Genomic DNA, 121,896 nt, shown 5'->3' on the forward strand with positions numbered 1-121,896 from the left:
GAAATGTGGCTTGCCAGGTCCCAGCGATGGAGCATGGAGGAAATATCCAGTTGCACCGGCCATGGAAGCCGTATTTCCCTGGAAACAAAACAGATCAGGAATGAACAAGACTCCCCTCTCACTCTTCCTAATCCCCCAATTTTTTTTTAATAAAGATTTTATGTATTATTTGACAGAGAGAGAGAGAAAGAAAATAAGTAGGGGGAGCTGCAGAAAGACAGGGAGAAGCAGACTCCCCATCAATGTGGGGCTCCATCCCAGGACGGATCACAACCCAAGCCAAAGGCAGACGCTTAACCAACTGAGACACCCAGGGGGCCCCAAACCCCCAAACCTTTAACCACAAGTTTCAATCCCTCGTGGTTACGGAAGACCAGAAGTAATATTTTTTCCATTTATTTAATAAACCCCAAAGCTACACTTTTCCTGCCTTCTCGTGTGAAAGACGTCTTCCATCTCCGCTAGACTGTTCTAGTTTTATGGCCTAAGGGCAGAACGCTATGGAATTTATTCTCTCTTCTCAAACTTTTTCAGATTTAGATGGTTCAGCGGCAAGGTTTGTGGTGTCCTGCCTCTGGCAAGGATCCTCAGCGTCTGAACATTTTGTCTTAGGAGCCTAAATGTAATGACGCATGTAGTGTGTTTAAGTCAGAACCTGGCCCTCAGTAAGCTCTTAAGAAATGTCCAGTGTTATTATTATTACTGTTATTATGGCATCTGGACCATGACATTCCAATGATCGTCCATCAGGACCAGGAGAAGCAAGGCTGGTTGTGGGGATCCACTGTTACCCCCAAAACCTCTCCCAAGGTGGCCTAACCTAACCTAACCTAAACCAGACAGTCACTGAGAACAACTTTCCCTGCGCAGTCTGACCACACATGACCTTTACTGGCTGTGTGTGCGGGTTTTTTTTTTTTTTTTTTAGATTTTTATTTATTTATTTGACAGAGATCACAAGTAGGCAGAGACCAGGAAGAGAGAGAGGAGGAAGCAGGCTCCCTGCGGAGTAGAGAGCCCCATGTGGGGCTCGATCCCAGGACCCTGGGCACATGACCTGAGCTGAAGGCAGAGGCCTTAAACCCCTGAGCCTCCCAGGCGCCCCCTGGCTGTGTTTTATATGACGATACAGCTCAGGGTTTTAATTGGCAACTGGAATAATGTTGGGTCCATTGCTCCTTGAACACTGCTTGTTATGAGCAACGTAATGAGGAAGAGAACCAACTTGAACCTGAGTGCCTGCTATGTTTTAGGACCCTGTGCTAGGCACTTGGCACAATTTATCTCATCCAACTAAGCTTCAGAGCCCCCAGTCATAATAATGGCAGCATGTTGTGAGGACTCGTTACTAATGTATAGTTTCAGGGAGCCTGGGTGGCTCAGTCGTTAAGCGCCTGCCTTCCACTTAGGTCATGATCTCAGGTTCCTGGGATCGAGCCCCGCATTGGGATCGAGCCCCACATCGGGCTCTCTGCTCAGCGGGAAGTCTGATTCTCCCTCTCCCACTCCCCCTGCTTGTGTTTCCTCTCTCACTGTGTCTCTCCCTGTCAAATAAATAAACAAAATCTTAAAAAAATAATGTACAGGGGCGCCTGGGTGGCTCAGTGGGTTAAGCCTCTGCCTTCGGCTCGGGTTGTGATCTCGGGGTCCTGGGATTGAGCCCCACATCAGGCTCTTTGCTCAGCAGGAAGCCTGCTTCTCCCTCCTCCCTGCCTGCCTCTCTGCCTACTTGTGATCTCTGTCTGTCAAATGGATAAATAAAATCTTAAAAAAAAAATGTACATTTTCTTGCTTTCTTTAGGCTCATTTTATCTGAAAAATAAGATAGGTAATTCTAATGCTTTTTGCTTTTCCAGTTTCTCCCTCTCCCCCCTCCTTGTCCTGGTCCTCCTCCTCCTTCCGTGTGGGGCTGAGTGTTCTATGAGACTTTACCCTGTCATAAAACGCAGGAAAGTTCACTGATGCCATTTCTGTTCTCCTGCTCTGAGCTCCAAAGAAATAAAGTGACTCGCTTCTAAGTCCTGCTGGCAGCCTTTCTGGGGCTAGGAATCAACCACTGAGCTCCGGAGTCTTGGGCTCTGCTCAAGAATCCAGTCTCGAGTTAACACGAGCATTTGGGCTTTAGGAAAAGGAAATTTCTGCAAACATCATCGTGAGCTCAGATCAATAAAAATACCAGAATTGCCTAGAGGCCAGAAGGGAATGTCTTTATCCACTCACTCTGATACTCGGAAATGTCCAGTGGAGAATATCTTTTTGCGTTTTATAAAAGCGTGCTTGTATACACACAGGCTGAATATGGATCAGGCGGGTGCCTGGCTCCCAAGGCTTGTCGGATGCCTGCGAGAAATGACAGTAAGAGTAAGAGATGCCATATCAGGATGTATTCCGGATGGTCTGTTCAGGGAAGGCTCTTCGCGAGCCTCTGGCCTGGTTCTGGGGTCATGAACAGGAGACCAAGCAGACCTGAACCGCGGGAGCCACTGAGGGGTTAGAAACTGAATGTACATGGAAGAAGAAAGACCTTGGACAGGCTTTCATTTAGAGTTAGAGGGACCAAAGCTCGTGTCTTCAAGCACGTGGAAGGAGATCACCACCACTTTTCCTGATTACTGGATACCGGACACATTCCAGCGCCGTGCACTCGGGTTTGATCCAAGCGGGAACTTTCCGACATCGGGTTAAGAGCTGGAATGTGTTCCCGAGGTCACAGAGTGTCCTTCAATTGCGGTGATTAAATATCTATTTGCAGGGGCACCTGGGTGGCTCAGTGGGTTAAGCCTCTGCCTTCAGCTCAGGTCATGTTCCCAGGGTCCTGGAATCAAGCCCCCCATCAGGCTCTCTGCTCAGCGGGGAGTCTGCCTCCTCCTCTCTCTGCCTGCCTCTCTGCCTACTTGCGATCTCTGTCTGTCAAATAAATAAATGGAACCTTTAAAAAATTTATTAAAAAAAAAAAATCCCCATTTGCTCGAGGGCTAGTGAGTGAGCTCTCTTCGCTCTATATATACACCCGGTCACACAGCGAACCGCCAGGCAACGGGCGGCCCTGTTTATTCCATGAACAGGTGCGTCTTAGGACTCAGGCAGGTTTAAATTTACCAAGTCGATCGTGGATAAATATAAGATCTGTAGGTTTTACGGAATAAGACCGTGGACTCCAGCAGCCCAGGGAGAGAATGCAGGAAGGGATCCCTGCTCATCTCGCACGGCCTCTGCTCGCTGTCGTCTCTGGCCTGTCCTGCGGACCCTCCAGCAGCTGAGGGCGAAGCTATGCGACCTCAAGTATGTCTGCCCAGGGGGAAAGCAGAGAACCTAAGCCCCGCGGGAATGTCGGCAATGTGGGCTTGGCAAATGGGGAATGTCGGGAATGATCCGCAGTCCAGAGTTCAGATCTCACAGTGTGCCTTTGCCCTGCCCCGGTATCCTCCGACATGGAGGCAGGGCTCTCGGCCTTGGGAGCTATGAATCCTGCTGCGGAATTATATTGCCTTTCTGAGTCTGCGCGTCTTATTATAAGAGTCTAGTCCAGGCTGCAGAGAACTGGCTTTAGTCAAGCTAGTTTTTATTTTAGTCAAAATGCTCCCTAAATTTGGGATCCAACACAACCATCCAGACAACTGTCTTTATTATCAAGCCGTTCTGCCTGATGTCTAGCAAGCCATCCCGTCGCAGTGCTCACCAAAACGAATCTCCCTCTCATGGGGCGCCTGGCTGGCCAGTTGGTGGAACATGCGACTCGTGATCTTGGGGTTGTGAGTTCAAGCCCCACATTGGGTGTAGAGATTACTTAAAAAAATAAAAATAAAAATAAAATCTCAGGGTCACCTGGGTGGCTCAGTGGGTTAAACATCTGACTCTTGGTTTCAGCTCAGGTCTTTGTCTCAGGGTTGTGAGTTCAGGCCCTGTGTCGGACTCCACAGCATGGAGCCTACCTTAAAAAAAAAAAAAAATCCTAAAAACAAAACCAAAGGAGCCCTGAATTTTCCTTCACGAGTAACTTTTTCAATAATGAAAAGTTCTGGGAGGATACTCAGGAAACTTCTATATTAGCTTCCCCGAATGAGGGGGCCTGGGAGGAAGGGGACGCGGCTGGGAAAGGACCTATTTCTCACTGTAACCTTTCATTTTCCTTGGATTATTTATGTTGCTTCTATTACTTATTCAAAAATAAATGTGATCAGGGCACCTGGGTGGCTCAGTTGGTTAAGCCACTGCCTTGGGCTCGGGTCATGATCCCAGAGTCCCGGGATTGAGTCCCACATCGGGCTCCCAGCTCTTCGGGGAATCTCCTTCTCCCTCTGACCTTCTCCCCTCTCATGTTCTGTCTCACTCTCTCTCTCAAATAAATAAATAATCTTTAAAAAAATTTTAAAAAATGTGATCAGGGGGCGCCTGGGTGGCTCAGTGGGTTAAAGCCTCTGCCTTCGGCTCAGGTCATGATCCCAGGGTCCTGGGATCGAGCCCCGCATCAGGCTCTCCGCTCTGCGGGGAGCCTGCTTCCTCCTCTCTCTCTCTGCCTGCCTCTCTGCCTACTTGTGATCTCTGTCTGTCGAATAAATAAATAAAATCTTTAAAAAAAAAATGTGATCAGGGCACCTGGGTGGCTCAGTGGGATAAGAGTCTGCCTTCAGCTCAGGTTATGATCTCAGGGTCCTGGGATCGAGCCCCCCACCCTGCTCAGTGGGAAGCCTGTTTCTCCTTCTCCATCTGCCTACCACTCCCCCTGCTTGTGCTCTCTCCCTCTCTCAAACAAATAAATAAAATCTTTAAAAAAAAAATGTGATCACTTTTTTTTAAACATAAGGTTTGTAAAATTCTGTGTGGCATTTAACTTGGCTCCTTCTCTTCCAAAGTAGGCTTTTTCCCTTTCTTACTCAGCTCCCCATTTCCCTGAGAGTCCCAACAGCCACAGGGACCTTGAACTGAGCACCTACTATGTGCTGCGCGCCATGCTTAGCATCTCCTGCCCATTGCCTCACGGTCTCATTAAGCAAGCCAACGAGAAGGTTCCATGGTTTTCCAACTTTTAGGGATGAGGAAACCGGGGCTTAGATGGGTCCCAGAACCAGTCAGTGTTTATCTCTCTCTGCCCCACACAACCCTCAAACTTTCTGTCTCAGGAGCAGTTAGAACACTGAAGGGCTGAGTGCATCGAAGATACTAAGAGCTTTCTCACAAATTCCTTGGTCAGCCAAACCTTAAAAGGCACACGCGTGAGGAAAAGCATTTAAGGCCCATCCGTTGCCTAATAGCAAAGCTGGGCTTTTCAGTACTTGTGCGTTTCCACGTGGGGCACAGAGCATTCTGCACAATGACTGACTGGCCGGCTTATCAAAGTGTGAGGCCTCTGATCCCCCACAACCAAATTCCGAGCAAGGGTCCTCTCAGCGGGACGTGTGGTAAGCGGCATTCAGATGGAAAAGGGGACACTTTTGGTTTGAGTTAGAGGACACCCGCCAACAGATACACCAGCTCTATTTCTGGCTTAAGGGGGGAAAGCTCTGGGGCTCAGAGCAAAGCTGTGGGAATCTTAGAGGCCCCATGAAAGGACAAGCCCCGGCATTACTGGCAGTTTCTATGGACACAAGAAGAAAGGACAGGATCGCCACGAAAACTAAGTAAGCAGCCAGCAATGCGAGACGAGGCTGCGGAAGGCCAGGTGCGATGACAGCTGATACTACATCACAGGCTCTCACGAAGGCCTTGTCGCCCAAAGATAGAAAAAGGGTTTTATAAACAGCCACCGATTATTTTAACTTTTTGTGGTTAAAATCAAGGCAGGGATCTGGTCATCGTCCGTAAATAAACCCGGCTTCCTTCGTGTGGCTCATGCTCTCAGAAGGGGGAATTGTGATCCACGTGATATACTCTGCAGTTCAAATCATCTCCACATACATTATCTCACGGGATCAGGCAAGGATCTTGGAGTCCAAGCTCTGTCTCCGGACCTACCCCCCAACAAGCAACCACCTGAGGGACCTGCAGCGCGCTGCCTTTGACTGGCAGGTCCCTGGGACGCAGTAGCCAGCAAGGTCCTGGGTCTGCAGTTTCTATGGTGCAGTATTTGGGGACATATACTTGCTTTTAAACAACGAGGCTCACAGTGATTCAGTGTTGGCACAGGAACAAAACTTTAGAGACAGGCGCCTGGGTGGCTCAGTTGGGTTAAGCGTCTGCTTTGGCCTCAGGTCATGATCAGAGGGTCCTGGGATGGAGCCCCATGTCATGGGGCTCCCTGCTCGGGGGGAAGCCTCCTTCTCCCCCTCCCTCTGCTCCCCCCAGCCCCAGCTCGAGCTCCCTCTTTCTTGCTCTCTCTTTCTCTCAAATGAATAAATAAAATCTTAAAGAAAAAAAAAAAACTTAAGAGATTTCTCCCGCCTTCCTTTTCAAAGTTTGCATTTATGACGTTCTTGAAATTAACCACTTGCTAGTAGAAGCCACCACCAGAGAGAACCACGTGGCCGAGAAGCACTGGGGATAGACTCAGCCTGAGCCACGAGACGTGTTTTTCCCCCAGTGCTCAGTATCTCTGTAGGACAAATCCCAACAGGCTGTCAACCTCTAGATTATGCAAGATTGACTGCCCCAATTCCAATGCCATGACCCTGGGAGTCTGCCTTGCAATGAATAGTTAAGACTTCTAGAAAAGATAAGAGCTAAGGGTAGGCCATGCCAGATGGAGGCTTTGTAGGAGAAAGCAAACTTTTCCATAAAGTGGCATTTTAAACCTTTTCAAAAGTTCATTATTTTCCCCCCAAAGAGAAAAAGTAAATGGAATTCAAATTTTTCTTGATGATGGAAATTAAAGATTAAGAAATAAGATTTTGTTGGGCCTAATTGAGCTTTAAAGTCTCACAGTTATGTCTGATTTTTTTTTTTTTTTTCATCTTCCAAGAACCAATTTCCTCTTTTCCCCTTTAGGGGCAATATTACCCCCATCGAGAATACATCGCGAAGAGGAAATTCAATGCTTATCTTTTAGGAACATATTTTTCTTCCTAGATGGCCAGTTATGCATTACTCTTAACTAGAAAATTATGACCTATATCAAGCAACTAGTATTACAATGCTGACTAGAAAATAAACTCGGTGGTGTGTTTTTTGTTTGCAATAACTTCTGACCTTCCTTCCTTCTTTCTCTCTCTCTCCAGCTTTCTTTCTTTCTCTCCCTCCCTCTTTCTTTCTTTCTTCCTTTCGTTTTCTCTCTTTCTTTCTTTCCTTTCTTTTTTTTTTTTTAAGATTTTATTTATTTATTTGACAGACAGAGATCACAAGCAGGCAGAGAGGCAGGCAGAGAGAGGAAGGGAAGCAGACTCCCTGCTGAGCAGAGAGCCCTATGCGGGACTCGATCCCAGGACCCTGAGATCATGACCTGAGCCAAAGGCAGAGGCTTAACCCACTGAGCCACCCAGGCGCCCCTTTCTTTCCTTTCTTTCTTATTTCCCCCCTTCCTCCCTTCCTTCCCCTAATCAGGTAAATTTGATCTTAATCAGTTTTGCTGTTCTCAAATCAGCTTTGGCCGAATTGCAACTCTCCACCCCTGGCATAACCGGGAACAGCCTGGCGGTTTATCAAGGATGAAGAAAAGAAAACTACGTACTGTACCTTCAGGTTAAGCTCGGATTTTCCCTTCTAGTCTAGAAGCTGGAAGGGCACCTTCGAGTCAGCTGGGATCCCCAAGGGTGTGTGCCGCAGACAACCACTCCCTGCTGACGTGCCCCCCCCACCCCCCGCCAAAAACTCAGCTTAAGGCTTCCCACTAAGGGAAGGGTGTGATGACTGCCAAGCTTAGGGCTTATATTCAGCTTCGACCCTCAGCCTGAGGAAACCCGTGTGTGATTAATTTATTCATTGTGTGATCCCGGAGCAAAATCACCTAGCCTGGTGGTCCTACTTTTCTGCCTTCGGGAAAACGGATATGATCCTACTGACGGCAGCCGGTCTCATGGAGCTGTCCTTGGCAGAAGGGAGGTCATCAGTAAAAAGCCCTGCGAGGACCCCAAGGAAAGGCAGGGAGTTAATTCAAGGCTTTATTATGGGAAGTGCAAACAGCTCTGAACTTCAGACCAGTAAAGACGTTCGGGGATTACTGAAGTTCGCTGGGCACCCAACAACACACTAAACACACCCATGATAAAATCAAAACAAAACCAAGGCAACAACCTGTGTTGGTTGGCCTTTACACCCAAGACGAGCCGCTCAGCCGCAGGGCTGTCTTCTGAGCCCCGGCAGAATGTTTTCCCAGGGAGGCTCCTGTGTTTATTAGCTGTCATGGGTCACACGGCCATTACCGCACCAGCAGGCCCCTGAGGCTGGCCCCCCTGAGGTGGGGAAGATGGCCATGCAGAAAGACAGGTGACAACTCAGGTATCTGACATCACCAGCCTGGGAAGGGACGGTCAGGAGCTGAGCAGAGAAATGGGAAAGGGAAGTGTCAGGGGGTGCCCTCAGGCAAGTCCCGAAGCAATCGCCCCTCAGACCTTTCTGTTCCTTCTCCGAGGCTTGCTGGTCAGGCAGATTCCATAGCGAACTTCCATCCACCTGCACATCCTGCTCCTGGAAGCTGAGGCAAGGTCCCTGAGGGACCCTGAGAGACCCGCCACTCTGAGTGGACTCAGCCTCACTCCTGAGGGGCCGGTAAGGGCGTGTGAGCACGCGCTGAAGGGCTGGGAAACATATTGATGAGGTTTCTGTTACACCTGATCCCTAAAAGGTCCGATTTTTAAAAACAGAAATATTCTATGCTTCCATAGTAACAGCACATTACAGACACTAACCTGTCCCCTTGCAAATTTCTGCCCTTGATCAGAAAGGACCGTGGGTGAAAAGGTGCAGGAAAACAGACTCATTTCTCCCTTTAAAAAAGGAAGTGCATTAACCTTGTCAGGGAATGATCTGACATAAGGAATCCATAACTGCCAAGTTTTTCCTCTGGGGACATTCTCTGTCATTCTCAGAGGCGACCCCCTCACCTCTTGGGTTTTAGGTCGACCAGAAGGCCAGGGAGGTGTCCACTGTATCAAGAATCTCAAGACTGATGTAAACAGGAAACCCATCATTTGGTTCATAGTCTCCTTCACTATAGGAGGCTACATAGGAAGGCATTTAAGAAACTTGACTCTGTTAACTAAATTGAATTTAAATTAAAAAAAATTGGGGGCACCTGGGTGGCTCAATGGTTAAGCATCCAACTCTTGATTTCTGCTCCGGTCCTGATCTCTGGGTCCTGGGATCAAACTCCAGGCTCAGCAGGGGGTCCATTTCTCCTCCCCCTTTCCCCTCCCCCTGCTTGTGCACTCTCTCTCTACGTCTCTTTCTCTCTCCAATAAATAAATAAAATCATAAAAAAAAACACTGCAAGAAAGAAAGAAAGAAAGAAAGGAAGAAAGAAAGAAGGAAAAGAAGAAACTTGTCTCTGTATCTCATGTGACCAAGCAATTTCACTCTTACGTAAAACCTACAAGAAATGAAAACACCCACACAAAAACTTATGCACAAACGATCACAGCAGCATTGTTCGTAATAGCCAAAGAAAGTGGAAGCAACTCAGATAAATGGATAAATAAAATGTGGTCTCTCCAAATAATAGAGTATTATTAGTAATTAAAAGGAATGAAGGGGCGCCTGGGTGGCTCAGTCGGTTGAGTGTCTCACTCTTGATCTCAGCTCAGACCTTGATCTCAGGGTCGTGAGTTCAGGCCCTACGTTGGGCTCCATACTGGATGTGGAGCCTACTTAAATAAAATAAAATAAAATACAAATAAAAGGAATGATATACACACATGTTATGACGTGGATGACCTTGGAAACATTGTGCTTAAGTGAAAAAGCTGGTCACAAAAAATCCCATATTGTACGATTCCATTTATACGAAATGTCCAGAATAGACGGTCTATAAAGATAGAAAGTAGACTAGTGGTTGCCTGAGGCCAGGGGCGGAGGTGGGGGAAAAATGCCCAGGGCTGTTAGGGAGGAAAGGGTCTTTTTTTTTGGTTCCCAAAAATGTTCTATAATTGGTTGTTGTGCGGGTTGTGCAATTCTGTGAATATACTAAAAGCCATTGAGTGATTTACTTTAAATGGGTGAATGATATCTCAATAAAGCTGTCAGAAAGAAAGAAAGGAAGAAAGAAAAAGAAAGAAAGAAAGAAAGAAAGGAAGAAAGAAAGAAAGGAAGAAAGGGGGAGAACCTTGCCTCTGGAGGCAGAGGACCTGGCTTGAATCATGTTCCACCAATTATTAGCTGTGTTCCTTGTGGCAAGTTACTTGGACCCTCTGGGCCTCGTCTTTCTCACCTCTGAAGTGGGAATGGTCATCTTTATCTCATCATAGGGTTATTGTGAGTTACGCAAAGCATTTAGAACAGCACAGAGGACGTAGGAAACCCCACATAAAGGTTAATGATGACTGACATTGTTATCGGTCACATATATCTCCCAGGACACCCCTAGCTGGTTGGGGGCTACTCAGGAGGCTGAATCAGAAGTATGCTTGGAAGGGTGCTTCGGTGGCTCAGTGGGTTAAAGCCTCTGCCAGCGGCTCAGGTCATGAGCCCGGGGTCCTGGGATCGAGCCCCGCATCGGGCTCTCTGCTCAGCGGGGACCCTGCTTCCCCCTCTCTCTGGGCCTGCCTCTCTGCCTACTTGTGATCTCTGTCTGTCAAATAAATAAAATCAATCTTGAAAAAAAGAAGAAGAAGAATAATGCTTGGAAAGCATGAAGTCAGAAGCGGGTGGGAATTCTTGTGGGAAGCAGACTTGGGAAAGCCGTCATTCATTCGCTTGTCAAAGTCCTATGAACGGGGCGGGGGGCAGGTGCTGTGCTAAGTGCTGAGAAGACAGGAATGCTCAAAATCGATAGGATGTCCTGTTCACAAGGCCGTTCAGGGAGTTCCAGCAGGGGAGTGACTCGCTCTCACTTGTGTCGGAGAAGGTGTCCGAGGCTACTGTGCAGAGACCGGGCGGAGGGGAGCTGGAGAAGAAACAGGGGCCTGGCTCGGCGTCAGCCATGGCAGCGGGAGAGCAGGCGTTTGCTAAGAGCCCGCCCTGGGGTGGGAGAGTGGGAAGTGAGAGAAGGGGTCAGATCAGGGCTGTGATTTGGAGTTAGAGCCCATGCGACTTGCTGAGAGTTGAATTTGGGTCATGAGGAATAGGAAGGAGATACACCTGCCGCTTACGGCAAAGGGGAGGACTAAGAGAAGGAAGTTGGGCAGAGGCCATGAACGTGTTTTTGGATGTTTTAAGTTTGGGATGGTTCTTAGACATCCAAGGGAGGTGTCAAGTAAGCGATTGGCTAAGTGCACCTGGAGTTTAGGGGAGAGACTTAGACTGATGGAAACGTGGGAGTTGTCGGAATGCACCCGGTATTAAGGACCAGGGGCTAGAGAAGATCCCAGCAGAGACGAGGGAGGCTCTCCTTCCTCCAATATCCGGGGGCTGATCAGAGGAGGAGACAGCATGGCAGGGGGCGGTGAGCCCAAGTGGGAGAGGAACCAGAACAGAGTGGTGACCCAGAAACCCACCGAAGGAAAAGTCTTTCCAGGAGGGTAAGGAGTGGACCCCGAGTACTGTTGGTGTTTTAGGAAGCCTGTCTTCCGGCCCTGACTGCTCACGGACAAAGAGCCCCATCCTGGTCAACTGATGTAGCCCCCCCGCCATGGTCCCTTCTGGTCCCCCCACTCCTGGCTGGACTGGTTTGAGTCAGGGATTCTCCCACAGTCCCACTGGAGTAGAGACGTGAACCATCCCTCGCCCCCGAATTCTCAGTAAACCAACCACTCACACAGAGGTCGCCCCTGAAGGGTTGGGGAGGGGCAGGGATTGACACTGTAGAAACAGGAATAACTTTAAAGTCCTATCAGGGAAATTTTTTCCCAGAAGGTGCCCTGATGTTTCCACAGTCCAGGCCCCAATGCCCCTCACGTTGCTCAGCCTTTCTCTCCGCTCTTCCTTGTCCAGCTCCAAAAGTTGTTGCTTTTTTAAAAATATGTATCTATTTATTTGAGAGAGAGAGAGAGAGCGCCAGAGAGTGGGGGGAGGGGCAGAGGGGGAGAATTCTCAAGCAAACACCCCTCCCACACACACACCAAGCGTGGAACCCCACACCGGGCTCAATTCCAGGACCTGGAGACCATGACCTAAGTGGAAATCAAGAGTCAGACACTCAGCCGACCGAGCCGCCCAAGTGCCCCCGAGCTCCAAAAATTTTTTTTTAAAGATTTTATTTATTTGACAGACAAGAGATCACAAGTAGGCAGAGAGGCAGGCAGGAGGCGGGGGGTGGGGGGGAGAGGCTCCCTGCTGAGCAAAGAGCCCGATGCCGGGCTCGATCCCAGGATCCTGAGACCATGAAGGCAGAGGCTTTAACCCAATGAGCCACCCAGGTGCCCCCACCAGCTCCAAGTTTTTGGTTCAATTTTCAGTGTAGAGCATTCGGCTGTGTTCTCACTGCTTTAGCACTTGCAGACCTAGGCATCTGGGGTCTCATCTTTCTTTAATATATATATATTTATTTATTTGTCAGAGAGAGAGAGCACAAGCAGGGGGAGCGGCAGGCAGGAGAAGCAGACTTCCTGCTGAGCAGGGAGCCTGATGCGGGGGACTCGACCCCCGGATTTTGGGATCGTGACCTGAGCCGAAGGCAGATGCTTAACCAACTGAGCCACCCAGGCACCTCGTCTTTCTTTAAAACACGTACCAAGTCTTTCCCTAAACAAAGACAGTGTCCTCCCTATCATTTTTTTGTGCCACTGTTAGGACGCAAATATATGTGTAAACAATCACTGATAATCTTGGAGGAGCTAAGAGCAGGAGGGCATTGTCTGCGCTTCCAGAGAGCAGTAAATGTAATCGGTGAAATGGTATTTACACCTAAAGTGCTGAGAAGCAGTGCAAAAATGAGTCTGGAAGGGGGCGCCTGGGTGGCTCTGTCGGTGAAACATCTGCCTTCAGCTCAGGTCATGATCCCACAGTCCTAGGATCGAGCCCCGTATCAGGCTCCCTGCTCAGCGGGAAGCCTGCTTCTCCCTCTCCCTCTGCCTGCAGTTCCCTCTGCTTGTCCGCTCTCTCTGTCAAATAAATAAGTAAAATCTTTCAAAGAAAAAAAAAAACTTAAAAAAAAAAAATGAGTCCAGGATGCCAGACAGAGAAGTCTGGAGTTGGTGTTTGGGGAGTAAAGTGCTGGAGAAGGTTCCCGGGTTGGAGTGGGAGGTGAGAATGGCTGGCTGCCTCAGCATCTGGAGCCTGGACCCTTGCCTCTGGCTTTCTGTCTCCACGGGCTCCTCTTTCTAGTTCATTTTCCACTAGCACAGCTTTCTTCGCCCCAAACCTGTCTTTCTTTTAAGTTTTTTATTTTAATGATTTTATTTATTTGTTTGAGGGAGAGAGAAAGCATGTGTTGGGGGCAGAGGCAGAGAGAGAGGAGGAAGCAGGCTCCCCCCTGAGCAGAGAGCCCAATGTGGGGCTCGATCCCAGAACCCCGGGATCATGACCTGAGCTGAAGGCAGAGGCTTAACTGACTGAACCACCCAGGCTCCCCTCTTTTTCTTTTAAGTTTTATTTATTTTGAGTTTTACTTATTTATTTATATATTTTTTTAAAGATTTTATTTATTTATTTATTTGAATGAGAGAGAGAGAGAGAATGAGAGGGGAGAAGGTCAGAGGGAGAAGCAAACTCCCCATGGAGCTGGGAGCCCGACGCGGCACTGGATCCCAGGGCTTCGGGATCATGACCCGAGCCGAAGGCAGCTGCCCAACCAACTGAGCCACCCAGGCGCCCCTTAAATTTTATTTATTTTAAGTGTACCCCACATGGGGCTCAAACTCATGACCCTGAGATCAGTAGTCTGTACTTCTCCAACTGAGCCAGCCAGACTCCCCCCGCCCCAGGCCCCCCCAAACCTGACTGTCCATTCTTCTCTAATTAAAATTGTTGTGGGAAGGGGTGATCGCCTTTATCTTCAGATGATTGATACTGACTCCTCAGGAAACACGCCAACCTCCTCTAGCAGGACGTTCTGAGGCTCTCCCTCCACGAGACCCCCCAGGCTCTCTGATCACAACAGGCAAGCGAGGTTAGTCTCGATTCCCTTAGATAAGCCGTGAAATGTGGCTTCTATTCTGGAAGATTAAAAATGGCTGTTTCTAAGCTGCAAAACCTAGATGTCGACGAGCTGCTGTTAATAGTTATTTCTGGAAAGCAGACAAAATAGAGGTCCCTTCTACACTGAATCCCAAAGATCAGTGAGATGACACACTGTTGGCATCATGGACATTGTGGATCGGATCATTCCTGGATGTGGCGTCTGTCCTGTGTATTGTAGGGCAGGTAGCAGACTTCCTGACCTCTCGGCCCCAGGTACCAAGAGCAGCCCCCCAGTTGTGACAACCAAAAATGTCTTCAGCCAGTGCTGATTGACCTTGGGGGCCAAATCACCCTGCGGATAAGTTAGATACACTAAAACATACAGGTTTTTATTTTATTTTAATTCAATTAATTAACATACAGTGTATTATTAGTTTCAGAGGTAGAGTTCAGTGATTCAATCGTATGTAACACCCAGAGCTCATGACATCACTGTGCTCCCTAATGCCATCACTCAGTTATCCCATCCCGCCACCTCCCCCCCCTCCAGCAACCCTCAGTTTGTTTCCTGTGATTAAGAGCCTCTTATGGTTTGTCTCCCTCTCTGATGTTGTCTTACTCTATTTTTCCCTCCCTTCCCCTACGCTCCTCTGTTTTGTTTCTTAAATTCCACATGTGAGTCAAATCATACTGTCTTTCTCTGAATGACTTATTTCCCTGAGCATAATACCCTCTGTTCCATCTATGTCGTTGCAAATGGCAAGATTTCATTTTTTTTAAAGATTTATTTATTTATTTGACAGACAGAGATCACAAGTAGGCAGAGAGGCAGGCAGAGAGAGAGGAGGAAGCAGGCTCCCCACTGAGCAGAGAGCCCAATGCGGGACTCGATCCCAGGACCCCGAGATCATGACTCGAGCCGAAGGCAGTGGCTTAACCCACTGAGCCACCCAGGCGCCCCAAGATTTAATTTTTTTGATGGCTGAGTCATATTCCATTATATTTGCATATATATACACACATACCACGTTTTTTTTGTTTTTAGAGATTTCATTTATTTATTTATTATAGGTGGGGGAGAGAGCGAGAGCATAAGCAGGGGAACAGCAGACAGAGGGGGAAGCAGGCCCCCCGCTGAGCAGGGAGCCCAATGTGGAGCTCGACCCCAGGACCCCGGGATCATGATCCCAGCTGAAGGCAGACGCTGAACCAACTGCGCCACCCATGAGTCCCTTATACCACATCTTCTTTACCCATTCATCTGTTGATGGACATCTGGGCTCTTTCCATAGTTTGGCTACTGTGGACATTGCTGCGATAAACACTGGGGTACAAGTGCCCCTTCGGATCACTACATTTGTATCTTTGGGGTAAATACCCAGTAGTGAAATTGCTGAGTTGTAGGGTGACTCTATTTTCAACTTTTTATTTATTTTTATTTATGTTTTTTTAAAAGATTTTATTTATTTATTTGTCAGAGACAGAGAGAGAAAGATCACAAGTAGGCAGAGAGGTAGGCCGAGCAAGGAACCCGACATGGGACTCGATCCCAGGACGCTAGGATCATGACCTGAGCTGAAGGCAGCCGCTTAACCAACTGAGCCACCCAGGCGTCCCTATTTTCAACTTTTTAAAAAAAGATTTTATTTATCTGAAAGAGAAAGAGTGCAAGCAGGGGGAGTGGCAGGCAGAGGGAGAGGCAGGCTCCTCGCTGAGCAAGGAGCCTGGTGTGGGACTCGATTCCAGGACGCTAGGATCATGACCTGAGCTGAAGGCAGTTGCTTAACCGGCTGAGCCACCCAGGCGCCCCCATTTTCAACTTTTTGAGGAACCTCCACACTGTTTTCCAGAATGGCTGCTCAAGCTTGCATTCCCACAACTGTGTCCAAGGGTTCTCCTTTCTCCTCATCCTTGCCAACATCTGTCGTTTCCTAACTTGTTAATTTTAGCCATTCTGATTGGTGTGAGATGGTATCTCATTCTGACTAATTTGTATTTCCCTGATGCTAAGCGATGTGGAGCATTTTTCCATGTGTCTGTTGGCCATTTGTATGTCTTCTTTGGAGAAATGTCTGTTCATGTCTTCTGTCCATTTCTCCATTGGATTATTTGTTCTTTGGGTGTTGCGTTCTTTATAGATTTTGGATACTAGCCCTTTATCTGATAAGACATTTGCAAATACCTTCTTCCATTCTGTCGGTTGTCTTTTGGTTCTGTTGACTTTTGCTGTGCAAAAGCTTTTTATCTTGATGGAGTCCCAATAGTTCATTTTTTCTTTTGTTTCCCTTGCCTTTGGAGATGTGTCTAGCAAGAAGTTGCTGTGGCCAAGGTCACAGAGGTTGCTGCCTGTGTTCTCCTCGAGGATTTTGATGAATTCCTGTCTCATATTTAGGTCTTTCATCCATTTGGAGTCTGTTTTTGTGTGTGGTATAAGAGAATGGTCCAGTTTCATTCTTCTGAATGTGGCTGTCCAATTTTCCCAACACCATTTGTTGAAGAGACTGTGTTTTTTCCATTGGACATTCTTCCCTGCTTTGTCGAAGATTAGTTGACCATAGACCCTCGGGACCGTTTCTGGGTTCTCTATTTTGTTCCATTGATCGATGTGTCTGTTTTTGTGCCAGTACCATACTGTCTTGATGATGACAGCTTTGTAATAGAGCTTGAAGTCCGGAATTGTGATGCCACCAGCTTTGGTTTTCTTTTTCAATATCCCTGTGACTATTTGGGGTCTTTTCTGGTACCATACAAGTTTTAGGATTATTTGATCCAGCTCTGTGAAAAAAATTGATGGTATTTGGATAGGGATTGCATTGAACATATAGATTGCTCTAAGTAGCATAGACAAATTTAAAAATATTTGTTCTTCCAATCCATGACCATGGGACATTTTTCCATTTCTTTGTGTCTTCTTCAATTTCTTTTGTGAGTGTTCTATAGTTTTCAGAGTACAGATCTTTTGTCTCTTTGGTTAGATTTATTCCTCAGTATCTTACGGTTTTTGGTGCAATTGTAAATGGGATAGACTCCTTAATTTCTCTTTCTTCTGCATCATTTTTAGTGTATACAAATGCAACTGATTTCTGTGCATTGATTTTGTATCCTGCTCCTGTGCTGAATTCCTATATGAGTTCTGGCAATTTTGTGGTGGAGTCTTTTGGGTTTTCCACATAGAGTATCATGTCATCTGTGAAGAGTGAGAGTTTGACTTCTCTGCTGATTCAGATACCCTTGATTTATTTATTTTGTTGTTGTTGTTGCTGTCTGATTGCTGAGGCTAGGACTTCTAGTACTATTTTGCACAACAGTGGTAATAATGGACATCCCTGTCCTCTTCCTGACCTTAGAAGAAAAGCTCTCAGTTTTTCCCCGTTGAGAATGATGTGAGCTTTTTGTATATGGCTTTTATGATATTGAGGTATATTCCCTCTATCCCTACACTCTGAAGAGTTTGAATCAGAAAAGGATGCTGAACTTTGTCAAATGCTTTTTCTGAATCTATTGAGAGGATCATATGGTTCTTTATTTACATAGTGTATCACAATGATTGCTTTGTGGATGTTGAACCACACTTGCAGCCCAGGAATAAATCCCACTTGGTCATTATGAATAATCCTTTTAATGTACTGTTGGATCCTATTGGCTAGTATCTTGGTAAGAATTTTTTTTTAATTTTTAAATTTTTTATTAACACATAATGTATTGAGAATCCTTTTTAATTAAATTAAATTTTAAAGATTTTATTTTATTTATTTGACAGCAAGAGACAAAGCCAGAGAGGGAACACAAGCAGGGGGAGTGGGAGAGGGAGAAGTAGGCTTCCTGCAGAGCAGGGAGTCTGATACAGGGCTTGATCCCAGAATCCTGGGATGACTGAGCCACCCAGGTGCCCCCCATGTCTATTTTTTGAAACAGCTTCAGAAAAATAGGTATCAATTCTTCTTTAAATGTTTGGTAGAATTCCCCTGGGAAGCCATCCAACCCTGGACTCCTGTTTGTTGGGAGATTTTTTATTTCAGCTTCAATTCCCTGCTGGTTTTGGGTCTGTTCAAGTTTTCTGCTTCTTCTTGGTTCAGTTTCGATAGTTTATATGTCTGTAGGAAAGCATCTATTTCTTCTAGATTGCCTAATTTTTTGGCATATAGTTGTTCATAATATGTTACTATAATTGTATTTCTTCGGTGTTGCTTGTGATCTCTCCTCTTTCATTTATGATTTTATTTACTTGGGTCCTTTCTCTTTTCTTTCCTTTTTTTTTTAAGATTTTATTTATTTATTTGACAGACAGAAATCACAAGTAGGCAGAGAGGCAGGCAGAGAGAGAGGAGGAAGCAGGCTCCCTGCTGAGCAGAGAGCCTGATTTGGGGCTCAATTCCAGGACGCTGGTATCATGACCTGAGCCGAAGGCAGAGGCTTTAACCCACTGAGCCACACAGGTGCCCCTCTCTTTTCTTTTTGATAAGTCTGACTAAGGTTTTATCAATCTTATTAATTCAAAGAACCTGTTTCACTAATCTGTTCTAGTGTTCTTTTGATTTCTATTTCATTGATTTGTGCTCTAATCTTTATAAATTCTCTTCTCCTGTTGGATTTAGGCTTTATTCGCTGTTCTTTCTCCAGCTCCTTTAGGTATAAAGTTAGGTTGGGTATTTTAGAACTTTCTTGTTTCTTGAGAAAGGCTTGTATTGCTATATACTTCATTCTTAGGACTGCCTTTGCTGCATCCCAAAGGTTTTGAACAGTTGTGTTTTCCTTTTCATTTGTTTCCATGAATTTTTAAAATTCTTCTTTAATTTCCTGGTTGATCTTCATTCTTTAGTAGGATGCTCTTTAACCTCCATATATTTGAGTTCTTTCCAAATTTCCTCTTGTGATTGAGTTGAAATTTCAAAGTGTTGTGGTCTGAAAATATGCAGGGAAGGATGCCATTCTTTTGGTACCGATTGAGACCTGATTTGTGACCCATCATGTCATCTATTCTGGAGACTGTTTCATGCCTACTACAGAAGAATGTGTGTTCTGTTTTGGGATGGAATGCTCTGAATATATCTGTGAACTCCATCTGGCCCAATGTGTCATTCAAAGCCCTTGTTTCTTTGTTGATATTCTGCTTGTAGTGAGTGAGGTGTTAAAGTCCCCTACTTTTATCATATTATTATCAATGTGTTTCTTTAACTGTGTTATTATTTTATATAATTGGCTGCTCCCATAGTAGGAGCATACATATTTATAATTGTTAGATCTTCTTGTTGGATAGACTCTTTAATTATGATATAGTGTCCTTCCTCATCTCTTATTACAGTTTTTGGTTTAAAATCTAATTTTTCTGATGTAAGAATTGTTACCCCAGTTTTATTTAGATGTCCATTAGCATGATATATGGTTTTCCACCCTTTCACTTTCAATCTGGAGGTGGATTTTGGTCTCAAATGAGTCTCTTGCAGACAGCATATCAATGGTCTTGCTTTTTTATCCAATCTGATACCCTATGTCCTTTGATTGGGACATTTAGCCCATTCCATTCAGAGTAACTATTGAAATATATGAGTTTAGTGTCATCGTATTACCTGGAAAGTCACTGTAAAACATACAGATTTTAAGTGTATAGTTTGAGGAGGTTTTTTTTTTTTTAAGTTTATTTATTTGTTTAGTAATCTCTACACCCAACGTGGGGCTTGAACTCATGATCCTGAGATCAAGAGTTACATGCTGTACCAACTCAGCCAGCCAGGCCCCCTATAGTTTCATGAGTTTTGATAAATATATAAACCTATGTAACACTTACTCTGATCAAGATACAGAACATTTCCTTCATCCCCGCAAATATCCTTCATGTCCCTTTGAAGTCAGTCCTCACCTCCCCCCCCCAATCCCTGTCCTAGAAATTCATGTAAATGGAGTCACACTGTGTGTGATCTCTTATATCTGGCTTCTTCCCTTCAGCATACTGTCTATGGGATTCATTCATTCATGCTGTGATGGGTATTCAGTGGTTCATTTATTTTTTGTTGTTGTGTGGTGTTCCCTTGTATGGACATGCCATTTGTCTATCCGTTCTCCTGCAGATGGTTACTTTCCCATTTGGGCTATCATGAACAAAGTCTTTGTGTGGACATGACATTCCTTGTCATCCAAAGATTTGTGTGTTTCATAGGGAATGCAGCCAATGGTTCATGCTGTGTTGTAAAGTTGTGCGCTCTGTTTCAGGATCACTCTTTAGCAGGACAAACAGGTGTCAGAATTGCTTTGTTAGTTCTCCCTTGGACCATGGGAGTAACTCGAAGGGCTTCAGAAAAGGCCCTGCTCAGGGAGACATCACTCTGACTTATTGCAGATATGAAAAGAGCAGCTTCTCCTAAAAATATCACTTAGTTTAGAGGCAAAGGGTCCTGCCAGTCAAGGAGGCTGAGGGCAGTTGGAATTACCCACTAAAGAACCAAGAGCCCTTGGGGGCACCTGGCTGGCTCTGGCCCAGTCACTGGAGCACATGACCCTTGATCTCGGGGTTGTGGGTTCAAGGCCAACACTGGGTGTAGAGATTACTTAAAGTTAAAACTTTAGGGGCGCCTGGGTGGCTCAGTGGTTTAAGCCGCTGCCTTCGGCTCAGGTCATGATCTCAGGGTCCTGGGATCGAGTCCCACATCGGGCTCTCTGCTCGGCGGGGAGCCTGCTTCCCTCTCTCTCTCTGCCTGCCTCTCTGCCTACTTGTGATCTCTCTCTGTCAAATAAATGCATAAAAAAAAAAAAAAGTTAAAACTTTAGAGGCACCTGGCTGGCTCAGTTAGTAAGAGCATTGATTCTTGTTCTCAGGATTGTGAGTTCAAGCCTCATGTTTGGTATGGAGCCTACTTTAAAAAAAAACAACTGAAAGTAATATAAAAGAAGCAAGCAAACAGAGAATTGACAGCTCAGGTGATTTCACTGAGTTTCAATTTCCAGTTCTCAGCATCCCAAATGCCTGGCCCTGTCATCTGTCCCCCTCTTACGGGCCATTTCCTCATGGATTCTTCCTCCCCTGCTATCGCCCTCCAACCCTTCCCCCTGTGCTGTTGGAAGCTCTGGTTTCTTGGTGAGGAAAGTCTCCATCAATCTCAGGATCTTCAAAGGACTCTCTTGCTATCTCCTTCCTTGCCCTGAGAAGCGGCTTTCCTATGAAGAGACCCTTTCCCCTGTAGCCTCTGAGCTGAGGGAGCACGTCTTCCAAATCCAAGTACCTCGGGGTTCAGAAACAGAGCACGGTTTTCCCTGCTTTTGTGCCTGCTTCCAGACCATTCCTCTTTTTTCCTCATGAAAATTCCATTTTGAGGCTCATGCCATCTGGCCATAATCTGCGACCCCACATCTTATAGTCTGCTCGAAGTTCTACCATGACCCTGTATAGATAACCCATTCAATAGTTTAGCCTATTTTTTTTCCCTTAAAAAAATTGAGGGGCGCCTGAGTGGCTCAGTGGGTTAAAACCTCTGCCTTCGGCTCAGGTCATGAACCCAGAGTCCTGGGATTGAGCCTCGCATCGGGCTCTCTGATCAGCAGGGAGCCTGCCTCCCTCTCTCTCTATCTGCCTGCTTCTCTGCCTACTTGTGATCTCTGTCTGTCAAATAAATAAATAAAATATTTTTAAAAAATTTTTGAAAAATTGAGATATAATTGGCATAAAACAGTGTGTACATTAAAAAAAAATTTTTTTTTAATTTTGAGAGAGGGGCACCTGGGTGGCTCAGTGGGTTAAAGCCTCTGCCTTCAGCTCAGGTCATGATCCCAGGATCCTGGGATCGAGCCCCGTGTGGGGCTCTCTGGTTAGCAGGGAGCCTGCTTCTCCCCACCCCTGCCGCCTGCCTCTCTGCCTACTTGTGATCTCTGTCAAATAAATAAACAAAATTTTTATTTTTTTATTTTTAAGATTTTATTTATTTGTCAGAAAGAGAGAGAGAGAGAGAGAGAGAGAGAGTGCACAAGCAGGCAGAGTGGCAGAGAGAGAAGCAGGCTCCCTGCAGAGCAAGGAGCCCGATGCAGGACTTGATCCCAGGATCCTGGGATCATGACCTGAACTGAAGGCAGTGGCTTTACCGATTGAGCCACCCAGGCGTCCCAATAAATAAAATTAAAAAAAAAAAAAAACTTTTTTGAGAGAGAGCACAAGCAGGGGGAGCAGCAGAAGGAGGGGGAGAAGCAGGCTCCCTGCTGAGGACCCCGGGATCATGACCTGAGCCGACGGCAGATGCCTAACTGACTGAGCCACCCAGGTGCCCTAACATTGTGTAAGTTTAAGGTGTACCCTCACCTGCTCACAGCTTTGGGTTGTATTACCGTAGAAAGAGATAATTAAAACAGAGAGTTGATCATTTCAGGGCCAGGTTAACTAGCAAGATATTGTAACAATATACATTGCAATAAAAAGTACTGTATAAACATACAAATTTCACCACAAGTCTCAGCATTATTAAATTTTATTATTGTAGCTAATGGAATAGGTGAGAAATGGCACCTCTGTGTCAGTTTTAATTTAATGTTCTTTGCTTATTAGTGAGCTTGAACCCTTTCCCCACAAAACTACTTCCTAATCTTCAGTTTCTTTTTGTGTGAACTGTGTGCTCATGTTCTCTGATGCTCTGGTCCATCCTCTCAAAGAGCCTGGGAGTGCCTGGAGGTCTGTCTGGAACTTTGACACCACAGAGAAATTTAACCATTGGCGGGATGTGGATCCCAACATTGATTTCTGGCAAGAGATTCTAATTCTGATTGAAGTGTTCAGTCCACGTTAAAGGAGCTTCAGCTCAGGGATCTTCAATGATCACCATTTCATCCTGCCACCTTTACTTTCTTTTTTCTTTTTTAAGATTTTATTTGAGGGGCCCCTGGGTGGCTCAGTCGGTTAAGCGTTGTCTTCGGCTTGGGTGGTGATCCCAGGGTCCTGGGATGGGCTCCCTACCCAGCAGGGAGTCTGCTTCTCCCTCTCTCTCCAACCCCTCTCCCTGCTCCTGCTTGCATGCTCTCAAATAAGGAAATAAAATCTTTTAAAAATTTTTGAGGGGCACCTGCGTGGCTCAGTGGGTTAAAGCCTCTGCCTTCCGCTCAGGTCATGATCTCAGGGTCCCGGGATCAAGCCCCACATTGGGCTCTCTGCTCAGCGGGGAGCCTACTTCCTTTCCTCTCTCTCTCTGCCTGCTGCTCTGCCTACTTGTGATCTGTCAAATAAATAAATAAATCTTTAAAAAAATAAAAAGTAAAAATAAAAATTTTGAGAGGAGAGGAAAAAAAGAGAGTGAGGGGTGGGAAAGAGGGGGAGGGAGAAGGACAAGTAGACCCTGCGCGGCGTGCATAGCCTGATGCAGAGCTTGATCTCAGGACCCTGAGACAGAGACCTGAGCGAAATCAAGAGTCAGATGCTCAATCCAGTGAGCCACCCAGGCGCCCCTCATCCTGCTGCTTTTAATCGAATGGTTGGGTATAAAGGCCGGCACCAGGAGGGGGGATGATCCACGCAGGGGGAGGAGTGTGTGCAAAACCTGCGTCAGTCCCACGGAGTTCCTTCGACTCTCTGACTCCTGTCTCAGATCTGCACTAGAAGACTGAGAAGTCTCGTAAACAGTCAAGAATGTTTTCTGGAGGACGGTTTGTTCAGTGATTTGCTCTAAATTGGCCATTCTGAGGCTTCTGGATCTGAACAGAAGTACCTTGGCACGAGAACTGCCACCGTCTGAGGTTCAGGGTGGAGAGACCTAGGAGTCATCCCTCCTCTTCCTTCCTCCCCAGATCTTATGTCCCATCAATCACTACCTTTCGCCTAGTCTACCTGTTAAATATCCCTTCAGTACACCTACTTTTTTTTTTTTTTTTTAAAGATTTCATTTATCAGGGGCGCCTGGGTGGCTCAGTCGGTTAAAGCCTCTGCCTTCGGCTCAGATCATGGTCCCAGGGTCCTGGGATCGAGCCCCACATCGGGCTCTCTGCTCCACAGGGAGCCTGCTTCCTCCTCTCTCTCTCTGCCTGCCTCTCTGCCTAGTTGTGATTTCTCTCTGTCAAATAAATAAAATATTAAAAAAAAAAAGATTTCATTTATCTGACAGAGAGAGACACAGCGAGAGAGGGAGCACAAGCAGGGGCAGAGGGAGAGGGGGAAGCAGGCTTCCCGCTGAGCAGGGAGCCCCATGCAGGGCTCGATCCCAGGACCCCGGGATCATGACCCGAGCTGAAGGCAGCTGCTTAACCGACTAAGCCACCCAGGCGCCCCCAAAATGAGTATTTTAACAAGTGCCCATCAGACCATGGTACACTATTGTTTAAAACCCTCCAAGAGAGATGCCTGACTCTCTCAGTGGGTAGAGTATGCAACTCTTGACCTCGGGGTCGTGAGTTTGAGCCCCACATCAAGAGTAGAGATTACTTACAAAAACAAGACAACCTTCTAAGAGCTTTTCAGTGCCCTTAGAAGAAAACCTCAACATCTGCGATGTGTTGCAGAAGATCCCGCAGGAGCTATTATGCACCCCCTCCTCCCCGCCCCCCCCCACCGCCGTGCCTCCTCCTTTGTCCCCAGCACTCTGCTCTCCCCCTTCTCTGATCCGCTCATGCAGAGTCCCCTTCCATTCCTTGGTCTCCTTCCTGTCCCACGCCTCCTCCCGCTCTGCGGTGCCTGTTTTCATTCCCTTCGTCTGGCTAACTTGTAGTCATCCTTCGGATTTCAGCCTAAATATTACTTCTTGAGGAAAGCCTGCCCCAGCCGCCCGAGATGCCCAGAGCCCACTAGAGATGCTGGTTCGCACGCTTCTGATGACGGAATTCTTTATTTGTGTAACGCCTTGTCTCGTCCATTAGAATATTAGCGACTTACAGTAGGATATCGTTGGTCAGTTTCCAAAGGGGTTTGTTCCAGGCTGATTTAACCTTTGAAACAAGTTTCTTAATGACATTGACAAATGACATTGAAATTTTCAGCGGCACCTCTTAAATATCCCACAGGGGCCCAAAACATGAAGCGGTGGCTGTCTGTCGGCTGTCACAGCTCCGGTGAAGTCACTAGGTGTCACTACACTGGTGAGTGTAGAAAGGACATCATGCTGGAGAAGGAGGAGAAGCTTCTTGCTGGCAGATTCAATAGCTAAATGGCAGGGGAGTGTCACAGGGACCAGACCATTTAGTGTGGAAGGGCTCCCCTTCTCCTTCTCTTTTCCCTCGCCTGCCCCTCCCCTTTGACTTTAAGGAGAGAACTATGAGTGTTTATACAGCTGGGCGGGAGGAGCCAAGAGAAAGGAAGCAAATGAAGATGCTAGAGCAAGAGGATAATTGAACAGCAGTTCATTTATTCCACAAACACTGATCAGACATCTGCGGTGTGCCAGGCACTTAGTTCATCAATAGTGACCCAAAGATGAATAAGACACAGTCCTTGGACTCAAGGGACTCACAGGAAGAGAAAGGACACACAGATAGATAATGCTATTAACTGTATGAAGCCTAGTGACGGATATGCCCAGTCTCTAGACAAAGAATCATACACAAAGAAATATTAGTTGGCATCCAAAGATCATCGCAAAGCAACTTCAAATCTCATTGTAATCTCTTGAGAAAGATGCCAAAGGGGGAATTACATAAATGATTTATAAGAAACCTTTTTTTTTTTAAAGAAATCTTAGAATCCTATTGTTCATTTCTCTTTCCCTTCTCCTGTCTGTTGAGGAGAATTCTGTCTTTACCTATCAGGTTCCCTGATCACTGATCAGCACCCAGTATCGGGCACCCAGGGTATTTCTCACTCTGCCCTAAAGCTTCTCTCTCCTGTTGCCCCAAACTTCCTCCACCCTTCTCCAATCCATACCATTCTGGTTCTTCTCTCTTCATTTGGTCTTAGGTTCATTTATTTATTTGAGAGAGAGTGCCAGCATTAGTGGGGAGAGGGGCAGAGACCTTGAGATCATGACCTGAGCCAAAGGCAGACCTCAACCAACTAAACCACCCAGGAGCCCCATTCCTATGCTCTTTGAAAACCCATCTGCTCTCATCAGCTGGTAATTCCTCATCCTATCCAAAGTAAACCAAATTACTCATGACTTGGCCCTTCAATCCTACCTTTTTCCTATTATTCTGATGATCTGGGAATCTAACAGGCACAGACAGAACCTTCCTTAGCAGGTGAGAGGAAAAGAAGAGACTGTGGATACTCACACATGATCATTATTGCTATTACTATTAGTATTTATGGCATGATAGATCTTCTTTATTTTATTGTAATTTTTAAAAAAGATTTTTATTTATTTAAGTAATCTGTATACCCAATGTGGGGCTCATACTTACAGCCCAGAGATCAAGAGTGACATGACCTCCTGACTGAGCCAGCCAGACATTTCAGTTTTATTGTAATTTTATTTTTTAATATTTATTATTTTTAAAAGATTTTATTTATTTGAGAGAGAGAGAGAGAGAGCCCAAGCAGGGTGGCAGAGGGAGAGAGACAAGAGGTTCCACGTTGAGTGGGGAGCCTGACAGGAGGCTTGATCCCAGGACCCTGAGATCATGACCTAAGCCAAAGGCAAAAGCTCAACTAACTGAGCCCCCCAGGCACCCCTGTTTTTATTTTTTTAAAAATATTTATTTATTTATTTGGTAGGGGCCAGAGGGAGAGAGAGAATCTCAAGCAGATTTTCTGCTGAGCCCAGAGCCTGACTTGGGGCTTGAGGCCATAACCCCGAGATCATGACCTGAGCCAAAATCAAAAGTCAGATGCTTAACATATTGTACTACCCAGGTGCCCCTTAAGTTGAAGTATATATATATTTCATATACACATATGAATTACATGTATATATTTCATATACACATATGGATATATATGTAACATATATATTATATATACAATAATGAATTATTATTACTATCTTCCTGTCAAAGACAAAAAACAATGTGGTAAGGGAAGTGATACAGTTATCTGAGGGAATGAGGAGCAAACAGAGAGGATCATCATCAAGGGTGATAGGGAGTTAGCCAGGAAGAAAGGAGGGAAGAGGCATTTCAGGCCCAGTGAACAGGATATGCCGAGGCCTGAGGGTGGGAGACAGCATGTGAGGCTGAGGGGGGTGGGAGGGACTGAGGATATACATGGGGAAAGGAAGAGGGGGTCTGTGTTTTTTGGAGGAATATTAAGGAAGAAATAGAAGTAGGTGAGAAATCTCCACTGGAAGGCCTTGGTTTCTGCACTGAGCTTATTATTTTTTTTTAAAGATTTATTTATTTATTTGAGGGGGGGAGGGGCAGACAGTGAGGGAGAAAGAAAATCTCAAGCCAACTCCACGTGAGCGCAGAGCCCAAAGCGAGGATCGATCCCACCACCCTGAGATCATGATCTGAGCTGAAATCAAGAGTTGACTGCCTAACCAACTCAGTCACCAAGGTGCCCCTTGCCTCGAGGTTATTTTCATACGGAGAGAGAAGAGGCTCCAGAAAAATAAAGGAGTTGCTAGACAGCCATCAAGACATGGCCACAGGGACCTAAGGGCTGCAAAAAATCTTGCCAGAATGAACTCAGACTCGGTGCACTGGCCTGTCTTGACTTGATTTGATTTACTTCTTCAGCAGCGTTTTATGGCCGGGGGTACAGACAGAGGGGACGGTCAGAGTGGAGGACTGTAGCACAGCCTCTGAAACTGGCAGGCACAGAGTTTAAGTTTGTTGAGTCATCGTCCTAAAACCCAGTGGAGCAGAGAAACGAGCGTGGCCAGAGGCGACTGGGGTACAAGGAGGAGCAGGGCAGGATGACTATGTTACATTTGTTTACCTTCCACTGTAGCCATGGAAACCTTCGGGGATGAAGGGGAAAGACGCATGGCACAGGCAATTGGCTAGTTCAATTCAGCAAACATTTACCTGGTACAGGCTCGGAGTAAGGTGCTGTGGGGTCTGCCAGGATAAGTCAGCTGCCTTTAGGGTGCTTCAGGTCTTAAAAAATAATACTGTAGGGGCGCCTGTGTGGCTCAGTGGGTTAAACCCTCTGCCTTCGGCTCAGGTTACGATCCCAGGGTCCTGGGATCAAGCCCCGAATCAGGCTCTCTGCTTAGCAGACAGCCTGCCTCCCCCTCTGTCTCTGCCTGCCTCTCTGCCTACTTGTGATCTCTGTCTGTCAAATAAATAAATAAAATCTTAAAAAAAATACTGTACAAAGCATTACTTTTGTGAAGGCGGTGATGGAGACACAAAGAGACATAGCACTGCAGAGAGAGAATTTCAATGACTGAAAGTCAGGGAAGGCTTTGGGGCAGAGAGCGTTAGAGGTGAAGTTTCAGCATGGGTGTGTGTTTGAAGGTTGGCTTTATTGGTAGGTAGGAATCTTCAAAGGGTAGGAACCTCTTGGGCAAAAGTGCAGAGGTGGAGGGTCTCAGATGCACAGATTAGAGCATTTAGGAGATGGTCAATTTATGTGGCTACAGGCATAGCTTGGCCTGTGGTGAAATAGCCTGGAAACATATGTCTGAGTTGATTTATGAGGGACTTTGAATGTCCGGCAGAGAGATCTCGAGATCTCCCCGTAGAGAGATATACCCATGTGCAAAGATAAACTGCAGATTTTTGTGTGCGGAAAGGTGACATGATTCTATCACCGTTCTAAGCAACCGCTACAACTCTTGAAACATACAAGATTAGGTACCAAAATATCTTCCTGTTCAGCCGAAAAGAGAGATTTTAAGATTTTATTTATTTATTTATTTATTTGACAGCGAGAAAGAGAGATCACAGGTAGGCAGAGAGGCGAGAGAGGGAAGCAGGCTCCCTACTGAGCAGAGAGCCCGATGTGGGACTCGATCCCAGGACCCTGAGATCATGACCTGAGCCGAAGGCAGCGGCTTAACCCACTGAGCCACCCAGGCGCCCCCGAAAAGAGAGATTTTAATTACATAACTAAATTCATTAATAGGGGAAAGGGACTCTTCCTTCCCAGGGCCAGCCATGACCCCCTTCCGATTTTATAAACAGATTGAAAAACAAGACGCAAAAAACCAAGTCTCCAGATTTCCATCTCTGGGAAAACTGAAGTAAATACTGACACAGGCTTGTTTTGTTTTCCCAAGAGAGCTCTCCCAAGCGATTTCTCTAATTATCTAGAAAAAAAAATTTTTTTTTAAACTTGTTTTTCCCTTTAGAGTACAGCTGAGCTGAAGGGAAAACTGAAGTATTGCCTTAGGTTCTCCAGCTTTGGTTTGGCTGCAGTATGAGTCCCCGAGGGCCTCTCTCCGAGGTCTCTAAGCTAGGTGTCCCTAGCCGTTTGCTCACAGCAACAAGAGGGGCGCTTAGAAGAAGTGGGAGATACTGGCGTTCTACAAAAGGGCTGATTTTAAAAAGAAAAAAGGCGGCTTGGGCGCGGCTCTATCTTTTTAGCATATACGTAGGAAAAGTAATTGAGGTGGAAGCCGTTGTCTTCGCCTCTCGTCAGGACCTCTGCACCTGAAAGCGTCAGAGCAACCCACCCACGGCTGGACAGTGGGTCCCTACTCTCCCGCCCTCCTCACTCGGCCTTTAATTCCGCCAGGCTCCCAGAGGGACTGTTTCAGCTACAGCCTAGCGCGCCCTACAGCCAGTAAGAAGCCAGGACTCTCCGCCCGTCTCGGATTTCCACCAATCAGCGTCCAGAACTTTAGCGTGTTAGCGGCGTCTCGGTTGTCAGAGAAGGGCGGCAAGCCCCCTTAGAGTTGCCAGCAACGGACATGGCCGCGGCCCGTGGAGGAGGGGACGCGAAGTGAGGAGGGGGCAGGGAGGGAAGAGGACGCGGGAGAGGAAGACAGACCCCCGGGCCCCGGTAAGTACGAGAAGGCCCGTGACCCGAAGCAAGGGGAGCAGGGAAGCAAGGGGGCATGGGGCTCGGCCTTCCACGCCCTCCGGATGCTTGGCCAAGGAGAGAGGAGTCTGGGGTCTGCACCCAAGAAATGGCCCCGGGGGATCTCTTCGAAAGGGGAGTCAAGGGACGGGCTCTTGCCTCCAGCTCCTGGCCGTTTCCTTTCCCCAGGTGCTCACACCTGCCCTTGGGGCCCGGCTTGGCCCCTTGGGGGTCCCACGTCAGATCGAAGCCTCTTGCCAACAATGAATCCCTGTCCCAAGGCTGTGGTGTCTGGGCCCTGGTTCAGGGGGCTTCCAGCGCCGACGCCCAGCATAGTTACGGGCCTCTGGGGTCCCGCATCCCCCGCCCCGGTTCAGACCGTTGTGCCCCTTGCGAGCTCTCAGCTGCTGCCCGGGCCCTCGTGCTGACCCTTGTCCAGGCGGATGGAGCCGAAGGGCCTTAAACCTGAGCGGCGACGGTGCAGTCGGAGCTCGCCCTGCCCTTTTTTTTTTTTTTCCTTCCGTCTTTCCACAAACGTTTAAAGACTCCTTAGAAGCAACTGTAGGAACATACTTGTCATTCTGCAAACCGACTGTTGTGCTGTGCCGTCCTTCCCCTGCCGCACACCCCTAAAGTCCGGTCTGGCAGCCCCTCGCGTGGCGCGCTGCGAGCCCCTGCCGGCTGCCCGGGGCCAGATGCCAGGGAAACCCTGCCCTCCTTTCATTGGTGTGGAGCCACAGGCTGCCCTTCGGCGTGTTCGTCGGTTTGGTCACGTGCTGCCACATCCCACCCTCTCTTCCGAGTTTTTGTGTGGCTCTAGGGGAAAAAAGGAGGGAGCTTTGTACGGAATCTAGTTTTCCTGCAAGCCTGTGATTTTTTTTTTTTTTTTTAAGATTTTATTTATTTATTTGACAGAGAGAGATCACAAGTAGGCAGAGAGGCAGGCAGAGAGAGAGAGAGGAGGAAGCAGGCTCCCCGCCAAGCAGAGAGCCCGATGCGGGGCTCGATCCCAGGACCCTGAGATCATGACCTGAGCCGAAGGCACGGCTTAATCCACTGAGCCACCCAGGTGCGCCAAGCCTGTGATTTTTGCATCGGAGGAGATGAGAGTCTTCTCATGCTTTGTCCAACACACGCCGCTTTAGCCACATACTTCAGTCATCCCCCGGGTCCTCTGGGACTGGTGGAAGTGGGGAGGGAGGAGTTTTCACGTTTTTATTTCAGGAAGGCGGAGAATAACTTTTGGGAGAGGCAAAGGGGCAGGGCCAGGGTCACCTGGAGCCAGGACTGGAACTCCGAAGTCCAGATTCTCAAGTTCTTTGTCCACCGGATCAGTTGTTTTCTAGGTATGACTGAGAAGTTGAGTTCCTTAACTTCTCTGAGTTTCTTGTAGATGATTTCTTGCATTAGAGCTAGGATGTGGAGGCGCTCTGTCTCTAGGTATGTATATAGCACGGGGTGGGGGGTGGCTAGCACTTAACTAGGTTCTTGCATTCCTTATATGTAAGTAACCAGCATGTAGTTCCCTGGCTGGTTTCTTATATTAATATTTATTGTCTTTCTATATATTTGGGGGTGAAATGATTTCAGTGATTCTCATTTGAGAGGGCAGAAAGGCAGGGAGTCAAAGCAAGGTAACCTTTTCCTCCATTTTGGGGGGGAACAATTGTAATGTTGTGTTATTAATGGGGGTGGGTTTTTATTTATATTTTTTATTTTATTTTTTTTAAGGTTTTATTTATTTATTTGACAGACAGAGACCACAGGTAGGCACAGAGGCAGGCAGAGAGAGGAAGGGAAGCAGGCTCCCTGCCGAGCAGAGAGCCCGATGCGGGGCTCGATCCCAGGACCCTGGGATCATGACCTGAGCTGAAGGCAGAGGCTTTAACCCACTGAGCCACCCAGGCGCCCCGGGGGGTGGGTTTTGTACAAAAACAGTGTGGAGGCAGAAAGAGCTTGAGAACCACAGAAGGAAGAAGAAATACCATCCTGGTGTGTCTTTATGGGAATCTTGGCAAAAGAAGGGCTGACCTTAGTATTCTAAGAGGTCTATTCTAAGAGGTAGTTTATAATTTTTTAAAAAATGCAATGACACAGGTGAAGTTCATCATCTAGAATCCAATAAAAATGGTCCTTGGAATAAAAAAGTTTGCAAATCACTCTACAAATCAGAACACATCAGAATGTAGCCTATTATTAACCCTGGAACAGGGGCAGCGTGTTCAAATAAAATCCACAAATTCTCTGAAGTCTTATTTTAGCTGGCGTGTTAGCTTTAACTTCCTTGTTCACTGGTTCTTTTTGTTACAACTTCAAATAGAGAAACTGGTGGATACCACGGAGCAGTTCCTTCACTAGGGAGGCGAAGTACAAACCATCCCCTTGATAATCAGCCGCCAAATAATTGAGAGTTAACTGCCCTTGAACTTCCCCCCACCCCTACCCTGCCCCTTGTTTTTGTGGTGACCCGACATCAGAAGATTAGACGGGGAGAGCCAGGGCTGGGCGGTGCGATGGAAGAAAACAGAAAGCCCTTCACATTTCTATTTTGAGGAGTTGCTAGGGAGTGCCAGCTCCAAGTGTTGAGAATCAGCCTTTTGGAAAGCTTCACTCCTGCCTAACTAATGAGAAGTGAAGGTCACGATCCTTTGGTTCTTCCCCACTGCTCTTTCCCTAATGTTGGGCTTGAAAAACAATTTCTATAGAGAAGGGGAGGGCAGTAATGTAAATTACAGGGGAGGCTTTCTTGAACCTTACCTGGTGAGTGCAGGATGAGCTCTTAACAACTAGTCCGAGCTGGAAAGACACAGCCTCGAAATCTATTGCTGGTGTTCAAGTGAGAAGGTTCTAGGTCATGGTTGGCACTTTTCCACTGGTAAATGTGTGTCAGTATTTTTTATCTTGTTATTGTGTCAGTGATGTTTCCTTGAGAGTGTCTTTCTTTACCTAGAAGCTAGCCTCCTTTAAAAATATTGTTCGAACCCTGGTTTCCAAGCCTGGATCTGTTTCTTAGTAGCACAGGTGAACTAAAGGGTAGGCCAAAGCTGTAGCAGGAATGTTTTTCTTCCGGAACTGACCCACCAGCCAGAATGTGTGGTTTGGTGATCAGGGGTTTGTGTAATGATAAGCTTTGCCTGTGGCTGCTGAGACGGTAGTAAACAGTGCTGGTCACGTGGCACAGCAAGTAGGGTAAGGGCTGGCTTTAGGGCCGCTGGGATGCCTGCCTCAAGCTGGACCCATCTCATGCTGACTGCTTTGCGTTTCCCTAGCCCCAGAGAGCCAAGTGGTGGGGGAGCCGGGGGTGACCAAGGAAAGGAGACCCTTTCAGGGCTTCAGGCAGCCTTTGGGAAGCCAGACATCTCAGCGTAATTATATGAACCCAGTTTTCTTAATTTCAGGATCCTTTTGAGAAAGAGGTGCGTGACAGCAATATTCCTTAGTAGGGAGGTGAACAGAAAATATTGGGAGATACTGGAAAAAGATATACACTGGGGAGAAAATCAAAGGTGTGTTTAAAAGAGCATCGGTATCCTTAAAGGGGAGAATATTGTTCACTCAGGTAAACCAGAGCTGATGGCCAAATCAGAATCAGAAGTTAGTGATTTTTTGTTATTGTAGTAAAATACACATGACAAAAAATTAACCGTTTTAACCAATTTAGTCCATTAACACTGTTGTGCAGCCGTCCGTACCAAACTAGCTCCAGAACTCTTTCATCTGCCCAGACTGAAACTCTGTCCCCATTAACACTACATCCTCATTCCCCCTCCTGCCCCAGACCCCCGCAACTCTCCTTGCTGCCCGTATGAGTTTGCTTACTCCAGGAACCTCAAATACGGGGAATCCTACAGCGTCTGTCCTTAGTGTAAGGTCATTAAGGTTTATCCGTGTCGTAGCAAATAGCGGAATAGTCTTCCTTTTTAAGGCTGAGTAATATTCCTTTGTATGTGTGTATCACATTTTATTCATCCATTTGTCTCCGGATGGACACTTGGGTTGCTCCCATCTCTTGGCGATTGTGAATAACGCAGCTATGAATGTAAGTGTTCACATGGGTGTTGGAGTCCCTCTTTTCACTTCATTTGGACATATATCCAGAAGTGACAGGTTGCTAAGTTTCTAAAGATCCATTTGATACATTCACATGCTTTGAAAATGAAAAGGTACAAAAATAGATACAGTCCAATTTCTCCCCGCCCGCTCTTGTCCCCAGCCACTCAGTTCCAACCTAATAATTTTTTTCTTTTGTGGCTTGTGCTTTTGGCATTAAAGAGATCTAACCCAAAGTCACCGAGATTGTCTCCTGTTTTTTCTTACAGTCTTACATTTAGGTGTAGGATCCATTTTTAGTTAATATAGAGTACAAGCTGTGTCTCCAAGTTCTTCTTTTTTTAATCTGATCGTTCAATTTTTCCGGTGCAGTCTGTTGAAAAGACTACCTTTTCTCCCCCGAACTGCCTTTGCAGCCTTCTCAAAAATCAATTGGCTATATATATCTAAATCTATTTTTGGATTTTCTATTAAGGGGTCAATACCACATTGCCTTAATGACTGTAGTTTTATAAACCTTGAAGTCGGGTGGTGAAGACCTTCCAAACTTTCTTCTCTTGGGGTAGTCTGTTCTTTTTTTTAATTTTATTTTTTTTAATTGACAGAGAGATCACAAGTAGGCAGAGAGGCAGGCAGAGAGAGAGGGGGAAGCAGGCTCTCTGCTGAGCAGAGAGCCCGATGTGGGGCTCGATCCCAGGACCCTGAGATCACAACCTGAGCCAAAGGCAGAGGCTTAACCCACTGAGCCACCCAGATGCCCCTGGGGTAGTCTGTTCTAAGTGGGACTGAGCATCTTTTCATGTGTAGCAGCTGCTGGATTTCCTGATCTCCTTGTCTCTCAGGGTTAGAAGACATCGTAAAAGGTTATCACTTATTTGCTACCTAATGTATTATCTCCATAATTTCCCAGCCTTTGCTTGGATCCGTGCAGTGCCGGGGAGCTCATTGCCCCTCAGGGCAGCCTGTTCCATTTTTGTTTTTTATACAACTCTAATCATGTAAATTCATGTTGAATCCAGTCTGCCCCCTTGGAGTAAGTCATTGATAAAAATATTGATTAGGACCCACCAAGGATGGAACCCTGAACCTTGTTATTAAACACCTCCCTCCAGCTGAACATCAGTCCATCAGTTAGTACCCGTTGGGCACAGCGACTCAACTGAGTACCGTCCACCCCATTGTGTTTTCGGAAAGCACAGCTAATGAATATGGTGTTGGAAGGAATTAGAAGGGCAGCGAACTCCTCAGCTCGCCCTCAACCTGAACCTTGGGCACCCTCTTAGCTCTTTCTGATGCTGGTTCTGAACTTGGCAGCAGGAAGCATCCATCCCTTTGTTTCCATGGCTACCATGCTGCCTCTGTCTAGAGACTCATCATGGCAAACAAAGATTACTATAATTTTCTTCTACTTCTTCTGCTTGTAATTTCTTTCCTTCTCCCCGATCCATTCTCTACCCCCTTAAAATACTGGGACCTGCTCAGGAACTTCCCGGGACTCCCCAGGGTCACTTTGTTTTGGCCTTCATCCATCTGTGCATTTTGGTCCCTGACTCCCTGCTAGTGTTGCTTCATTTCTTCTCTCTGACTTAATTCTGCTCTAATTGAACATATTAGATCACCATCTTTTTGGGGGGGGGTGGGACTTGAACTCACGACCCTGAGATCAAGATCTAAGCTGAGATCAAACATCAGACGCTTAAACAACTGAGCCACCCAGGCGTCCCAAAAAACCGTCTTTCAAAAAGGCTCCATGCTTTTCTTCCTTGGTGTCTTTGTTGAGATTTCTAGTTCTTGCTTTGGGTAGTCCTCCCTCTTCTCGCTCTGAAGCTTTCCTAAGTGCACTCTGTGGGTCTTGGCGGTGGCTGCTGCTGCTGCTTCTTTTTCTTCTTTTTAAGATTTTTAATTATTTAAGGGCACCTGGGTGGCTCAGATGGTTAAGCATCTGCCTTTGGCTCAGGTCATGATCTCTGGGTCCTGGGATTGAGCCCTGCATCGGGCTCCTGAGGCATTATTTCCACATGATAAAATGCACCTACTTAAGAATACAGTCCAAAGAGTTTTGACAAATGTATCCCCCCTTGTAACCACCACCCCCAGTCAAGGTTTTAACTTTTTTTTTTTTTTAAAGATTTTATTTATTTATTTGAGAGAGAGAGCGAGCATGAGAGGGGAGAAAGGCAGAGTGAGAAGCAGACTCTCCAAGGAGCAGGGAGCCCGATGTGGGACTCGATCCCAGGACCCTGGGATCATGACCTGAGCTGAAGGCAGTCGCTTAACCCACTGAGCCACCCAGGCGCCCCAACATTTTTTTTTTTAAGAATTTATTTTTATTTATTTGACAGAGAGAGAGATCACAAGTAGGCAGAGAGGCAGGCAGAGAGAGAGGGGGAAGCAGGCTCCCTGCCGAGCAGAGAGCCCGATGTGGGCATGACCCGAGCCGAAGGCAGAGGCTTAACCACTGAGCCACCCAGGCGCCCCCCCCCAAGTCAAGGTTTTGAACAAAAGACCCCTATGCCCTTGGCAGTCTTTCCCTCCCGGTGACCCCAGGTAACCCCTCATCTGCTTATTATCACAATGGATTAATTTTGCCTGTTCTAAGTTTTATGGAAATGGAGTCGTATGCCGTGTGCACTTTTGTGCTCCTTTCACTCACCCAGTGTTTTCGAGATTCAACCACATTGTCATGTGTGCCAGTACCTCGTTCCGTCCGGTTGCCGGGCAGAATTCCATTGTATGGGTATACCCCAGCTCGTTCACGTGTGAATGGACGCTTGGATCGTTTCCAGCTTGGGGCTGTTTTGAATAAAGATGCTATGAACATTTGTATACAGTTCTTTTCGAGGAAGTACGTTTTCATTGCTGGGACATCTAGTGAGTGGATGCTCCGCTTTAAGAGAACCTGCCGAAATGTCTTCCAGAGTGGGTGCACCCCGTGATGTTCCCACCAGCAGTGGCTGAGCTCCTGCCCTCACCAAAAGGAAATATGGTCAGTCTTTTCCATTGTAGTCATTCTGATGGGGTGTACGGATACTGGGGGCACTTGGGTAGCTCAGTGAGTTAAGTATCCGACTCTTGATTTCGGTTCAGGTCATGATCTCAGGGTTATGGGATCAATATATTAATTTAAATGTTTGGGGTACCTGGGTGGCTCAGTGGGTTAAAGGCTCTGCTTTCGGTTCGGGTCATGATCCCAGGGTCCTGGGATTGAGCCCTGAGTCGGGCTGTCTGCTTGGCGGGGAGCCTGCTTCCCTTCCTCTCTCTCTGCCTGCCTCTCTGCCTACTTGTGATCTCTGTCTGTCAAATAAATAAAATCTTAAAATATATATATATATAATATATATATTATATACACATATATATAAATGCTAGCATTTAACTTAATTATTTAAACATTAAATGTTAATATTGAGTCTTCCAACCCATGAATATGGCATATCTCTCCATTTATTTAGGTCTTGAATTTCTCTCAACAGTGTACAGGCCTTACATATTTGTTTTTAAAAGACTTTCCTAAGTGTTCGCTGTATTTCATCATAGCATATAGGAATTTTGTATTTTGACCTTGTAACTTGTAACGTTGCATTCTTATTTATTCTATCCCTTAGAATTTTTCCCATATGAGCTAGTCTTCTGCAAATAAAGACTGTTTTACGTATTTCTTTGCAATCTCTATACCTTTCATTTATTTTTTCTTCTCCTTACTTTTTTTTTAATTTTATTTTTTTTAAAGATTTTATTTATTTTTTGACAGAGAGAAATCACAACAAGGCAGAGAGGCAGGCAGAGAGAGAGAGAGAGGGAAGCAGGCTCCCCGCTGAGCAGAGAGCCCGATGCGGGACTCGATCCCAAGACCCTGAGATCATGACCTGAGCCGAAGGCAGCGGCTTAACCCACTGAGCCACCCAGGCGCCCCTTTTTTTTTTTTTTAAAGTAAGCTCCAGGCCTAGCATGGGGCTTGAACTCATGACCCCAAGATCAAGAGTCCCATACTCAGCCTGCTGAACCAGCCAGGCACCCCTTTTCTCCTTACTTTTGAGTCTTTATTCTTTACCTAGGTGGCACTTTGTTCATATTTCTTGTTTCCTGGTGATAGTAATGGCAAGTATTTAGTAAGACTTACTATATGCTAAATACTGTACTAGATCCTCTGCTAATAATATTTTATGTTATTCTTGTTGCTTCTTTGTGGAATAAGCATCATTCTCTGAACGAGGACACTGAGGCCCAGGGAGACACGTAATTTGCCAAGGTCACTGGGCATCTGATACATGTTGGAGCCAGGATTTGAACCAGGGTATTTGAATTTGAACCCTGTGCTTCATCTCACAACGGACCAGGGGTAGAACTGGCCCTTTAAGGGTCTAGCTGCTGGTTTCAGATCAGACAGTTGAGGACCGCTCTTTCCCAGAATCCCACGTATGGAGTGATGGGAAAACAGAGACTCTTAGAGAAATGTCCTGCTCCTGGCTGCCCTCTCTGAATGCTGTGGTTCCAGCTGGCCGCAGAGTTATTTCACTCCTGTTGTGTTGGGAGAAGGAGCCAAGCGCCATCCCCATCTGGCTTCTGGTGCCTTGCCCTGTGTGGCCACTACCTCATCTAGCCCCTGCTGGGGGGTGGTGCTCGGGGACCTTGAGCTGAGCTTGTAAACAGGGCCTGGGCTGCGTGAGTCAGAGTGGCCTTGGGGAGCCGTGGATTGTCCTCTCAGGATCCCGTTTCAGTCGGCTGCCAAAGACCAAGTGTCACAGCGTTACGAGGCTGCTTGCAATGCCGCTGTCTGTGTCTCACCCTCTGGGGCTAGCTCACTCCTCTCTGAAAGCCCTGGCTGCGGACCCCGGTGGTCAGGAGAGACGTGGAAGTGCCAGCCCGTGAGGGCAGCGCTGGGGCCGCCTTGCGAGGAATGATGTGGGGTTTTGGAGTGGGATCGGTGGCTGCGGAGCCTTGGTGTCCTGGCTGGGGTCTCTGGACACAGCTTTTTTTAGTTCCTAGACTGTTCTTTTATGGGTCAGTTCTCCTGGGCTTCTGACCAGCTCCACTTTCTGAGGCTTTGCTGCAGGCCAGAAAGTACCGCCCCTGGCCACAGGTTAGCGTCTTTTCCCCAAGCAGTCCCTGGGCCCCAAACCAGATTACTCGGGGGCCCTCTACCCAAACCATCCCTGGCCTGAAATTCTTTTTTTTTTTTTTTTTTTAAGATTTTATTTATTTATTTGACACAGAGAGATCACAAGTAGGCGGAGCGGCAGGCAGAGAGAGAGGGGGAAGCAGGCTCCCCGCTGAGCAGAGAGTCCAGTGCAGGGCTCGATCCCAGGACCCTGAGATCATGACCTGAGCCAAAGGCAGAGGCTTAACCCACTGAGCCACCCAGGCACCCCATGGCCTGAAATTCTTAAAGTGTGTCTACTGCCTGGGTGGACAGGGGAGGGTCAGGGGGTGTATGGGGAGGTAGGGCTAGTCTTCACTTTCCAGATTGTTGTTACATTGGTTCAGCCATCCAGGTAGGTATCTGCCCAGGTGCCCCTCGAGCGCTGCTCTGTCAGCAAAGTACGCAGGAGGCTTGGCTCTACAGCCCGTGGGCCTGTGTGTGTGCATGTGCGTGTGTGGACGTGTGTGTGCGTGTCCCAGTTTACCTTGATGTTGACCTTTGTTTATTTTTAAAATTAATTAATCGTTTTCCTAATCTTTACTTTTTTTTTAAATTTTTCATTTATTTAAGTAATCTTGACACACCTAGCGCGGGGCTCGAACTTACAGCTGAGCCAGCTGGGCGCCTCTAATCCTCCCGAAGCTGAGCGCCTGTGGAAGCTGTGCTGCCGGGACAGGTCTGGGGGGCTCCGGTGCCCCGGGCTCCAGTCTTTTCCACATGCTGCTCTACTGTGTGGGCAACACTGTCGTGTTTCTCAGCAACCTGGGCTGACGGGGGCTCTCCCTTCTTTCTGTCCAGATGCTGCAGCTGTGATAGAGTCCCGGGGCCTTGTCCATGCTGGGGAGGAGCCTTCCTTTTGGGGGTGACCGCCTTCACCTGGGCATGCCTGCAGTACTCTGGGCCCATGGATCTGAAGGAGAAGCACACGGTAGGCCGTGGTCGGGGCCCGGATGGGTGTTGTCTGTGCGTCTCAGTTGGACTCTCTCTATTTCTGCGGGCCTGGGAGGTCCTCTTTTGGGGGCTTTAAACCAAAAGTGAGAGAGGGGGTGTGGCTCTGAGGAGGGGGGTACAGGACGGTGATCCCCCCGGGAGGGTGCTGTTGCTGGGCTGGGAAGACCTCGGGGAACTGGGAGCACAGGCCGAAGCCGGTGGGGCTGGTGAGCTGAGCGCTTGGGAGCCGTTGCTGATTTGGGTTGGCTCTGAGCCAGACTTCCACTTCTTGCCCAGGGGCGTGTAATTTCGTTTGTTTGGTCTTTGCTAGGGCTCTGCCCCAACCTGCTGAGCCATGTTGAGTACGGTTGGGCACCCTCTCTGTGGTTGGGGACGAGCTCCCCAGTCAGACTCCAAACACAGCTGCGTAACCAGCTGGAGGTGAGCAGCCAGGAGGCCCAGGCACCGGCCAGGTGGGCGCCGTCCTCCCCGCCTGACGCAGGTGCGCCTCCCGGCGTCCAGGTGCGCTGCCTTCCCCGGGCAGTCGATTTGCTGACAGAGTGTCCTCCTCCCGTGACGAAGACTGTCCCAGGGGAGGTCCTTCCAACGCTTGCCTGGACTTCTGGCACGGCTTTGTGCCCACCTCCCCCGCCCTGGTCTTTAGGACGCGTCCTTCTGAATGCTTCAGAATTTGGGCCCACCGTCCGCATTTCGGCTCGTACTCTTTTTTCCGGACGAACTCTTCACCACGGGTCCCCTTCTCCTGACAAGCCCTCCTCCCCCTCCAGATGTCCCTCCTTCCAGCATTCGCAGTATCTCCACCACCGTGCCTGCCACTCTGTATTGAAATAATCTGCCTGTCCCACCTCGTCCCACTGTCCCCGGCTCCTTGCGTAGAGCCTGACAGGCAGCAAGGGCTCAGTAAATATTTATTAGTCTGAACTTACAGACAGCGATCTTCCTGCCAAAGAGATCTTGGAAGGTCTGGAGCGGGAGCTGTGGGTCCACACGCTGAGTCCCTGGGGTGCCTGGCTTCCTGCTGACTCGCTCAGCCACAGGCTTCCTGTGCCTCTGGACCAGCTGGGGAACAGGCTTGGAGGCCTGAACCTGAAGGAGGCGTGTGCGGCCTCCTGTTCCCTGATCTGCGGGTGTCCTTCCTGTGAGTGATTGGCACAGAGGGAACCAGCGACCTTGACTTCCCCCCTAGCCTGGGCGCAAGGCTGCCACGTCTCATTGCCAGAGCTGTTCCCTTCCAGGGGGCACCCCTCCCCCCCACCCCCAGAAGCTTTACTATTTACTGTGTGATGTGGTGGCCTGCCTGGGTGAGGCTGAATGTCTCAAAAACAGGACAGTACTGTCCTCTGGTTCCAGCCTTGTTGCTGAAACACCACTTCCTAGTGAGCTGGGGAAACAAAGTTCTGTGAGCCAGCTTCTCTCTCAAGCCTGAGGAAGAACACTTGGGAGCCCGGGATGGGTAGCTCTCAGGGGTCAGTTTTGCTACAGGACTTTTCCTCTCCTCTTGGTCATTTTGGAGAGATGAGTCCTGAGCTAGGCTGTATTCACAGAATACGTCCTTGGGGTTGGGGGAGCTCTGGGCCCTGTGGAGGTCGCCCCCGCTTAGAGGGGCTTACATTCCAGCTGAGGAATTAATAGTACAAGCAATTAAGAGATAGAACCGGGGGGCGCCTGGGTGGCTCAGTGGGTTAAAGCCTCTGCCTTTGGCTCAGGTCATGATCTCAGGGTCCTGGGATCGAGCCCCGCGTCGGGATCTCTACTCAGCGGGGAGCCTGTTTCCACTGCCTGCCTCTCTGCCTACTTGTGATCTCTCTCTCTCTGTCAAATAAATTAAAAAAAAAACACCTTTTTTTTTTTTTTTAAAGATTTTATTTATTCATTTGACAGAGAGAGAGATCACAAGTAGGCAGAGAGGCAGGCAGAGAGAGGAGGAAGCAGGCTCCTTGTGGAGCAGAGAGCCCGATGCGGGGCTCGATCCCAGGACCCTGAGATCATGACCTGAGCCGAAGGCCGAAGGCAGCGGCTTAATCCACTGAGCCACCCAGGCGCCCCCCCCCCTTTTTTTTTTAAAGAGAGATAGATCCAGACAGGGTTTTTACTGGAAGTGGCTTGTAAGCTGTGCCCATGGGCTTCCCCAGATTACCCTCCTGGCCTCCAACAGTCAAGGCTTCTTGGAGGCGTGGGAATGAAGAGAGCTGGAGGGCGGAAGTTGATTGAAAGGGGCCTCTTGGGCCCTGGCTGTAGCCCAGGATCAGCGTGGCTGTCGCTGGTTGCTTTTCTGCCCCCACCCCGGCCCCCACTTGGTGACCTCCCAGTCCTCCCGTGTCGCTGTCAGGGCCTCCTCTCTCAGTCCCCGGTCCCCTGCGGTGGACGTGCTGTAGCAGTGAGCGTCCGGGCTTCTGTTGCTTGGGTGCAGTGCCCCCCTTTGCACGTGCTGAGGTGGGGCAGGATGGGAGTTCCTGCAGACCCCCCAGGTTAGACCCCCATGAGCTCTTCTTTCCAGGGCCTGTCACGCAGGAGGGAGGGTTTGCTCAGTAGTGGTGCCCACAGAGCAGAGTCTTTGTAGAAAGCTAAGGGGAGGTATGTCTCGGGAGCAGGGGCCACGGGGACGCCACTCTCCTTGGCTGTTTGCTAAGGCCTGCAGCCCACTGTGTGGCTGATCCTTCCTCCCTGGGGCCCGCACCTCAGGGATACTGCCTGCCCTTAAACTCTGGACTGCCCGGCCCCTCCTTTCCTGCTCCTGTTCAGATCGGGATTTGGCAGAGGTGGGCTGGGGGGGAGCTGTGCTGGAGGAGGCGGAGAGGCTTGAACTCAGCGGAGGTTCTCTCCACTTCCCTGCAGCTGGTGATGGTGGAGATGGTGGAGATGGTGTTGTCGGTGTTGCCTGGGAGACAGGGCCCTAGAGAACGGTGCTCAGGCTCCAACCTGCGCTCTCTTGCGACTGGACCTTTTGGGCTGCTTCCTGTCCCATAGGGTTTTGCAGCCCCTTCCTAAGGGTGGCCTGGACATAGGCTGAGAAGTTTCCAGTCTACTCCCGGGGCCGCCTGTGTGTCAAATTTGGGGTCCCAGGGTGACATGCAGGCTCTCCGGGTTGCTCCTGGAGCCCCAGGTCATTGGGTGGGAGTGAAGGCCCCAGGTCCACGGGGCTCCTGTCCCAGAAGCTCTTTGGCAGGTGTGTCTAAGTGTGACCATGGGTGTATCAGCTGCTGGCTGAGCTCTGCTGTTGGACGTGCCCCCCCCCCCCGCCCCCAGCAACCTGGTGGGAAGGTGTTAGGTCTCAGGTATTGGAATCCTCAGAAGCCCTTTCTGCCTGTGGGCTCGTCCCCCTTCTGCTGGAGTCTTCCACTGGATTCTTCCGCTGGCTTCCAGCCCCCTGCTCTGCCTCCTAGAAGTCCCCGCTCCGGGCTTCTCAGTTGCCAGTCCTTCCCCCTCCACGCTGGATGTGCTGCTATTAATAACGGGCAAGTCCCCCCCCCTTCCCGCAGCTACAAGTGTGGGAAGAGCCGCTGCTGGCCTGCTTCCATCCTGGGAGCCTCAGAGGGATGTCGGGGCGCTCTCTACCTTGCCGGGACTTGGGGCCGAGGAGGGGTGGTCTGGGGGGAGAGCGCAGGCCGTCCTGGGTACCACGGTTGTCCTCGGGCTCCCCCACCACCACTGATGCACACCCGGGCGCCCCTCCGCTCACCCCTCCGTGGCCTCTGATGAATGGGCCAGGCTCCTGGGCACCCGGTGGCTGGCGCAACTGCAAACTTTCTCCCCTCAACCCGGCTCCGCCCTCCCTCCTGCCTGCCTCTCCCTCCCTCCCACAGCGCTGTTGCTGCACTGCCTCCTCCTCCCTCCCTAAATCTGCAGCGTGACTGGAAATAGGCTGAATTAATCAGCAGCCTGAAGCTCCAGTCTGCACGGATCCTCTGCGGGCTGGGCTCGCCTCTGGTTCCCGGCTCCCACGCTCCCCGGCCCCCTCCCCTTTTTTCCTCTCCCCTCTCTCTCTTCTCTCTGTTCGTGCCTCTTGTCCTCTCTCCTTGAGGGTGGTGTTGCAAGTTCTGTAGTTGACTCCTTGTGGCTCAGACTCTACCCCATGCTCTTTAAGCAGACAGAGCTATGGATGCCCCACCAGGGCAAATGCACCAAAGTGAGTATGCCGACTTGGTTTTATATTTTTGTTGCAAACGCCTTGTTCTCTGCTTTGTGTGCAAGGCTTTGGGCTCCGCAGTTGCCATAAGTCTTGAGGATGGGTGCTGAACCGGAGGCAGCTCAGATTACGAGGTAGCTAGGATAGAAGAAGGAGGCTGAGAATGGGAGCCAGGGTGCCTGGGTGTCTAGGGAGATGCCAGCCGGGTTCCCAAGTCACCCAGAGCAGGACTGGAGCCGCCTGTCCCAGTGGGGCATCCTGATGAGTTATGCTGGGACCTGGGTCTCCGTGCACAGGTGATGGGAAGCCCTGGGTCTGGATGTCAGCCCTCCTCGGGGCCAGTCGGAGGGCTATTTTTGGCTGGACCACGTGGGTCCTTGAGATGGGAGCAGCCAGGGCCCCGGTGACTTCTTCTGCAGTTTGGGCGGCTGCAAGAGGAAGAAGATGGGTGGGAGCGCCAAGGTCAGCATGAGCCCAGAAGAGGAAGAGGCTTGAGGCTTTGATGTGCCTGGCTGAAAACGGATTTGTGTCTGGCCAAGCTCACAAGAGATTTATGGTGGCTACTGCAAGAGACCCAGCTTCAGTGACTTAGGCATTATGTTGGAGTCCAGCTTTGGGTCCCTACTACACCTGCAACTGGCTCAGAAAGCTGTGATGGTGGGGACCTGGCTCAGGGGCCAGCGAGTTCTTTTTATTTATTTATTTTTAATATTTTATTTATTTGCTTGAGAGAAAGAGTGAGCAAGTGAGTGCATGAGAGCTCGGAGGCAGAAGGAGAGGCAGACTCCCCACTGAGCCGAGAGCCCAATGCTTGATCCCAGGCTTGATCCCCGGACCCTGGGATCATGACCTGAGCTGAAGGGAGATGCTTAACCTACTAGGCCACCCAGGCGCCCCGGGGCCAGCCAGTTCTAATTAACTGTCTGCTGTTGTCAAGGCTGAGGGTCACAGTCAGAATTTGTAACCTATCTACCTGAGCCTATGGGACCTGGATTCTGCTCCCAAAACAGGTGAAGTAGCAAGGAAACCGGCGGCCATGAGGACAGAGCCTGTGACGAGTCCTGAAAGGTCTGGGGCTGGGGGGTGCGGGCTCTTGGCTCTGGGCCACCTGCGAAACCTGACCAAGGGGTTGCAAGAGAGTTGAGGGGAGTTGGCTCTGGAAAGGCTTGGAAGACTGCCCCAGACACTCAGCGTCAGGCCCCATAGAACTGGTCCCAAGCAGTAGCGGAGTTCTAGCAATTCTCACTGGACAGACCGAGGTCTTGCCCCACCTTTCTGTTTATCTAAATCCCCATGCCCTCCCAGTGTCCCCTTTAAAAAAAAAACCAAAGATTTAATTAATTAATTTGAGAGAGAGACAGAGAAAGAGAGAGAGCAGGGGGCGGGGGTGAGAAGCAGAGGGAGAGGGACAAGCAGACTGCACGCCGAGCGCGGAGCCCATCGTGGGGCTTGATCCCACCACCCTGAGGTCATCCCCTGAGCTGAAGTCAAGATTGAATGCTTAACGGAGTGAGCCACCCAGGCGCCCCTCTACCCACACCTCCAGAGTCCCTCTTTGATGATGGAACAGGGAGGAGAAGCCCAGCTCACGATGGGCGTCGGTGGCCAGCATGTCCTGCGCCTGGGCTTCCCGGAGCCTCAAGTTACTTTGTTGGGTCCAACTGAGCCTGAGCATTTAAAACAGCGGGATGGGGGGGTCACTTTTACCTGCAAAGCACTGGTGTAAGGGGAGAGGCAGGCTCAGGCTTCCCCTCTGGTGTGGAGTCCTGGCTTAGCCATCACTCCTCACCCCAGGATCATCCTGGGAGGTGTCTGGCCTTGGGGTGGGGTGGGAGAGTTTGAACATCTAAGAGGCAGGAACAATCTCTTACTGCCGCTGGGTACTGAGGGCTGGGGCAGTTTTTCTCTCCCTTCTTGGCCCGGTAGGCAAGAAAAGCAGACCTTCAGATGGCACGTGTGCGAGGCAGGTCCTTATCTCTCAAACCAACCCTGTGCACCCTGGCACGGTCTCCCCGTTGGTGCCCAGCCTAATTTGTGTTTTGAGAAAGGCCAGCAGAGCCTGCTCGCCCAGGGTCTTTTTCAGATTTCCTTTGAAAATGCTGAAGTTCCACCAGGTTCCTAGGCTTTGGCTCTCACATCGCAGGGGGCGGGGAAGCACAAAGAGAGAAGCAGTGATTTTTACTGGTAACAGGAAATCTGCTGGAGACAGGGTGACGTGTTGCTCTTCCGTGTCACTGAGGGGCCGAGGCCGTTGGAGGAGTGTGGCTGGGGCCCTGCAGAGTGGGCTGGCCCAGAAGGCTGTGTCCTTGCCCCCGGGCCCTACCTGTACGGGCAGGCCCTTTCTTCGAGAGGCGTGTGATTACAGAGCGGCTACTTTCCTTCTGCTGTGCCATCTTTAATCGCTGCTCTGGAGCTGGTGTTCCTGGCCAGACACAACATGCGCGGGTAGATGTGCACAGGCTGCGGGCGGGCCTCTGCTGGCCCTGCCCCAGGAGCATCTGCCCCCCCGGGCCCATGCCTCCCACACTTGGACAGCAGCAGCGCGCAGGCGCTAGGAACCGGCGTGCAGAGAGAAAAAGTGGATCCCCTTCTGAGGCGGCGGATGTCAGGATGGCCACGGGGCAAGAGGAAGGGAGCTGCTGATGTCCAAAGTCTATAGGCCTGGTTTGCCAGGGTGGTCACCCTGGTTCCCTGGCTGAGCCTTTGCCTGCCTTCTGAGCAGCGTCCTCATCCCAGACCCAGTGGCTTCCCACGTGACCTGCAGCCCTTCTGGGATTTATCTGGTCCCCCCTTTCTCCTGCCCAATCTCCGGCTCCTGTCTCTTTGGCGCACACAGTCTTTCCACCTCTGCAGGCCAGCCTTTCCCTGCCTCTGGGACATTTTCTCACTGCAGCATTTCTGGAGGCCTGGCCCCGACAAGTCCTCCTTGGGAAGGAGAGAGAGCTCACGAAGTAGAGCCTGGGGGGGCGTGGGACAGCAGGGACGGGCAGCATGGGAGGCCACATGCGCGGTGGCTGTGCCTGCCAGTTCCTCTTCTTTCCTGGGTTAGGGGGAACAGGAATCACCCCCTAGGCCAGCCCCTTAGACACGAGAAGGCCTCTGGTCCCCTCCTCCTTTCTTCCTCTCTGCCTCCCCTTCCATGTCAGGAGTCAGGGAGGCAGACGTGCAGACCCTAACTTACCTGACACTCATCTGTTCTGGATCACGGCTTCTCAGGGAGGCCCCAGGATCTCTGCCAGAGGGATGTTTGAACATCTCTGGGGTGTTTACCCATGCTGGGATGTGGGCCCCCCTGCCCAGAGGGCCCTATCTTCCTGAGCTGAAATAGCCAGTTATCCCCTCTGGGAAGAACCAGCTCTTATCTTCATAATCCCCCAAAGCCAGCATGGAGAGCAGGGATTAGGGGAGATTTAGGCAAGGGATCTGGGAAGTCCTGGGGCCAGGCTCAGTCTGGAGCCCATCCTCAGCCCACAGGCTGAGAAAGCTGGCAGTGGGCCCGTGTGAGGGCTCTGCTCGGGTGCGTCCTACCAGGACGGGTCTGTGGTCATGGGACACCACCCCAGGCAGCAGCCTCTTCCAGTTGTGGGGACGTGTGTCCTGTATGGAGACAGGTGCAGAGGAGGAAGTCTGGAATGTCAGTGGGCAAAGCCCACCGGGGCAGACCTCAGGGAAGGTGGAGAGGGAGGAGAGGCGGGCCGTGAACTGAGCTGGCCAGGGCGTCACCAGCGTTAGCCAACCGTGGTCAGGACTCGGTAGGTAACTCCAGCCCCTTTCTTGGTGCCCCAAGTCTAGCTTTGCTCCTCTTGCTCAGGAACCTTTCCTGGTGGGAGCTCACATCAGAGCTCTTGGGAAAGACCCAGTTTTCCACCAGCACTCCTTTCCTGGGGGGTGTTTTTTATTTCCCAGGACCCTGACCTGGGGAATCTCTGTATCAGCTACAGTGTGTGCATTGGCCTCCCCTTCAGAAGCTTTCATTCGGTAGGTTTGGGGTGGGACCTGGACATCTACGTTTTTAGAAGCTCCAGGTATTTTGGCTACAAACCCTGGGCTGCCAAGCCCTGATTAATGTGTCTCTGGGATCACTGGAGCTGTGTGCACACTCATTCTTCCATTCGTCCAGCTGGTGGCCATGGGCCCACTGCTGTGTGCCAGGCAGTCTCGGCAGCTACTTGGAGGGATATGGAGATGGAGGAATTCAGTACCTGTGTTCAGGGAACTGGCAATCTGGTGGGAAAGCGAGACAAGTCCACCTGTAATGATAGTTCTTCACAATGCAGACCGGGAGCCAGCGTGCCCCGGGTGCGCTCTCCCCGTAAGTGCAGCCCTTGGCTTTGGGAAAGTTTCCCAGAGCGGCTGATGTTGGAGCTGAGGCTTGAAGGGGAAGAGAGAAGTGTTTGGGGCCAGGAGCATGTTCCCGGGGAGGGAAATATGTAGAGGTACTTGCACCCGAGCTTGGAGAGCACGGCTTGCGTGGGGACTAGAGGAAACGCCGGAGAGGCTGGAGAAGCTGGCAGATCACAGGTCCTGCTCTGGAGTCTGGGCTCGACTGGAATGATAAACGGGGTCAGTTGAGGTGATGTGCGCTGCTCTGGCTGGATGTTGCAGTTGGCTTGGAAGAGGGCCACCCTGAGGAGTGGGAGGGGGTGGTGGTCACTGCAGGAGCCGGGCTGTCCATCTGGGAGGGCCACGCTCCAGGGTTTGGGACGAATCCACTCCTAGGGGCCTGTGAAACAGCAGTAAACAGGTCAGCATCGGGGCCATGCCTGGAGTTAAACTTCAGGAGCCGTAGCTTGGTGGCGTGGGGGGGGACTCCACGACGGTGGCCGAGGTTGTCCTGGAAACATACATGAATTTGTTAAGGAGTCCTTGGGGTGGGCTGTGGGGTGGATGGAGGGGAGTCAGTCGGAGAAGGAGAGGACGGGGTGAAGCCTGGGAGTGAGGCCGTCCGTAAGGAGAGGCCAGGCCAGGCTCCCACAGGACAGCGTGGGTGGTCCCCAGTGCTGCCCAGGACCACCCATCCATGTTCTGTTCCGCTACCCTCCGTGACAGGAGAGGACAGCATCACAGGTCCTTTCCTGAGGCCAGCTGTCCCTTGTCTCAGATCGAGTCCTTTCTGACGCCAGAGTGTCATGATATGGTCCCCTCTTTTTTCTTTTTTTAAATTTTATTTATTTATTTGACAGACAGAGATCACAAGTAGGCAGAGATGCAGGCAGGAGGGGGGGGGAAGCAGGCTCCCCGCTCAGCAGAGAGCCCGATGTGGGGCTCGATCCCAGGACCCTGAGATCATGACCTGAGCTGAAGGCAGAGGCTTTAACCCACTGAGCCACCCAGGTGTCTGATATGGTCCCTTCTATGAAATGCTGGAAACGGTATTTGGTGGTTTTCTTCTTAATGTTTTTTACCTAGGAACAATGAAGAGCTGGTGTCTCCTTGTTAGTTCCTCCTTCCCACTTAAAACAAAACAAAACAAAACAAAAAAAACCTCACCATTTTCTGGCTCCTGAAATGCCCAGATGGCAGCAGAGGTCGGTGGGGAGGTGAGAGGGGCGAGGGCAGTGCGTGGGGCTGGGAGATGCCGATGGCCTTGGAAAGTGGGTTAGGAGTCACTGAGTGGAGTAAGTCTGTTTCTGTTTTTAACTTGGCCTTGAGGAGTAAGGGGCTTTTAAGGTAGTGGAGATGTGAGCAAACACCCTGAGAGCCAGGCGGTGGGGAGGGGAGAGGCTGGTGGAGGGAGGATGGGGGGGTGGGGGAGGGAAGACAAAGAAAGAGCCCTGCCTGTGGCCTGCGATGGAGGCCTCTCTGGGCAGTGCCCTGGGGCCTCGCAAGGATGCTGACTGCTGCCTGCTTCCCTCCAGGGCGAGCCACCCTTGGCCCTGGGCCTGTCTACCCGGAAGGCCCTCAGCATCCTGAAGGAGCAGCTGGAGGCCGTGCTGGAGGGACATGTGAAAGAACGGAAGAAATGTCTCACGTGGCAGGTGAAGCTTCTTCACGGGGAAGCCAGAGCCCGGCTGGGATGGCAGAGGGGCGTGGGGGGCCCAGGCTCGGGCCCGGGAGCCCACGCTCATGCGCCACGCTCACGCCGGGTGGTGTGACCCGACCCGAGCCGCGCTAAAAATCAGAAGGAGGCGGGGGCTGCCTCCTGACCCCACCTGCTGCACAAGCCCAAGCGGCTGGACCCCAGCTGAGACCAAAGCCAGAAAGGCAGCCCCAGGCCAGGGCAGGTGGGGGTGGGAGGAAGGCGGCCGGTCTAGCAGCTCCTTCCCTGGGCCCCTCACTCCCCGCCACCCCTCCTCAGGAGCTGTGGAGAAGCAGTTTCTTGCACCACAGGAACCGATGCTCCTGCTTCCACTGGCCCGGAGCCTCGCTCATGCTGCTGGCCGTGCTGCTGCTGCTGGGCTGCCATGGGGGCCAGCCGGCTGGCAGGTAACTGCACCCCTGCCTCGCCCCCCGGGAGCACTGGGCCACCCCTTCTGCCTCCCACCTGGACCGCCCCCTCCCCAGGGGAGTGCCATCCCCTGCCCACAGTCACAGTCTGGGTCATTAGGAATCCTCGGTCCCCTGGCTGGCTGCTGTCAGCCGCCCCCCCCCCCCCCCATGGAGACCCTCTTTGCAGAAGGGACTGGGGTTGGCTGGGCGGGGGAGCCCCTCTCCCTGCTGGTACCCCCCCCTTCTTCCCGCCAGCCATGGGGTGGAGCTGGTGAACGCCTCGGCGCTGTTCCTCTTGCTGCTTCTCAACCTTGTCCTCATCGGGCGGCAAGATCGGCTGAAGCGTAGGGAGGTAGAGCGGAGGCTCCGAGGGATCATTGATCAAATCCAAGGTGAGCCCGAGGCTCAGGCGTGCTGGGTGGGGAAGGGTGTCCTGTGATGTGCGGGCCCCCGAGCTCTTCTCCTGAGGCCCCACCCGGGAGACCAGCACAAGGGTGTTGCCTGTGGCCAGCATTCTGGGGGCTCTTGGCATCAGGAGAGTTGGGAGGCTGCCCTGCCCTCCTTTGAGCAGGACAGCGAGAGGCACGGACAGCTCGGCGTGTGGCTCGAACACGGCACACAGGGAGGCCGATGGCGGCCCAGTCGGCTCGCAGGCTTGCTAATGATGGGAGACTTAACGGGGAAGCCCCTCTCTTGGCAGGAGGATAGTTGAGGTTTTCTCTTCCAAGTCTGTCTTGTCTGGCGGTACTATGCCAGGGCATGTAGGAAGATGGGCCAGGGAAGTCTAAGGGCTGCAGGAGGCAGGGTTGGGGGCCCAGAGCCGGGAGCCCAAAATGGAGCAGCGCTGTTCCTAAAGAAGGGAGTTGCTCAGTCCGATTTCTGCTCGTTCTTCCATTCCGGTAGCGTTTGCTGAGCCCCAGCTATGGACTGGAAATATTAGGCTCTTCTGAGAGACAGTGGTTCCCGCTTTCCAAGGGCCTGTGGTCTTGTAAGAGAAACACCTAGAGTCAGAGACCTTTCTCTGCTGCCAATCAGGCAGCAGGCATTTAAATGCTAAGTGAGAAGGGGTTGCTTCATTCTGAAATGATCAGTTGGTTGCAGCCACGTGCCAGGTATGGGAAGGACAACAGTGACGGAGAAACATGGGCCCTGCTCTCTGAGAGCTTGGTCTCTTGCTCCGGAACCATCAGGGGCTCCCTCTTGCTTATCAGAGCTGCCCAGAACCTCTGGGCCAGGCTCCAGCCTTCCTCTCTGGACTCTTACTGTCATCTTCACCAGAAAACCCCTCCCCAGTGCCAGACCCACCGTGGACCAACCTGCTTCTGTGGCTCATCCTGGTGTCCCCCTCCCTGGCGTGCTCCTCCCTCATCGGCTCCAGCTGACAGATCTGTCCATCCTACACTCCGCTCCCTTTCCCCCGAGGCCACCTCTGATGGCGTCAGCTCTCCTGTGCTCCTGCAGCTCGGGGGTTTTTCCTAATGCCCTAAGCACGGGTTTGCCGTGATTCGTGTTATCTGCCCACAGACATCTCCCTTTTCAGTTTCGGCTCCTCAAGGGCAGGGACTGTGTCATCTTCACCTTTGACCTTTGCATCCCTCAGAGCCCTCGGCATTGCTTGTGAAACGTATTTGAATGGAGCTGAGGGTATAAAGAATAAGCCGGTGTTCAGAGGGGTGGTAGTGCCTGGGCTGGAGTGGTGGGAGAGACGTCACAGGGGAGGTGCCCTTGAGAGAGGGGTAGTGTTGGCGTGGCTGGTGCGGGTTGCTGTAAGCCTTCTGGGAAAGGAAGGCAAGCAGGCAGAGCCCCAGAGTGTATGCTGGGTGACTGATGTACGGAGCCATGGGTGAGGTGGTTTCTTTCCTCCCCTTCTCCTCAGATGCACTCAGGGATGGCAAAGAGATCAAGTGGCCAGATGCCATGTACCCAGACCTCCACATGCCCTTTGCACCATCCTGGTCCCTGCACTGGGCCTACAGAGACGGACATCTGGTCAACCTGCCAGTTAGCCTGTTGGTAGAAGGAGACATCATAGCTCTGAGGCCCGGCCAGGAATCGTTCGCCTCTCTGAGGGGGATCAAGGTAGCTCGAGGCTTTTCCCCGTCCCTGGAAATGCTGTGGGAGCATCTACAGGCAATGGTGGGAGGGTCCCAGGGCTCGATCCTGAACCTTCCTGGCCCGCTCACAGGCTTCTTGGCAAGGGCTCTGGAAGAATGGGGAAGAGCTGGAAGGTCTTTCTCCTTGTCCTGTTCTTTCTTTTCTCTGACCCTTAAGCTGCTAGGAATCCAGTTCCACCACCACCACCCTCCCCCGCCCCACGGCTGACTCTTTGTCAACCGATGGTCCCTAACCCAGTGAGGTGTCTGCACTTAGCTGAATTGTCCAGAAAGAGTGGCTTCTGATTGAACCAGTGCCCTTGACTCCTCCCCTGACTCTGGCAGGATGATGAGCACATCGTCCTGGAGCCCGGAGACCTGTTTCCCCCTTTCTCTCCGCCCCCCTCCCCCCGGGGAGAAGTGAAGAAGGGGCCGCAGAACCCCCAGCAGCACCGGCTCTTCCGCGTCCTTGAGACCCCTGTAATCGACAACATCAGGTCGGCTTGTGGTCCCGCCTTCCTTCTGGTGTCTCCGGGAGCAGGGGGCGGGGTGACCAGGAGAGAGCCTGGTTTATCCAGCGCTCCCCTTCATGTAGGCACCTCTGTAGATTTTTTAACTTGAGCGTCTCATGAGAATTCCTAGCCTGGGCCTTTGTTCCTCTCCCCTCTGGAGCTCTGAGGGGACCACTCCAGAGGCTGCCCCAGACCCCTCTCCTAGGGAACAGGAGAGATGGCCTGACTCAGTGATGCCCAGGCAGGTGGGTGTTTCCGGCCTCTCCCCGCTCCAGGGGCCCGCCCAGCTACAGGGTCATCCCTCTCTGCAGATGGTGCCTGGACATGGCCCTGTCCCGCCCAGTCACCGCCCTGGACAACGAGAGGTTCACGGTGCAGTCGGTGATGCTGCAGTACGCAGTGCCCGTGGTCCTGGTGCGTGAGGCGGGCCTCGCAGGGCAGGGGAGAGGGCCAGGAAATGGGGGAGCCTCGGGGCCAGATTCAGGTGAGCACGTGAGAAGACGGGGAGGGGGGTGCCCCGAGTGAGAGGGCCGGTGCTGGGGCTGGGTGGGGTTTTGAGAGGGCAGAGGAAGGGGAGCCTTAGAGCCAGGGTCCCTGTCTGGGTCGGGGGCTAAGGCTGCGCTTCTCCTGTTCCCTGAAGGCCGGCTTCCTCATCACCAATGCCCTGCGCTTCCTGCTGGGTGCCCCTGGCATCGCCTCCTGGCAGTATGCTCTCCTGCAGCTGCAAGTAAGCCCTGCCCTTGCCCCTCCGTGGTGCCCTGCTCTTTCCTGGGAGGCCGGGACAGCCCTGGCTGTCCCTCCCTCTGCAGCCCAGGGGTCACAGCTGGAGGATGCCTGCTCCCCTTCTTTTCCTGCACTGGACAGCTGTCCCCTTCTACTCAGGGAATGGCTTCGGGGCTGGGGAAGGCCTCCGTCCCTCCCTCTCCGCAGGCCAGTGGCTCTTTGAGAGGCCTCAGTGCGGTTCATGCTTCCGCAGGTCAATGGCGTCCTGCCCATCCTGCCCCTGCTCTTTCCAGTCCTCTGGGTCCTGGCAACCGCCTGCGGAGAAGCTCGGGTCCTGGCCCAGATGAGCAAGGCCTCCCCCAGCTCCCTGGTAGGTTGTTCCAAGGCATCATGGGGACAGCACAAAAAGGAAAAAATTGGGAGCCAAAAGAGGGTGTCAGCTGGGGCCCAGCGACTGGGCGCTGAGGTCCAGCCCTGCTGTGGGCCCCTCTCCCCGGCACAGGCAGGCCCCGAGCTGTTCTCCATGTGGAGGAGCCTCCAGGCTGGGCCGTGTGAGGCAGGGGTCGTCCATGCTCGCGTTCAGCAGACATGGGGGGATTCAGGAACGGCCCGGGTGTCCTTCATCAAAGGCGCCGGAAGCCCTGCTGGTGGGGGGCCCCCACCCTTGCAGCTTGGAGGCCTGCGTGAGGATGCCTCCCTGAGCCGGTGCCCTCTTCTCGGTGCAGCTGGCCAAGTTCTCGGAGGATACTCTCAGCAGCTATACCGAAGCCGTCTCCTCTCAGGTACACTCACCTGGGACACCTTCTGCCCCAGGCCCTTGGAGCTGCCAACCTGAGCTCCCTCAAGCTGGCCCTTTCTGGAACCCTGAGGCTCCCCTATTTTATGGCCTCGGAGCCTCCTGTCTCATGTGGGCAGTGCGCTCTGCCCAGGCCAGTGCCTCTCCACCCCGACTTCCTGGTGTCCCCGGACTGTGTCCTCTGCCGGCCCCTGAGGCTCCCTCCAGGGAAATAACATGGACTTCGTCTCTCCCACCAGGAAATGCTGCGCTGCATTTGGGGGCATTTCCTGCGGGTGATCCAAGGGACGTCGCCGACACTGAGCCATAGCTCCAGCCTGCTGCACAGCCTGGGCTCGGTCACGGTGAGGGCGGGCCCTGCGGGAGGACCCCCGCCCCCGCTGGCCGGCTGCCTGGCTGTGTCCAGGCGCCTGCTGCCACTTGAACGGACTCTAGCAGGTTGGGGAATGCCAGGCCCCCTCCCCAACCCCCATCTCTCCCTGCAGGTTCTGTGCTGTGTGGACAAACAGGGGATCCTGTCGTGGCCAAACCCCAGCCCAGAGACTGTGCTGTTCTTTAGTGGGAAGGTGGAGCCGCCACACAGCAGCCACGAGGACCTTACCGATGACCTGTCCACCCGCTCCTTCTGCCATCCTGAGGAAGAGGTAGGGCCGGCTCCCAGGGACCCCGCTCCGGGCTGGCCAGTGACCTCAGGGAGGGCGAGGCTGGGAGGGCGAAGGAAGGCTCCAGCACCGTTAGGATCTGCTTCTCAGCCGTTCATGCAGAGCCTCCGCCTCAGAACTGCCCTGCCTCCCTGGCCTGTGGTAGCCAGCGGGACCCCAGTCCGAGGCCTGTGCTCCTTGTTCTCCTCAGCCCCACGAACGAGATGCCCTCCTGGCTGGGCCTCTGAACGCTTCCCTGCACCTTTCCAATGAGCAGGAGCGTGGCGACTGGCTGGGTGATGGTCCTAAGCCCCCTGAATTCTACTCTCACCACAAAGCCCACGGCCGCAGCAAACACCCGTCCGGCTCCAACGTGAGCTTCAGCCGGAACACAGAGGGCGGGGAGGAAGAGACTGGCAAGGTGAGAGCAGCGCGGGGTGTCCTGGCCTCCCCCACCGTAGGGGCCAAGGGGGGCAGCCTGTCCCGGGTGGATGAAGCCGTAGGTACAGATGCAGAGGCCTCCGTTCCCAGGCCTCGGGGCTCGGCCAGGCAGGACGGCCTCCTGAGGCCTCATCCAGGGCCCTGGGGCCCTCGCAGGAGGGAAACCCCTCTGGGTCTTGCAGATGGTGACTGGTTGGGGCAAGGCCCTTCTGGTCACGACCTTCTGAAGGCAGAAGGCTGGCGGCTCCCTCCCTGCCCTGTGTGTCCTCCTCTCGGGCGCTGCCATCGCTGGGCAGAGCTACCAGAAGCAGCCGAACCCCAGCAGGGACCGGGAAAGGGTTTCCGGGAGGGATGGGAAGGAGGTGCCTTCTCCCCAGCTGAGGCTCCCCTCTCCCCTCCCCGCTCCCCTGTGACCCAGCCTGGGCTGGAGGGCGAGCCGTACGAAGCGGAGGACTTCGTGTGTGACTACCACCTGGAGATGCTGAGCCTGTCCCAGGACCAGCAGAACCCCTCCTGCATCCAGTTCGATGACTCCAACTGGCAGCTGCACCTCACGTCCCTGAAGCCCCTGGGCCTCAACGTGCTGCTGAACCTCTGCAACGCCGGCGTCACCGAGCGGCTGTGCCGCTTCTCCGACCACCTGTGCAACATCGCGCTGCAGGAGAGCCACAGCGCCGTCCTGCCCGTGCACGTGCCCTGGGGCCTCTGCGAGCTCGCCCGCCTCATAGGTGCGCTGGCCCCCCACTCTGAGCAGACCGCTGCCGCAGGCCTTTGCGGGGAGCCCCGTCAGCCCTGTTGGCTTCCCTCCAGCCCCTGGAAGAGAGCCCCATTCGACAGTGCTTCCTAGTTTGGGAGAATAACCAAGGCGGAAAGGGGGAAAGAACCAGCCTAGCCCGATGGGGGTTCTCTCCCTGCAAGGGAGGGAGGTGCAGGTGCCACGGGCTTCCTCCCGACACCCCGAGTTGCCATCCCTCCCCCTGCAGGCTTCACCCCTGGGGCCAAGGAGCTCTTCCAACAGGAGAACCACCTTGCCCTCTACCGCCTCCCCAGTGCCGAGATGGTGAAGGAGACCTCGCTGGGGAGGCTGTCCTGTGTCACCAAGCGGCGCCCCCCGCTCAGCCATATGATCAGTCTCTTCATCAAGGACACCACCACCAGTGAGCCTTCCAGGCTTGGCCAGCATCAGGCCAGACCTTTTCCCGGAGCTTGGCGGGGCAGGACTTCTTTTAGGTGTCCCTTTTTTAAGGGGGCCTGGGCAGAGGAGCACTAGACTGCTTCCAGAGCCTTCCACAGATGTGGCAGGGATTGGATTTGGGGACTGGTGCTGGGGTGGCCGTGGCCACAGGGGTTGAGGACTGTCTGAGGGCCCACAAGCCCACACAGGCCTGGGGCATTCTACTCCCCAGGGGCTCCCTAGCGCCCTTCTCAAGGATAGCAGGGTGTTAATTGAGGCGGGAGTGAGAGGCGGCAGTGACTTGGGGCGCTCATGGTTCAGCCGCGTCCTCCCCGCCTCAGGCACAGAGCAGATGCTGTCCCACGGCACAGCTGACGTGGTCTTAGAGGCCTGCACAGACTTCTGGGATGGGGCAGACATCTACCCTCTCTCCGGTTCTGACAGGTAGGTGAGGAAGCGCGCCTCGTGCTGATGGCGGGTAGCCCCGGCCATCTGCCCGCCTGACTCACAAGCAGGGGGCACCTCAGGGCCACTCGCCTCACCTTTGCCCTGCTTCCTTGGCAGAAAGAAAGTGCTGGATTTTTACCAGCGAGCCTGCTTGTCTGGTTACTGCTCTGCCTTCGCCTACAAGCCCATGAGCTGCTCCCTGTCCTCTCAGCTCAACGGCAAGTGCATCGAGCTGGTACAGGCGCCTGGCCAGAGCAGCATCTTCACCGTGTGTGAGCTGCCCAGCACCGTCCCCATCAAGCTGAGCACGCGCCGCAACAGCTGGAGCTCGGACGGTACCGGGCGCGTCCGTCCCGGGGGAGGGGGTGGCATGGTGGGGAGGGCTCCCGGAGGGCCGTGAAATCCATCAGAGTGGAGGGAACTGGGGGCTCGCTGGACCTGGAGCATCGAGGTGGCGCTCGCTGTCTGGTGGCGTGGACAAGACCCTTAGCCATCTCACGGGCACCCAGGTGCTCGTTCTGCCTCCTCCCAGGTTCCTACTGACACTTGGTGCGATAGCAAAGGGCTTTCTTTGGAAGTCATAAAGCAGCAGTGTTTATAGGCCATTAGTCTTTTTTTTTTTTTTTAAAGATTTTATTTATTTATTTGACAGAGATCACAAGTAGGCAGAGAGAGACGGGGTTGGGGGGGGGGGGAAGCAGGCTCCCCGCCAAGCAGAGATCCCGATATGGGGCTCGATCCCAGGACCCTGAGATCATGACCCGAGCCGAAGGCAGTGGCCTAACCCGCTGAGCCACCCAGGCGCGCCGAGACCATTAGTCTTATTTGATCAGACAAAAAGGCCAGGTCGCAGTGCTGCTGGAACAGAGGGACTCAGAGCCACCCCACCTCTCCCCATGCGACCAAACAGATAGACTCTTATGACCCAAAGACCATGAACTGAGGCCATGGCTGAGAGTGAGGGCAGCTCCCCACCCTCCCCAGCCCTGGACCAGGGCCGGGCTCTGTCATTCCTCCTAGGGTCATCACCTGACTGACGAGTACCTTTCATTGTCTTTTCTCCTGTGTCTGTTGGCTCCTCTGTGTCTTGGCTGTGTGTGCATGTGTGTGTGTGTGTGTGTGTGTGTGTGTGTGTGTGTGTGTGTGTGGTCCCCTGGGGCCCACATGCTCATTGATTTGGGTGTGGCGTCTGTGTGTGTGGCCTGGGCTGCCTCCTGGAATCTGCTGGTTCCTGGGTGTCCCGGCTGGGCTTTGTGCCTTGTGCCTACCTGAAGAAGGGATCGGGGAGGTGCTGGAGAAGGAAGACTGCATGCAGGCCCTGAGCGGCCAGATCTTCATGGGCATGGTGTCCTCCCAGTACCAGGCCCGGCTGGACATCGTGCGTCTCATCGACGGGCTGGTCAATGCATGCATCCGCTTCGTCTACTTCTCTTTGGAGGATGAGCTCAAAAGCAAGGTAGGGGAGAGCCACCCCCCTCTGCCTCCACTGACCCTTTCTCCCGTGGGCTCGTGGGCCCGTCTGTTCACCGGCATCTTTCTCGTGCAGGTATTTGCAGAAAAGATGGGTCTGGAGACAGGCTGGAACTGCCACATCTCCCTGACGCCCAACGGTGACATGCCCGGCTCTGAGATCCCCCCCTCCAGCCCTAGCCATGCTGGCTCCCTGCATGACGACCTGAACCAGGGTGAGGGCGCGGGTTTGGGGCAGGGACGAGGTGGGTGTGGGCGGTTCTAGAAGGAGCCTCCATAGATCCTCCTGAGAAGTATGTTCCCTTGGAAAATGGCCCTCGTCTCCCTGCGGTAACAACAGCTGAGAGTGGAGGAGAGGAGACTGGAAGCAGGAAGTTCTCTGCTGTCTTCAGGGCAAGAAAAGGCCCCCAGAAGGCTGACTCCAAGGTGAAGGACAGGTTTTCATCCCCACAGTGTCCCGAGATGATGCGGAAGGGCTCCTTCTGATGGAGGAGGAGGGTCACTCGGACCTCATTAGCTTCCAGCCCACGGACAGCGACCTCCCCAGCTTCTTGGAGGACTGCAACCGGGTAGGATGGCAGGGCCCATGCCCCTTGGCCCTCCGAGGTAGCTGACTGGCCGGCCCAGAGAAGGGAGGGAGAGAGGGAGGGAGGGAGCCTTCTCCCGACCCTGCGGCTACCGACATGTCTGCTCTGTCCAGGCCAAGCTGCCACGCGGCATCCACCAGGTGCGTCCCCACCTGCAGAACATCGACAACGTGCCTCTGCTCGTACCGCTGTTCACCGACTGTACCCCCGAGAGTGAGTCCCGTTCCCACAGCTACTGAGGAGGCCCAGGCTCCCGGTGGGCTCCACGGGAGAGTCCCGTGCAGGCGGCTGAGCGACCCGAGCTGGGAAGAGCCGGGGAAACACAGTGGGCTGGAGCTGCGGGCGTGCCCTTTCTAGCGAGTCGGAAGGGACAGCAGTGACATGATACTCACGTGCTTGAGGGGAGGACGGTCCCCAAAGCGGGCCCTGCTCCCCCCACCCCATCTCCTGTTCTCCTACCCTGTGGGTCTCTGCCCAGAGCCTCACACAGGGCTCCAGGCGCCTGACTCTTGTGCTCCCCGACTCTGCCCTCTCAGCCATGTGTGAGATGATCAAGATCATGCAGGAATATGGGGAGGTGACCTGCTGCCTGGGCAGCTCTGCCAATCTAAGGAACAGTTGCCTTTTTCTCCAGAGTGACATCAGGTCAGGAGGACGCCCGAGCGTGGGGGCTCGCGTGGGGCTGGGGCACATTCCGTGGCTGATCTTGCTAGGGTTGGGACCAACGGACTGAGCACGGTGGGGAGAGAGGGAGTGGGTGCTCGCCTCCTCCCATGGGATGTGGGATGTTTGCAGAGTGTAGCTGATGGCTTTCCCCCTCCACTGAGCAGCATTGCCCTGGATCCCCTGTACCCATCCCGCTGCTCCTGGGAGACCTTTGGTTATGCCACCAGCACCAGCATGGCCCAGGCCTCGGATGGCCTTTCTCCCCTCCAGCTCTCGGGGCAGCTCAACAGCCTGCCCTGCTCCCTGACCTTCCGCCAGGAGGAGACCATCAGCATCATCCGGCTCATTGAGCAGGTGGGGGCTTGGGCTGGCACAGCGGGCAGGGAAGGGAGGGCTGCGCGGAGTGGGCAGGAATGACACAGGCTCCGTCTGGGCTCCCAGGGGCTGATCTCCCTCCCAGAGAGGCTCAGTGGCCTCCACCCTTTCCTAGCCGGAGCCTCGGGGGCATCTGGCTCTTGGCTGAGATTTGTCAGCTGTCAGCCCGGCCACACTCTGTCCCTCCCGCTCCCTAGGCGCGGCACGCCACCTACGGCGTTCGCAAGTGCTTCCTCTTCCTGCTGCAGTGCCAGCTGACGCTCGTGGTCGTCCAGGTGAGCGGAGGCCTGCCCTGGCACCGGCCTCCCCACCCGCTCCTCCACTCAAGGCCCAGCCGAGAGTCGGGGGCAGTTGGCTGGGAGGATGCGGCACGGCCTAGGGGGGCCCTGGCCTCTGTGGAACCCCTGGGCCTTTGGAGCTGATCCATCAGCAGGATAGCGGCCCCTGGGGCCCCGGCTCCTCTGGGCATCTGTCTGGGCACAGGGCAAGGCAGCCGCGGGGCTCCTGGCATCCTACTATTGGCCAGAGCCTAATCCTGCTTCCTGGCTCTGCTGGTCTAGTTCCTGTCTTGCCTGGTTCAGCTGCCGCCGCTGCTGAGCACCACGGACATCCTGTGGCTGTCCTGCTTTTGCTACCCTCTGCTCAGGTGAGAGTTATGCCATCCGTCCTGGTCCAGGCGGGCGGGGCTGGGACGGCACCGAGCAGCTCCAAGGAGGCCAGGTCCCACAAGACCTGCTCAGTGCTCATGACCCCCTGGCACAGGAGACGCTGTGGGAGGGGGGAAGGCCAGGGGGACTCTCCCTTGTCTTGTCCCGTCTCCCCCTAGGCCTGCCCTCACTCCCAAAACTCCCTAAAGGCTTCCCACATGGGAATTGACGGACAGAAGGTCACAGTCCCCAGCCTTCATCAAGTCCCCCCTTTTCAGCATCTCTCTGCTGGGGAAGCCCCCCCACAGTTCCATCATGTCTATGGCCACAGGGAAGAACCTTCAGTCCATTCCTAAGAAGGTAAGCAACGTGGAGCCCTGTGGGCCTGGGCCTTTGCCGAGGAACGTGGGTGCCGAGGGGGCCGAGCCTTGGGGGAGAGATGGGGCTTCGGTCAGGACTTCCCTCAGCCAAAGGCGAGGTGGCTGTCCAGAGCTGGGAAGGATCCTCTCCCCACCGGGCCTACCCAGTTCCCAAAGAGCCTGCGGAGCCCCGGGCCGGGGGGGGGCGCCCCGGGGGTGACGGGCCTCCCTGCGCTTCCGCAGACCCAGCACTACTTCCTGCTCTGCTTCTGGCTCAAGTTCAGCCTCACTGTCAGCTCGTGCCTCGTCTGCTTTGGCTTCACGCTGCAGAGCTTCTGCGACAGCTCCCGGGCCCGCAACCTCACCAACTGCTCGTCCATCATGCTGCCCAGGTGCGGCCTGCCCTGGCCCCCCCCGCCCCCCCCCCGCCCCCGCCCGCTTTCCCGGGGCCCAGCGTGGGGCTGAGTCCACCCCTTGCTTTGGCAGTGGTGCCGACACAGCTCCCGCCTGGTTTGACGACTTTGCCAACGGGCTGCTGACGGCTCAGAAGCTCACCGCCGCCCTGATCGTCCTGCACACGGGTGAGCGGCTCCCCGGGAGGGGCTGGTGGGGGCTGGAGGGTCGCCCCGGGGGTAAGGCCTCGGGTTGGGGTGGGGTGTCTGACGTGCCCTCCCCCCCCCCACTGACCCCGTTTTCTCCAGTCTTCATTTCCATCACCCACGTGCATCGCACCAAGCCCCTGTGGCGAAAGAGCCCCTTGACCAACCTCTGGTGGGCCGTGACCGTGCCCGTGGTGTGAGTACCTGCGGATGGATGTGGGGGAGGGGCCTCTGGCAGAACCGGAGTTGGAAATCCTGCTTCAGGGGGCTGAGCCGGAGGTCGGACCGTGCCCTCCTTGAGCTACTTGTACTGAGAACGGCAGGGAAGGAAGCCAGAAGGCTCACATGGGGCTGCCGCCTCTCCCTGCAGCCTGCTGGGCCAGGTGGTCCAGACGGCGGTGGACCTGCAGCTGTGGACGGACAGGGACAGCCCTGTCCACTTTGGCCTGGACGACGTGCCTCTGCTGACATGGCTCCTGGGCTGCCTGTCCCTGGTCCTTGTGGTGGTGACCAACGAGGTCGTGAAGCTGCATGAGATTCGGTGAGCCACCAACGGGGCACTCCCTCTGGGCTCAGGCTCGTTCCTTAGGCCTGTGACCTCCAGGCCACGGCTCCCCCGCTTGCCTCCGCTGCCTGGACTTCCCTTCTCCTCTGGGGTCCTACCCTGTCCCCGGTCTGGGCTCCTGCTCTAACCTGGGCTCTTACTTCCTGCCCCACCAGGGTCCGGGTTCGCTACCAGAAGCGGCAGAAACTGCAATTTGAGACGAAGCTGGGCATGAACTCCCCCTTCTGAGCCATCGGCCACATGGTCCTCATTGCCCTGGTCCTGGGGCTAAAGCCAGACCTGTTTCTGAGTCTGGGGAGTTGGTATCATGAATGTTTCAGGGTTTCCTCTCACACCCCATGGCACGGGAGGCCCAGCTTTGCATCCGACCCAGCTGTCAAACTGACCCCCGGGACTTACTGTGGAGGAGCTGGTGAGCCGTGGCCTTGGCATCAGGACGGTCTGGTCTTGAATGTACAACCTAGTGCACTTAGCAGAGGGGCCCTTAGCCTCCGCCACCCGAGGACTGCCCCCTTTAAGGTCTCTTAGCCCAGGGCCCTCTGCTCTCGGGTCTCCAAGCAGAGCCATGAACCAGGTGGGGCCAGGACCTAAGTGGCAACAGCCATGGGAGGTGCAGACAGGCCTGTGCGGAAGGCAGCAGCCTCCCTGCACCCCGCCTGTCTTCCTGGGGTAGGGGTCTGGAGGTGGTCGAGTACTTCCCCTCCCTCCCTTTGTGAGGGAGCCTCACGCTCAGACCTGAAGATGCAGACCCCCTGCCTTGCTCTGGCGCCTCTCCCTGTGCCCGCCTTCAAGCTGGCCTGGCACGTCCGTCTTGGGGACACGGCCCAGGTTTCCTTTTGGCCCTGTGCCCTAGTTCTCCTTGTGAGAATGTTTTTACTGGTGTATATTTTTTACTGGAAATGAGCCTTTTAGGAATGAATGTAGACTGGTTTGTATTAAAACTTGTAAACTGCTTAAGAGAAATCTGTGGCTGGTCCATGAGGCAGCCACTCAGGGGCCTGCCCAAGGCTCTGGCCAGTGAGATTGCCCCGAAGGGAGGGGAGGGCCCAAGCCTTGCTCCCTCCCCACTGGTAGGAGCTCTCCGGCCTGGCCTAGGCGAGAACCCTGGGCTCAGAGGTCCGTGGCACAGATCCAAACACACAGCCGGATCACGTGGAATGACACTTTCATTGGGGTTAGTTGGGATAAGAGGTTAATAGTTACAGAGCGGGGCCTGGGCCACCCAGATCAGGCTTCCAGCCCCGAGGCGAGCCGTGCGCACTCTCGCCGCGGTCCGCAGCCCCCATCGCCCGTGTCCTCTCAGGTGGTTATAGATAGAATAAATTTCATTTAAAATATATGCATTTCTCTCTGCTTAAAAAATAACATTTACAGTTGAAAAGGTTTGGACTTTGGGGATCTGTGAATCCCACTGGCCCCACCCCCCACCACCTTTGCCTCACTGAGGGCAGGCGGGGGCAGGAGCAGGGGCGGGCGGCCACCACCGCGGAGACCAGGCCCCTGGCCGCTTATTTACATGTCCCGTGAACACCTGTGTGGAGCCGGTCAGACACACAGCCTTCCCCAGCCTCCGCGTGTGCCCGGACAGCCCGGCAGGTGCCAAGAGGTCCTCGGCACTGGACCCTGGAGGTGGGGGAGGGCAGAGGGAGCCCCCCAGGAGCCCGGCCGCCACCTTTGTGAAGCTCTTGCCAGGGTCCCTGTCCGCAGGCCAGGGCTGTCTCGCCAGGTTACACACCGGGAGGAGCTTCCACTGAGATGTCAGCTTCCGCCTTCCGGGGAGACGACCCCGGCTCAGACAGCACGAGCTTCTGTGCGAGGGTTCGAAGGCCGCGGGCGCTGCCGGTCGTGAGGGGCGCGGCTGAAGGCCACCAGGGGCTCAGTCCAGCATGGCGTCCAGCTGGTTGGCCAGGGCGTCAAACATGGTGCTGATGTCATCCAGAATGTGCTTGGTGGACGTGCCGGGAGGCCTGCGGTGGGGGGAGGAGAGGGTCAGAGCGGAAACTGGGCCGTGGGCGGGCAGGGGCTGCGCCTGCGTTCCTGGCCGGTGCCAAGCACCTGGTGTGCGTCTTCTCCCGGCCCTTACGTGAGGGTGCTCGGGCTCACGTGCTTCTCAGTGGCAGCCACCAGGATCCCCCACAGGTCAGATGTGGGTGACTTCAGAGCCCAGGCTCCTCCCATTCCAGTAAGGGTCGTCCCAGCCTCAGGATCGGCCTGCTCTCCCCGTCCCCACCGACATTCCCAGGACCCGGGGAAGAGAAGTTGGGGGGAGCTGTTCCTGCACTACAGGCCTCTCCCTCCCCGCCCGGCGCCCGGCACCCGGCACCCGGCACCCCTCACCCCTCTCGCTCCTCAGCGCCGATGCTCTTCTCCGCCGCCCTCAGCGCAGCTGCCAGGGACGAGCTGGTCTGTTCCAGCCTCTGCTGGGCCCGGCCAGAGCCCGCAGCCCCAGTGCTCTCGGGCCTCGGAGGAGGCACAGGGCGGGGGCCAAGCCGGGGAGCCAGCTTAGGGCCAGAAAATGCCAGCTGGGTGCAGGCCACAGACACAGGCTTGGGGGCCGTTCCTGCAGAGACAAAAAGGTTGGCTGTGACTCAAGAGGGGCTGGACAGGACCCTTGGAGACGACACCCCCCTCCCGCGGGCCCCGCCTCGTACCTGCACCGGGCACCTTGATGAGGGCTGCAGGAGAAGCAGGGGGCTCCGTCTCCCCAGGCCGCCCGCCACCTGTCGAGTTTTCCAGAGCAGGCCCGGGGCTGGGGGCCACAGTGGGCTGGGCTGGGAGGCCGGGAGAAAGAGGCGCCGGAGCTCCCTGAGTCGGAAGGCTGCTGGGGTCAGGCCGGGGAGGGCTGGGAGCCGCTGAGGAGGAGGGCTCGTCAGGGGGCTGGGAGGGCACGGAGGCGGAGGCGCGGGGTGTAGCACCGGCCACCCCGAAGGCCAGAAGGGCCGTCTGCAGCGGCTCTCTCTCCCGGCACTTGGGCCTCCGCTTAACAGTGTCTGACTCTGTGAGGTTGAAATCCAGGCCAGCGGGCACAGGTGCCTCCCGGGATGGGGGTCCCGCTGGCTTCGGCCGCTGTTTGATGGTCAGGTTTCCCTCCTCCGCAAACGGGAGTCCCTCCCCTGAGCTGCCCCGAGATGGGGGCGTCCCCTCCGGCCCTGGTTCTTCCTCCTCTGTGTCCGACACGGGGCCAGCTGGGGCGGGCGGGCCGGGGGGCTCCGAGGGCCCGGCCGGTTCACTCAGTGTTCGCCTTCGGGGCCCAGAGGCCCCCTCCTTAGGTCCCGGGCTCCCATCTACAGGAGGAGGCTCCGTGGTGGGGCCAGAGACAGAGCTGAGGCGCTTAGGGGGTGGGGGTGGCGGGCCTTTGCGCCGGGCACGGAGGGCGAAGGACTGGCTGCGGGGAGCCCCTCGCGCTGGGGTCGGGCTAGGGCTGGTCCGCGCTAGGGCACTGCGTCCCGGTCGCCGGGTGAGGGTGGCGTAGCTGCCCAAGGCACTGCCCACTGGCCCTTCGGCCTCCCCCTCTGCTTCCCCGTCCTCAGGGCCAGGGCGGCTCAGGCTGTGGGACCGGCGCTTGGGCCGAGGTGGGTCCAGAGGGGTGGCAGGGGGACCAGCCAAGTACGAGAAGGCACGAGGTGCGCCAGGAGGCGGCCCTGGGGCTGGGCTGGAGGGTGAGCCCTGGGGATACATAAACACGTAAGGGGGGGGGCCCTGGCCAGGAAGTGGGGAACAAAGCTTAGGGGGCCGCTCTGTGCCCTCTGGAAGGTTCCTCTCCTGTGGGGTCCCGGGGTCTCCGCCACTGGGCTGGGGGGCAGGCTGTTCCTGTGAATGACCGGACCCTCGTGACCGTGCTCCAATGCTCTCCTGGCTGGGGGAGCGGGCCAGGGGCAGGGGGAGGGGCTCAGGGCCACCCCCTGCCATGGCTGCCTGCAGCTCTGGGCTTAGCTCGCTGCCCTGGAAGGTGAGGAGGCGTGGGCCAGCTGCAGCCGGACCGTCCCCATTCTCCAGCCCCTCGATAGCCATCAGCTCTGGGCCTCTGGCGAGCCGGCGGCCGCCCTCCACTGGGGCCTCCCCCTGCAGTAGGCCCCGTCGGAGCTCGGCTAGCCGCTTCACTCCCAGCATGAGCTTCTTCTGATGACCTGAGAGGGGAGGGGTAGAGGCCACGGGGTCAGCTGGGGCTGCAAAGGGCCGCCCCAGTCCCTCTGGGCCCCCATGCTCCCTCCCGGGCTTGAACCCTGAACTGTTTCAGAGCCCCTTGGAGGCACTCGGGGGGCCCGGGCAGGAGGCCCCAGGGCAGTTCTCACCGAGCTTGTTGACGCCGATCTCCTGCAGCTCCTCCCACGTGAGGTCGGCCACCAGCCCCATGGAGTCGTAGCCGCTGCTCACCAGGTGCTTGTGGTACTGCGGCAGCCCCAGCGCACACAGCCACTCCCGCAGGTCCACCTGGAAAAGGACGCCGGCCTCAGTGCCCCGGCGAGGAAGGGCCCCGATGGCCATAGCTGAGGCTGGGAGCCGGGGCTGGCCCCTGCTTACCGGGATGTAGTTGGGCAGCCACTCGGCGATGCTGAGCTGTGCGATCTCCGAGGCGATCTTCTTCCTGTGGCCAGGCTTGGTCACGCCGATGGCTGTCAGGTCCTGCCACACAGACTCGTGCCATCAGGCCCCCCGACCCCCCAGCCACCCCCCCGCTGGGCCCTCTGCCGCCCTCCTGCCGTGGCACCTACCTCGGGAGTCATCCGGCTGATGGTTGGCACGTCGTAGCCGGCCTGCAGAAAGTGGGCGGTGTAACCTTCCAGCTGGAACTCACTGAGCCAGTTATGAATGGCCTGGGCATCCTGCGGCACGGGGGCAGAGGCCGAAGTTCACAGAGCAGCGTGTGCTGAGGCAGAGCCGAGGCTGCGGCCCTGCCTCCCCTGGGTGCCCGGCCTGAGGCCCGTCCACAGCCCCGCACCCCCGGGGCCGCAGCCCACTTCCGGGCAGAGCTCTCACCTTCCCCTCCAGCAGCTGCTCCGGCCTCACGTCCCGGGCGAAGAGCTGTTCCCCAGAGCGGTAGTTGGCCAGAGGGCAGTGGCTCAGGTTGTCTTCAGGAGGGAGAGAGAGAGGGAATCAGGAGTGGCACACTAGAGGCGTGTCTACCCAGGTACCACGTACCCCTCCTACCTGTCAGGGATGGGGGGTGCAGTCCCGGCGGCACCTGGTCCTCTCCCGTGGAAGGCAGCGGCTAGAGACAGGGAAGGAGCGACTCAGCACGTGGGGAGCTGAGAGCAGCAGGGACGGCTCTGCCCCGCTCCCCACGCCCCCTCCCTCCTCCTCCCTCCCACCTGGGCGTTCTCGATCAGAAGGCCAGTGCCATGGCCGTTGGTGCCCTCGGAACTCTGCCCGCTGCCAGCACTGCGGATGCTGCCCGCGCTGCCCTCGCTGCCCACGCTATTCCTGTCACCTGCTGCAGGGGCACAAGCAAAGGGGTGAGAGCCCCAGTTGGCCCCGCCAACAGCTGACTGGCAGCTTGCCACAGCCAGACGCCCACCCCAGTGCCCAGCACTGCCCTCTGGGAGGGCGTACCTGGGCTGTCTGGGCTGAGGCCCACCCGAGGGAGCTGGCCATAGGTCAAAGGGTGTAGGGGGTCCTCAGCAGGGGGCTGCGGTGTCCGAGAGAAGCCTGGGCGTAAGGGGGTGGGGGCCGATGGGAGGCGGGGTGCGAGGACGCCCACCCGCTTGCTGACCACCTCCACGATGCCTGGAGGGAAGTAGCCCACACGGTCCGTGCCCCGCTGGCTCTCATGGATGTGGCCCTTCCAGCGGCCGTCGGGATGCTGTTCCAGCACCTGGGGCAGACGAGGCATTGGGGAGATGATGACAGCCATCACTTCCCGCCCCAGACAAGGGCAGGCAGCCAGCCCTATAGCCACCGTCCAGCTCCTCCTCTCCCCACGAGCAGCTGATGCCTGAGGGCACCCACAGCTCTGCCCTTCCTACCGGCCTCTAGCCCAGTCCTCGGCGTGCCTCCTGGGCATACACACGAGAGTCCCGGCGTCAGCCTGGGTTCAAATCCCAATGCTGCTGTTTGCCGTGGGTTCTCAGGCAAAACACTTTAATTTCTCTATGACTCAGTTTCGTCATGCCCAGAAAGGAAACAGTTAAATAGCACCTTCTTTACCCAGGGCGGGAGGAAGTCAGTAAGAGTGTACATAAAGACCTCAGCAGGTGCCCACGCAAGTGACAGCAATCGCAAGTGACAGCAATCGTCGGTGCTAGCAAAGGACGCCCGCACTGGGTCCTCACCGTGATGACGTCCCCTGCGCGGACGTTGAGGGCAGTGGGATCGTGGAGATTCCAAAAATCCTTGAGTGCCCGGACCTTCAGGATCCCCGAGGCCTCTGAGAGAAAAGGCAGGGCAGGGCATCATCTGAGGGTCCCTAGGGTATCTTCCCACCCGTCCTGTCCCCTTCACAACCCTCCTCCAGGTTCCTGTGGCCGCAGTCCCCTGACCCGCCCTGGTTTGGGAGCGTGACATCTTGGTCCGGGGACACTGTTCCCGCCTCCCTTCCTAGTCCCCACCGGGAGTGGCTCCGACACCCAACCTGGGCGGGGTCTTCTCTCACGCACACTCACCCCGCAGGAGCTGCTTGATTTCGCGGCTGGCCTGGGAGGTGGTGAACTGATTCACGATGTCCAGCGCCGTCTGGTTATACGTGTTCCGAATGTTCACGTCCACCCCGCCCTGGGAGCCCAATGCAGCGTGAGCAGGCACGAAGCGCTCTGCTTGCCATCTCCCCCAATCCTCACCACCACCGGGAGGTGAACAGTGAATACCGTTTTCAACTTTTACAGGTGGACAAACGGAAGCTCAGAGATAGGATCGAGGATGAGCTCAAGGTCACTCGACTGGCGAGAGGCAGAACCAGGGCTGGAACCAGGTCTGTCTGCTCTCCAGCCACAAGGCCGCAGCGCACCCAAATGCTTGGTTGTCGGTGGAGACCCCCTCCCGTGCCTCCCCAGCTGTCCTCGGCGCAGCCCCCAGCGGGGGGAGGGGTGAAGGCGCCCACGCCCACCTCCAGGAGCAGCCGCACCACCTCTGTCTTGCCGTACAGTGCAGCCTCGTGTAGCGCCGTGCCCGTCTTGGTCTGGCGGTTGATCTCGATCCCAGCTCTCAGGAGCTGCCTGTGGATCGGGGCGGGGGGGGGGCAAGTCACAGGGGTGGTGGGGGGCAGGAGAGGAAGCAGATTGCCGGGGGCTGGGAGAGTGACCCAGAGCCAGAGAGAAGAGGGCAGGGCACCGATGGGACATCAGCCATTCCGCAGGAAGGGGATGAGGAAGTGGGGTGGGCAGTGGGTACCTGATGACCTCTCTGTGGCCATTCTTGGCAGCCAAGTGCAAGGGCGTGGTGTAGCTGGGGTCACAGGGGTCCTTGGCCTCACCCTCCAGCAGTGCCACACACAAGTGACTATTCAGCAGCAGCTGGGCCACCTGTGGCAAGCAGCGCCCAGACAGGACTTCCTCCTGAGATCCCCCGCCCCCGCCCCACAGCTGCCCAGGACCTAGTACCCCAAGTACTGGGTACTAAGTACTCCTAGTACCCCTCACCTTGAGCCGCCCAAACTCGCAGGCCAGATCCAGGGGCGTCTTCTTCGCCTTGTTGACCAGGCACGGGTTGGACTGATGCTGAAGGAGCATTTCTGACTGGGGTGGAGGAAGCTGAGTGAGGGGTCCGGCCGGGCCAGCCCCCTCCCCGCCGGCTCCGGCACCCCTCGCGGGCAGGCAGGCTCACGTACCACTTCATAGTGTCCGTACTGGGCGGCCAGATGCAGCGGGATCTGCCCGTCCAGAGAGGCGGCGTTGACGGCCGCGGAGGCGCGCAGAAGCAGCCGCACGGGCTCCAGCCGGCCCTGCCAGGCCGCATAGTGCAGCGGGCGCATGCCTGCAGAGGGGAAGGGGATCTGGGGATGTCCTGGGACGCTGCGGGGGCGGGCGAGGGCACTGGGCAGAGTCTGGAGTCACCCCAGCTGCAGGGGGAGGCAGATCCAAGGCGGGGGGGCTGCTGGTTCGGTCAGGGAAACGTCCGGTTGTGTGGGGCTGAAGTCAGAATCCCACCTGGCCCCCCCCATAGGGGATCTCAGGACGGGAAGGCAAGCTGAGCCTCCTCTGGATAACGGGGTATTTGGATAACGGGGCATCAGAACCACCCCCAGCTCCCCAGAAGGCCACGAAGATGAAAAAGAGCCAGGGATGCTATGCCGACACATATCAGCACGCTAGGATGGGGCGGGGCAGACTCTGACCACAGGGTGTGGCCAGGGGACACCCTGGGGTCTCACCATTGCTGTCCTTAATGTCGACGGTGGCCTGAGCCTCCAGCAGCAAGGCTATGAGCTCCAGGCTGCCCCCCAAGGCGGCATGGTGGAGAGCAGAGAATCTGGTGTGGCGGGACACAAGGGAGGGGTGTCCACTGAGTGGTCCCCCACCCCCCCAAATCCTGCTCCTCCACATCAGACCCGTCCCGGAGGCTGGCAGGGCTGAGTGACTTGCCCACTGTGCCCTTGCTCCCCCACCCTGCCAGCCCTGCCGTGGGAGTGCAGAGCAGCCAGCCCGCAGCATGAAAGGGCTCAGTGTCTGGGCTGAGAGGCCTGTTTGTCTGGCCTCCCCCCCCACAGCCAGCCCAGGGGAGGGGGCCGTGGGAGCAGGAGCCTCAGGGCTCCTACCCTCTGGGGAGAACAGGGGGCCTAGCAGGAATCTGACCCAGGAGGCCCCTCAGAGAGGCACCGGGCTCCCTCCCCTCACTCGAGGACAGCTCCACACGCAGGAGGGTGGGGAGGAACCAGAGCTCTCAGCAAACACAATTCAAGGGCCACGTTTGAGAGGGGAAGGGGCTCTAGGGGCCAGGTCTTCCCCTCCCCCCTCCCCCACCCCACAGCTCTCAAGAGGGGTATGGGCTCACGCTCACCCGTCAGCATCCTGGTAGTTGACATTGAGTCTCTTCGTGGAGCCGAGGAGCTCTGGGGGATGGGAGCACAGGGCATCAGGACACTCTAGAATGATCTGCCCCCACCTGCATCCTAACGAGTTCTCCCTCCCCACGATTCCCCAATCCAGCTGACCTCTTGGTGTGCAAGAAAGAGCCTGCCCCATGGCCCTTCGGCTGTCCTGTCCCTACAGCTCCTCACCCGGCCCACTAGCCCATCCGCTCCAGAGTGCCCAGCGCAGGAACCGCAGCAGGGGCCTGGCTTCCCCGGGCCCCCAGCCCGGCTTGTTTATAGAGCCAAAGGGGGCGGGAAAGGGGGGCACTGGCATGCATGCCCTCAGTGGACAGGCCCACGGGCGCATGGTTAGCATTCCTGCCTGAGCGGGCCAAGGAGAGTCGCATTGTCTCCCTGGGCCGAGGGGGCTGACGGAAGAGAGGAGAGGGGCACCAGATGCTGGAGGGGAGCAGGGCAGATGCCGGGGCTGGACTCAAGCTCGGGGACATCCCTGAGTGGAGCACAGTGAAGAAGGTGGCATCAGACAGACCTGCACACACCAGGCTGCGTGATCCTGAGCAAGGCACTTAGCCTGACGGGCTTAGTGTGCTCATCTGTAGAATGGGCCTGCTCACCAGGGGTGTGAGGATAATGCCTGACCCTTATCGGCACACCGCAGAGGGGGCCATCGCCCTTCGGCGCGCCTTACACGTTAGCCATTACCGTCCATGTGCTGTCCTCCAGCAAAACTGGTATAGCTCCCGCCCCCTGCCGCGGCTGCGGCTCCCGTCAGGGGAGTAACTGCTGATTCTGCACCCACATGCTCCCGGCAGAGAGGTCCACGCCCCACATAGAGGGCTCTCTGCTGGGTGATGGCCAGAGAAGCCAGGGGCACAGGCAGGACGCTGGTCCATCCCCCTGCTGGGGAGGGTGACGGGATTCAGGCAGGTGTGCTCCAGGTACCGGCCAGGGCACAGGAGGGGGCGGTCCTTAGTGAGTGTTGGGAGAGGAAGAGGAATGTCTGTCGCAGGCGCTGGTCTCCTGCTGGAACCCACCCCTGCTGGGAAGGAGGAGGCCTGGCTCAACCCAGGCTGGGCAGGGTGCCAAGCATGCTGGTCCAGGCCTGCCCTCCAGGCCCTAGTGGGCCCCTGAATACCCCAGCAAGACAGGGCCTCATTCCAGCAGGGAGGGATCAGCTCGGGAGTGAGGAGCATGGGATGGGGAGAGAGGGGACAGCTACATTTAGGACTGAGCCGAATTACACTACGTGCTACGGAGAAAAGGTAAATACAGAGCTGGGCAGTGATGGAGGGGCGAGGGCGTGGGGGCCGCTGGCAAGAAACAGGCCTCCCAGCCTTCCTCTAGCTCCCTTGGAAAGTCCTTGTCACACAGAGCCAGTTAGGGACGGAGAGGGGTTTTTAGGAGCAGCAAGTGTGTGGTTCCAAGTCTCCCCCTTACTGGCTGTGTGACCTTGGGCAGCCACAGGACCTCTGTGAGCAGCTCTGAGGACAACGAGGTCGGCAGGAAGGAGAAAGTCCCTCCACCTGCTGCCAGGCCTGGCCAGTCCGGGATGGGGCAGCTCCGCAGTGAGATACAGTCTCTCTGGGGAGTGGCAGGACAATGTGACAGGAGGGACAGACAGGAACAGGGGCAGGGCCAGGCTGGGTGGCTCTGTTCTTTCCAGAACAATGGCCGGAAAGGCGGTGGGGGAGAGAAGCTCAGAGTGACTGGGCTAGGGACCTTGGCTGGAGGGAGGAGGGTCCTGGTTCCTGGCAGCCGCTCCAGCCACTTCCCCTGCCGGGCAGCCTTCTTCCCGGCCTGGCTCTGGGGGTGGAAGGGTCGCTCCTGATTTAGGCTCAGGCAAAGGATGTGAGCTCACTGGGCCACCCTCAGCCCACTCCGTTTCCTCTGGCCAGAAAAGGAGACAGTTCGGAAAAGGGAGCAGGGGAGGGAGGGAGGGCAGGGGCAAGGCCAGGGCAACCGCGCCCTTCCCCTCCCAGCCACCTGCTCCCTCAAGAGAACCAGGGTGGGCAGGGAATGCCAACCCCCCAGGGACCAGAGAGCAAGTGCAGGAGGCTGAGGGAGCATCTCTCTTTGGCCAGCCAGAAGGCTCTAGCCACCTACCAGAAGGAAAAAGGGGAGCCCTGACACCTCCCTTTCCATCAGTTTCCTTTGCCCCCCTGTGACACGGAGCAGGAATTCCCGGCTTCCCTTCTGAGGACGGCTTTAGAGTCACCTGGAGAACTTTCTGATTCACAGGGTCTCAAAGATCTCTGTGACGATCCTAATTCTGCGGGGGACAGGGAATCTGCACTTTCAGAACAGCCACTAGGTAATTCTGATGGGCAGCCAAGTGGAGGAGCAGAGGGGAGAGGACAGGAACTTGACTCTGATCTGCCCCATAATGGCTGTGTGACCTTGGGCAACTTGCTAATCCCCTCTGAGTGTCAGTTTCTTTATCTGTAAAGCAGATACAGAAATACCAATTTCACGGGAAATCGAGGACTTAGGAAATTTCGTAAACTATAGGGTCTGCAAACATCCCCCTGTGATCTCCTTTCTGCTCCAGCTTTCCCTGCTTCTCCGAGGACTGGGAGGGGAGGTTCTGTGTCAAGGCTTCACAAGGAGTCCCAGGACCCTGTCACTCTGTGCCTCGTGCCTACACAATGTGCAAGTCCCCTTTGGGGCTGACGGAAGGAATCTCTTCCCCCCACACACATTTCCCCTGGGGCACGGGGCACCTTCCTGGAGCCTAGCTGTGAGGTTCCCGCCACCAGCGTCCAGACCCCACCTGCTTGCCCTCCTCTAGGGCCTCGCTATGAGGCCCCAGAACTGGGAGGCCAGCAGCAGCTCAACCAAGGCCCTACTAGGCACGTCGCCAAAAACAACACAGAGGTGAAGGGAGGAGGGGGAGTGGCTCCCACCCTTGGGCCTCCCGGGCCCTCCCAGGACCTTTTTGGCACCTTCCTTCCACTGTGCTCACCGGGTATCCACTTCCCCAGGGCACAGAGACCATATACCACCTGGCCTTCCTCCCGGCCGCAGCCAAGCTCCCATACCCTGGCTCTCCTGCCCTGGCGTACAGGTGGGTACACACACTTGTGCATGACTCCCAGGCCCTTCAAATCCATCCTCTGGCACCCCAAACACCCAGGTGTGGTTGAGGATAATAACTGTCTTCATGTAGTCAGGGGGGCCCCTTCCTGTGCACAGGGCCAAAGTGTGTCTTGAGGCTAGAGCCCCAGCACTCTGAGGGAACCCTCACTACCCCCAGCCCCAGTCTGGTGGCAGGAGCTACCTCATGTCCCTGCTGGTCTCGAAACTCAGGGGACAAATCCAGTGTCCTCCTAGGGCAGCTCAGAGAACTCAACCTTGAAGCCCAGAGGCTGGAGGTGGGGGGACAGCTCACCACAGAGGTACCCAAGAAATGGGGTTCAGGTGTGCCCACTCATGCATGGAGCCCCCACAACCCTGTCAAGGGTTTTGGAGAAACTTCTAGAAAGTTAGCTTTGGCCACACACACCCCCGGCGACGCAGGCAGCTAAGTCAAGGGGAAGGGGCTTTAGCAAGTGCTGAGATAGTGATGAACTTTGCTTTAAGCAGTAGAGCTCTTTTTAAAAGCTATCTTCTAGGCATCCCCATTAAGCCGTCATAAATGCACATGTGCTGTTGTTGAATTGGGGGATGGGGTTGGACCTGCTGCTATTCAGTCTTTCCCAACCCCGCTGCCAGAAATCTCCTGCTTCCAAAGAATACATCAGAAAAACCACCTGCTAAAAGCCACTCTGAGAGGGCAGGAATTTCAGTCTATTTTATCCACTGCTGCCACGTAATGGCCCGGTGCCTAGAACAAAGCCTGGCACACAGTCGGCGCTCAAAAAAACTCAAACGAGTGTATTTCAACCCATTCACTTTACGTGTGAGGAAACTGAGGCCCAGAGAGGCTAAGTGATTTGCCTAAGGATACACAGCAAAGGGTGACCCAACTTCCTCTGTGGCTGTCCCATAGAGGCATTCCTTACAGAACAGACAGTCCTCCCACCCCCAAATCCCCAGATCACAATGATCCCCGCCCAAGCCTCTCTCTGTAGCCTGAGCACTCAGGGCAGGGTCTCAGCTAGACAGTCACCCCACCAAGCACTCACTTGTCTTTGCGGCCTTGACCTTAGCCACCAGTTTCTGCACACCGGTCACATCTCCGTTCTTGACGGCGAGGATCAGGTCCTGTTCACGACCCATTCCGGTCCCTGGGCTGGGCTCTGGGATCAGGAGTCCAGGCAAGGGCAGGAAAACTTCAGGTCTAAGCCAAGGCGTCAGGGTGCCATGCCTTGGCCCGTCGGAGGGCCAGGTGTCCTGGGGAGGCGGGTCTGGTTTCCCAAGCAGTGGGCTTCTTGTTAGGCACTGAAGGGTACTCCCTCAAAGTGTTTCATGAGCAGCCACCACAAGCAGGAAAACTGATTTCTGAGGGGGTGGAGGCCACGTGGAAACCTGGACAGATACCTTCTTGCAGTGTCTGACGGCCCAGAGATGGACTGGGACTGGGCACGTGAATCTTCCCGGCGCAGCTCAGGAGCACCAATACCCACCCAGAGCGCAGTCAGCATTCCCTCCGGCCTCGGGACGCAGTAGTGGACAAGTCTCAGGAGTCTGGAAAAAGGGGCAGTGCCTCTGCTGAATGTGGGGCCAGGCCAGCGAGGGTCCCAGAAGCGGGGCTCAGAAGTGTAGGGCAGGGCTTCTAGGGAGCCCTCAAGCCACCCTCACTGCCCTTCGGAGTCAAGGAAGGGCCAAGCCACTCAAAGGGGGAAGACAGCTGCCAGGCATGCGAGGAGTATTTGGGGGGAGGCGATGACTTTCTGGGAGAGGGAGGCTGAGTCACTGAGGCCCCAGGGCACCTGGCAGCACCTCAACCTGGGGCAGGAGGGGCCCTGGCAGCACGACACACAGAGGCAGACTGGGCCAGCAGCCTGTTCTCCACAGCCCGGGGCTCTGACACCCACAGACAACTGGTGGGCCAAAAGGTGGGGCTTGGAAGGGTCACGCACAGGCAGACAGGCAAGGGTCACTCCCTGTGGAAGGTGCCTGCCCCAGACTCCTCCCAATCTAAGCTTTACTATAATAGCTGGATGCCCTAGCCCCAGGCTCTTTAAGTATTCAGAGCGCGGAGTGGGGAGCTTATAGCTCCCCATTTCTGGCAGGGGTCTGACTGCTGGACTGGGAGGCTTTACAGCACCTGTTGCTGACCCATCCTCACCCCTTGTGCGGGATGGGGAAGCAGCGGGGTGCAGAACAGAGACAATAGCTGGGGCGTGCTGGCAGAAGGGGCTGCCTGGCCCCCCAAGCCTGAACCTGAGGCCCGGAGCCCCGACTTCGCTGCAGAAAAGCTTACGTCAGTTCTCAGTGGCCAGGAATTTGTTGCCCGAGCCCTGTGGCATGAGACCCGTGCAGGCCTGGGGCCCTGGCTGGGGTCTCCTTACTCCTAGAACGTCCCAAGCCCAACCCGGATGGCACTCCTGCTCTTGCCCGCAGCCGACACAGGAGGAGGACGCCCCTGGTAGTGCTTGGGGTCGGGCTGGCTCCCCCGCCCCCCGGAATGCCCGTCCAGCGCCGCGCAATCCCCCAACCCAGCCCAACTCGGGCCGACCCGGGAAACAAAGCGGCGGGAGCGACCGGGAGAGCCGAGCGCCGGAGGGATTGATGCGGGAGGACGGAACAGGGGCGCGAAGAGGACGGAAGGAGCAGAGAGACGAAGGCTCCCGCCGATCTCGAAAGAAAAGTTAGTTTGTGCCCGCCCTCAAAGGTGCTGACCCCCCGCGCAGGCCCCGCAGTCTCACCTCTCCCAGCTGCCCCGCCGGGGGTCTGGCTGGCCCTGCTTGGTCCCTGGCACTCTGGACGGTGGCTCCCACTGCCCCCCTTACCCCCTTTCTCCTCCTTCTTCTCCTTTTCCAAGACCGGCTCGGCACCTCCCGCAGGAAATCCCGCCCCTCCCCCCTCCCTCCCGCCGGATCGGGAGCGGAGGGATTGTCCCGGCAGCGCGGTCGACCTGTCAGTCAGCGCCTGCGGCCCCGCCCCCACCCGTACCAGACCCCGCCCCCACCGCTCCCGTCCGGCCCCTTCACGCTGGCCGGGTCAGCGCATGCGCCCAGGTGAGGCGGCGTGGTAGGGGCGAGAGTGCGCGCCCTGCCCCCCGGCCAGCGGAGCCACCGCGACCTGGGGCCCTAAGAGTTCAAACCCAAGGGCGAGATGCCCTGTTTATGATTGAGTGGGAGAGAAGACGTGATGTGAAGGGGTCTGGAAACCGAGTCCTGGGGACGCCACTTGGGAAGCCCCCGCTCTTTTTAGCCCCTCGCCCCTCCTGGGATTTCCACGTTGACCTCCGCCCGCGACCGGAGTCGCCGACCCACAGCCGCTGGTTGGAGCAATGGTGCCACCTAGCGGACCATGTGGGAGCGGCCCATGGTGGCGGCGGCGGCGGGGACCCTAGCCTCGAGGGGGTGCTGATGACAGGCTGGAGTGGCGCTTCAGCACCATCGTGGACCGGACAGCTCCTCCCGCCCCCCAGCCCTCGAAACCCGGCTTCCGAGCCCCTCGGAAGGGATCCAACGGAAGACCCAGAAGGAACTCCGAACCTACCCAGACCGCATCTGACAGCCCCCGGTGGCCAGTCTGCGAGGCTGGACTGTGGGAACCTACTACTCTCCCTTCTCTCAACCCTCCCTCTCTCCTCGTTGTCCAGCCTGAGTGGTGGAGACTAAGCGGCCCAGGGCTGCGGAGGGGAGGGTCACGCATTTGACTGTCCATGCTACACTCTCAGATGCCGGGTTCCACACTTTTTACTACAGAGGAACTCGGGGGGCGCTCGGGAGGAGAGGAGAACTCCTTTAAATCCGGAAACCGGCACTCGCTCTGCCCCCGGAATCGAGGCACAAGTTTGTTGACAGGCTCTAGGACAGCCAGGAAGGTGCAAAGCCCGCGGGTCGAGCCGGAGGCTGGTGGAGCGCAGGGCGGATCTCCGGGCGCTAGGGCCGCGCGGAGTTCCGGCGGTGGGCGGGTCAGGGGCGGTGCGCGCGCAGCCGCAGACGGCGGCCCGATGGAGCCCGAGCTCGATCCGGCCGTCGTGGAGGTTCCCGCCGGGCGCGTGCTCTGGTGCGGTCCGGCTCGCGGAGACGCGGGGCACGCGGAGAGGGCTGGGGGGAAGGGGACGAGAATGTCGGACGGGGCCGCGCGGCGCCAAGTGCGCCGCGCTGACCCCGCATCTCTTCCTTCCCCAGTGCCCGGGAGCTCCTCGCTGCCCGCTCGCGGTCCCAGAAGCTGCCTCAGCGCTCGCATGGCCCCAAGGACTTCCTGCCCGACGGCTCGGCGGCCCAGGCCGAGCGCCTGCGTTTGTGCCGCGAGGAGCTCTGGCAGCTGCTGGCAGAGGAGCGCGTGGAGCGCCTGTGAGGGGGGCGGGCCGGGGCGGGGCCGGGGCAGGCGGGGCGGCCCGAGCCCGTGGACTTCGCGGGGGGACTCAGACGGACCCCCTCCCCACTCTTCGCCAGGGGCAGTTTGGTGGCTGCCGAGTGGAGGCCGGAAGAGGGCTTCGTGGAATTGAAGTCTCCTGCGGTGAGAGGCGGGACTCGGGGAGAGGGACCCGCCTTCTGTGCCTTCCTGGCTTCTTTGTGACAGTCGCTCGGGGTCCTACACAGGGTAAATTCTGGCAGACCATGGGCTTCTCAGAGCAGGGTCGGCAGCGGCTTCACCCCGAAGAGGCCTTATATCTGCTGGAGTGTGTGAGTGGGGCCCCCGGAGGGGGAGGAAGGGTTGGGAGCAAGGAACCAAAAGGACATGTTTTTATTAAAGTGTATATACAACTGAGGATTCAAGAAGCTTGTAACGCGAATTCTAGAACCATGCAGAGAGCGGGGATTCCCGTCCGAATTGGAGGTGGTGCCCTCCTTTCCTGGCTGGCCACATTCTTGCCGTGACGCTGGGGGTGGGGGAGGGGGGAAGAAGGGCGCCCGTGTATCACCGCCTCGAAGTTGCCCCACTGGTTGAGCCACTGCAGGAGGGTCCACAAGCTGAGCTGTTGGCCCCGCTTGCAGGGCTCCATCCAGCTTTTCCACCAAGATCTGCCGCTGTCTATTCAGGAGGCTTACCAGCTACTGCTGACTGAGGACACTGTGACTTTCCTGCAGTACCAGGTATCTGCCACCCTCTCCCAGGAGAGGAGCCACCCGTCCACTGAGTCAGTGAGGATTCATAAGTACCCGCAAGGTGCTAGACACAGAGCTATGTGCTGGGACTACAAGACAGCCAAGGGCTCTGCGGTCATGGTGCCTGCATCCTAGTGGCGGCAGTTGGGAATAAGTGAGCAAGTGAATGACTGACTTCACAGAACTGAGCGCTGGGGAGAAGACAAAGCAGGGGAGGGGCACGAGGCTAGAGACGTAAATGTAGACATCATGAGCTTGTGGGTGGTATTTAAAACCACAGGGCTGCACGGGAACATAGCCAGAATCAAGAGCTGGGTCTGAGACCTGGAGGGTTCCAGTGTGATGAGGGGAAAGATAGGTAACCAGAAACAGACCAAGGAGTGTCTGACAACACAGGAGAAAAACCAGGAGAGGTGGTGTCACGGAAGCCAAAAGAAAGAAGAAGTAATTGGCTATGCTGAAGGCTGCTGAGAGATCAAGCAGGATGGGGTCATTCCTGCGTACATCTCTCTGATAAGGGTATTAGAACACAAGGATGGACAAAGACCACTCCTACCCTTCTCCTGTCTGTGGAGGTATAGGGTGGAGGGGCAGGGTGGGGGAGCGTGCTGTCTACTGCCTTTTGCCACTTCCTGGTTCACACTGCAGTTGGGAGTTTTGCACTGGACGGCTTTGGTATCATAACATTCTAGCGCGTAGTTCTTTTCCTGATTCATCAGCTATCAGCTTTTTGGGGTTTTGCATTTAAATCAAGAAAATGCTGAATGTCATTTATGCCCAGAGTAATGGAAGCAAGAGACAGGAATTCAGAGACTGAGGCCTTAGTTTGGGGAGGGTGTTTATCATGGAGTATGATCTAGCCAATCCCAGGGTTTGGAATTGGGGTGTGCAGGAGGGGCAGGGGAGGCCACATGGGGAGTGGCTCCTGTCTGAAGGAACTATTTGGTGTTTTCAAAAGTGGGCCTCTGATCTTTACTTTTTCTCTTTGAGGCCTTCAGCCACCTGAAGAGACTGGGCTACGTGGTTCGACGATTCCAGCCAAGGTAAATGCCAATCCCATTTATTCCAGTCATGGGACCTGGGAGATGAGCCCCAAGGTAGAAAGTGGCCTCCCTTGACCTGGAATCCTTGGCTGGAGCTGCAGCTCCCCGGGCATGGGCTGGAGGCCTCTGTTGGAAGTACTGTATCGAGAGGCACGTTGGGACAAGTCTAGGTCATTGCAGCGTATCCTGGGTTATCAGATTGAGCCCCGTCTTCAGCCTGTTTGCTCCGCAGATAACAGTTAAGCACTTCTAGCTCATGACAGTGCAGTGGCCCACAGCTGCCATCTAGAACAGCGCCTCAGTGGGTGTGTGAGCACATTTGTCAAGTGCATGCATGAATGAAGGGCCAAGTGAGGCATTAACAGTTGAGTAGGGTCTCACATTCCTTTGGCTAAGTTAGATGTTCTTTCCTTCTGGGGCCTCTAAACATGATTGCCTTAATAGTTCCGCATCGCTAAGAGCCACAGAGACCATCAGCCATAGAGTGGAAACTGGTATACTCTTTACTGTTTGATAGTGTGTCACGAAAGTTCTAGAACAAGTATGCCCTTTACTTCCTAAAAATGAGATATATCCCAAGGAAATAGACACAGATGTGTGCATAAGTTCACCTGTAAAATGTTCATTCATTTATTCATTGGACAGTATTTGTTGATTTCTTACTGGGGGACCCTGTGCTCATTGCTGAGGAATAGCAAAGTCACTGCCCCCACAGAACTTGTATTTAGGGGGGAGGTTACACAAAATAATCATCACTTTGCAAAATTGGTGAACTTGGAAACATCCTGTGAGTTCCAACGGGGACGGCATGGTCACACAAATTTGAGTTTGTTCCTTAGAGCAGTGCTGTCTTGTAAAACCTTCTGCAGTGATAAAAACATTCCAGGTCTCTGCTGTCCAATATATGTGACTTGTGCAGCTGTGGGACTGAATTTTTGTTTAATTTTAATGGATTTAATTTAATCTTAATTGCCCTTGTGTCTAGTGGGTATCATTTGGAAAGTGCAGCCTTAGCACCACAAAAAAAAATCTTGGTAGGGAAGAATGCTGTAGTCAGAAGGGGTTATGTCTATAATATGTTATTGAGAGTAAGAGGAGATTAAATAACAGTATGTTAAGATTTTGAGAGAGCGCATTGGTGAGTGCCGGAGCCAGAGGGAGCGGGAGAAGCAGACTCCGTGCTGAGCAGGCACCTCGGATGTGGGACTTGATCCCAGAACCCTAAGATCATGACCAGAACTAAAGGCAGATGCTTAACCGACTGAGTCACCCAGGCACCCCAGTGCAATGTAATTTTTGATAGGAAAAAAACCATATGAGAGAGGGTGCATGTTTATAAGAACCAAAAATGTTTGTATTTTTATTTTTCTGTATTTTCCAAGTTTTCTGGTCTCTTCATTTTCCTCACTAGTGGTTAATCATTTATTGCCAGCTCTTCAGGAGCCCCGGTTCCAGTAAGTCTCTGTTCAAAGGGGCCATTGGTGAGACCCAGAGGCCTGGGCAAAGACACATGGGCAGGCCCCTGCAGTTGCCCCCATTTACCCTGCTTGCAGCCCTGCCCAGGGACTTGGCCCTTGGGTTTGGCTTTGACCCTGCCCACTGACTTGTCTTCTGGGCCAGTCCCTCACAAATTCCACTGGGAACTCCAGGCTGAGGAAGTGGATCTGTTGCCCACCTGATTCTCCTCCCACAGCTCCATCCTGTCCCCTTACGAGAGACAGCTGAACTTGGACGGCAGTGCCCGGTGCTTAGAGGATCAGAATGGCAAGAGGAAGAGGAGGAGCTCCAGCTCTCGGTAATGTTTCCCACATGCCCCCCCCCCCCAGCCCAGGGAGTTCTGGGGAGCAGAGCTGTTAAGGGAGTACTCGTTTTGGGGACCTTGGAGAATGCATTGGCTTAAGAGCTGGGCTTGGGTGGCTCCCTAGGAGGATCCTGGAGGCAGTAGGATGTGTGTGGGATGTGTGCATCTCAGGCATCGGGAGCAGACATGCTGAATTCCCTCCCCACATCCCTCAGGCCCATTAATAAGAAGGCCAAGGCCCTGGAGAATCCCCCGCAGCGGGTGAACGAGACACCAGAGAGCCTGACAACCTCCAGCTCACCTCCTTGCAACCAGAACAGCCAATGCGGAGAGGAGAAACCTCAGCAGTCAAACCCTGTAAAGGGCCCGATGGGCCCATCTGAGCTTCTGGGATCCCTGCAGCCCTGGCCTGACCTGACTAATGAGGGGGTGGGGTGCAGCCAGGAGAGTGGCAAAGTAGAGAACGGGGTCAAGGGGGTTTGTAAGCCACGCTGGAACTTTGAACAGATCTCCTTCCCCAACGTGGCTTCAGATAGCCGCCACACCCTTCTGCTTGCCCCAGCCCCAGAACTGCTCCCGGCCAACGTCGCTGGGCGGGAGACAGATGCGGAATCCTGGTGTCAGAAGCTGAACCAGAGGAAGGAGAAGCTCTCCAGGAGGGAACGGGAGCAACATGCAGAGGCCCAGCGCTTCCGGGAGGATGTGAACTCGGATCCCGAGGTGCGGCGCTGCTCCAGCTGGCAGGAGTACAAGCAGCTGCTGCGCACGCGGCACCTGCAGAAGAGCCCGAGCCGCCCCCCGCATCTGTGGGCCCAGCCTGTCAGGCCCTTGCTGAGTCCTGGCCAGGCAGACTCCCCAGGTACCTCCTTACCCTGCCAAAGCCCTGCAGGCCCCCCTGGCAGCTGAGGAGTCCTAAGACTTTGAAAGGGGACATGGATTGGCCGTGACTAATTGAGGCTTAAGAAAGCTGGGGCGGAGAGAGCTGTCCCATGGAGTGGAACCCACAAGGACAGTCTATTCTCCTGCAAAGCAGCCAAAGGACCCATGTGGGAAGGTTTGGAAATGACGAGTCTGTGTCCAGGGAGAGGCGAGGGGGAATGAAACTACAACTGTATCCTTAAAAATCATAAACAAGATGCGTGCGGGTGGCTTTGCCACCAGCTAGCCGTGGTCCCTGTTCTCTCAATTCCAGGATAGGGAGCAAGGAGGTGCCATCTTGGCCAAATAAAAGGCTAGTGGTACGCCCTGCATGTTTAAGAATATGGAACTGATAGCGCAAGAACAGTATTAAGAGATGCAGAATTCTTTACAATCTTTATGAGAACGTGGGAGATTCTAAGTAACAAGATTAGGGTTGCCAGATGGGTTCTATTTGAAGTTCAGATAATCAGCTAATTTTTCTTAGTGTAAGTGTATTCCAAATACTGGACATACCTACAATTTTTTTAAATTTAATCTGTTAAGTCTGGCAACACTAAACTAGATAGCAGATTAAGAAATGTCAGAGGAGTCTGTAGATGGTTGACTCCTCCCCAACACCTTATTTTCACTGTCCTCGCAGCCACAGCCCTGCAGCATCTCTCTGTGCTGCGGACCACACACCTTGCTGATGGAGGTGCCCGGTGAGTCTCCAGGTAGTGCCTGTCTCCAGGGTGCCTTGGCTGCCAGCAGGAGTTGGCAGCTGGAGCTTGACTCCTGAGGTTGGACATGAGCCGGGGGATATTCATGTGTGTCTAGGGGAGAGGGAGGGATGAAAGGCAAGAGATCGGATTTAGCCTGAGGATTTTGTGATAGGCAGCTGGAAACCTTCCCCTGCCCAAGTGGGAGGACTTTAGTTCCTCTTGATGAGGCTGCTTGGTGGAACTGCAGGAGGGAAAGCATGGCAGGGAAAAAGGAGGAGGAGGGTCCCTGTTTCTTAAGGTTTCTCACTGTGTCCTCAGGCTGCTGGAGAAGTCTGGGGGCTTGGAGATCCGCTTTGACATCTACCAGGCTGATGCCGTGGCCACATTCCGAAAGAATAACCCTGGCAAGCCCTACGCCCGGATGTGCGTTAGTGGGTACGAGACCAGTGCGCACTACCCCCAGGCTGCTGCCCGTTCTCTTGTAAACCACGTGGACCTCCCCTCTGTGCCCCTGGCCAGTTTGCCAGTCAGAAGAACCAGAGTTCCGGAGACCTGTGACTGACTCAGGGCCGCACAGCTAGTCCATGCTATAGGAACTGGAGCTTCCCAGGTCCTTAGCCTTCATTCCTGGCATCTTTGGTTGTCTCTGTCCTGTGCTAATTTACTGCAGGGCTAATCCAGCAGAAGGGATGTGAATCAGAGAGATTCACAGGCTAAGACCGCACTCTTCTGAGCCCCCGTACCCAATCAAGGCTCTGGATCACTCTTGGAGAACGGGCCAGAGCAATGCAGTTTGCAGACAGGAGAGTCCCGAGGCCTGACTTCTTGTACCCTCAACTCGTGTCTTATGATTTCCCTTCCCTGGTAGCCAAAGAGGGCTGGGAGCTCAGAGTTTATGGGTGGCCTGTGTCCACGTCTCAGTCTAACTCTATCCCTGCAGATTTGATGAGCCAGTTCCAGACCTCTGTACCCTCAAGCGGTTATCCTACCAGAGTGGGGATGTTCCTCTGATCTTTGCCCTGGTGGATCATGGAGACATCTCCTTCTACAGCTTCAGGGACTTCACGCTGCCCAGGGATCTGGAACACTAATCACGCTGCTCTGGCAGGGCATGGGACCTGCTCTGGGGGACCTGGACTGTCTACTCTCAGGGACCATCTCCGCTGCCTCTTATACTCAGACCCTGACCTGTAGCTTCAGGGCCTGGTCTGGGCCTTGGCCCTGGGTGTCTGATGCTTGCAGGAGAACGAAGCCATGCCCCACCCCCCTTGCTGGCTTCCATAGTCCCAGGCCTGAGATTGTTTGGAACTCAGGACTAGATTTCAGAGACCCAGCGGGGTGGGGCAGAAGAGAGGACTCTGTGCCTTTAAACGAGAAGGTGCCTGCTTCGTGCGATAAAGCCAAAGCCATTAAAAAATAGATCGCTTTTCTGCTGTGGCTGGAGATAGTGGACGAGTCCCCAGCTGGAGCCTCCAGCCCTCCTTCCCCTCCTCTCCCCGCCCCGCCCCCACAAAGTCCCGATGTCCGTGGACCTGGTCCCCAGGCCCTCACCCTACCCTGTCTTTGCCCGCCCGCACACAACGCTTTCTCTGGCGCGGGAGCGAAGAGAAGTCCCCCCGGGAGGGCAAGAACGCGACCCCGCACCTTTTTCAGGGCCTGCGCCCAGGGCACGGGAAGTCACAGACCTAATTAGCTTGGCTTTCTGAATGGTCGTCCGCGGAGGGAGGCTGGCGCTCCATCCGGCTTTCCCTGAACGCAGCCGCTTCGCGATAGAAGGGCGGCGGGGAGGCGCCACGTCGGCGCGCCTTGCACCCCAGTGCTTCGGGTCGTGCTGTGGAGCGCGCCATTCGCGTCCCTGGCCTCCGCGCCCCTTCCGCTCCCGCCTCTCGACGCTCCAACTCACTCTCCAGTTGTGCTAAAAACTCCGGCCAATGTTGCTGTCCTTCGGGGCCTTGGGCGCCTTCCTGCCTTCGCAGCGACACGGAGGACCCGGGTTCAGACTTGGGACCCGCCCCGAGGGGAGGCGCCTCGTGGCGACGCCCCGGTCCCCAAGCCACCTAGCTCTTGGGTCCCGAAACGGCCCAGCGTCCATCGGTCACCCGCTCGGACTGGGTTGGGCGTTTTCGGGAAGAGCAAGGCGCGGCTACGTCCCTCCCGCAGTCGCTCGGGGCCGACGTGGGGGAGGGGCTGCTCCGCTCGGCGGTCCGGCCTGGGAGGCGGCCCAGGATGCCGTGCGTCCCAGGGACTATTTCCTCCCGCACGCGGCAGGACACTGGGCGCGGCGCTCCAGTCTGAGTCCAGGTGCGCGCAGGTGAGGCCGGGGGTGGGTCCGCAGTGCCTCGTGCATATTCACGCCGGCCGCGGCCCCGCCTCCGTGCTCCCCGGGGTCGAGGATTGGCCAGAGAGCGGCGACCGCCCGCCCCCCACTCCCCGGGGGCCCTCCCTGCGCTCCCGCCCCGTCGGCCCGGAGCCGTGGAGGGGCGGGCCCAGGCCCGGGGGCGGGGTCGCTGGGGCCCGGGGCTGGCGGCCCTGCGAGGCCGGCCGTCTCGCCCTTTATGTAAATAGCAGCGGCTCCGCCCCCTGCTCGCCGCGCCGGAGGTGAGCAGGAAGGAGACGGCCGCCCAGCAGCCCGTGGGCCGGCGGCGGAGTGAGCGAAGCCCGCGGCCGGTGCGGTGGGACGCCGAGGCCTCGGGCGGGGGCCGGCCTGGGGCTCCAGGTGAGGCGCGGGCGTGGAAACACCCAGCCGGGTCCGCCCCCTCGGGGCGCCCTCCACTCGGGGCGGGAAGGCGGGGGAAGGCCGAGACCCCTGAGTCCGCGGGCGGGGCGGGAAGAGCTGTACCCGCGTCCGCGCGCCTCGCCCTGGATCCCGTGGGTCGGTTTGTCTGGGCGAAGGACACCTGTAGGAAGTGCGGAACTTCTCTCTGCCGGATCTGCCCGCGTTTACTGAATTTGAGCTCCGGGTTTGCCTAATAGTGCTGGTTTTGGGAAACGGGGAAACAAGTGCCCAGCCGGGCTGAGTGCCGGAGGTCACCGCGAGCGGGGGTGGGATCCCCGCTCTTTGGGCCCCACGTGCAAGGCGCCTGCCCCCGGAGCCTGGCGATGCGCGTCTCAGGTAGCCGGCTCTGTGCGAGCAGCGGCCGCAGCACGTTACTTCGCCGGCTTAGTCCCTGCCCCTACCATCTGGGCCCACTCCCTGCCGGCCCTTTGTGCCTCCTAATCCCCAGACGCAGGAAGCCCGCGGGAGGGACTTCGGTCTGGGCCTCTCTCCGCCTCTGGCTGCCTTGGACACCTTTAAGGGAAGGTATGGAGATCAGTACGTTTTCCACGACGACGGGGGTGGAGTTGCGCTGTGATACGATAGGACTTGGTGAGGAGTGAAAAATACCGTCTTGCCAAAGAAAGCGTGCAAAGTTTGCTCTTGGTTTGCCCGTGCTGGGCAGTTTGTAGACACACTGAGCTTTCGCTGTGGGGAGAACGGACTGTACCCAGGAGTACCGCGGTGTGGCCCCCTCAGGCTCTCACCTGAGGGCAGGTGAGCTTGGGGTGAGGGGGCAGGCCTTGGACTCAGTGCCCCTTCCCATGGGGATCCACGTGCCAGATGCAGGGCGTCTGAACCTGGGCTCATGGGATTCTCTGCAGAGTTTACAACTCAAGAGTCCTGTCAGGCTGCTGAGGGGATTGTGAGCAGGGAGGGGAGTTGGGAGGGAACGATTGTGTCAGGGCGACAGAAAACCCCAGGTGGGAGGAACGGAGCAGAGCAGCGCTACGGAATAGCTGTGGCTGGGCCAGCCCTGGGGGGCAGCCACGGTCAAAAGGGCTTTTGAGGAAGATGGGCTGGGTCTTTCAGAGCTGAGGCCTGGGAAGGGTCCTGGGAGAGAGAGATGGTCCTACTTACTTACCCTAAGGGCAGAGCATACAGATCTGTCTTCCTTCCTTCCTTCTTTTTAAGATTTATTTATTTATTTGAGAGAGAGAGCACCCCAGCACTACGCAGGGGGAGGGGCAGAGGGAGAGAAATCCTCCAGCAGATTTCCTGCTGAGTCCAGAGCCTGCCACTTGGGGCTCCATCCTAGGACCTTGAGATCAAGACCTAAGCCAAAATCAGGAGTCTGGTGCTCAACCAACTGAGCCAACCAGGCACCCTAGATTTGGTTTTCTTTTTCTTTTTCTTTTTTAAAGATTTTATTTATTTAGACAGAGAGAGAGAGAGATCACAAGCAGGCAGAGAGGCAGGCAGAGAGAGGGGAGGAAGCAGCTCCCCGCTGAGCAGAGAACCTGATGTGGGGCTTGATCCCAGGACCCTGGGATCATGACCTGAGCCGAAGGCAGAGGCTTTAACCCACTGGGCCACCCAGGCGCCCCTAGATTTGGTTTTCTTAAGTGCTCTCCCCACAGTGTTCACCTGTGGCAGTCAAGAGGCAAAGTCAGCTCTGGAGGCTCTTGACCACTACTCCAAAGTTAGATGAGGCCAGTCTCTTGGTGGGGGGCACTGGATGGTGTTTCCAGCATCTGAGGTCAGTCTGCATCCTACGCTTCTTTGAGTCAGCGGAGCTCCCTTTGGTGGCAGAATAATGTCATTTTAATACCTTAATAATTGAGCACTTAGCGACTTTTTAATACAGTTGCATTGAAAGAAGGGAAAGGCCCATAATTCCAGCTGACCCCATCAGTTTAAAAAATTAAAAAGGCAACAGGAGCCCATAGCAGGAAACGTGAAATGTTTTAGAAAGTATGAAGAGGCAAAACTCCTTCTTGCCTCTCAGTCTTTTTCTTCAAACGTGGTGTTAAGTTTTTTAATGTCCTTCCAGGTAACAGGTTTAGCTCTGAATCATGCCTTGCTGATTTCTTCTTGCTCCATGATCTTGGCTCAGTCACCTAACCATGCCAAGCCTCATTGACATGGTTACAGGACATGTTGACAGGAGAATGGGAGGGGGGGGAATGTCAGGAACATGTGTGGCCTGGCTTAGAGCAGCCATCGGGGGTGGATGAGCTGCGTAGCACGCTCCATAAAGCATAAAAAGTGTCACTGGTCGAGCTTTGGGCAGACACCTAAACCTTTTGGACATGCCTGCTGGGTTGCAGGGGGATTTGGCTTCTTTGTCCAGAAGTCATCCAAGAGGCCCTCATTTTTGAAAGCCTCTGGATGTCAGACCTTTTAAAGTGTGAATATTGTTCCTTGAAACTAGGGAGGCAGAGGTAGAGGACAGTGGCCTCTACCAAGCGTCCCTTGGTACTTGCCCTGCTCCTTGGTAGAGCAGGAGTGAGTGAGGGGGCCTGTCCTGGGAGGAAGGGGGTATATAATCTAATCTGCTCAGCTTTTTGCTCAGCAGAGGGCTTGGCTGAATGCATTCTGTACCCTGTTGGGGGTGGAGGGGATCACATTCTTGTGCTGCTCTGTTGGCATTAAGGAGCCTTTCTGGGGATTCCATAGTGCTTTCTTTCGACCTCATTTAGGGAAGAGGCGTCCTCCCCTGCCAGGAGTTCCTGGCCCCAGGCGCCTGCGCACCCTGCACCCCATAGAGAAAGTGGTCCATGGAACTGGAAATCGTGGAGCCTCTGCCATCGGTCTGGGACCCCTTGGCTACCCACTGGAGACATTGAGCATCCCGGGCAAGAGTCTCCAGGAGCACGGAGTTTCCCGAAGGATTCGTCAACTTTCCTGGGCCTTCTAGAAGTGCCAGGGGCAGCTGTTGAGACACCTGAGTGGAGACCCAAGAGGCCCACGGTCCCTGCTGCTGGGCTGGCTCCTGTGAGCGGCGCTGGCCGTCGGGACTGACTTATCCTGAGTACTCAGCTCAGAGAAGCTTTCTTATCTCACTCAGGCGATACCACTATCAGGGCCCCTCCTGGGTCGAGGCAAGCCAAGTCTGTTTGGCAACTTTGTTTTCCCCTACCCAGGGGTAGTTTTCAGGGAGAAGCAGGGTATGGGGCAGGAGGGGGGCGTCCCCCAGTGGGGCTGTCAGTACCGCTTGCTCTTCTCCAGCCTTGGCTCGCAGGGTTTCCCAGGACACCCTCCGCTCCCTGTGCCCTGGCACCATGGGGCTGTGCCCAGTTCCCTTGGAGGTGACCCCTCCCCACCCTGCTTCTCAGAGGAAACTGGTACTTTGGAGAGTCACCCTGTTCCTTCCCCTTCCCAGGAACCACAGTGAATTCTTGAGTGAGGAGAGGCTCCTCTGGGCGTGGGGACAGCTTTAGGTACCTGACTCTACCCTGAAGGAATTCAGCAGAGACTAAAGCCTTCTCTCAAGACACCTGACTCAGTGTTCCCAGCGTTTGTGGAGAGGGACATCTGGGCACAGGACTACCTGAGTCTGGTAACTAATATTATTCTTGGATCCTCCTTGTTGCCAAGCTGGGTGTCCTGGAGCCTTTCGTCTGAGGCGGGGCCCACAAAGGTGGCCCCAGCAGGATGTCAGGCATGATGTCTACCTGACCCTGGGCTTGACCTGAGACTTGAGAACAAGGTGGGGAAGTTCCCCAAGGGGCCCCAGCCCAGTGCTCCTTGGGGTCAGTGGTTCCCAACTGGAGAAGACCTTTGCCTCGTTGATCTCTATTCAGTCCCGGCTGTTCACTCAGTCGTGCGATGAGTACCCACTGGTTCGTCCAGCCGTCCCAGGACTCACGTTCTAAAGAGTGGGGAGCATGAGTAACAGGAAGCGAGCATAAGTAATAGAAGTGTGAAAAGGTGATTCGAGTTCTACAGCGTAAGAACAAAGTAGGGGCTTGGGGTGGGAGGCAGGTTGCAGCCTGAGAAGGCGATGGGGGTGGCCTCAGCAAGAAGGGCCACATTTGAACACAACAGGCTTGCAGGAAGTGAGGGAGTTCTTCAAAGAACATGAGCGTCTCTCGAGTGTCAGAGCACTGGGGTACAGCCATGGACAGGACAGGCATGGTCCCTTTCCCCTGGACCTGACATCCTTTGGAAGCTCCTTGGGTCAGCTGTTCAAGTTTTGAGGCAAATAGGAGGCAGTGGAATGGGGCCTGATAGGATGGGCCGGGCAGCCTACCACCCCCGCCCCAGGCAAGGTGCCCACCTCCTCTTCGGAATGGCTTTGCTCTTTGGGCTTGGCATTATCCAATCTGTGGCTTCCCTGGAGAGAGTCTGTTGTTGGGTTGCATATAAGGGATTGAGGCCCCCAGAATGGGGATGTGTTCAGGGAATGCACGCATTTCTCCCTGCCTCCCCTCCATCCCCAGGGGCCTTGGGAGGAAACCCTGCAGGAGGAGCCTTGCATGTGGCAGGAGGGCCCTCCCAGGTTGTGGGACTGGCTTGTGGCTCCTTAGCATGGGGGTGGGACAGGACACTGCTCTGGGCTCCACCAGGGAGGGTGAAGTCAGGCTGTGGCTGCTGACCCAGGTTGTCCCATCTGGGCAGCTGCTGGCCAGCCCCTTTGTCCTGAGAGAGAGGCCTGAACTGGGGAGACAGAGGGTTCTGCCGTCAGGTTGGAGTTCAGACCGGGGCTCGGACTTACTAGCTGCTTGGGCTTAATAGCTCTCCAAATCTGTCATTTCATAACTAGTAAAATTACATGAGATGCTGAGGATAAAGTACTTCAAGTGGCATCTGGCCATAGTTTGGTCTCAGTCCTTTTGTTTTTAAAGATTTTATTTATTTATTTGAGAGGGAGAGCATGAGTGGTGACGGGTCGGGAGTGGGCAGAGGCAGAGGGAGAAGCAGACTCGCTGCGGAGCAGGGAGCCTGATGAGGGGCTTGATTCCAGGACTCTGAGATCATGACCTGAACCGAAGGCAGACACTTAACTGACTGAGCCCCCCGGTGCCCCAAGTCTCAATCCTTTTTATTACCTAACGGCAGTGACAACCTTCTGGTTCCTGGCTTCTCTCTGCATGTTCTCTTGAAGTCCCACCTCCCATCTAGCCCCACGTGCTTTTAGCCACGGTTTGGTTGCCAAGCTGCTGGCCAGGGCCCTTTCTGGTGCCCCTGGGAGATTGGGTTTCCCGGGTGGCATGGGAGCTTGCAAAGCAACCTTGGGCATTGCGAGTCAGCGCAGACAAGATGCGGGAGGGGTCCTCAGCCGCCTTCACCTGTCAGAGCCGTGCCCGACCGCTCCCCTCGGTGGGAGGCTCAGGGGTGTACTCACACCCCTCAGACGGAAGGACCCAGCCACACACAGGCCTCACACAGGATGTCAGGAAGGAAGGGCAGCCTCTGCAGCAGAGAGGGCTGTGGGGAGCACAGACAAAGGGGAGAGGGGACGAGAGCTTGGGGTCCCAGTTCACACTGTGCTCCTGGAGATCAGGACCACAGCCAGGTGCTGCGCGTGACAAGGGGCACCTTCTTTCCCTTGTGCCACGACGCCAGAGCCCCCGCCACTCAGCATAGGCTCTCCCGGCAGGTGAATGGAGCTGACTCGGTTATCGAGCGGCCGTCTCAGCGGCTGGCCCATCGCACGCCTCCAGGACAGATGGGCTCAGCTTGGCCACGTCTCTGTCTCATGGGCAAACTACCCATGTGGGTTGAGCCACCTGGGCTGGGACTCCGCCTTTTTCCTCCCCACGGCACCATCAGATCTGCTCAGAGAAGGGGGTCGAAACCGGCCTGCGCCAACGGTGGTTTTGTCTCTACCTCTGCTGGTCTCTTTACTGAGCTCCTGAGATTGGGGGGGGGCGGGGGTTGGAGAGCAGGGTCTAGGCACATCTCCATGCTGGGGTCCAGGGTGGGAATTCATCAAGTAGACAGCTCGCCTGTCTTTTCCACGGCAGGCATCAGGGGGTGGGGACACCCGTCTGAGACTCTCGCAGGATTCGTGGCTGGTGGCCTGTTGGGTGATCGGAGCAGCAAGGAGGGAAGGGAATCACGGGGTCGGTCTCCAGGGAACACACAGGCTCGTTCCCCACACGAGGCACAGACCTGTGTAGAAAATTGGCAAGCATCAGGACACACACACACACGCCCACGCCATCGGCCGGCGAGCCTCACGTGGAACAGCCCTAAACCCTGAGTGCCCATACCCAGGGGAACAGAGGGCAGAGTGTGCAGGGCTGCTCAGAGTTTGGTCCTGCCCAGGAGAGAGGGTGGGACAGGCAGGAACTGAGACTGACATTGGGCAGTCTTTGGGAGCCCAGGGGATGGAGAAGGTGTTTCTTCTTAAGAAGCCACCTTTCAGAGGTCACGCTCTGGCCAGCGTCTCCAGTAACTTTGCCTCAGACACTTCTTGGCATCCCAGTTGGGCACGGCCTATAGAGTAATAGGGTCCCTTACCCCCAGGTGCTGGGTCCCTGAAGCCCGAGGTCAGGCAGCTGGTCCTGCCCACCTGTCCCTTCCCTGCCTCTGCACCCATCGGGTGTCCAGGGGCAGGCTTCTCCCCTGTTCAGGTTCCCATGGCTGGAGGGCAGCCCAGCCCCCCAGAGAGCAGGAGCCATTCCACCAACAGGACTGCCTCTGAGCGCAGGGCCACCCTCACACCTGGCCACTGCCTGGGCCTTCACCCCTTCTCCCATGTGATCCTCTTATCTACCCTGCCTGGGAGGCAGATAAACCAAAAGAAGAAAAAAAATCTCTACTAATCCCATAACCCTGCCGGGGTGGTGTCTACATACTTAAATATTTTTAATGGAGTCTGCCTGACTTCAGGGTACATCGTGCCTATGGTTCTATGTACGGTTCTACGTCCGTCGTCTTCTGCCCTTTTAATGACTGTCTGCCTTCAGTCATGACCCTGAGCATGCTTCACCAGCTCCTGTTGCGGGCCGCTTGGGTTGCTTCTGATTTTCCCTGATACCTTAATGACCAGCACAGCAAGGCTGGGGAGAACATTCGAGGAGCTAGATGGGTGCCCTTGTCCGTGGTGGTTTTAGGGACCATTTTAGCATAAGGTGTGGTCGAGCACTGAGGGAGGAGAGGGAAAGTGATCAGGACAGGTGAAGAAGGAGAATGCTCTTTAGATGATGATTTCCGATGGGTTGCATGAGGGGCAGAAGGCTTATTTCAGATGAAAGCTCAGAGACTAGCAGAAGGGGCCTGGGGCGGGGGTTGAGCAGATGGGCGGGCCCTGAGCCGAGGGAGCAGTGGAGTAGGAGATGGGAGGGCAGACCGAGGCAGGCCCTGCCCAGGACTGTCAGTGGGCCCCCAGTGAACTGGGCCTGAGGCCATCTGCTGTGGCCCCTGGGGCCCCCCTTTCTGACCTACTCCATCTCTCCTGTTAGCCTGTACTCGGCTGGGCTTGTTGTCATCCTCCTGGAAGATGCAAGCTTGTTCCGTTTCCCCTGACACGCCCTGCCCCCAGTCTTACGCGGCTGACCACTTCCTATCATTCAGGTCTGGGTGGAGGCTTCTCTCCTGGCTCTGTTCATTCATTCAGCCAGGGTGCCTCAGTGAAAAGGCTCGTGAAAACGAGAAGGCTCGTCCTTGGGGAGGGGTGCACGGGTAAACAAGATTAGTAAGGAGGCTGTTGGTGCTGTGACCAGTGCTAAGGACCAAAGCCAAGCCGGGCAGTAGGAAGAAGGGACATTTGAGTACAGGTGAGAGAGGGTGAGCCGGTGGGTATCTGGAGGAAAGGCATCCCAGCAAAGGAACATAAGACCCATAGACCCTGGCCCAGGAATGTTCCCTGAGTCCTTCCAGCCACACCCTGGTCACTCTGGATTGGCCCCTTCCTTCGTTTCCTTGCTGGGCCTGCTCTCTCCGAGCCCGTTCTGCTGACTGATTTCTGTACTTGTGAGTCATCACACACACGCCCTGCGAGATGTCAGCTTGGTGAAAAAAAAAGGCTCTTGCCTGTCTTTTTCTGCTGTTGCATCCCCAGTCCTAGGACCGTGCCTACTCCGTGCCAGGCACCTGGCATGGCTCCCACTCTTGCCAGCGGACCCTTGTGTCCCCCTGTGTCCCCCTGTACGGGGGCCTCGAGCACCTGCCTTGGGAGGCCACCCAGCTTGGAGGAGCTGAGCTGTGGTGGTTGAGCCCGGCGGTTGGTTCCAAGCTCTGGCTCTTTCCCATACAACCCCCCACGCCCTATTTCCCACCCCCAGGAGAGGGGGTAGGACCTGCTCCACCCCAGGGAGCTCTGGGTTCGGGTTCCCGGAGCTTCTCTCTGGGGAACCCACTTAGCTGGGGTCCATGGAGCTGAGGGTTTGCCTGGAGGAGAGTGTGGTGAGTCCCAGACCTGCTCCCCTTCGAGAGAGGGTGGCACTTTTGACGCCTGGACTTGGGCAGTTATTTCTGTGTTGGGAGCAACAGCGAGGGGTTGGCGGGAGTGAGAAGAGGTGCCGTGGCTGCCTGTCTTGGTCCTGGTTCCCTCACCCCCCCCCATTCCTGTGCCCTTGCGGTCCCAGCCCCCTGTGGAGTAGGTGGCACCTTGACAGGATGTCACCAGTGGTGACCAGGCCCCGAACCGCTTGGTTGGCTCTGAGCTGAAGGCCTGCGTGCGCCCTGGCCCTTCTCTTGCAGGGCCGTGATTAGGCACCCTCTGGCCTGTCCTAGCCACCCTGCCCTGCCTCCCCGGGTCCTTACACTCGGAGTTCAGCAGACCTGGGGGCAAATCCAAGTTCGGCCCGTTTCTCCTCAGTGACCTTGGACGAGTTACCCAGCCTCTGTGGTCTTCATTTCCTGGTCTGCCAAGTGGAGATCTTCCACTGGACGTCCAGGGAGGCTGGTGGAGGGCGAACAAACATCCGGGACGGGGTTTAGGTGTCCCCTGTACAGACGCGCGAGGGCAGGAGGGGGCAGGGCGTGTGCGGACATCCCGCTGTGCCTACTCCTGAGTAGTGGGATTTAGGGAGGATTTTCTCTTTGGGATTGTTTGCTTCCTTTCTTTCTTTTTCCTTTCTTTCTTTCTTTCTTTTTTAACAGTGAGCAGGATTACTCGAGAAAAATGTTTAAAAAGTAGTAAAAGTAGGGATGAGTGGGTTGGGGCCTCTGCCTTTGGCTCGGGTCACGGCCCCAGGGTCCTGGGATCCAGCCCCGGGCTCCCTGCTTAGTGGGGAGCCTGCTTCCCCCTCTCTGCCTGCCTCTCTGCCTACTTGTGACCTCTGTCTGATAAGTAAATAAAATCTTAAAAAAAAAAAAAAGTAGTAAAAGTATGACATCCGGGTTGGGGTAGTGCCTGGTATGCTCTGAGGGGCATTTGGGTGGGTGGGTCCCTACCGTTTCCCAGCAGTCTCCACGTCCCCGTCTGCCTCCCTCCGGCCTGCACCTCCTCCCTGGGGCTGTGCCATGTCACCCGCGAGCCTGTGTGGGTTCTTGAGATCACCCCGTCCCTGGAGTCTGCAGGCCCCTCTCCTCCAAGGCAGCATTCCCAGCTTCCTCTGACTTCTGACCTAGTGACCTCGGCCCAGGAAGGGAGAGTGGGCGCCCCCGGGATCCCGGAGCCAGAGCAGGAGCCAGAGCAGGAGCCGAGCTGCGGATTTATGAGCTTCGGCCTGTGCTGCCCTCCCCCACGGCTGGAATGCGAGTCCACCGCTCAGCTGTTTGTCTGGGAGCCCCAGGTCGCTGCTGCCAGCCTAGGGCTGTTGTCACTCCCAGTCCCCAGAGCCTCCCAGGCTTCCCTGTGTTCCCTGACCTGCTTCACCACCCCGGGTCAGGTGGGCAGCCGGCAGGTTCCCGACTACCGCCGATCCGGAGGAAAGTGGGGCTCCCCAGGCTGCTCCGGCTCCCCCAGAATGGAAGGGCACAAATCTCTTGCATCTGCCCCACCCCTTCCTGCAAGTGAGGGTCTTTTCGGTGTCCCCAGAAGGTGATGGCACTCTGGGGGGCTGGTCTCCACCTGCTCCCAGCTCGGGTGGTGCTTGGATTGCCCCCAGTGTGTCTCTGCCAAGTGGGGTAACCCCTTCCGTCATGGCCAGCCCTTGGTGGTTTGCCAGAGGCCACCACCATGACCCCCCTCTGCCATCCACGTGCCTTTGGAGGGAGCCCCCAGTCTTGGACCACACGGGGTCCGTTCATATGCAGAGCCCTGGCCTGATGGTTAATTTTTGTCACCTCATAAGAAGCCAGAAATAAAGGGCATCTTTCAAGTCTCAGACACCTCCCCTGGGACATCCACCATGTCGGGGGCCAGGTGCTCCCCCAAACCCACACTGTGGCTTGATGCCTCCCGGCAGGGCACTCTCCCCTAGCCCCGAGTAAGCTCCTCTGGGGTGTGCCTGGGTCTGTTTAGTCTCTTCAAGGAGTCCGGCTACCCTGAGCCCCTGTGTTGCTGAGGACAGGCCTTGGTGTCCCGCGGTCAGTGGGCGGCCGAGCTGCTGCTGGCCGGAAGCTGAAGTGAAGATGATCCTTCTCCCTTCCCCCAAGGATGATCCAGAAATAGTTCCACTTGGGTTGGGAAAGCATTCTGCATTCAGATGGTTTGGGCAGATGGGTTTTGGGCCTTGAGCTGGTTTCTTTATTGGGAGCAGATTTCTTCTGATAAGGCTCCACTTAGGCCCATGGGAGAGGGAGTCTCCCTATCCAGCGCACCCATCAGAGCCCAGGGGAGCCGGGACCCGATTAGCCAGAGATGGGGGTGGGGGGGCCGGCCAGGAAGCCCAGGGCTAGAGCTGCAGCTCCGGAAAGCCCAGCAGCCGCGTGGGGTGGACCCAGTTCCACCGCGGGTCCCAGGCGTGGGCTGGCGTGGGCCGGTGCCCTCCGATCAGTCGTGCTCTCTGCTCCTCACTGCTCAGGCTCCTGACAGCTGTGACGCGAGAGCCTTCCCCGCAGTCAGCAGGAAGAGTGTGCCTGGGGGTGCCGATCCCAGAGACCTCTGCCAGCCCCCTGCCCCCCACTGGTGGGGTTCTGGTCGGGAGCCCAGGTAGACAGCCTTTGCATTTCTGCCTCCCAGTTGGGCTCTGGAGAGAGAGGCTGGTGAAGTTTCCCTTTCTGTTTAGCTGGGGTTTTATGGTTTTTCAGAAAACAGGTTAACAATTAAGCTCATTAACCTCAGGGCCTCTGTTCCTATAAAGCCGAGCCGGGCGAAATGGCTTCCTCCTCCAGCTTCCCCCGCTGGCTTTATAAGGCTGCAGTGGCCCAGAACAAGTGTTAGAGCTTGGGCCAGCCTTGGACCTCCAGGTATGGATGACGTCCCTGGAGTTCTGGACTGTCCTTTGCAGGTGGAGCGAGGGTGCACGAGAGGGCAGAGAAGCCGCTGCTGGGCTTGGGGAGAGCAGCTGGGCTGTGCCAAGCCCCTGGTGCCTGGGAGCCAGCGTGGGTCCTGGGGCCGGGGCTGCGTGGCTGCCTCTCGCTGGTGGTCAGCAGCTGCTTCTCTTTCTCTAGGAGGCTGTGCGCTAAGCACCATGAGGCGGTTCCTGAGGTCAGGACATGACCCTGCGCGGGAGAGGCTCAAGCGGGACCTTTTCCAGTTTAACAAGGTAAGGGGAAGCACCCCGTTGGCCACCCTCCACGGGCTGGGGCTGGGGCACTCAGGCGGCCTTCACCTGGATGGGGGTGCTTCCTGGGCGCTGCCGGCTCATGGGCACCTGACCCTGGAAATGGGGTCTGGTTGGCGGGCTCTCCTGGAAAAGGGCAGTGGGATCCCCAGGCGTCAGGACTCCATGACCCAAGTCTCACTGGCTGTGTGACCTCTGCCGATCGCTCTGCCTCTTCCAGCCTCAGTTTCCCCACCTGTAAAATAAGGCTCAAACATCCTACGTCCTCACGGGGCTGTGAAGGAGGCTCAGGGGCAGGAAAGATGAAAGGAGGCTGAACCCTGCCAAGTGGAGCAGTGTTCCCGTGATGCCCAGTCTCTGAGGCAGTGGCCACAGCCCATGGCTGTCCCCTTTCTCCTCACATCGCCCCCACAGGAAAACACAGCTCTCCCTGCAGCCAGACCACAGTGATTCCTGTGGCACTCTTGTGGCGGGCTCTAGGCCTGGGCAAATGAGAGGCGCCCGAGACTGCCAAGGCTGGCATTCGGCTCCCCCAATCCTGGACCTGCTCCTAAGGCCCCCCGAAGCCAGAGCGCCCTGCCACCCGAGACCACAGGGAGGGCCCCAAAGCTCCGCAGGGCTTCCTCCCAGGGCCAGGGCGCGAACAGGTGGAGCTGGCCTGTAAACGGGCGCCCCGTGCTTTATTAGCTCTGCAGCCACCTAGCAATCTGCCCGTTTCGGGGTAATTAGCCTTGCTTAGGTCCGCTTTGATCTAGGCCCGAGCCACATGCCCAAGCTTCCCTCCGCTCCTGCAGGAAGCGGAGCGCCAGGATGCCCAGGGACACCCGCCCCCCAGGACATGCTGAGGGACAGGCCTTCCCCTCCAGCTTGGCCACTCAGACGCCGGGTGACCCGGTGCCTGTCCTCCACGGGGTAGGCGTGTTACAGGGATTGTACGGAGTTAATGTGCGGTCCAGGAGCACTAGCTGCCCTTCTGGGGGGGTGGGGGGCGGCCTCCCATGGAGAGAGACACCAGGGCCTTGTCTGAGCGGGTGGAGACACCCTGCTGTTTTCCTCTGGTTTGCTTGACCGCGGGCAGGTGTGGCCCTGGAGCTTCGCTGAGGCCACTGGCCAGTGGAGGGGGGCTTCCCTGAATGAGCGTCTCCTCCCACTGGCAGAAGGAAGCTGTTGGCAGAATTTTGGGGCCTTGGGAAATGGGGTGCAGCTGTTAGGAATGGGAGATCTCGGGGGCCCATGGGTGCCGGTCTGAGAACCTCAGCACCCTCCTGGGGGCAGGGCTGACCCCCGTGTGCCTCCATTGCCCCTGCTGACACTGAGAGATCTCACACCCCAAAAAGGTGGCCAATTCGAGTGGAAACCGGATAGACAGGCTCAGCAGAGGGAGGCGCCCCCGCCCCAAGTTCCAACTGTGCAGCGGGGTGGGGCTGGGGTGGGGCTGGGACCTGAGGACTCAGCCCACCCTCCATGCCCTACAACTGGTGGCCCCCAAACTTGGCTGCCCCACCCCCAGGCCTGGCTGGGGAGAGGGGGAGGGGAGGCTCCTGGAATTCCGTCCTCCTTCCATTCCCCCGCTAGAAACCTGCAGTTGAGCAGCTACTGAAAGACCGGCTGCGGCTGAGGGGGGCAGTGGGATGCAGATAAGATCTTTGCCTCCAGGACTTTTACAGTCCAGAAGGTGGGAGGGGGCCGGTGGTCTGAAAGGCCACTTCCTGGGAGCTGAAGGGAGGGAGGGGAGGGAAGGAGGGAAGTGGGTGGGTAGGTTTGGTCTCATCTGGACACCAAGTGAAAGTGGAGCCTGAAGGGTTGGGATGGGGGATGAGGCCAGATCCTGGAATATTTAGAAACCCGGGTGATCCCACCCAGGCCAGCCCCTCCTCCGCCCCCGGCTTCCTGGTGTCAGGTTGAGCGAGGCTGGAACCTGGAAGTCTGGGGCCTGACTGACACCCATAGCTGTGGTGGGTTTTGAGCAGGGGAGTGCGTGATCCCATTCAGTTTGGAAGATGACTTTCTTTCTTTTTATCTTTTTTTTTTTAATTTTTTTATTTTTTTATTTATTTATTTGACAGAGAGATCACAAGTAGGCAGACAGGCAGGCAGAGAGGAGGAAGCAGGCTCCCCGCTGAGCAGAGAGCCTGATTGGGGGGTGGGGGGGGCTCTATCCCAGGACCCTGGGATCATGACCTGAGCCGGAGGCAGAGGCTTAACCCACTGAGCCACCCAGGTGCCCCTAATTGGTCTTTTTAAAAAGATTTTATTTATTTACTTATTTCACAGAGACATACAATGAGAGAGGGAAGACAAGCAGGGAAGTGTGAGAGGGAGAAGCGCAGGGAGCCTGGGACTCAATCCCAGGACCCTGGGATCATGACCTGAGCCTGAAGGCAAATGCTTAAGCCACCCAGGAGCTCCCATTTAATTATTTTTAAGGGGAGCATTGCAGTGACTGGATGAGGCCCAGATGGTGAGGTGTAGGGCATGAAGAGAACAGGGTTTCTCAACCTTCTCACTGCTGACATTTGGGGCTGGCCACGTGGAGAGGACGTTTAGTGACATCCCTGGCCCTGGGTCCCCAAGACGTACAACCAGAAATGTCTCCAGATGCTGCCCAGTGGCCCCTGGCTGAGGACCACTGGATTAGAGAACTATTTAGGGCATGAGGCCTGGTGCTACGTAGGGATGTAGGAGTAAGGAGGGTAGGGAAGGGAGGTGGGTGTCTGGCATGACTGCGGGGGTGGGGGGGCTCCGTCCTGGGCACGTCATGGTGCCAAGCCCTGGGGAGGGAGAAGCCCTGGGAGGCTGAGGAGCGGGTGAAAAGGAAAGCGGTGCATTTGGACAGTAGAGCAACAGGGATGGTCCCCGTTGATAGGGAGGGCGTTCGGCCCAGGGGTTGGTTAGTGGTGCCAACCCCAGAACTGACTGCCGAGGTTCACCGGCTGGGTGACCTTGGCAAGTCACGTGTCTCCACAAGATGATAGAAGCAGGGACGCCTGGGTGGCTCAGTCAGTGAAGCCTCTGCCTTCATCCTGAGTCATGATCCCAGGATCGAGTCCCACATGGGGCTCCCTGCTCGGCGGGGAGCATCCTTCTCCCTCTGCCTGCCACTCCCCCTGCTTGTGTGCTCTCTCTCGGCCTTTCTCTCTCTCTCTGACAAATAAATAAAATCTTGGGGGGGGGGGATGATACAGGAGCTAGTCCAGAGTTGGTGTGAGGATTACGCGAGTTAAGATCTAAGTTGAAAGGCAGATTCAGAGCACAGCTCTGTGGGCGATAATATCTGGCCTCAGGTTTGAGTTTGGGGAGCCTTGGAACCCGTGGTCTTTGCAGACAGCGGGATATGCAGAGCTGGCGCTGTGAGCCTCGGGCGGCCTGTCCGGGCAGGTGTCATTCGCACGCAGGTGAAGGTCAGCCCGCTGAAGGTGCCCACAGATGGTAAAGCAAGCAGTGTCCAGACTGGACCGGTGGTCCCCGGGAAGGAGCCGTGTGTGTAGACGGATTGATTCCCTGAACCCTCCGCCGGACAGCCAAGGGGTCCAGGTAGTGCCGTGCTGAGGAGCCCAGTGGCCCTGGGGCCAGGTGCCAGCTGTGCCGCCTGTCCGCTGCGTGACTGCAGACACGTTACGGAGCCTCTCCGCTCCTCAGTTTCCTCATCTGTGAAGCCGGTGCCCTAAATGCTCTCTGCGTCCAGGTCGGTGTGCTCATAAGCCAAGTTACAAATGGCACCTGGCACACAGTTGGTGCCTCACCTTGTTCTTGTGGCACCTCACAGCCGGGTGGCGTTCCCATTCCGTGGGTGAGAAGACCGAGGCCTCCAGGGCTCACTCACGCAGCCAGAGCTCATGGCGGGTGGTGGCGCCGGTCCCATGTCCCCACCTGCTGCCCTCTGAGGGTGGCGACGTCCCCTCCCTGACCTCAGTTTCCTTGCCTGTGAGGGAGTCTCCTGAGCCACTGGGGCCCGGATGAGGGGACTGTGGAGTCCTCTGGACATCTCGGTGGAGAGGGAGTGATTTCAAGGGGACAGAAACTCGTGCCACAGTAAAACTCCTTCCTTGGAAATCCCTGGCGGCTGCTCCCTCCCCTGGTAACGCCAGCCAGCTGATAAAGGCTTTGGGCCCTTCCTGCCTGGCCTGCCCACACTCCTCTCGCCCCCCCCCCGCCCCCCCCCCCCCCCCCCCCGCTCCCCGCCCCCCGCCGAACAAACAGTGTGTTCCTGACTGGCTGCCCCTGTCCAGGACCGGGTTGCTTTGTCTTGGCTTTTTTGTGGCTGGTCCCCTGGTGTCAGGTGACGGCCACACAGGGAGGGCCAGGTTGCTGCCACCGCAGGGAATCTGAGCTGACCACACCCAGCAGCTGGGCGTGCCCCCGCAGCCCCAGGCAGCCCTCCTCCCAGCCCCCCAACAAGGGCCAGGGACTCCTCAGCCCTGGCTCGTGGCCGGCATCCTCCCCCGCTGAGGGCAAGCTGAAGGGCCCCCCACTGTCTCCATTCTGAGAACCTGCAGTGGGGTCCGGGAGCCAGCCCCAGACAGACAGGGCTTTCTTTCCCGCACCAGGCTAACCAGGCTAACGTTGCAGCTCCGCGGCTCCTGCAAATCTCGCCTTTCCCAGTTCCTGTCAAAAGAGTTTGTTGTTCTCTCCTCCCTTGGCAGAGGTCACCTGAGCCAGGTAGCAGGGCTGGGGCAGGGCCAGGTTGGCTGGATGCTGAGCTCAGGAGGAAGGGGAGGCTGGCCCCAGTGGCGGGGGGGGGGGTGGGGGGGGGGGGTGGGGGGGGGTGGGGGGGGGGGGGTGTCAGGCATTGGCAACCAACCCCCCTCCCTCTGAGCTGGAGAGAGCTCTGCTCTCCTTGCCGAGCCCCTGCCCCCCACTCTCTATCCTGGTTGCGGGATGATCTGGGACGGCAGAACGTCTTGGAAGTCCCACAGCAGGGAGCCCCTGGGACTGATCCCACTTCTTGGGCCCCATGTGCAGTGAGGGGGCTGAGTCTTTAAAGGCTGTTAGAAGTTGGGGGATGGGACAGCCGAGGAACGGGAGGACATCTGAGGTTGGGAGGACGGCTACCGCTGGAGCACAGGCCAGAGGTGCCCTGTAGAACCTTCCTGCTTCTCCACGCTGCTCTGGCTTTCTAGCTCCTCCCTAGTTGACCTCCGTCCTCTTCCTGAACCCAAATCCCTCCCTTCCCCATTCCCAACATAACCCCCAGTCCTCTTGTAACTGGCCTGGGGGCCCCCACACCTCCTCCCTCAGTCTGCAGGCAGGTTTCAGGTTTCCTATGGGATCATAACTGCCTCGTTTGGGGATTTGTGGGCTTTATTTGCATGTCCGCCTCTCCTCCCCAACCTCCCCAGACCTGGGGGATCCCCTGTCACCACGCTAACTACATTTGAACCCACTCTCTTGGCCCCTGACCAGGTAAGGGCAGCATGGCATTTCCTCCCCTCCTTTTATTCTTGAAGGAGCCATGGTCCCCTGGCGAAGATGCCTGGAGGGTACAAGGGAATGAAGGAGACCTTTAGAAGGCAGGCAGGCTGTGTCCCTGGGGGAGGGGAGGTTGGTGGTGAGCTGAGCCTTCCCGCTGAGCCTGACCATGGTCTAGAGGTTTGCTTTCAAGGCACGGCCTCTGGTCCAGTGCGGTCATTGGTATCCGCCCACTGATCAGATGGAAATGAGGCTCAGAGAGGCAGAGGAACTACCCCAAGTGTCAAAGACATTTTAAGTGGCAGAGGGGGGATTCAGAGCCTAGTGGGCCTGACTCAGTCCCTGTTCTTTCTAAAGCAGCCTGTGGGAAAGAAGGCGGAGGTGGGTGGGGGTCAGGGCTGGTGGCGGTGTCCCCAGGACCCTGAAGGAAATAAAGAGTAAGTACAAGAGATTGAAGGATAGGCCCAGCTTTTGTCTCCTCCAGAGAAGGGAAAAGAGGCCAACCTGTAATGGGAGCGACTCGGGTGGGATGTTCGGAGAACTTCCTGCCAGGGAGTTGGTAGATAGTGTGTGGCCTGAGAGCCTGATGGAAGAAGAAAGCTGCAGGCTGGTTCTGTTTGGTTTGACTTTGTCCTGAGGCAGAATTGTCTAGGGCAGTGCCTTAGTCCAAAAGGACTATACTGCGAGCCACGTATATAATGTAAAATATTCTAGCAGCTTCGTTACATTTTTTAGGTGGGTGAAATTAACTTTGATTTATATCTTTGTTTAATCTAATGTATCCAAAATATTACTGTTTCCACATGTAGTCATTAGAAATTAATGAGGGTTTTTCTAGGTGTTGTTGTTTTTTTTTTTTTTAAGATTTTATTTATTCAGGGTGCCTGGGTGGCTCAGTTGGTTAAGCGTCTGCCTTTGGCTCAGGTCATGATCCCAGGGTCCAGGGATGAGCCCCGCATCAGCCTCCTTGCTTGGCAGGAGCCTGCTTCTCCCTCTGCCTGTCGCTTCCCCTCCTTGTGTGTTCTCTCTCTCTTTCTCTCTCTCAAATAAAATTTAAAAAAAAAAGAAAAGATTTTATTTATTCATTTGAGAGCGAGCACAGGCAGGGGGAGAGGCAGAGAGAGGAGGAGAATTCCCATGAGCTGGGAGCCCCATGCCGGGCTCGATCCTAGGACCTGGAGATCATGACCGGAGCCGAAGCTACTTAACCGTCTGAGCCACCCGGGTGCCGCCCCCCTTAAAACAGAATCTTTGAAATGCCAAGTGTATTTTACATTTACAGCATATTTCAGTTCAGACACAGACTTTTCTTTGGAGCTAGGTAATCTGTAGTTAGAGCTGGAAGGTTGGCAGCCAAAAGGGGAGAGTCCCAGTGCGGTCTGCCTGACTCCAGCCGCCGTTCCTTTGGGATCCAGCAGCACACCTGGAAAGTTTTCCAGTGACTGAACTGGGCAGCCGTTCTTAAAGTTAAGTTCATTAAAATGAAGTTAAAATTTCCATTCCTTGGTGGCCACACCGCAGGTGCCTAGTATCTCTACACAGCTCACGGCTGCCACACTGGGTAGCCCAAGGCATGCGCCTCCTCCTGGGCACAGGGCTCCTTCCTGCAGGACATCTCCCCCAGACTCCTCCAAATTCCAGAGGCTTTTCGCCCCACTCTGCTCCTAACTGGGGTGAGAGAAAAATGCCACCATCCCAGGAACCTTTTCTTGGGCCCTGGCTACTGACTTGCCGAGGCCCCAGCAACCTGAGGCCGGCCGAGCCCTACCCGGGGGCCCTGGGGGAGCTGCTCCCCGCACCCACCGTCATGTGCCCTGCCCTCCTTTTCCTGGGAAATGTTTACATTCCGGACGCTGTGCTATCTCCCCAAGCCTTTTCCAGGCGCTGCATTTTTTACATAGCTGAACGGGGACCTGGGCTGGCCAGGGGGGCTCCTGCTGGGTCACTCCTCCTCTCCAGTCTGTCCCGTCTAGGTAGAGCCATCTGTAGGGCAGACTAGTTCCTGGCAAAGAGCCAGGGAAGGGGGGGTGCCACACCTATGTGTCCCCAGATTAGCCGTCTCCAGAGCTCTCCTCCTCGGCTGACCCCACCTCGGGGCCTCCTTCCCTGAGCCACTGGACTGGATGGGACAGGCCAGCAGCCAGCAGCTGGGTTTGCTAAACTGTTGTGCCCACTGTCACCAGGGCTTATCTCTTTCTGTTCCTTTGGGCCTGATGGGACAGCGGGGGGTGGGGGGGGGAGCCCAGAGGGCCTAAGGAGAGTCGCCTCACCGGTGCAACCTTCTTTCTGCAGGGCGGAGCCTCCATTGCTTTTTTGTTTTCGTTTCTGTTTTTAAAGCTTTTTATTTATTACTTGACCGAGAGAGACACAGCGAGAGGGAACACAAGCAAGGGGAGTGGGAGAGGGAGAAGCAGGCTTCCTGCTGAGCCGAGAGCTCGAGTCCGGGCTCGATCCCAGGACCCTGGGTTCATGACCTGAACCAAAGGCAGACACTTAACGACTGAGCCACCCAGGCGCCCTGAGCCTCCATTGCTTTAAAAAAAAAAAAAAATGTAAAGCATCTGGCTGGCAGCCTTTGCCGTGCTCTGATCTAGCTCTACAGGTCCCATATCCCCTGGAGTGGGAGGCAAGGGGCAGGGAGCGCCGAGTAAGAAAAACAAAAAACCCTCCCGAAGATGGTTCATCAGTCCAAGTGTGTCGAATATACATCCATGCTTTTTAGGCCTGTAATTCCACTCCTGGGACACCTACCTAAGGAAATAGTGAGTTGTAGGCAAAGATAGGAGGAGTCCGAGGAAGGTCATCAATGCAGCCGGCGGTGGTGAGCCCTATAGAAACAGAAAGTGTTCACCAACAAGAGCCTGGCGGCTTTGGGCGCCTGAACATAGGGAACATTCCTTAGCTGTCTATTTTTTGGTTTTTGTTTTAAAGATTTATTTATTTGAGAGGGAGATGGAGCACGTGTGCCAGTGGTTGAGGGTGGGGCAAAGGGAGGGAGAGAGAATCCCAAGCAGACTGCCCGCTGAGTGCAGAGCCCCACACAGGGCGATCTTGAGATCGAGACCTGAGCCAAAATTAAGAGTCAGACGTGTAGCAGACTGAGCCCCCCAGGTGCCCCTCCACAGCCATTTAAAAGTCACTTCGGTGCTTTGGATGACTCGAGCTGGCTGCAGACGGGCAGACAGGCTACGTAGCTCTGTGCTTACGCACATAGCTGTGGGGCACGACCCCAGTCCGCTCTCTGTGGTAAGTGTAGACACACCAGTGTATGGTCACAACACAAGAAAGACTCACAGACCCCAAGATGCTAGCAAGGGTCGCTTCCAGTTGTGGGAGCATGGGTGATTTTTGTTTTGTTTTTCAAACTCCTTTCTATGTTCCAAGTTGTCTACAGTGTGTGTTCTGTAGTAAGAAATGAGCGAAATTGTGTGTCTGCTCCAGAAGCTTCTCTGGAAGGGTAGTAGAGAATGGACGGTAGCAAAGGTACCGGCGTTCAGGGCTGGAGGAGCCTCGGATGGCCCAGGGCCAGGAAAAGCTGCTGTGGGTCCCGTCCACCTGCAGGGACTGGCCCAGAGCTGCGGCACAGCTGGGCTAACTGAGCCGTCTGGTCCTCCATTGTGCCAACCCCCAGAGCTACCCTCGCCCCCGCACCCCCGCAGGAGGACTGGGTCGGTCACCCACAGTGTGGGCGGTGGAGGAAACAGGTCCAAGTTCCTGGCAAGCATCAAGTGGCCAGTGTGGTGTCAGGGGACAGTGTCCCGGGGATGGCCGGGACAAGCCAAGGACTGGGTCAGAAATGGGTCTGGGATTGGCTCTGCACTCAGGTGTCTGGGTAGGAACCTGAACATGACTGACTTCGTGCTCGCACCTGCTAGGGGGCTCTGTGCTGCAGCTGCCCTGTCCCACGCTGGCTCTCCAGCCGCGCGGAGCAAAGGGGACTTGTCTGCAGGTCCGTGCTGAGCTGGTTCTCGTTACAGACCGTGGAGCACGGCTTCCCACACCAGCCCAGTGCCCTCGGCTACAGCCAGTCTCTGCGCATCCTGGCCATCGGCACCCGCTCCGGAGCCGTCAAACTGTATCCTTTCTGTTCCCCAGCTCCCGGCTGGCGGGGCCCTGAAAGGGGCAGGGGCCCTGGCATTGGTGGGATTCAAACTAAAGCAAGTTGTAGATGACCCCTCCTGTTCCTGGGATGGTCCACATACCCTCTTGGGAGTCAGCCCTGGATGCAGTAAGTGGAGGAAGGTGGTTTTGTTTGGTTTCGTTTTTCCCTTTCTCCCAGTTAGCAGACTGGTCCCAGGGTGGCCTTGGGGGAGAGGAGCAATGTGAAGGCTTCCAGATTCTGCCGCACCATGCATGCCCCCTGTGTCTGCACAGGCACACCAGAGAGAATGGACTCGTGGTTGGCACGGACAGCCTTTCCCTGGCCTGAGGCTGGACGTGGTCCGGTGGGGTCATCCTCCGCCCAAAGCATGGGTTCTGGAGCGTTTCAGGAGCAAGCCCATAGTTCCAGGATGGAGGATCGCCCTCTGGTTGGGTCCTCTGGCTGGCCTGGACTACAGTCTGGGAGCTCCCCAAACCAGACATCCCACCCGAGCCCCTAGAGTGAGCTGGGGTGGCACCTGGGAGAATTGGGAGATGGGGGACCACCATGGGAGCGCAGCCGGCCCCTCCTTGGGGGAAGCTGTGACTCCCCCTGTTCCTCTGCGGCAGGGTCAGGTCGAACAGGGGAGGCGGGGGTGGGGACTGCCCCTAGTGGGCCGGCCTAGGCTGGAGGTGGTGTGGAACTCTCTCTCAGCTGGTTAATCATTGCTGGGCCCCAGCCGTATCCTGGTCACCACCAGTCCCAGACCTAACTCATGGCCAAAGCTGCTGGGGGCGGGCCCTGGGGGGAGGGGGCGCCCTGTCTCAGGTGCCACCTTGTGGTAGCTGATGGGTCTTCTGCGGCTCAGGTGATGGGGGCAGGGGGAGGCTGCAGCAAGCAGTGCGGCCCTTGCAAGGGGTAAGATGTGTCCCACCCCCCACTGCCTGGCTGGAAAAGCTCCCCCTGATTGGAGCTGGCCCCTTGCTGTCACATCACCACGGGCCACATGTCCCTCAGGCCAGGGCCCCTGCGGCCTCCACCCCCCACCCCAGGCCCCATCTTGGCCGGGGAGGGGGTGCTGGAGAGCCTGTCTGTGTCGCTGAAGTATTTATATTCTTGCCACGCGGGCCCAGAGGTCCTGGCCCTTGAGCGGGAGGGGGTGGTATCCTGCGTTCTGGAACTTTCCTGAGCCCACTGCCTGTAGCTATGGTGCCCCAGGGGTGGAGTTCATGGGGCTGCATCGGGAGACCAACGCTGTGGTACAGATCCACTTCCTACCTGGCCAGGTGAGGGGACCTCCACGCCCCCTTCCTCACGCGTCACCTGGTAGGGTATACAGAGGTATTTGGTGGCCCTGGGGTTGGGTCTGCTGGGAGGGCTGGGAACCGCTCCCCTTTCCCCAGCTTCGGGTTCGTGGACCACGCAAAGAGCTGCCGGGGGTCTTTTGGTTCTGGGGCTCTCTGAATCGACCCACTCGGGGTGGGTGAGAGGCGGCGGTGAACGCCGGCCCCTCCATAGTGACTGAGACGGCGCGCTCCGGGTTCCTGTGCCGCCCCTCCCCAGGGCCAGCTGCTCACCCTGCTGGATGACAACAGTCTGCACCTGTGGAGCCTGAAGGTCAAAGGCGGCGCGTCAGAGCTGCAGGAAGATGGGAGTTTCACACTGCGCGGTCCCCCGGGGTAAGAACTCGGTGCCCGTCCCCTCCCGGCCAGCCTGACCTGCCTGCCCAGCTCCAGGGTGGGATCACCCTTTGAAGGTCCTGTGGCGCCCTGGGTGGGCCCAGCAGTGGTTTGAGCCGACACAGCCCCTCCTGCCGGTGTTCTGTTGGCGCGGGTAGGGCTGCGGCCTGCTCCCTCCATCCCCACACAGCGTCTACACAGGAGACTCTGGAAGGGGCATGTTGCCTCCCAGCCCAAGCCCAAGCCCTCCACCGTCTGTCTTCTGTCTTGGCAGAAAGTAATCAGTATATTTATCCTGACCCCAGACAACCATTAAAGGGCCACATTAACGGACCTCACAGGCCTGCTTTCCCTGGGCATGGCCTGTGCTGGGGCCTCCCCCGCAGGGTAGCAGCCGGCTCACCGGCGGCCGTGCCGTCCCCAGGGCTGCTCCCAGTACCACACGGATCACCGCGGTCCTGCCGCACTCCTCCCGCGAGCTCCTCTATCTGGGCACCGAGAGCGGGAACGTGTTCGTGGTACAGCTGCCGGCCTTCCGCCCGCTGGAGGACCGGACCATCAGCTCGGACGCCGTGCTCCAGCGGTGAGCCTCCCGACACCGGCCGCTGGGAGCCCGTCCGCTCCAGCCAGCCAGGGCCTTCTCCCTTCTGTGCTAGTCATGTCTCAGGGGCCTCTAATTTCTCTCCTGGGAAGCCTATAGGGAGGGAGGAGAGACTCTCAGCTCCCCGCCTGTCCCCTCAGTGGAGACTCTCACCCCATCATGTGTTAGCGTCCCAGCGCTTTCCCACAGGTCTGGGGGATAATTTGTCATTTCAGTAGAGGTGAAGGAAATGAGGCTCATCTTGGTGGTTGCACCGTCACCGGTTCTTAGTCCGGTGTTCTTCGCGCTGCTGCCATGAATTTCAAAACCCCAGGGGCTCCTCGCCGGGGCCGATGGGGCCCGAACCTTACTGTGTCAGGAGGGAGGCATGGGCTTTGGAGTCTGTGCTGCTTTCATTTGCCTGCAGGCCCCGGGGCCTAATCCTGGACAGCCACGACCCTGTAGGCTTCTTCAGATCATCCCAGAGGCTTTGTCGCGTGGTGATGATGTCTGCGACAGAGAGGATGTCAGAGCAGGTCTGGGTGTGGAGAGCGGGGACTGGGGCCCAAAGGAGTTGCAGATGAAGGGTTAGTCACGATGGAATGTTCTGCAGTGGCACGGGATGGAGAGGAGGCCAGGGTCCTCGGAAGGGAAACTGCTTCAGGTTCGAGCCGGTGGGACCCCGTTCCTTCCAGTGCAGGCTTTAGGCTTCCAACTCGCTCCAAAGGGCCCTTTGTCCGGGCTGGGGTGGGAGGCTTCCTGCTTGGGGCTGGGTCTCTCTGAGCACACCTGTGTGTTTCCACCCGGCAGGGTAGAGTCAGGCCAGCCAGGCCGTGGTCAGAGCAGAGTTGTCGCAGGTCAGCGGGTATGGCGGCTTCTCAGCCTGGCTGCCTAGTCTGTGGGCAGGCCTGTGGGAGGCGCTGCTCCTCAGGTGGCTGTGCTAGCGCCCACCTCTCTCTGCTGGTAGGAGTCTGACTGGGGGCCTCCCCCGGTCTGAGTGCCTGCCAGTCTGAATCCTCGCTCTTTCTAAATGAAAAGAGGTTTGGCTTGGTTGGGCTCCTAGAAAGGCCCTGGGGGTCTAGGCTGTTTGCCTAGGCTTCTGTGGTCTGGTCTGAGGTGTTGGCTCTGGGTCCTGTGCCTGCCACCTCGTCGTCCTCTGTTGGCTGCAGCAGCTCCGGAGTTCACATCAGCATTCCAGGCCCAGAGAAGGAGGAGGGGGTCAAAGCTCAAGGCCAGTCCCACTCACGTAGAGTTTTGTTTAGTGGGTTTTAAAAGCTTTTCTTTTTATGAAACACCACCTCTACCAGAAATGCCCTAGATACGATGTACAGTTGAGCGGATTTTGGTAACGCGAGCACCGCTGCAGGCACCCCCTGGGGAAAGAACTAGAGCTTTGCCGCTGGCTCCCCGAGCCCCCACGTGCCCCTCCCAGTCCCGAGCCCCTCCCTCCATGGAGGTCACCGCCTTCTCCTTCCTCATAGCCCCTCCCCGCGGGTTTGCATCCTTAAGTTTCTGTCCTCACTGTCCTGTCCAGTGCTTGGCCTCGCGCGATCCTGCCCCATGCCACATCCACGCGGTGTGCACCTGTGCCCCGTGGTCGGTCCCGCCCGCCGCCGGCGGCGACACCATGGCCTCACGGCGCTTCCGTCCACCAGGTTGCCCGAAGAGGCCCGCCAGCGGCGCGTGTTTGAGATGGTGGAGGCTCTGCAAGAGCACCCCCGCGACCCCGACCGGGTCCTCATCGGCTACAGCCGGGGCCTCATTGTCGTCTGGGACCTGCGGGCCAGCTGCGTGCTCTGCCATTTCCTCAGCAGCCAAGTAGGCCGTGTGGGGCAGGCGGCAGGGGTTGGGGGGCAGGGGCTGTGCCACCCCCAGACAGCCCTGTACTGAGGCCTGGGGGTGCCGGTGGCGGCGCCAGCAGCACCCTGATCCCGGCCTGATCCTGGCCTGCGCCCTCTCCCTCTCCTCCTCGGCAGCAACTGGAGAACGTCTGCTGGCAGCGGGACGGCCACGTGATTGTCAGCTGCCACTCCGATGGCAGCTACTGCCAGTGGCCTGTTTCCGGGGACACCCCACGGCCAGAACCGCTGCGCAGCTGCATGCCTTACGGTCAGTGCTCCGTCCGCCTCGCGGGGCCAGCCCCGACCTGTCACCGGGACCCCCGTCCGCTGGCAAAGCCGTGTCCTCTGCTCCCAGTCTGTCCTTCCAAGTTTGGGGTGCAGGCGCTCACCTCTTAGCAACAGAGCCGGGGCCCCGAGAAGTGAAGGCTTTGTCCAGAGCCATGTGGTGGGTTCTGCGCTGCTGTTCGTGGCTCTGTCGGGGGACGGCTCAGGGCCGGACTTCTGAGCACAGGTCCGCTGTGCAGGTGTGGCATGAAGTGTTTGTGCCCTACGGACCCTGGAGCGGACGGCCCAGTTTAGGCTGGTTCCTTTATTGGGGCGCGTGGGGGACTCGGTCAGTTTAAGCTCTTGATCTCAGCCCAGGTCTTGGTCTCAGGATCGTAAGTTCAGGCCCCATGTTGGGCTTCAGTGTGGGACCTACTTTAAAAAAAAAAAAAAAACGTGGTCCGTATGAGACTCTATGAAGAGTTTCTACAAGCTGGTTCCTTTTCTTGTAGGTCCTTTTCCTTGCAAAGCCATTACCAAAATCTTCTGGCTGACCACCAAGCAGGGGTAGGTATCCATGCTCTGTCCTTGTCCCGGTCTGCAGGCTTCCTGGGGGGCTGCTCTGGCCTCTGCTTGTGGCAGACAGCGTCTAGGGACTGCGTTAGGGTCCCGCATGGGGTCTCCGATGGCAGCGAAGGGAGAGCAGGCCATTCATTACTTCTCATGGCTAATTCCTGAGCAGACATTCTTGACCTTTCCCTCCACCCTCCCAGAGAGATGATTCAGAGCAGCAGGGTTCAAACTGTTGTAGCAGGAGACCTGTTTCTTCAGGGAGATCCCACGTACATGCAGCCACGGGAGCGGGTGGGGGGCCCCTGCCTGAAGCAGAGGCTCGGGAGCCACACTTCACGCCCAAGTTCTCCCGGGTTATTGCGATCAGGGAGTGATGGGGGTCCACCCCACCCCTCACGGGGACCTCGAGACTGGCCTCCCTCCCGGTCCTGCCCCTTCGGTCCCAGGACAGTCCAAGCTGCTAGCTCAGCCCGGGGCTCTCCGAGCTCGTGTTGGAGCCCCAGCCCAGCCCGCGGTTCTTCTGTGCCGGCCAGGTTGCCCTTCACCATCTTCCAGGGCGGCATGCCTCGGGCCAGCTACGGGGACCGCCACTGCATCTCGGTGGTCCACGATGGCCAGCAGACTGCCTTCGACTTCACCTCCCGCGTCATCGACTTCACTGTCCTCACTGAGGCGGACCCTGCAGCGGGTAGGCGGGCGTCGGGGACGGCTGTGGAGGGCTGGCCTCCGGGAGGTGCAGGGATGTGGCCCGCCTGTTCTCAAGCCTGCCGCTGCCTGAGTCCCTCACCCCCACTGCACCTCTCTTGGGGCCTTTACCACAGACACACACACAAACACACACCGCCAGCCTGTGGCTTCGTCCTTGCTGGCCACACCTCACACCCACCCTGAGCTCTCTTTGCCCTCGCCTGGCTCTGACGGGTCTTAGCCCGAAGAGGGCAGATCTGGCCTGTTGGGTAGAATAGCACCCAGCTGAGAGCCAAGAAGGCCCTGGCTTGGACTCCTGAAGTCCTCCCTTTCATGGGGTGAGGCAGAAGCCAAGACAGCAGAGCCCTGAGTCGGTCTCATGAACTGGTGACAGGCAAGACTGGAAAGGGCTGATGTGGAAATCTGGAGAGGAGGCTGGGCAGGAGATTTCCACGAGGGTGGGCCTCCCCTCCACACGAGTCTGGTCTGATGAGGTCAAGGCCTCCAGGTGAGGGTCGGGCCTGCTCGGGACACACCGGCCCACTCTGAACCCGCTTTTCCTCCTTCCCAGCCCCTTCCCTCCACACACCTGATGGGGGATGCTAGGAGTAGGGTCCATTCTTTGGGGCTTTCTACAAAGTTGATCCTGTCATACGTGAATAAAGACAAACGTTATTTCTCCCTTTCTAAGCTGTATACCTTTTATTTCCTTATCTTGCCTTATTGCATCACTAGGGCTTGTAGAGAAGCTGAGAGAGGGGCCCGCTGCCTTGTTCTTGATCTTAGTGGGAAAGCTTCCCGTTTCCTACCCTCGAGTTACACAAGCTGCAGCTTCGTTGTCGGTGATCTTCACCAAGTTGACAAGTTCTCCTCCTCCTAGTTTACTGAGAGCTTATCATAAACCAGGGTTAGGGTCTGTCGGATGCTTTCCCGGCACATACCGATACGATCCTGTGTTTTCCTTCATCCTGTGCGTGATGGCTTCCGTTCATTGACGTTCACACATTGAGGCGGCCTCGTGCACCTGCGATGAGTCCCACTTGGCCGGTCGTGGGGTGTCATTCTCTCTGTACTCTGTTGGATCTGGAGCTTGTTTTTTAAAACGCACGTTCTCTGCGCATAACCCTAGAGCTTCAGATTCTGCAGGGCTGGGCTGGGGCAAATTGCTCCCCGCGGCTCCCACGGCTCCTGACACCGCCGCCTCCGCCCCTACCTGTCCCCTAGCCTTTGACGACCCCTCTGCCCTGGTGGTTCTGGCCGAGGAGGAGCTGGTGGTGATTGACCTGCAGGCGGCTGGCTGGCCCCCCGTGCAGCCTCCCTACCTGGCCTCCCTGCACTGCTCCGCCATCACCTGCTCCCACCACGTCTCCAACATCCCCCTGAAGCTGTGGGAGCGCATCGTTGCCGCGGGCAGCCAGCAGCACACGCACTTCTCCACCATGGTAGGTCCCACACCAGCCCTGGCCCTGCCCTGGGTCAAGTTCGCCCACGGACTTCTGGTCTCCTTCTTCAGGAGTGGCCCATTGATGGTGGCACCAGTCTGGCCCCAGCCCCTCCCCAGAGGGACCTGCTGCTCACGGGGTAGGCAACGTCATGGCATCTTCCTGCCAAGTAGACTGTGGGGGGTGGGAGCCGAGCAGGGAGCCAGGGAGCGGTCGGGTCCTAGCACCCCCGGCCCCGCCTTCCCCGTGACTGGCAGGTGGGCTCCGCCCACAGGCACGAGGACGGCACGGTGCGGTTCTGGGACGCCTCCGGCGTGTGCTTACGACTGCTCTACAAGCTGAGCACCGTCCGGGTGTTCCTCACCGACACAGACCCCAGCGACAGCCTCAATGTCCAGGGCGAGGATGAGTGGCCCCCACTCCGCAAGGTGAGGCCAGGAGCCTGGAAACCAGGGAGGGCAAGGACGGACCGGGTCTGGCACTTTCAGTCACCTGCGGCCCTCCCGTCCGTTGTCAGGTGGGCTCCTTCGACCCCTACAGTGATGATCCCAGGCTGGGCGTCCAGAAGATCTTCCTCTGCAAATACAGCGGCTACCTGGCTGTGGCCGGCACGGCGGGGCAGGTAAGCAGGCTGGGCTTAGGGGGGAGTGCGGGGCAGCTAGGAGGAGTGGCCAGGTGACTTTGGGCAGTGTCCGGGGGTTGGAGGGCAGCAAGGACAGGAGCCAGTCTCCTGAGCGCCCATGGATGGTATCACCGGGACCATCACCGGTCCCTGTGGCTTGGGGCTTCTCCCAGTGGGGAGGGATTCCCTGGTCCCCATAGAGACAAGCCTGTGGGATGACTGATTGTCCTCCAGAAGCCAGGATTCAGGGCCAAGGGTTGGACAGAGGCCTTCTGGCTGTCCTCGGGCCCCGGGACTGGCCGTGGGTCCCGGGTCCTTCACTCTCCAGCTTCAGGGTCCTGCGGTCCCAGGGTTCCTTGGCGCGGGGAGTCGCTCAGCCCACCTGCCCTCCCCGCCAGGTGCTGGTGCTGGAGCTGAACGACGAGGAGGCGGAGCACAGCGTGGCGCAGGTGGAGGCCGACCTGCTGCAGGACCAGGAGGGCTACCGCTGGAAGGGGCACGAGCGCCTGTGCGCCCGCCCGGGGCCCGTGCGTTTTGAGCCCGGCTTCCAGCCCTTCGTGCTGGTGCAGTGCCAGCCCCCGGCTGTGGTCACCTCCTTGGCCTTACACTCCGAGTGGCGGCTTGTGGCCTTCGGCACAAGTCATGGTTTTGGCCTCTTTGACCACCAGCAGCGGCGGCAGGTCTTTGTCAAGTGAGCAGCCTCCCCGGGGCGTCCGGGGCCTGGAGCTAGGGTTGTCGCTGGGCTCTTACCCCTGGGCCCTGGCAGCGCGGATGACCGGATGTGTCGTCCTCCCCCCCCCCAGATGCACGCTGCACCCCAGTGACCAGCTAGCTTTGGAGGGCCCACTGTCCCGTGTGAAGTCCCTGAAGAAGTCCCTGCGCCAGTCCTTCCGCCGGATACGTCGGAGCCGGGTGTCCAGCCGGAAGCGGCGGCCAGCTGGTCCCCCTGGAGAGGTGAGACCGAGACCGGCCACGAGGCCGGGGAGAGCTCTGAGCAGCCCGCAGCGGGTCCACACTAGCCCCGTCTCCCCTGCTTGCTGTGGCCACGCTGAGGAGGTTCCTGGCCTGCCGCCCTGCCCGCCAGCCCCGTGGCCTTGGCTACATCACGCCGCATGTCTGTGCTTCACCTTCCCCGAGAGTAAAGGGCCAGGCCCTCGGGAAATACCAGAAGGGTGGTGGTGTGATGGGTTGGTGGTGAGCAATCCCGTGTCCCCAGAACGGGGAGGCCGGAGCCCCCGCTCAGGCCCGGCCCCACCCACTGCAGGGACAGGAGGGGGCAGCCAGGCCGGAGCGCGCAGGGGTGCAGAGCATGGAGCTGGCTCCGGTACAGCGCAGGATCGAGGCCCGCTCGGCGGAGGATTCCTTCACGGGATTCGTCCGGACCCTCTACTTCGCTGACACCTACCTGAGGGACAGTGAGTGACCAGCCTGAGGTGGGGGGGCCCAGGAGAGCACGGCCTTGGCCCAAGGGCATGTTGGAGGCTGCTGCCCGGCCTGGCTGGGAGGACCCTAAGAGGGGCTTCCACTTGGGAGCACGGGGAGACCGGAACCCCTACCTGCGTCTCCAAGGCAGATTGTGCTGGCTTCGTACTCAGGCTCCGCCAGGCCCTCGGAGTGTGACCCGGGACATGTCACTTCTCCCCCTGTCACATGCCTGCTGGTGTCCAGTGGGCTCTGCAGAAGCTCCCCTGTGGCCTCCTACCAGGGCAGGGATGGTGGGGCAGGGATGAGGGTCTTGAGGGTCAAGCTATCCTGGATTCAAGGTGATCTGTGCGTGGGGCCCCTGGTTGTCAGCCTTCCCAGCCTTGCCTTTCTACACCCCAGGGGGTAGGCAGCACCCACAGCCATTCCATTTTACAGGGGAGGAAACTGAGGCTTCCAGAGTTTGCCAGCTTGACCTTGGAGTCACACAGGTAGTGAGAGGCAAGGCCAGGACGTAAGCCCAGGTCGCCTGACTCCACCCGACCCGCAGAACCATGGGTTAGGTACAAACTTTTGCCTCTTGGCAGGCTCCCGCCACTGCCCCTCGCTGTGGGCCGGCACCAACGGGGGGACCGTCTACGCCTTTGCCCTGCGCGTGCCCCCCGCCGAGCGGAGAATGGACGAGCCCGTGCGGGCAGAGCAGGGTGAGTGCTGGGCGGGGGAGAGCGGAGGGTGCTCCTCTGCCTAGGTTTGGGGTGGGGTGGCGCCTCCAGCCTTGCCCTGTGCCCCGCCCTCACCCACCACTTGCCCCTTGCCCTGTAGCCAAGGAGATCCAGCTGATGCACCGAGCGCCCGTGGTGGGCATCCTGGTGCTGGACGGACACAGCGTGCCCCTTCCCGAGCCCCTGGAGGTGGCACATGACCTGTCGAAGAGCCCGGACATGCAGGGAGGCCACCAGCTGCTCGTGGTGTCAGAGGAGCAGTTCAAGGTGCTGCTCGGGTACAGGCGGGCCCCCTGGGAATCCTGGGGGCGTCTGGGGAGCTCAGAGGACGGGCTGGTTGTGGTTTCTGCAGTGGACGTGTGCAAGGCCACCGAGGCACAGAAGAAGAGGGGGGGTGGAGCCCCTGGGCTCCAGGGTCAGCGTGGGGGGCACTGAAGCAGGACCTGTGTCGGTGGGAGGGACAGCGAGCACAGACATGGAAATAAGGAGGCCCGGGGCTGCAGGGCTGAGCGCCAGGGGGCGCCCAGAGAGGCCGCTGACCGCTGGGAAGGGTGGGGGGGCCACCTGCCCGGGAGCCAGGCCGCGCAGCCGCACCGGGCAGGGAAGCCAGAAATCCTCACTTGGCTGGACGGCGCGCCGGGGGCCGTGGTCGGGCTGGGCTGCGAGCCGTGCCCTTGCCCCCAGGTGTTCACGCTGCCCAAGGTGAGTGCCAAGCTGAAGCTGAAGCTGACCGCCCTGGAGGGCTCGCGGGTGCGGCGGGTCAGCGTGGCCCACTTCAGCAGCTGTCGAGCCGAGGACTACGGGGAGCATCACCTGGCCGTGCTCACCAACCTGGGCGACGTGCAGGTGGTCTCGCTACCGCTGCTCAAGCCGCAGGTGCGGTACAGCTGCATCCGGCGCGAGGACGTCAGCGGTATCGCCTCTTGTGTCTTCACCAAATACGGCCAAGGTGGGCCTCGGGCAGGCGCGGGGGGAACCTCTGCTGGGGGGTGTGTGCGCTGAGGGGGTCCCACCGGGCAGCCAGGCCGGAGGGACCTCAGCCGAGGACTTCGAGGGAGGTCCCAGCCCCTTGTACCTCCTGCGGGGTTGGGGGGTGGGGGTGTCCCCTCGGCAGCTGCCAGGCCCAGGAACCGGGGGCTGGCCTCACCTGCCTGGCCTCTCCTCCGTCCCCCGCCCGCAGGCTTCTACCTGATCTCACCGTCAGAGTTCGAGCGCTTCTCTCTCTCCACCAAGTGGCTGATTGAGCCCCGGTGTCTGGTGGATTCAGCAGAGACCAAAAGCCACAGCCGCCCCCGCAACGGATCAGGCCCAGAGAAGGCCTTGGACCGAGCCAGGTCAGCAGAAGGACAGGTGGCCTCGGGCTGGCGGCTGGCCAGAGATCCCCTCCCTGGTGAGCTAAGCCCCCCCGCCCAGCTCTGGCTCACCAGCACCCCCCACACCCTGTCGTAGGTTGCCATCCCCGCCCTGGCTCGGGGTGGGCCTGGTCAGCTGACCTCATTCTTCATGGGATCAGGGCTTTCTGAGCCGGAATGAGGAGCCTAGCTCCCCCCAACCCCCCTCCATCCTCACCATCTCTCTCCCCACAGGAACTCAGGGAGCCAGAGTGATGGAGAGGGTAAGACGGGCTTCCCTGTGGCCAGGGTTGTGGAGGGACAGAGGCATTGTAATACTCAGGCCGAGACCCAGGCCGAAGAGGATGGAGGGGAACCCCAGGCCTGCAGGGGTTGTACAGCATCCCTTCCAGTCCTGAGCTCCGGGCTCTGGTGCTCCCGCTCCAAGGGAGCTGGGGCAGAGAGGCCCCATGGCTCACCTGACTTGGCCTCTGCCTTTCAGAGAGAAGGCCCGGCCGAGTGATGGAACACGCTCTGCTCAATGACGAGAGTGAGTTGGGGCAGGAGTTGGCGGGCTGCTGTGAGGAATGTCCCAAGGGAAGCGTGGAAGGCCAGGGTAGAAGTGAGGGCCATTACCCTGAGGCGGCAGACCCGTCCAACACCCCACCAGTAGAAGGGGGGGGATATTTGTGTCTGGCCTGGTCTCTGCTGGCATCACCACGCCTCTGTCCCCCCCAATCCTGCAGGGGTCCTGAAGGAGATCCAGAGCACACTGGAGGGAGACCGAGGGTGAGTCGCTGCTGGGGCCTGTGGGGGGGGCCCTGCGGTGCCAGGGGATCTCTGGGAATGAGGGTCCTTGTCTGGCCTCCCCAAGGTCCCCATGGATGGTGACTGTCCTATCTCTGCCCATGCAGGAGCTATGGCGATTGGCGTTCTCAGCGAGTGGCCGTGGGGTACAGCCTCAGCAATGGGGGAGGTAGGTCGGGGCTCTGGACACCACTGCAGGTCTGGGGGGCAGCCGGGAAGGCACGCCTCCTGACGCGGAGGGAGAGGAGAAGGCGCCCACATGGGTCCCCAGGGGTCCTGAAAACCTCTGCCTCTGGGCTCTGGGTGGGGGATGGAGGCCGCTGGCCTGCCCAGGAGGCTCCGAGCCATTGCTTTGTCTCCTTCCACAGCAGAGTGAGCAGGTCGTGGGTCCTGGCCGCACCACGAACACACACTACTGAGGGCTCTCCCTGGGGCCCGGCCCCGCCTGCGAGGACCGTGCCCTGGGCTGCGCCAGGGGCTGGAGCCGACCCGGGTGTCCAGCCCGCTGCTGCTCTTGGCCTCGGGAGAGGCGGGACCCCGGGGCTGTGGGGCTGCCCCTCCTGGGCCTTGTCTGTCCTGGTTCTCTTGTCATGTTGCACAGTTTTTACTCCCTCCCCTTTTTGTAGTGGGCTGGGTTTTAAATTATAAATTTTAATTGCCTCTGGGTGAAAAAGAGTTTTTAATAAACACCTTATTACCTCTTCACCAGACTGGTCCAGTGACTAATTTCTTTAATTGTGGAGAAATTGTCAACGTAAACAGAAATGATTGTTAGCCAGTCCCTTGCCTTTGCCCCGGGGTGCCGTTGCTGGACCGGCTGGTGGTCCAGGGAATCCCTTTTTGAAGCCGTTTGAGTCAGAGCAAGTGTGCTTGGTTGTGCCTGAGCGCTGACTCCTCCGTGTGTGGGAATGAACGGCAAGAGGTAGCCGTTGCGAGTCTGCGTGGCTGCTTCCCTGGGTGGGGGCCGAGGGAGTCCCCTTTGACTGGCCTCTCCTTGCCGTCAGGAGGGGAAGACACAGTATCTCAGACCCGGCGGCTTCTTCCAGACTCCAGGGAAGGACCATGAGCCACTGCCGAGGTCAGAGGCGGTGCCCCGAGCTAAAGGGTCTTATCCCCAGATAAGGGGCTGGATCAGACTGCTGTTCTGGTCCTTATAGAGCAGGCGTTTGGTCTACTTGATTCTACGTCACTTACCTGTCTTTGCTGAGCACCTACTGTATGCCAGGCACACGGGGTCAGAGGCGGCCGAGACCATGTGGTCCCTGCCCCGGGGGGCTCCCCATCCTGGCAAGGGCAGGAAGTCTAAGGATACAGGCAGTCGGGGGCCCGTGAGAGAGCTGCCAGGGAAGGCGATGTCAAGCTGGGTTAGGGACATGACTGGGGTGGTGGGGGCGGTGTTCTGCCAGAGGATAAAGGGGCCGTCGGCACTGGCGGAACCGGCCTGCTTGCTGTGTGGGAGGCGGAGGCGGGGCGGGGTGGTGGGGTTGGCCGGAACTGTGCTGAAAATGAAGGCACTGCATGGCCAGGGCCAGACCAGGACCCCCTGGAGCATGGGGAGGGCAGGGGCACTGCTGTGTGGCCCAGGAGCCCACTTGGCCTGTTGGAAGGACCTGGATGAATGCACAGGGCAGAGGAGGGGCCAAGGTCCAGGTCCCAGGACAGATGTGCTGGGGGGCGGGGCATTCCCCCACTGCCCTCCAGCCAAGCATGGGCAGCTCAAGAGTCTCCGGGTTGTACTTGGGCTGCTCCAGCCCCCCAACTCTCCTTAGAAGTGGGGTGGCACTTACGGCAGTAGGAGCCCCAAAAGCCGTAAGGAATGCAGAGGAACAGTTCCCGAAGGGAAGGG

General features: G+C 56.1%; 4 protein-coding genes and 1 long non-coding RNA gene across 16 annotated transcripts in view; 3 read left to right on the plus strand and 2 right to left on the minus strand.

The window, feature by feature from the left end:
- The window catches only part of LOC123929750, an 8,592-nt gene extending 588 nt beyond the window's left edge, over positions 1 to 8,004 (minus strand). Inside the window, exons 1-3 of the long non-coding RNA XR_006815959.1 lie at positions 7,606 to 8,004; positions 2,221 to 2,340; positions 1 to 78 (exon numbers count right to left, since the gene is read on the minus strand). The exon at positions 1 to 78 is cut by the window's left edge and continues 588 nt beyond it. This is a non-coding gene — a long non-coding RNA (uncharacterized LOC123929750). The remainder of the gene's footprint in view (positions 79 to 2,220; positions 2,341 to 7,605) is intronic.
- Positions 8,005 to 29,751: 21,747 nt separating this feature from the next.
- TMEM94 (transmembrane protein 94) lies at positions 29,752 to 64,011 on the plus strand. 7 transcript variants are annotated; one of them, XM_045984181.1, is made up of 32 exons: positions 29,752 to 29,863; positions 39,870 to 39,999; positions 50,007 to 50,126; positions 50,447 to 50,574; positions 50,833 to 50,969; positions 52,454 to 52,656; positions 53,016 to 53,167; positions 53,494 to 53,596; positions 53,823 to 53,909; positions 54,159 to 54,275; positions 54,631 to 54,687; positions 54,941 to 55,045; positions 55,187 to 55,345; positions 55,554 to 55,763; positions 56,202 to 56,511; positions 56,767 to 56,940; positions 57,299 to 57,401; positions 57,522 to 57,739; positions 58,679 to 58,860; positions 58,951 to 59,089; positions 59,328 to 59,443; positions 59,575 to 59,674; positions 59,998 to 60,106; positions 60,292 to 60,481; positions 60,700 to 60,777; positions 61,063 to 61,148; positions 61,428 to 61,509; positions 61,752 to 61,900; positions 61,995 to 62,089; positions 62,210 to 62,303; positions 62,478 to 62,648; positions 62,828 to 64,011. In XM_045984181.1, the coding sequence occupies exons 2-32, from the start codon at positions 39,976 to 39,978 to the stop codon at positions 62,898 to 62,900; spliced, it is 4,071 nt and encodes a 1,356-aa protein (XP_045840137.1). In that variant the 5' UTR covers positions 29,752 to 29,863; positions 39,870 to 39,975; the 3' UTR covers positions 62,901 to 64,011. The 7 variants fall into 7 exon arrangements, with proteins under 7 accessions (XP_045840137.1, XP_045840138.1, XP_045840133.1 ...); XM_045984182.1 differs by lacking the exon at positions 29,752 to 29,863 and adding an exon at positions 31,207 to 31,227; XM_045984177.1 differs by lacking the exon at positions 29,752 to 29,863 and adding an exon at positions 31,284 to 31,321.
- Positions 63,821 to 77,582, minus strand: CASKIN2 (CASK interacting protein 2). Its single transcript, XM_045984184.1, has 21 exons — positions 77,445 to 77,582; positions 76,114 to 76,260; positions 75,759 to 75,872; positions 71,601 to 71,652; positions 70,975 to 71,072; positions 70,432 to 70,577; positions 70,244 to 70,339; positions 69,996 to 70,126; positions 69,712 to 69,820; positions 69,272 to 69,380; positions 68,942 to 69,036; positions 68,223 to 68,484; positions 67,982 to 68,103; positions 67,821 to 67,881; positions 67,650 to 67,741; positions 67,385 to 67,495; positions 67,194 to 67,295; positions 66,965 to 67,103; positions 65,324 to 66,799; positions 65,010 to 65,232; positions 63,821 to 64,639 (listed from the first exon to the last, which is right to left on the minus strand). Exons 3-21 carry the CDS (start codon positions 75,850 to 75,852, stop codon positions 64,549 to 64,551), a joined length of 3,609 nt encoding a protein of 1,202 aa, XP_045840140.1. The 5' UTR covers positions 75,853 to 75,872; positions 76,114 to 76,260; positions 77,445 to 77,582; the 3' UTR covers positions 63,821 to 64,548.
- A 213-nt stretch (positions 77,583 to 77,795) lies between these two features.
- On the plus strand, positions 77,796 to 85,960 carry TSEN54 (tRNA splicing endonuclease subunit 54). 2 transcript variants are annotated; one of them, XM_045986544.1, is made up of 11 exons: positions 77,796 to 78,571; positions 78,882 to 79,046; positions 79,149 to 79,212; positions 79,296 to 79,379; positions 79,692 to 79,790; positions 80,793 to 80,845; positions 82,539 to 82,640; positions 82,862 to 83,505; positions 84,208 to 84,268; positions 84,587 to 84,703; positions 85,209 to 85,960. In XM_045986544.1, exons 4-11 carry the CDS (start codon positions 79,314 to 79,316, stop codon positions 85,357 to 85,359), a joined length of 1,293 nt encoding a protein of 430 aa, XP_045842500.1. In that variant the 5' UTR covers positions 77,796 to 78,571; positions 78,882 to 79,046; positions 79,149 to 79,212; positions 79,296 to 79,313; the 3' UTR covers positions 85,360 to 85,960. The 2 variants fall into 2 exon arrangements, with proteins under 2 accessions (XP_045842500.1, XP_045842499.1); XM_045986543.1 differs by lacking the exon at positions 77,796 to 78,571 and adding an exon at positions 78,663 to 78,756.
- Positions 85,961 to 86,844: 884 nt separating this feature from the next.
- On the plus strand, positions 86,845 to 120,755 carry LLGL2 (LLGL scribble cell polarity complex component 2). 5 transcript variants are annotated; one of them, XM_045985075.1, is made up of 26 exons: positions 86,845 to 86,984; positions 98,478 to 98,572; positions 107,977 to 108,074; positions 109,285 to 109,366; positions 109,644 to 109,759; positions 110,184 to 110,342; positions 111,995 to 112,157; positions 112,316 to 112,448; positions 112,957 to 113,011; positions 113,551 to 113,705; positions 114,929 to 115,146; positions 115,218 to 115,285; positions 115,421 to 115,574; positions 115,664 to 115,768; positions 116,167 to 116,459; positions 116,572 to 116,722; positions 117,033 to 117,183; positions 117,778 to 117,894; positions 118,013 to 118,179; positions 118,597 to 118,861; positions 119,093 to 119,246; positions 119,499 to 119,527; positions 119,746 to 119,793; positions 119,990 to 120,032; positions 120,158 to 120,219; positions 120,419 to 120,755. In XM_045985075.1, exons 2-26 carry the CDS (start codon positions 98,498 to 98,500, stop codon positions 120,424 to 120,426), a joined length of 3,069 nt encoding a protein of 1,022 aa, XP_045841031.1. In that variant the 5' UTR covers positions 86,845 to 86,984; positions 98,478 to 98,497; the 3' UTR covers positions 120,427 to 120,755. The 5 variants fall into 5 exon arrangements, with proteins under 5 accessions (XP_045841031.1, XP_045841034.1, XP_045841035.1 ...); XM_045985078.1 differs by having other exon boundaries at positions 120,422 to 120,755; XM_045985076.1 differs by lacking the exon at positions 86,845 to 86,984 and adding an exon at positions 97,993 to 98,016.
- Positions 120,756 to 121,896: the final 1,141 nt, after the last annotated feature.

Source organism: Meles meles, chromosome 18 (genome assembly GCF_922984935.1).
Source record: "Meles meles chromosome 18, mMelMel3.1 paternal haplotype, whole genome shotgun sequence".
NCBI lineage: Eukaryota > Metazoa > Chordata > Mammalia > Carnivora > Mustelidae > Meles > Meles meles.

What these genes read in the sequence shown, in the direction of transcription:
- CASKIN2 (XM_045984184.1), bottom strand. Translation starts at nt 75,852, where the DNA reads ATGGGTCGTGAACAGGACCTGATCCTCGCCGTCAAGAACGGAGATGTG. An exon ending in TTCTGATCGAGAACGCCCAG is followed by an intron (nt 67,882 to 67,981) that starts GTGGGAGGGAGG and finishes CCCTGTCTCTAG; the next exon opens with CCGCTGCCTTCCACGGGAGA. An exon ending in AGCAGCTGCTGGAGGGGAAG is followed by an intron (nt 67,496 to 67,649) that starts GTGAGAGCTCTG and finishes CCCGTGCCGCAG; the next exon opens with GATGCCCAGGCCATTCATAA.
- TSEN54 (XM_045986543.1), top strand. Translation starts at nt 78,701, where the DNA reads ATGGAGCCCGAGCTCGATCCGGCCGTCGTGGAGGTTCCCGCCGGGCGC. An exon ending in CCTTATATCTGCTGGAGTGT is followed by an intron (nt 79,380 to 79,691) that starts GTGAGTGGGGCC and finishes CCCCGCTTGCAG; the next exon opens with GGCTCCATCCAGCTTTTCCA. An exon ending in CTTGCTGATGGAGGTGCCCG is followed by an intron (nt 84,269 to 84,586) that starts GTGAGTCTCCAG and finishes CTGTGTCCTCAG; the next exon opens with GCTGCTGGAGAAGTCTGGGG.
- TMEM94 (XM_045984177.1), top strand. Translation starts at nt 31,299, where the DNA reads ATGTGGAGGCGCTCTGTCTCTAG. An exon ending in CCTCTCTGAGGGGGATCAAG is followed by an intron (nt 52,657 to 53,015) that starts GTAGCTCGAGGC and finishes TGACTCTGGCAG; the next exon opens with GATGATGAGCACATCGTCCT. An exon ending in GCATGACGACCTGAACCAGG is followed by an intron (nt 59,090 to 59,327) that starts GTGAGGGCGCGG and finishes TCATCCCCACAG; the next exon opens with TGTCCCGAGATGATGCGGAA.
- LLGL2 (XM_045985075.1), top strand. Translation starts at nt 98,498, where the DNA reads ATGAGGCGGTTCCTGAGGTCAGGACATGACCCTGCGCGGGAGAGGCTC. An exon ending in TCCACTTCCTACCTGGCCAG is followed by an intron (nt 109,367 to 109,643) that starts GTGAGGGGACCT and finishes GCCCCTCCCCAG; the next exon opens with GGCCAGCTGCTCACCCTGCT. An exon ending in GCCCGTGCGGGCAGAGCAGG is followed by an intron (nt 117,895 to 118,012) that starts GTGAGTGCTGGG and finishes CTTGCCCTGTAG; the next exon opens with CCAAGGAGATCCAGCTGATG.